Source organism: Anser anser (assembly GCF_964211835.1).
Source record: "Anser anser genome assembly, chromosome: 28".
NCBI classification, from domain to species: domain Eukaryota; kingdom Metazoa; phylum Chordata; class Aves; order Anseriformes; family Anatidae; genus Anser; species Anser anser.
The window spans coordinates 3216755-3330298 of NC_139749.1; the positions used below are offsets into that span (position 1 = coordinate 3216755).

Below are 113544 nucleotides of genomic sequence, written 5' to 3' on the forward strand. Positions count from 1 at the left end.
TGGTGCGAGAGGAGGCGATGCCCAGAGGCAGACGTGCCATCGGCAGGAAATTGTAAAGAAATACCGAGATCGGCTTGCTAACCGGGACTGTCGGTACATTATGAGCTTAGCCACGAGCAACTTCTTGGGAGGCATCGTAGCAAAAGAGGGTAGTTTTAGTGTAATATCACCTAATTCCTCCTGGTATTTCTCGTTTGAAAGATGGTACCAAAACCCGCCAGCTGGACTCAAAGTTTGGGCAAAAAACGAATGGATCAAATGAAATGTAGAATGAAAATTATTTTTATTTGTTGTAGATGAGTCAAAAAGATCAGGTCAAAAATGAGGAAATGAAACTGCTTTGGCTCAGCGTTTCTGGCAACATCCCTTAAAAGACCAAAAAAAAGAGAGAAGTCAAACTTGCCAGAAGACAAGAAAGCAACTGTAACAGAAAGGGGGGGGGGGGGGGGGCAAAAAATACATCCACGCTGCAACACCCAAGAACTTATGCAAACTATCCAAAAAAAAAAAAAGAAATGTATAAAAAGGAAAGAAATGCATTTTGAAAAATGTATTTAAAAAAGAAATCTGGCATAAATGCCTCTAATGACAAGGATATAACGACTGGGAGGCAGAAAATGCTGTACAGAAGTTATGGCTCACTAAGAACATGAAGAGCACGTGGGCAGGAAAGTGAAAAGCAATTTTATGAAGTGTAGTAAGGAATCAAAGACAGAAAATGCAAGAAACCCGTGGTCGGAAGCTGACAGAACACGGTGTTCATTATGTCTGCTCTCACGCGAGGTACCACAGAAAGTTTCCCGATGACAAGCACGCCGAAGCCTTGGTTTGACATCTCTTTCAAAACATTTGAACACGAAGCTCCATTGTTTCCCTGCCAGAGGAGATGGCTTTCTTCCCTAACCGCACCGTGCCGTCCTCAGACCTGTTCTTCCCTATCCGAGCTGCTGAGCACTATTTAGCTAATGCTCATCTTTTATTGCTGTGCTGGGTATTGAATCCTGATTTAATTCTTGTTTCTGCAGTGCTCGTGTACAAATGGCTACAGCCACCATCCTGCTCAGCCCAGGGAGCTGTATTTCAGGGGGCAGAAGCCTTCCGAGGTGAGCTCTTGCGGCAGTACCCGTGCTGGCTTAATGTAATGCACACAGGACTACAGGTGAGGTGTGCTCGAACCACTACGGAGAAAGAAAAATACAGATTTTACAGAGGACGTGACGGATACTTTGGTATCTTTTGTGGTATGTGAGCAACCGTAAATATCAAATTTTAAGTCCAGTACCTTACTTCTTGCCATGCCAGAACAAATAATTTGTCATTAGAGTCCAGTTCCCAGCTGAACGAGGCTGAGACCACGCAGCCCATACTGCTTAGCTCCTGATAGAATAAAATAAAGAGCTGATTTGGGTACTTGCTGTGATCAGTTAATACCCTGAAGCATGAAATTTGATTACCCTTCTCTTAAAAGGCGGAACAGCAGATGTTATTAGTGGTCATAAAATTATTCAGCCTTTAAAAATATCACACCACGGTGTTTGACTTTATGATATCTCCCAGATCAAAAAGAAGAGAAAAACATACTCAAGATTTCACATTAAAAGACTGCTTTTTCCTATTCACTCCCGTCGGGCAAAGGGATGTACTGTAATTGCAACCCAAGAATTGCACTGCTGCTTGCATTTCTGTAGAGCGGTATAAAACTAAAACTCTCACAGGTGGGAGAGGTTAGTTTCATTCTAAAGAAGGAGCTGAGCTGCAAGCTCTTACCCATGTCCTCCCAGCTGGACAGTGATAACACCAACAAAAGAAGTCAAACCCTTCGATTCACAGAAAGAAAGCACAACAAAGCAAAGCAATTTAAAGATAACACAACTGGCGAATCCAGACGTTCAATAATCATCAGTAAGTCCAATAAAAGCGTAATAGTGGTGTTTAAAAAACATAAACTTTAATTTTCCTTGTTACTTTGTGAGTAAGCAGCATGACGTCGTTTCCAAATGTTTCCTCTGTGGTTCTAAAACTTGGGATTTCTTTCCTAAATAACACGATTCCAGGTGTTGCAGCAAGAAACTAGGAACTGCAAGACTTCAGATGATGCTAACAGCGTGTCAGTGGAAGAGCTGAGAAGGAATCAAGCTTTCCCGATTCCTGATGCTGCCTCCCAAGAAACTGCATCTTTTCTTTCCTATGACTTGATTTTTAGAAACCTGGAAGGAAGACTCCAGAAGGAGTAGCCCTTCCATGTCCTTCTGCTATCGTTTTCCTACATCTCCAGTAATATAAATAATCTTGTAAGTGATATAAAACATTTCCAAAAAACATACGTTGAAAGCATGAAGCGCTCAAGATCCTCTGCCCAAACAAACTCCTTCCTTCCCTCACTCTCCACATTTTGGTGAGCACTCAGGCAGCTTCGTCATTTGGATAATTAGAGGGTGCCAGATGGCTGTAAATATGTTCACAATCCTTCGTACCCAGTTCCCTTCTCTCTGGCACCCTTCTTGCTCTACCCCTAGCAGGCACCTGGCCTGTTTCGATCTGAAGAATCTCCTCTTGCTCTAAATTGGCACCTCTAGTTTTTATTTTCCTTTGAAACAAAACGGGACGTCCTTCAGGCCTGTCCAGCGCTCCTTCGCAATCACGTTCACCGCGTGCTAATTAACGGCGTGCCCCCTCCCGTCCCGCAGCGACCCACGAGGGCACGGCGGCTTCTTCCTCATCGGAAAGCGGAGGGCGAGGCGATTCATCCCCTCGTGCCCCGGGGAATGGGCAGAGTCAGCACCCGAGCAGCAGCTCCGGGTCCCCTTCCTCCTCCTCCTCCTCCTCCTCCTCGCGGGCACCACGTTGCAGCCCCGCGTTGGAGGGAGCTGCGCTACTCCACACGCTCCCATGAGCAGAAACTTTGGCAGGCAAATATTTGCTAAGGTGCAGCTGAAACAAAATTTCTGTGTGCTGAGAGTTTTGTATGACCAAATATCCTCTTTTTTTTTTTTTTTTTTCCTCTGAATCCATGAACATTGCTCCTATAAACAAACAGATTGTGATTTTGAGGCAATTTTGCTTTGTAATGGAAACATTTCTAAACTGCTAAGCGGTAAGAAAAGGATGGAAAACTGTATAGAAGGCACTAAAAAGGGGAAGTCGTTTTTAAGACATCTTAAAATATAGACAGTGACATTTCAAAACTAAAGGAAGAGGAATAAGCAGGTCACAAGCTGTCTGGAAGTGAGGAAAGCTATGCCAGCAAAAATTTTGGGTCACTACAAGGGTGAATGGATTGTCAGAGGAAAACCACTGAGAGATGATACAGATTTTTAAAGGTTTTTGAATGCATCCAGTTGAGCATCACCCACATGTTGTGTAACAAGGCATTATCAGCTCTGTTACATGCAGCAGATGCTCCCATTTGCTGAAGTGTGGCAGACTCTGGCCCTTGCACCCCGATCTCTTGCTCCCACCTTTTGCGTGCAGGAGTTTGCTCGGCTGTTTTAAAGCACCTGAGTCCAACCCTTGGAGCAGGAGCTTGCGACCGTGTCCGTGAATGGTGCTCGTGGTGCTCACGCTGCCCCAGCTTTGCTACGTAACGCTGACACACATCCCCCAGGGCTACAGACCAGTCTCCCCCGTAATAAAAAGCGATCTTTTCCACTCTTTTACTCATTAAAGAGTCAGCGTTTAACCAAATAACTCACATGAAAATCCGAGGTAAACACAGCCTCTTATTATGCTGAAATCATGCTAGCAATGAGACTGGGTTGTCCACATTTGTCCACAGCAGGAGGGGCTGCAATCCGTTCAGGGATCAATAAGCTCTCCCGGGTGACAGATATCTGCTCAAGGCTAAACTTCCAGAGAAATTAGCCTTACTATCACACAACAGATGAGGAGGCTGCTGCTACAAACCATTATTTCCCCAATCACAGAGTCAGACTGCTCTGTGACTTTGCCTCTTGATGACTAGACGGTGAGTTAGGGTTAGGATCTTCACTGGAAGCAGGGAGGAAGCAGATGGCAGAGGGCAAATTTGCTCAGCTTTCCTGAAAAGGGAGAGAGAGAAACTGATTTTGGTAACAATACATTTGACATGCAAAGGCCAAATGTTATTTTTATGAGCCCATAAAATAAAGACAGGCATCTTGTTTACAGAACTTCACAATTTTGCTTTCCTGCCAACAGCTACAAACTTTAAAAAAAGTGACCCTGTGACCTATCTGAAGGATCAGAAAGCAAGCAACCAAGAATACAAGGTTCTTTTCAAGCACTGTCGTGATTTTGAGTGCCATCTCATGATTTCTGGGAAGCATGACTCCCAGATTGGGCTGCAGAAAAGGTAGACAGCGCTGAGATTATATATAGCAGCACGTGGGCTGGAAGGAAGAGCACAGGCTCGGAGGAAGCGGGAGGCTGTTTTGAAGAAATCAAGTGACTTGCTTCTGCTACAGCACGAAGAGAACGAAACCAGGCTCCTCTCCTGGCTGCCGGCTCTGACCTCTCAGCACTGCTGCTTCTCCATCGCGTGCATTCGGCATGGCCGGGACTGTCCTCCCTGCTTGCTCGGGGCTTCATTTCCTCGCTCTCTGCCCTCTCCCCTTCCCCAGCCATCCCCTGGGCAGGGACCCACGGCATCCCCGGGGGCTGGGGCTGGTGCCAAGCCCTCTCCCCCCCTGCCTGCCCTCCCTCTGGGCGCAGGGTGATGTCTGGCGGCAGCACCCGTCGGCAGCCCGCACCGCAGCGACGAGGACAGGGAACTGGATGCAGCCACGACTGCGCACGTGCTCAAGGAGCAGCAGCTTGGAGAGGAAAGGAAGGGTTTTTTTCTGGGTTACGGAACGGTCCTTCCTTTTTGTCATTAGCCGCAGGACTTCAGCTGGCTCCCTTCTAGGGCATTTGCATTTTTGCTCTTTAGATAGCTGTGCTGTGTGTTTGCCATGACTAAGTCCATCTGTTGAGAGTTGGTCCTTTAGATAATTATGTCCACATCTCCGCTGGGTAGTTCCAATTAATGCCAGTCCTTTGCATACTGCTCAGTATCATACTGTAAAGCCACCAATTCTTACAGCTCTGAATAATACCCTCTGTCTGCCTATCAGGCATGTATGAACTCTTTATTCTAACCACACAGCTCTGAAATGTCCCCTTTCTATCAGCCTGAAGGGAAGGATTTCCAGAACTATACGACTCTTTTGGGAAGAAGCAGTAATCATCTATATGCAGAACTCCCCAGCCACTGTGTCATGGTGCTCTGATCTCCGGCACTTTGAACTCTGGCTTGTCTGACCCCTCCCAGACATTGAGGGAATTTATAAAGAGGGAAAAAAAAAAAAAAAAAAAGAAAGAAAGAGAAAAAATACTCTCTTTCCTCTGAGGAGGGAGATTTTGAAAAGGGTTGTTTCAAAAATGTATAAATTATCACAGTGGAAGGCTCAGGATAGTATTCTCAGGGCCATCTTATGAAGTCAAACAAAACATGTATGCCTGAAAACACAGTGGGTGACACAAACATTTCCACAGAAATCCAACTCGCAGCAACAGCTCCCAGTCTCTCCCACGCCAGCTGCCGTGCTCACCTGCTTGGTCATCGCTTTGCTTTCCTTAACAGTGTCTTTTATCCCAGCTTTTTATCCAAGCCAAAAACACATCCCAGGAGCCGCTCGCGGATGCCTTCAGCTCCCCGTGGCCCTCTGCGTTCAGCCGGGCTCACGGGACACGTGTCGCCTGGAGATGGCCAAAGGCGACGTTAGCGAGGGCTGTCCTGCCTCCTGGCCACCCCAAATTCTGCCCTCCCGAAGGTGAAGGGAGCTGGGAGGCTGCGTGGCTCTCACGTGGGAAGACACAAATTAAGGTGGCTGAGCTTTTAAAAAGACTGCGTTAAGCCACCAAAGAGCTGTAATTCCTCGCTCAAGAGAGTCCATCTGGCACAGACGCAGTGGCAAAGGCAGCAATTAGAACAAAAAAGCAATACGTGACAAATGGAAACGAGGAGATGGAGGGATTGAGGGTAATTAATACAGATTAGTTTCATGAAGTGTGTGTAATACAGAAGGAACAAAGGCAGCTTAAGACAGAAATTCCTGGCTGTCAGTTTTAGGGACAAAATAAGGTATTTTTAAAATCATATTTAGAGAAAAGCAATCCTAATAATAGTCCGGGACTTTTACTAGCTGGAAACACTAATGCTACTCATAATTACACAGAAAAAGCCAGAAATGTTTAATAAATATTTCTCATCAGAGTTTGGAAAGAATCGAGGAAGATGTGCCAGAATCACCCGATGATGATGCACTGTTTTCCAGTTCATTAGTAACCCATAGCGGCGAGTAGGAAAAATTGCTTAAAACAGCCATTCCATAAAACTTACACAAAGTGTCCTCGAAGAGCTAACTGAGGAGACCCTCGGCCAGCCGATACTCACCGTTATGTATGTGGATAGGCGTGTAGGAGTTAGAAGGAAAAATTCTGGTCCTGTCTCAGAAAGGAGGCGCGACGGAGCGGTGCCATGCGGCGAGCGGCTCCCATGCTGAGGACCTGGGCAGAAGTGGCAGGAGAGGATGCTCTGGGCAAACACTACGTAAAAAGAAATAGGGCTGAGCAGCGTCTTTCCTAGCTGGAGAAATGAACCCGCCTCCATCTGCACGTGAAAATGTTGATAAACACGCGGCTCCTAGCCCAGCCACCACCACTCCCAATTGCCCGCGGTGCAATGAAACACCTCAATGAAACAAACTCGAGACCAAAACCTGAGCTTAATAATGGCAAAATGCTCAGGAGATGATATAGTTCTGCTTTGGGTATCTACCGTTCCCTTCTTGGTATCCCTAATTTGGGAAAACATGCAAGCCCGCGATGAAAACGGATGAAAAATGAACATCTGCTGGTGTTGTGCTGAGCAGGGAAGTTTCACTGAATCAGCATCTGTAAGCATGGTATCTTTTTCTTGAGGTGAAAGATTAGGGATGCAAACATCTGTCCAAAGGTAGTCTTCAGGACTAAAAGTACCCTATATATTGATTAATTGGGATTATTATTTGAGTCAGTTACAGTTAGTTGGTTAGAGATCAAATAAAATTAGGAATGGGCCATAAGAAACCATCCGATCCACCTGCCCGTCCCACGGCAGGATCCGACCCAGCACCAGCAGTCGTTCGTGGCATAGTCCCATGTCTTGGTCTGGGATCGGGTAGAGCCTTGGCGGTCAGCAGGAGCCTTAACGAGGCGATGTCTTCAGCGCAGTGACTTCGGCAGACTCGGGACACTAATGGAGACGTCGATGTCGCCGAGATCTTCCAGTAGGATGGAGGGTATAGAATATAGGAAAGGGTTCCCAGAGCACAAATGTTAATCAGTATTTTTTCAGTTTTTCCTTGCTACTTTCTTTTATCTCCAGTCTCAAGTATCGCTATTCGAGGGCCTGTCCTTTCGCAGTCCTTTATCCCGGGGACAAGAAGTGGTTCCGAAGCTGGTTGGTTTGGGGCATAATCCCAAAACAGCTGCTGGGCTTCTGCCTCCTGCTGGTCCATGGGGTCGCGGGAGGGGTCCTAAATGAGCCCTTCGCTGTCCATTTCCATGCCTCACGGTCGTGTTCTTGGCACTGCTCACGTAGGTTCCAAAGAAATGATTTTTTTTTTTTGTAATTTGTTGTTGTTTGTTTGTTTGGGGGAAGTGAGCCAGCTCTTGCTGAGCTTTAATTTGGAAAACTGGTTGGAACTTGCTAACTCAAGAACTCTTCCTGTGAATGTAGGTCAAACTATTTTCTATTTTTTCCCCCTCTCTCTTGGGACTCGGCAAAGGATTTCAATACTCCGGTACTCCAAGGAGGAATTGTCTACGGAAAGAAACGCCGTGCTTTCGTTTTGTGCGAAACTATCAACAGCAAGCAGAAGGACTTGAAGGATGCACGATGCTGTGTGTGGGTCGGATTTCCTACAGAGCAACGCCCCTCCAAGGAGATCTGCAGAAACCAGAACTGAAGAAGACGCTCAGCGCTTCCTCGGGGTGCTGGGACAAACACCCAGAAGAGAATTTGCTCAGCTCCCGTAACAAAACAGGGTGCATGCAGTGCTCGGATCCCATCGATTTTATTCCAAGCACATTCTGAACATGTTATTCGACCATATTTTACCACCGCAGCTGGGATAACAGGGGGCGTGCAGCTTTCCACCTCCTGCAGACCTCCCGAAATAGCTCTTCGGGCCTTATCTTTGCAAGGCATTTGCCTTCTGGGGGAACACACAAATAAACTTCCGCAGTTCCCTTCACCAGGGACTCCGGGAATCGCTCTGGGCAGGAGGCACGCTCCGCCCGGCGTTCATCCACCCACCTGAGCATCCCCCGGCACGAGGCACCGGGGGCTTCGGGGTTTTTCTGTTTAATTTTTTCCATTCCAAATATTCTATTTAATTTTTTCATATTCTAAATATTCTTTTTTATTATTATTATTATTTTTTATTTTTTTTTAATGTATCTTGCAAGAAACCGCCGAGGAAGATGCGTTTATCCCCCGGCATTGAATGAACGGGAACTGCTTTTGCGTTGGCGGACAAAAGTCCCGAGTTTGGGTTGCTTTAAATTAATTTTGTGTTGGGAAAAGCTGGGAACGGGGATTTTCCCGTCGGGTTCAGGAGCCGGGTGGAGGATGCGGGGGGGGGCTCGGGTGGGCTCGGCTCGGCTCGGCTCGGCTCGGCGCCGCTCCTTATATGGCCGGGAGCCGGAGCGCGCCGCTGATTGGCTGCGGGAGAGGCGGAGGCCGGGGAGGGGCGGGGCCAGGGGGGAGGCTGGGGAGGCCGGGGGGAGGCTGGGGGAGGGGGAGGGTGGGGAAGGTGGGGGTGGGGGAAGGTGGGGGGGGAGGCTGGGGCAGGTGGAGGCTGTGGTAGGTGGAGGTGAAGGTCAAGGTCGGAGCATGTGGAGGGTGGAGCAGGTGGAGGCTGGGGCAGGAGGAGGTGAAGGTTGCAGCAGGTGGAGGTCGGAGCAGGTGGAGGTGAAGGAGCAGGTGGAGGTGAAGGCCAGAGCAGGTGGAGGCTGGGTCAGGTGGAGGTGAAGGTCAGAGCAGGTGAAGGCTGGGGCAGGTGAAGGCTGTGGTAGGTGGAGGTGAAGGTCAGAGCTTGTGGAGGGTGGAGCAGGTGGAGGCTGGGGCAGGAGGAGGTGAAGGTTGGAGCAGGTGGAGGTCGGAGCAGGTGGAGGTGAAGGCCAGAGCAGGTGGAGGCTGGGGCAGGTGAAGGCTGTGGTAGGTGGAGGTGAAGGTTGGAGCTTGTGGAGGGTGGAGCAGGTGGAGGCTGGGGCAGGAGGAAGTGAAGGTTGGAGCAGGTGGAGGTCGGAGCAGGTGGAGGTGAAGGCCAGGGCAGGTGGAGGCTGGGGCAGGTGAAGGCTGTGGTAGGTGGAGGTGAAGGCCAGAGCAGGTGGAGGCTGGAGTAGGTGGAGGTGAAGGTCGGAGCAGGTGGAGGTGAAGGAGCAGGTGGAGGTGAAGGCTGGAGCAAGTGGAGGTAAAGGCCAGAGCAGGTGGAGGCTGGGGCAGGCGGAGGTGAAGGTTGGAGCAGGTGGAAATGAAGGCTGGAGCAGGTGAAGGCTGGGGCAGGTGAAGGCTGTGGTAGGTGGAGGTGAAGGTCAGAGCAGGTGAAGGCTGGGGCAGGTGAAGGCTGTGGTAGGTGGAGGTGAAGGTCGGAGCTTGTGGAGGGTGGAGCAGGTGGAGGCTGGGGCAGGAGGAGGTGAAGGTTGGAGCAGGTGGAGGTCGGAGCAGGTGGAGGTGAAGGCCAGAGCAGGTGGAGGCTGGAGTAGGTGGAGGTGAAGGTCGGAGCAGGTGGAGGTGAAGGCTGAAAACTGGAGAAGAGCCATTGCAACAACCCTCCGGTTCGCCCCAACCTGAATTTTTGGCGTTCTTCTTCAAGCTCCCAGAGCCACGCCACCGCGATTCCCCCGTAGGCGGAGGCAGCAGCAGTCTGAGATGAAAACCACGGGAGCGGGTTCGTCACGGCACGGCCTTGCTGCCCAAGCAGAACGTGTGGGTTTATAAATCGGGGCTTTTCGTTTGGTGCAGATTGGTGCGATTTGCGAATCTCTAACAGGATTTGCGGAGCCACAGCAGGGTTAATAAAACGAGGCTGAGATTTATAAACTGAGAGTGGGGTTTGCAAATCCATCAGTGGGGGTGGAAATCCTACAGGCCAACTCCTACAGCTGCTGAAGGTTTTTAGTCTCCATCTGATTTTTAAGAGTTATTTTTTTGAAGCCAGTCTGCAAGAGCTGCCGTGTGTAGGTGAGGTTGTTGAAATGTGAACCACGAAATAGGACATTTCTTGGGGTTTAAGAGCAAGCCTAGAAAGGACGGAAACTGGAAGAGTTTAAATGCATTTTTGTGTATCTTAAATCTAGTTTTCCAACCTGTTTTTCCTATCTTAGCATGGATCGCTGCAGCACTAGCCCGAACGCTTGCTTCCTGCAGACCACCAGTTACTGCTGAGGAGGTCGCAGGGAGCCAACGTTGGTTTTTTGTTGCCAACTGCTAGCGCTAGAGTGATTTTGTTGGCACCAGTAAAGAGCCTGTCCTTTCACAGGGTTATGCAAAGGCATGACGTTCAGATTCAGTCCCCGGGGATGGGATGGATAGGATAGGATAGAATAGGATAAGGATGGATAGGATAGGACAGGACAGGATGGGATGAAGCAGTTCATTTGGAAGGGCCCTACAAAGACCACCAAGTCCAGGTGCCTTAAGCCTGCTGCAGGAATTATCTGTACGCTGGGGGCCGGGGGAGATCTGGGTAGCACTGGGTGCCTCTGGGACGTGAGACAGCCACCGGGTATCCAGGAGGGACCTGTAAGCAGTGAAAGAACCCAAAACTTGGCCGTTGCATCCTGTGGGGTGTTACTGTATATTTAGAGGATGCGTAGGAGGGAGCTGTGCGATTCCAGGAGCTGCAGAGCATCCACGCTGTGAGCTCGGGCAGCGCGTGTGCAATAAGCTGCTGGGGTGGCAACAAGCCCCGGGGGGCTCTGCTGCTGCGGACCTTGCCGTGGCAAAGGGCGCTGCTTCGTCCGCGCAGCGAGTCCCGAGCATTCCCTGCCTGCTGGCCTCCGGGGAGGAGGCTTTGGTGGGAGCCTGGGAGGGAAAGGAGCTCGCTGCCCTCTTCCAGCCCAGCCCAGCTCTCCATTGATGGTTTGGGGAGGAAATGCGGGGAGTCCCAGCCAAGCTGGTAGCTGTCTGCCCGCTGATAGCCGCCCTTGTCATAGTCACAGTGTCGTGGGATGGGTGAGGTTGGCAGGGAGCTCAAAGCCCACCTGGTTCCTGCCCCCAGCCCCATACAACCTGGTCTCGGGCCCCCCCCAGGGATGGGGCACCCCCAGCTCCTCCAGGCAGCCTGCGCCGGGGCCTCGCCGCCCTCCTGGGGAAGGATTTCTTCCCGATATATGACCCAAACCTGCCTCCAGGGGTACCTGGCTGGGGCTGCCAGCAGTGGCAGCGGGCAGCAGTGGCAGCCAAGGGCTGCTGCGGTGCGGACAGGGTCTGAGCTCTGCCCTCGTCCCGTGTGAGCAGCACCCGCTGCTCGGCGCCAGCGCCACCCAGCTCAGCAGGTCACCGGCACAGCACCTCCATCGAGTTCTTCGTGGGGCAATCCGGTTCATCAGCATGAAAATGTGCTCAGTATTAGTCCTGGAAACATCGCGTGGTGGTTCTGGTTATGCAAAATCCATTAAGAACGAGTTCTTTTTTTTTTTATAGTTTTCCTTTAATTTAAAAAAAAATCTTTTCATCACAGCCTTAAAATCAATCAAAGTAAACAGAGCTGCAGCAGACTGGAACAATGTCCCAGAGTCCGTACATATGGAAGGTTTAATTGACATAAAAATCAGTGCAGATTGGTTCCAAAAGCAACAACCCATTCCATTCCCCCCTCCCAAATCCCCTTTGTAAGAAGAGGAAAGGAGAAACTGAAATACAAGTCAGAGAGGAAAAGAATTGATAGATCAAGCAACAATAAAATCAGGTCTGTAAATATTCTATTGAGCAGTCGCAGCAAAAAAATAGCACCTTCAAAGCCCCTTCGTACAATAGATGTGGAAACCAAGGCTTTCCAAGGAGTTTGATGAGTTAGAGGCATGACATGGCGTTTTGCTTATGGGCAGGAATCAGCTCCGCCAACTTCAGCTGCTTGGGCCTGCGTACAGTTAGTGGAAGGAAATCAATACCCCTGGAAGGTGATTTATCCATCCCAAGATGAGCATCTGCAATAGTTTAGATTTACTGGAGGTACCGTTTCTGCGTAAGGATGTGAACTGACTGATGGCAGGGAAAACAAATCCCGTCCCGATCGACCCGCCTCTCAGTGGCATTTCTGTTCCCAAACCACCGAGACGCTCTCGGAGGCGGTGGGGGACCCAAGCCCTTAAATTCCCTTTTAGCTCTTTCTGGAAACTTGTTTTGCTCTGGGCTGTGACTAGTCAGGGGACGAAGCCAGATGGTTCGTTAGGCATGAGGATTCGTTATTCCAGGATTTCCCTTTGCTCGCTTGGTTTGCAGACGATTTGACCCCTTTGAGTGTTGGAAGAGGAGCGGTGGAAGAGGAGCACGCCCCGCTATCACGCAGCGAAGCCAACCTTGGGGAGGTCTGACCGGATGGGTGTTGAAAAGTGCTCCCGATATCTACGTTCCCCTGTGCTCAGCCGCTGCCGGAGCTGGGTGATGGATGGAAGCTAAGTGCAGAGGAACTTCGGGTGTCCGAGCAAAGCAGGAGACAGAAAAGGGGCCTCGCACCACAGCCAGGCAAGTTCCTTGGCAAGAGCTGCCCGCATTGTGGCGGCCTTCAGACACCTCCCGAGGCCCACGGCCTGATCCCGGCAGCAGCATCCCTGCAAGCTGCGTGGCCGCTGTGAGGAGACGCCGCTCGGAGGACGTCCGCGCAACCCGGAGCTGTTGGTGGGTGCCAAGCACCCGGCCCCGCCAGGCGGCTCCTGGCGGGCTGGAGCTCGTGATGTCCGGAAGAGGAAGGGGCTGGCCGCCACCACCTCCCTGCTCCGCCTGCGCTGCCGTCCTTTAAGACCAAACCAACCTTCCAGCAAATAACTAAAACTCATGAGTCCCTGAGATCCTTTGCCAGAAGGCCGGGAGTCGGCTCTGGGCTGCACGCGCCAGCAGCGCGCGCGCCCCGGCCGCAGCACTGGGACCAAAGGCAGGCCCTGCCGGGGGGAGGCCGGGCTCAGGCCGATGGCCGGGTGCCCACCCAGCTCTGTCGAGGCCATGGAGAAGCCCAGAGGCCGGGGGCCTCCCGGAGCAGCTGCAGCTGGGGCAGGGGCAGCCTTCCTCTCGCCGCTTCCTTCAGCCAGCACAGCGTGGCCTCCCAGAGCACGCTTCTCCAGGCCTCAGCCTCCTCGTGCTTTACAGCCTCCTTACCCGTCCCTAAAGCCTCCCTTTTCTCGCCCCCGGCTCTGCAAATTCCCTGCTCCCTTCTTCCCGGCGCCTTTTGTCGCCCGTGGGCTCTTGGAGCTCAGGTGCAAGCAGCTCCCAGCCCTCTGGAAACCATTCAGGGGTTGTTCCTGGGGGAGGACAGGAGGCTGAGGGCTTCTGGCCAGCCCCTTCTGCTCTCAGGACCGGCGGACGAGGGAGAAAATCCCAGAAATACATAGCCTTCAAGTTTTCTGGGGGGCTGCAACCGGAGCAATGAGACAGAGCCCCCAGGTTGGTCCCCACGGGTGTGCAAGGAGGGCTGAGGGGGGCTGGTGCTGCACATTGGAGCCCCCCGAGCCCAACCAAACTGGGAAGGGGCCGGGGTCCCCGCTCCTTCGGTGAGCCTGTGCTTGGAGCAGGGAGAGCTGGGGGAGACGGAGCAGGGGGCAGTTTTTCTCTAAGTTTTCTCTTCCTGCCTCTTTTTTTGGTGTGTTCGGAGGGACAGGAGCACACTTAAGAGGGGAGCTGGGGAGAGTTTCCCTGCAACGGAGCCAAGGAAAGCTGTTTCCTATTGAAAAAGCCCATAAGTAGGTGCAAGCTTGTTTAACAGGAGCCCGCAGCAGGCTCGGGGCAGGTTCCTCAGCACGCCGCAGCTGTGCAGGAAGAAGGGAACACAAATTTGGGGAAGGGGATTTGGCAAAAGTCTTAAATAACGCTCAAAGTTTTAACACCTGAGAAACAAGCATGTGTCTGGGAGCCTGGCCACTGTGTCTGCCACGCAAGCAGGACTCCCGGGTGTGGTCCCGGGGGGGGGGATTTCAACGAAATCGGACCTCGGTGGGCACCTCGCACCCTGGTGGGCACCACAGCCCCTGCCCTGCATCGCCCTCTGGGTGGGGAGCGAGGCTGGAGGAGCTCTGGAGGCCGGGCTGCAGAAGGGAAGGGAGGCAGAGGCGATGGGGGAGCAGGCGGGTGGTTTTCTTGCTTTCCCCAAGAGTCCCGGGTCCCTCTGAGAGCCCCCGCTGGGCTGAGCAGGAGGAAGGCGGCCGCACTGAGAGCGCCGAACCCTCGGTGCTCCGGCAGATCCGCCACGTCGTTGGCAGTGCTTTCCCTTGTAAACGTTTGCATAATGCTGTGGATGACAGCTGAAAGGGAAGGAAGTCAGAAACCAAAACGAAAGGCCTTTGGAAATGTCCCTGAAGGAGAAGTTGGGAGCGATTTTCTGGAATTAAGCCAGCTTGGAAATTTCCTTTTTGAAAGGGCGTTTCACAGCTCGACACCTCAATCCCCGACTTGGGCACACGCCGGGGTCAAACCGCGGTCAGCACTTCCACGGCACCAGCTCCCGTTTGCACCTACAGCCGCTCCTGCACCATCTCCTCCAGGCATTCGGCGTGCTCTGGGCCATTCACCGGCCCTCCAGCGGGCAGGGACCTGGGGCTCTTCCCTGCCTCCTTCGGCGACACCGGGCACGGTGCTGCAGGCGGACGCGGGGCCGAGCCTGGAGGACGGGCTCCAAATGCTGAGGTTCTCCCGGCTCGGGCACGCGAAGGGATCTTGCTGTTGGCATTCTTGAACTGCTGCCTTAAAAATGGTCTGCTTGCCTCCAACGCCACTCGTTCCCCTTGCAAGTTTTCCCTGCCTGTGCAGCATCCCGGGGGACACGTCCCCCTTTGGTGGGCACCAAAGCGAATTGCCAAAACTCTCGGCTCCCCGGCGGGCTCTGCCGTTCGTCCTGCTGGCTGGGGACCGGGCTCAGAGAAACTCTTCGTTCGTGATTTCATTCGCTTGGGAACATCTGGTCTCCCTGAAAAAAAATCACTGCCCAACGCCCAGAGGAGCTCCGAGGGGCTTTTTGGAAGGAGCAGCGATGCTGCGGGGAGCTGGGGACGACGGGGGTGCGACCCCAGTGTCCCGTGCTTCGGGTGGGCTCCCGAACCCTCCTGACTCCAAAAAACCCGCTGGAATCCTTTGCAGAAGTTTATTGCAGCTTGAAGGTTCTTTGTTATTAGTATTATTATTGAAAAAAAAGCAAAATTTCTACCCCTTCTGGGTCTGGTCGCCGGGGGCTGCGCTCAAGGTGTGGCAGCAGGGAGTGCCTGGCACATTTTCCATGCACGTGCCGTTTTTGCTCGTAATTGGCTTTTTGTCTCTAATCCCACAAGTCGGATCGACAGGGGAGAACTTTGCAAAATTTAAAATTATTGAAAAAAGAAAAAAAGAATAAAAAGAGGGCAGAATTAGAGCCCGTTTGGGAGAAGGGGTGGGGGATCTTTCTACCCTTTCTCTTTGTGGTGGGGGGGGCGCTTGGTAAAACAAAATGTTTTATTTTGACTTGGAGCGATTTTTAAGGGAAAACTATTTTTTTTTTTGTAATACAAAAATATTCCCTAGTGAAAAATAGAGGTTTTCTACTCTGAAAAGTCTTTTTTTTTTTTTTTTTTCCTTCATAAGACGCTCCCTTTCTCTGGGCCCTTCCAGAAATGGTGCTTCCTAACAGGAGCAAATCCTGAAAGAAAGTTCAGCTTTGGCAACAACGAACCTTCCCTAAATCAGCCCCATCATCTCCTCCAAACCTCGTTCTAGTTACAAGGAAAAAGGCTTGCGCGGGCTGGGCCAAAGAGCTGCTATCGCCCCATGGCTCTGCCCCCGTGCGATGCATCCCGTGGGCAGCGGGGAGCAGGGGACGGCCGGGGGGGGGGATCCAGCCCCAAAACCTCATCGAGGCAGCGCCGAAACAGGGGCGCCCTTGGTGACTTCACGAAACAGGCACGTGTTTTGGGCGACCTCAATGCCTCTGGAACTGCTCCGGCCCTGTTAATCGGCCGATTTCTGTATTAACGTGGTGCTGAAGAAAGACCAGGGGTGTTCCCATCCTCGCGCGCGGCACCCGCGCGTCCCCACGCAGCGCAATTCACACCGCCGGGGTTTTGGAATAGCCTTCCTACTTTGAAGACAAGGCTAACGTTAACGCTGAATGTCACACCGGGAAATTATTTGCATATTTTTTTCTTGTTCTCTTGATCAAAGAGCTGAATGGGAAGGGTTTTATCAGAGTGGCTCACGTGCGTTCCCTTTGAGTCTCTTTTAGGGGTTATGATTTTTTCCTCTGATGCACCCGGACGGATCCTTCGAGTGACAGAAAAGGCGAGGAAAGATGTTAGAGCAGAAGTGCTGGACGGGTGAGACGTCTTCCCCCGGCCTGCAGCGGCGTGAGCTCAGCGGCAGAGCATGACCGCGCTGGTGACGCCGTTCCCGAAACCGTCCTTCGGCGGCGGGCCAAGAGCTGTGCCAGAGCCGGGAGCAAGCAAGAGGCCGGGTTTGAAGCCTGTCCGTAACGAGACCTTCAGGAACCCGGTGCCAGCAGTAACGATTCTGACGGGAAGGTGGGAGGAGGAGTAATGGAAACCAAACAGAAAATGCTTTCCTCGCAGCGCTGGCGTCTACGCTTCAGCAGCACGGCCCTGGGTAGCGGAGCTGAGCCGGCACAAGTGACGGCAGCCGGCCTCCTGTCCCAGGGAGCCCGGGGTTAAAAGAAAATAGACAACACCGACTGCAGCCAGGAAATAACTCTGTTGGTTTTAATATTTTCAGGGGTTATTTGCAAGGTAGGCAAGGGAATTAGGTTTCTTTAAATAATAATAAAAAAAAGTAACGATTGGATGTTATCACACTGGTGTACTTCGAGCCCTGCGAGACATCCTAACATCCACCTCGTGCCCTTCTGCGTAACGGCGTGCGAGCCGAGCCCCGCGGAGCAAAGCTCTTGCCTCGGTGGGCCTGATCCTGACCCCAGGGAGCAGCAGGGCCAACCTGCTGCTGCCCCACTGAGCGAGATTCAAGCCCACCAAAACTCCCTTTGGCTCTCGGTTTACAGCCGCCGCCTGCACGCAACCCTGATTTTTCCATTTCCCCTCAGCTCGAAGAAAAGAGGAAAAAAAAAAAAAAAAAAGAACTGAAAATGAAAAAGCCAGCAAACAACCCCGCCAAACAACCCGCACGGGCTGTCGGATAGATTCAAGGCTTTCATCCTCTATTTGCACAGAAAGGAAGACGTGGAGCTGCTCACTCCCATCGCGTGGGGCTGGGGGGGGGGGTCTGTAAAGCATCGCCGGAGACGGGGCTGGTTTGGGCACGGATTGCATACCTGCTGCCCTCCCTTTGGAGGGCTGAAAATGTACCACGAGATGAGCAGCCACCGACCCCGGAGTTCACAGCGGGACCGTGCCCGGACGGAGCCGCGCGGCCGCAGTCCAGCCCGCGCCGCCGCCGGCTCGCGGGAAACCTGAGGTCAGCCGGAGCTTCCGAGCATCTCCGAGACAGTTCCTGGGTGATGGGGGACCTGCAAGCATTGGCTGGGACGGACACCTTTTGTTTGTCATTTATTTCCGAGAGGACAGTGAGGGAGCAAGACAAGACTCCTGGTCAGGGAGCTGCGGTGCAGGATACAGCTCGGATTTGAGAGCAGCAAAGCCAGGGCTCGTACAGCGCAAGAGCATCCGTCCCCATCGTTACGCACGTGCTGCTCCAGGCATGCAGGGGCATTTTGTAGGAGCTGGTGCTTTCTGCCGTCCTCCAAGCATGACAGAAGCTGGGGGCCTGCGGTGCAAAGGGTGCTTTTTAAAATAGGAGGTATAAACTGCAACTGAATTTATTGGAGCACAGGGTCGCTTCACGGGGTTGGGGGGGGGGGGGAGGTGATGGAGGAAAGGAAGGGTTCAAGCTTTGAGAAGCAAACTCGGGTGAGAACAGGCACCTTTTCACTCTTTTGAACACTGAAAATAATAATAATAATTAAAAAAAAAAAAGAATAAAGACCAAACGGCCGCCCTCCCGTGTCCCTCCCTCCCCATCCCGAGGCTTGCCTTCACATCATGCTCTTCCTGTAGTGGGACTGTGAGCTCTGTTTGGGCTTTGAGTCCGACTGCTGCAGTTCGAACTGTTTGTACAGGTCCCTCAGCTCCCGGATCTCCTGCAGCACCCTCTTGGCTTGGCTCCAGGTGGAGGAAGCCTCCCCCAGCAGCCTCTCGGATTCCTGCAGGATCCTCTCAGAGTCCGACTTGGAAGACGAGGAGGAGGAAGAGGTGGTGGTGCTGGTGCTGGTGTTGGAGTCCTTGGCCTTCCTCTTGCCCTCCCCGTAGCCCTTCACCTCCGTCAGCAGTTCCTGAGTTTTTTCCAGTTTCAGTGCAACCAGTTCTTGTATCCGGGACAGCTGCTCCGGCTCCGCGGAGGCAAACTGCGCCTCCAGCCCCCTCCTCAGCACCGCCCGGTGCGCGGAGGAGTCCCGCCGGGACAGGATTTCTTCCATGGAGGCACATTTATTCTTTTCTGAGTGCGAGAGCTTTTTGGGGACCTGCGGGGTGTACATGGTCCCTTTGTCAAAGGAGTCATTGCGCTGCACGGATCTGTCCCACGAGGTCACCTCCCGTCTCGGGAGGCTCCCGGTCCGGCCCTTCTCCGGCGCTTTGACGTTCTCCGAATCCGAGCGGCGCCGGCCGGCGGCGAGATGTGCCACCGACTTGTCCAGGTCCACCCGGAAACTCTCTTCGCAGGTGCTGTGGTCCTCCGGGGAGGCGTCCTCCTCCTGGATCAGGTCGAGGGTCAGCATGCCGTCAGAGGTTGAGGTAGATGCCTGGGGGAGCAGAGGTCTGGGTTAGGCTCGCGCTACCCGGAGAGGCGCCGAAACCTCAGGCGCGCATCCCCTGGGTGTGAGACGATGGAGCAGGGACAACAGCGAGCGTGGGCGAGCGGCAGAAACCCCGCGTGTGCCAAGTCCCTGCTCCTAGCCAGGGCACGGGGTGGGCGAACGGTGGGACGAGCCACCTGTGCCAACGTGCCCCTGGGACGCCCCCGAGCAGGACCCCAAAGGAGCATTTCGGTTCCAGCCCCGGGGACAGGGGTGTCGGTGACTCTGCAGGACCTGCGCAACGCGACGGAGAGCGCTGCAGGACCGGAGGGCTGCTCCCGGCAGCCCAGGGGAGCCCCGAGGCTCGCGGCAAGTCGCAGCTCAGGCCAGGGCTCAAGCACCCGCTTATAAACGAAACAGTTAGATGGAATTTTACCTAACCGGCCTGGAGGTTGCCGTACGTACCACAGCCATCAAATGTCCCCGTGTTGGGGGGCGTCGGGAGTGCTGTATTTTTGCTCTGTCGCGGGTCGGGTGGGCGAGGTAGCTGTCCTCTTCGACAGTGACCTGAAGTGGTGGCAAAGGCCAGTGAGCGCCCGGGGGCTCAGGAAACCCGAGCCAGTCCTCGCTTCTGACGAAGGGTCGGGGTTGTTGGGGTCCCCACGTCCGTCCCCTCTGTGCCTGGAGTCATTCCTGGCAATTCCCTGCTGCATTTACTTGTAGAGATTTCCGTGGTGGTGATCGATCGCCTCTCCTCGCAGCAATCCATCCCACCGCTTTGCCGTCCCGCTCCCTGCTCTAAAGCCTTTCCTGTGCCACGACCCCAGTTCTCCTTCTCTACGGGGGCTTGTGTTGCTGTCCACAAGGACCAGGAGCATTGCAGTGCCAGGCTGCCCATGCTGAGCATGGATGGGAGAGGTCTGGGGGCTAAAATCGTTGGCGCGGAGCATTAAAATGTGAGATGGGGCTGAAACGCAGCGAGGGGCACGGCCCCGGCACGGGAGGGCTCGGGACGGAGAGGGGCCGACCTGGGGTGGCAGATGGTGCCCGTGGGCTGCTCTCAGCAGGGGACCGTGTTGGTTTTCAGCTAATTCCTTAATTCACTTCCACTGCTTAAAGCTCCTTTGCAAACCCAAACGCGCAGTGAGGACGGGAAGGAAGCCCTGGGCAGCCCTGAAAAGCCCTGGAAAGCCCAGGGAAGCCCTAGAAAGCCCTAGGAAGCCCTCCCCTCCACGATCCCAATCCCTGCGCAAGGCATGAGGGCTCGCATGGGAATTCTGAGGCTAGGTGGGGTCAAACCACCTGCAGCTCCAGCAGAGCCCACCCTACAGGCAGCTGCAGCAGCCTAAAAGCATCACCCGAATGTTAAAGCTGAGACCTCGGCATCCCGCTCACCTCATCTAAGATGCGGTTCTTAGCACGAGTGATTGCGGAGTTGAGGGCGTTAATCCAGGACTCTTTCTCTTCTGGACTCACAGCCAGGAAGATGAGATTTGGTGCCTACAAAAGAGGGGACTCAGGTCAGAGCCTAAACCCCTCCAGAGACGCTCTCGCCCCGTCCCTGCCCACGGGATCCCACGGCACGCCGCGTGCCGGCTGTGCAACGCGGAGCACAAATCCTCGCCGCACCCAGCCCCTCCGGCCCCGGCCGTGCTGCTCGCTGCCATCTCTCCGCTGCCACCTCCAACGGGACAGAGCCACGCAGCCACGGCCCATGCCCGCGGGAGCAGCCGGGTTTCCCGGCCTTTCATAGTGTCAGACGCATGCTGGGGGCAGAGCGATTTTGAAAATACGGCCTCTACAGGGGCTCCAGGATCCTTAGCTTTTTAAGCTAGATACTCAATAAAAATCACTTCTGGCCTCCGCAGCGTTGTGTTCAATCATCTCCGTTGCTTGTGTCGCTTGGGGACAGCGCGGCCGCTTTCCATTTTTCCCCTTCTCCTCCCCGTCTGCCTTGCACGGCGTTACACAATCGCTCCCAAAGTGCAAGGTGGGCAAGCCTGCCCTGCTGCAGCGAGGAGCGCAAACCCAGCTCCCGTGCGTGCATCGGTGCCAGGGACGGCTCGGGGTGGAGGCTGCCTCCGTCTGCAGAGGGGCTGAGACCTCCGGGGTCCCGCTCCCAGGCAGCCGTGCCCCCATTCCGGCGCTTTTCAGCTTTTTAGGCAGCGTTCATGGGACAAATCCCCCTGCGGCTCTTTGATGCTGCCCCTTGGCCGCCCTCACTGCGCGCCCCCGCAGCAGAGCCCCTGCTCCTCCCCGCAGCTCTCCCGCTGCCACCAGCCCCGAGGCGGGGGTCTGGGGGTTTTAATCTCACTTTTTTCTCCTGCAGAGCTCAGGCTGCCTGGCATCACCCCCAAAACTGCATCAAGCCCCCCAGAGCTCACGGCTTTCCGGGGCTGACCGCGTGCTTGCGTACCGTGTTTCCAGGCTGCCTGGAGTGGGCGAGGGTAAATTTGCTGTGGTTCTTTTTGCTTCTGCTTTTGGACTTCCTGAGCTCTTCACATTTCTCATAATCGCTCAGGTCAAACATTTCCTGCATGTTTTTTTCATCTTTTACCTGCAAAACAAAAAAGAAACGGCCGCCGGGCGGGTGTCAGCCAGAGCAGGTGCCGACTTTCGGGGGGTGCCCGACCTGGGGTGAGCGTCGCCCACGCAGGGCACGAGTGCAGCACTGCTAGCTGGTGCTACACTCGGTTTTGGGGGAGAAACAGAGCTTTTCAGCATGATATCATTAACTCGAGTCGGGAGACGTATTTAGAAGGATCAGTCTCCTGGGTTAGTTCCTGCTTTCCTCCAGGATTCCTTCGGGAACCCCAAGCACGTCGCGGTCACTGCACCACCCCCAAAGTCCCCACGGGGTGGGCGGGCTCTGCCCTGTGCTTGCGGACCCCCCGGCCGAGCAGGATGGGTGCAGAGAGGACCCTGCCTGCGGGAAGAGGTGGTTACGAGGGGCGATCACGTTAGTGCTCGCTGCTTTTCCGGAGACAGCACAGCACAAGCCGGAGGGATGAAGCTTAGCGCTTCCTATTTTTAACCCGGTGGCATTAGCGCAGCCTGACAGCTGATTTGGGGGGGGGCGGGTGAAGCACGGCCAGCCCTGGCCCATGGCCACCACGGGCGTGCAGCTCCCCAACGAGGGGCTCAGGGCTCATCGAGGCACCGCCGGGGGCTCGGCCCGGGGACCTGTAGGAGGTCTGAGGGGGAAGCGAGAGCTGGGGCTGAGGCTCGCTGCCGCAAGCACTTCTCGGTTCTCGTTGTGAAGCCACCAGCCGGCCGCTTTGCAGCTGCTGCAAGATGTATCTGCCTCCACATCCATTCCCCTAGCAGCCGTGGGGCGCAGCCCTCCTTTCCGCTGCTGTCCTTAGTGAACGTCGGACCCCCGAGCTTGGCCCCAGGCTCCAGGGCGCAGCCCCAAAAGCGACTGATTTCTGCTCAAAGCATCCTCCACTGCCTACGGGCTGTCGTGACCAGATAGGGAAGTCTCTGGCACGTCGTGCCCACCCGTATTCCCTCCCCGTGCATTTCTAATCGGCTTTCCCCTCGTCGCAGTGCCATCCTGCAATCCACCTCTTTCCAAGAATCTTGGCTGATTTCAGCCCAAGCTGTCTGCAGCAGGAGGAGCCGATCCCCCCGAGCCCCGGCTGCGGCAGAAGTCCTTGCTCCAGATGTTTGCTCATGTAGGTCACTGGGACTTCCCCAGCCCTCCCCTCGTGCCTCAGACACCCAGAGCCTGCGCGGTGGAGGCAGGAGAGCCAGACACCTTGCCTCCAGGAGCCCAAACCCTTTCCTCTAGCCTACCTCAACCCTAGGACCACCTACAGGGGTCTGCAGAACAGACAGGAGTTAAGTGGTGGGGGCAAACACCCTTCAGGTGCCACCAGACCGGGGCTGATGTGTGCCGGGGCTGTGGCACCGTGCTCGTCCCCTTGCTTGCGCACAGACCTGTAACAAACCCTAAAGGGCTGAGCCCCATCCGTGGGCGCTAAAGGGATGGCATCAGGGTCCCAAACTTTAGTTTTGGGCCGGGTGGGCACGTTCAGCCCCCTGCGGGGGTTTTTGGCTCCGTGCAAATAAAAAAATCCTTCAGGTCCGTGCTGGCTCTGCGCAGACCTAGCTAAGGTGCTTCTCCGTGTGCGCGACGTTCCCCTGCTGCTGCTGCTGCAAATATCGCAGCAATCCCACGGCAAACCAGGCAGGCTCTGAGCTGCGAGGGGGCTCTCCTCGTTTCCACCAGCAGGGCTTTGGGCTTGGCGCAGCCGGGCAGCGCGCGGGGCTTTGGGGGACATTTTGGAGGAAGGAGCCGCGGGCTGGAAGGAGCCGCCGGTGCCCATCCGCGGCAGCAGGGACACGGCGCGATTTCTCCCTCACCCTGCGGAGTCTGCAGGGGTTGGAGGGGTTGGCAGAGCAGCGCTGGGCTCCGCTCCTGTCGGGGTGACCCAGCGCCGTGCGGCTCCCTCTGAGTTGGTCCCGCAGCCGGAGCGTTGCTGTGGCTGTCCCGTGGGCTCCTTTGTTTTCCTCTCCTCTGCTGAGTGCAGGTCGAGCACAGGTTTTTTGAAGGAGGGGCGACTTCCAGTCTCAGATGCCAAATTCGAAACTCTTAGAGGAAAGGTTTGAGCTGTGGGAAGGGCTGAGCGTCTCCTGACCACAGATCCCATCCCTGTTTGTGCCTGGCTCTCCTGGCTGCAGGGGTGGTGGCTCCCCAGCCCCTGTGAGCCTCGCTGCGGGGTGACGGGCCCTATCCTGCCCACCACCCAGCTTTTCACCCTGCAGGAAAACCTCTGGGGCTCCTGCAGCTTCCACAGGGCTGCCTTAAGGTCTCTCCCACCGTAGTTTTGAGGTTGAGAGCAACCAGGGAGCGCTTGGCTCGGTGTGCTGGGTGGGTCTGGGTGGGTCTGGGTCCTTCCTCCCCCATGGGTGCGACGTGGGGCGAGCGGACGGGTCTCAAACCTCCCGGACGGGCAGCTCCTGCGCTCTGCTCTGCAGCAAAAGGAGGCTCCCGAATGCGGCTTAAATTAATCGGTGTGACCCCCCCGGATGGCTGGACGGGCAGATAAAGTTTCACCGGTTCTGAACGCCCCGCTACAGACCAGGGCTGCGTTCTGGGGGCGAGGAGAAGGGCGGCCACCGAGCCCCCAGGGCCAGCGCTGCCGTTCCCCTCGCGTTCCTTTGGTGGGATTCGCCTGAGCAGCTCCCCGCTGCGACGCGGCAGGCTCGGCGCAAATGCGGAAGGCTGCAGAAAATCACGAGATGCCGAGCGTAACACATCCACCAGACGTTCAAGAGGGGCTCGGGGCGTAACAAGAAACCTGCCAAACCCAGCAGCCCAACGCCGGCAGCCCGGGGGCTGGCATCGGCCAGCCTGCTCTCCCCGAGCGGAGACGAAAGTTTCACTTCAGCTCTGCCACCCAGCAGAGGGACAGAAATTTCTGCCCAGTTTAGCTGAAATCAGGCTATCGCTGAGCTGCTGCCTGCTCCATCCCTTGCACCCCATCATCAGCCTAACCCGCAGCCACCCCGGCACGGGACTGGGGGCGTCAGTGCCGCCTGTGCCATCGTGCGGGACAGTGCCACCGAGGCCTGGTGCCAAAAGTGCCCACCTCACCCTGCAAAGTGTGGCACTGAGCTTGGCCGAGCAGGAGCGGGAGGAAGGTGGGGAGGGAGGAAGCTTTCAAGGTGCGAGAGGAGAGGAGGGAAGGGGCAGCAGGTCCCAGCTGGCCAAAAGCTGCTGCTTTACGCACCAGGCTGCCCCCGAGCACTGCCGTTGTCCCTAGGCACGGATGTGGAGCACCGCTCTGAACGCCACGGGCACCAACCTCTCTGCTGAGCATGTCCCCAGCACACAGCCCGGCCATGTCCCCGTGGTGCACGGCGCTGTGTGCTCCCCACGAAGCCTCCCCGCGGTACCGCGGGCACGAGCAGCACCGGCACAGGAGCAGCGCCTGCACCGGAGCAGCACCGGCGCTTCGCAGCCGTGGCGTGCACGGGAACCGTGCACGGGAGCCCCAGGCACTGCTCTGCACACACACGCACACCTTGCACACCCACGTGTGTGCGCAAACATCCCTGCCATGCTCCGGGCACGCTGCGCAGCGTTTGGTGGTGCCGTAGCGAGCGGGGAGCGAGAGCAGCCGACTTTTCAAGTGCTCTCGTGCTAATTGAGTCGCCGCTGTTGGTAGCAAACAAGAAAAGGCTTAAGGAAGCCCCGAGAAGCATTTCCTCATTAACATCTCGTCATCGCGGGGCCGTTCATGCTGTCTGGACAGCCCTGGGCTTCCTGGCAGGAAGTGGCAGGAGCCCAGCTGTGTCTGTGGCGGTCTGGCTGCAATTCCCAAGCGTGGAGCAGTAACAAAGCCGCACTACAAACAGGAGAACAATTACCAGAAATTTGGGGGGGGGGGGCAGAGAGAGCCGGTGCGGAGGGGAAAGAATGCAGAAATGGTTTTAAGGAGGTTTTGCTTAGCAGAGAGCCGCTCGCTTCAGCCCATCTTGCCGTGCGTGTTGCTGCCCTGAATGTTTTTTGTTTTTTTTTTTTTTTGGCTGATGACCAAACGCTAAATAACGAAGGGATTTTTTTTGCCTAAGTTCGCGGAGTTCAGCTGGTGGAGCTGAGCGCAGGCTCCCGGCCCTGACCACGGGCTGCAAGCCCCAGCTCCCATTTCGGTGCGTGCTTGGAAGGGCGAAAGGCTGGGGCTGGGAGGGCAGGTTCGCAGCCTCCAGCTGATGCCCGAATGCACGAGCACAGCTCAGAGCCCTGCCTGCGTTCTCCAGGTGTATCAGCTGGTCTAATAAAGCGCGGTTCCCCTCCTTCCAGACCTGGTTTCTGCCAGGGAGAAAGCCCAGGCTTTAATCAGCTCTTCCCACCGCCTCCTAACCAAAATTAATAAACCACGGCCAGCCTCCAAGCGCGGGTCCCAGGCAGGCCCCTGGAAAGGCACAGGGATTCCCAGCAGGTTCCCGTGGGATGCTGGTGGGCTTCTGGCAGCGTGACCCTGCTGGGGGGAGCGAGCCCCTTGGGAACCTGCCCCTGCCCCTCGGAGCCTGCGGGAAGCAGCAGGGGGCTCAGCTCCGCGTCCTGCGCTGACACCTGTGGCGGGGGGCACGACGTCCCCGTCCCCCGTGCCACCGCCCTGCCGTCTGGCAAAAATTCAGGCAAAAGTCCCTAAATGTCTGCTTCGAATTCGTCCGGAGAGCCCTCGGCAGAGCTGAGGGCAGCATTTGGGAGCGCGAGCGTTTGACCCCTTCTGCCTGTACCGCGAACAACGCGCCCGCTGGTCCACAGCGGCCGCTGAGCTTAAGAGGAGCTGACAAGAAACACCGAGGTTAATGCGGGAGTTAGCTCGTGAGCTCCATCCACCAGATCCACCTTGCTCCGGTGGCTTTGATGGAGCAAAAATAATTTATAGCAGAGGACTTTGATCTTTTGCTGAAGCAGGCAACCGAGCTTCCTCACCCATCACCGCAGAAATCAGGCTGAGTTTCCACCTGCCTAGGGGCCATTCCCACCAGAGCTTTCTGCCCGTGTCTCCTCGGGGGTCCCACCGGGTAATTCCCTCCGTGGCTGCGGCCGGAGCCCCACCGGCAGCGATTCCCAAGCGGAGAGGCCGCCTCCGGAGCGCAGCCTCCCGCACCGCTCCTCAGCGCAACCCAGCAGTGGCTCCATTTTCTCCACCGGGCATAATCTGGCGTGTGAAAACCCAAAAGAGGCTCCGTCCTGTTCCACTTGACAAGTCCCAATTCGTTAAGCCGCTGGTGGGAGCCGCGGGCACCTGCTGCCGGGGAAGGGAGCGCGGAGGGAGCCTGAGCGCCGAGGGACGCGTGGCCCCGTGGAAGGGGGTTGGTGTGTGGAGGCCTGGCTCTGCCGAGGGTTTTGGTGTTCAAAGTCCCGGCTGCCTTTAGCGGGAAGTCTTGGAAATGCAGAGCAGTGGGCAGCCACAGCAGGAGTGTCCATGCGCACGCACACCGGACACGTCCACGTACAAACAGGGATGTCCATGCGCACACCAGACACATCCATGCACAAACGTGACATATCCATGCACACACACGTCCATGCGCACACCAGACACGTCCATGTACACGTAGATGTGCCCATGCACACACCAGACGTGTCCATCCATACACCAGACAGGTCCCTGCACACACACACACTGGACGCATCCATGCACACACACCCCAGACAGGTCCCTGCGCACACCCACGCAGACGTGTCCATGTGCACACTGATGTGTCCACGCACAAACCTGATGTATCCATGCACACACACAGTGTCCACGCACAGACACACACGTGTCCATGTGCAAACCTGACATGTCCACGCACACAAAGAGACCTGACACGTTGCACACACACACGCCAGACCAGCGCCACGTGCCAGCGGCCGGAGCCACCTCCGACCCTGAGATCCCCGGAGCAGCCGGAGCAGGGACACGGGTGGATTTTTTGTTCCCACAGGCACACACTTCGGTGCACGTGCACGCAGCCAGATGTTACCTCTGCAACCACATCGCTACACCACCGCAGATTCTTCCATATAAAGACATAGGCAGTCACTGCCGCGCGTTATTTATGGCCTTTCACACACATACCCGCATGCACACAGCTACAGCACTGCTTCAGCTGCTCATACAGTAGGTCTTTTTTTCCCCGTAAAGAAATAAATGCACGCTCCCTGAAGCAACCTCAGGTGCTCCTTGCTGGGAGCCGGCACCCCGTGGCCGCTCAGGCACCCTGTGCCCGCCGGGACGTGGAGCTCACGGCTGTTAATGAGACGCGGATGGGAGGGACGGGCAGACAGACAGACAGCTTCTTCCTGCACATGTTCCCTGGTGTTGATTCCCGTCTGAGTGCAGCCTCGCTTGCCCAGGCTTCCCCGCTGCTCAGCCAAGCAGAGCCTTTTGCTCGCGCTTTATTCTGCGCCGTTCAAAGACTCGGGGCACTGGCGAGCGACAACGCCACCCACCCCGGCACAGCCCGGCGGCACCGCAGCCCGCGGCAGCGCAGCTGGGCCTTCGGGGTGGCCGGGGCTCTGGGAAACGCTCTCATCTTCCCAGGCACGACCCTGTGCGCTCCCCATCCCAGGGAGGGCCCTTTGGACTCGCTGGCGGGGACTCCTCTCCCCTTTAGGCACGAGCTCCATGTGGCCAGCCCATAACCAGGCTTCCTTCTGCCCAAACGTCTGCCTCCGTGCCGCCTCGGAGCAGGGCCGTGGCGCAGCAAAGCGATCGCCCAGGCAGCAGCACGCCACGGGGGAATCCTTCCCCCCCAGCTCATCGCCGTGCCCAGCGGGTCCCGAGCTCGGATCCCTGGCCCCGGAGGTGCGAGAGCTGCTTGGGGGAAGCCACGCGAGGCGAGCAGGCCTGCTGCTGAGAGCACGTCCCACAGCCCGCGTTACTTCTGGAGATGTGCAGGACCGCACACCGAAGGACTGCCAGCCACAACGCCTGCCTCCCGCACCCGTCTCTCCGCCCAACTTTTCCCAAACCTACACGCTCGCCGTGGGTTTGGCTGCCTACAGGCGCTGATCGTTCTCTTGTTTGGTCCGTTTACCCGGCAGCATTTATTCCCACCTGCGCTTTGCCGTGCCCCGTGACTCAATTCGCCCCTAAATCAAATTATGCCTCGCGCTCAGGACCCTATTATCTCTCCAGACCCTAAATTGGTCCTAAATTGATCGAGCTGGGCCGGGCGGCATGCCTCTGAGCAGCCCCCGAGCCCTGAACAACACCCAGACACCACAGGCAGGGACCCACCGAGCCCTGACCCAAATGGGGTGTTTTTACCCCAATTTCCCCACCCTTTCTCACCCCTTACGGTGAGTTTTTAAGGAGGACTCGGAGGGAGGAGGGCTCTTGCCTGGGGGGTCCCTTCCTGATGAATCGATCGAGACAAAACTAAGGGGGGGGCAGCTGTGCGGGGACAGCCGGGGCCCAGCTGCGAGTCGCGTCCCATTAAATCTCACGTAAACCCCACAGCGAGCCCCAGGCCCCGGCCTGGAGCAGGGGCACGTTTCCAGCTGCTGGTGAACCCCTTGAATTTCCCTGTTCTTGGGGACAGAAAGCACGAGGGCATGGGGAGGTTTTGTAAGGGGGGGGGTCCGGTCCCGGCCCCTGGCGGCCGCGGGGGGCTCGGGGCTCGCAGCGCTTTTCATGTGCAAAGGGAAGAAGGGGGGGAAGGGAGAGGAAAACGAAACCGAGCCTACCTCCTTCTCCGAGATGTAAAGCTGATCTCCCTTCAAAACCACATAACGGTTCTTCCAGATTTCCCTAAAAATGCCTTTCCCGCAAAATTTCCGCACCCAGCCGACCTTCTCGGGCTGCGCAGGCTGCTGGTTTCCATCCTGGTGCCCCTAACACAAAGGGAGAGGGAAGGAAACGGGGATGGGGGGGGGGAAACGGTGTTAATTCGTGCTTTCCCGCTCCCCTTCTCCCCCTCCTTCCTTGCCCAACTTCGCTTCCCCTCCCCTGGCCCCCCACCACCGCTTTGCCCCGTCCCCTCCGCGCGGATTTTCCGGAGCAACGACAGCAGCGCCGGGGGGCGACGCGAGCCCCGCGGGCAGGGTTTCACCCCTGCATTATATAAGAAAGGCGCCTGGGTTGCGTTCGCCTCCCCCAGCGTGCATTTGCTGCCGGAAAGAGGAACGGGGAGATTTGCAACTAATTTTTTTTTTTTTTTTTATCATTTTTATTTTTTTACCGCGGTGAAAATTGCGTTTTTGAGCCTTTTATCAACAATTAGTCCCAGAGGCGAAACCTGTGCTCGGGTTTCTGTTTGAGATTTCTTCCTAGGGGCAGATAAGATCTGTGGGCACGGCAGGCGCACGCAGGCGGCACCGAGCAGACACAGGGCGACAGATAGATGGTGTCTGGATTTTATCGTTTTCCTTGTGAGCAGAAATGAAAACTGCCTGCCTACATCGCTCTGCCCTGAGCGACGAATTGCATCTCTGGGCAAATCCGAGAGGAAGGAGAGGCGCTGGGCAGCAGGGGAGAGGGAGACGGCGCTGGGCTTGGTTTTGTTTTGATCCGGTTGGGCATTTTTTTTTTCTCGCAAAGCAAAGGGATTGCGGTGGGGAGAGGGAGCAGGGGACGGCGAGGCGAGCCCCCCCCTCCCCAAAACATCCGGGAGCCTCCCCCACCCCACCGTGCCCCGGAGCAGAACCGATTCGACTCACCCTTTTGGCAGAATTGGTTTTTTTCATCATTCCTTGGTGCGCCGAGCCGGAGGGAGATGGGGAAGGGGGGGGGGGGGCGTTGGAGAGGGGCTCCCGGCGGCCTCCTCTCGGGGTGAGCGCGGCTGGGAAATACACAGGGCACCTCCGCTCCCTCCCGCTCCGTCCTCGCCCTCTGTAGATTACAGGCGCTCTCCAGTTACACGAAGACCAGCCCGCCTCTGTAACACATCCTTAGCCGCACAGACACCGCGTCCCCCCCCGGCAGCCAGCACCACCACCACCATCACTGAGCTCTCGTGGGCTTGCACTGGGCTGGCCTGGGCTCCCGAGCTCCATCTATAGCCGTGCGCGTGTGACGTCTGGGGTTCACAATAAAGGGCGAATCGCAGCCCACGAGGGTTTTTTTCTTCTTTGTTTCTGACTCACTGCTGATGGGCGGGGGGCACCCCGGCGGACGGGTGCCCGCGTCCCAACCCCGCTCCTGGCCGAGGTCGTGGCAAAACTTCCCGGGATGTGGCAAAGCGGCCGGGAGGCACGGGCAGGGGGCTCTGCCCCGACAGCAGCTGAGATTTTGGACGTGTAACCACGGTTTTGGAAAGGAGGCAGCCCCTGGGGGGGCTCGGAGAAGGGCCCACTGCCCAGCACCGATGCCTGCAGGCAGGGACCTACGCGGTGAGATGTGGGGCACGGCTTCCCAGAACTAAGGAAACGCTTGGCTTTTTTTTTTAAAAACGCCCCTTTTTCTGCTTATTTGTTCTTCCCCGTTTTATTTCTGCAGGTGCTGCGAGTTGAGAACTCCCGGTGTGGGATCACAGACGGGGTTAGAGAGAGGCGCATAGAAAAGAACAAAAAAGAGAAAGGGAGAAACGGTTCTGTTCGGAACGAGGCAGATAAGAAGAAAGAAACAGATCGATCAATCGCTGATCCGTCGATCAATCGCCGATCCATCGATCAATCACCGATCGATCGATCCGTCGGTTGCTTCACGGTGAGAATTTTCCATCCGAGTCGTTAGTCTGGCACACGCCCACACTTTGCCGATCGCAGACTGGATTTTAACCCGAGTACGTTGGAATTAATGCGTGGAGAATACTGATGGTGCACTTGAGCAGGGCCGCTCGTGTCTTTTAAGGCGTCGGGCGGTGGAAGCGCAAATAGCGGAGCGTTTTGGGGGCTTGCGAGCGAGGGGCTGGAGAGACGGAGCCGAGTCCTGCTCCCCACCCAAAAGGTGACCACCTACGGCCCCCGGTGCCTGGGGGGGAGGCTCTCTCCAGCGGGAGAGCTTCGTCATGCCCTTGGAGTTGAGCGCCGTGCCGGGAGGCTGCTCCCCTCCAATGCCCTCCCTCAGGATGCTCAGCACAGCCCGGCGTTGGTGGCTGTGGATATACGGATATATGGATTTATGGATATACGAGTGGATTTTGACTTTTTGAACCAATACACAGCGCCCTAACGCTCGCGGCGCTGGGTGCGCCCGGGCTGCTGCTCCCCGCTGCTTGCGGCACGGTTCTGGCCCCGGCGCCTTTGCTGGGCACCAAGGGGAAGGGCAGCGGGTCCTTCCAACCCCCCTGAGCCTAACTACCCCTTGTTAATTAGAGGGTCCCTTCCCACTCCCCCATCAATCAATGCAGTGTAAAAGGGGCTTTGACAAAACGTGGAAGGCGTCGGGCAGCGCAAACGGCCACGCCGCATCGCCCACCCGGCACAACCGGGCTCTGACGCGGTGCCGATGGCTGGGAAGTCACCGAGCGTCCGCCCATGGCCAAGCAGCGCCACGCTCGACCCGAGGAGGAGGAATTGAGCTCGAGCTGAAATCCTCGGGCTGCTTCGGCAAAGCCGAGGGGCGTAGCTGGCTGCGGCAACCCTGTGGCAGTGACTCACGGTGGGAGAGGATGTGACCGCTGATTCAGGGCTGGAAACATCAACGACTTGCACGGAAGGAAGGGAGATAGGAGGGAGCCCAGCTCACGTTTCCGTGCCTGAAATGGGTGGCCCCACTGCTGGCAGCGACCCGGCCGGTGCTGATGCAGGGTTCGGTGGGCTGGGGACGGGGCGGTTGTGGCCTCCCTGAGCCACCGCTGAGCCAGGCAGGGCAGGGTAGCACGTGGAGAGGTTCTGCTCGTCCCCATGTCCCCGTCCCCGTCCCCGTCCTGCCTGCAGCGAGCCCTGGCCGTCCTGCGATGCGCGCTCACAGCAAGGATGGCCTCGTGCCCAGAGACGCAGGCAACCAGCCCCCAGTGAAATCCCTGCATCTCGCATACCGGAACGGCTAATGGAAGAATTTAGTCCTTTATTAGCTGCTAATGAACTCGACCCATAGTTTAACAGCCTTTGTGTAGACTGGATGCTGGGACGATTTGTTTTCCCAGCTTGGATTTCCAGTAGTATTTTTTTGCAGTGGACGCAGGATACATCAAAAGCACCCGATAAACATCGCCGCAGGAAAAAGCAGCGTGTGGCCCCGAGCTGGAGCGGCCCCCTGGGTGCGAGCAGGCCAGGCAGGAGCAGAAGTGTTCAGATCTCGTGTTAAAAAACGACGACGGTCACTTATTTAGCACCTGGGTCCTCTGAAGGCTCTGTGCAGGGATCGGGGTCCTGCTGCAGGTGCTGGGTGCTGCCAGGGTGCTGCGGTCCCGCACCACGACTCCTCACTGCTCCAAAAACCGACCCCAAATCCCCACTTGTTGCTTTCTTTTGCGTAAGATAAGGCCGTGGCCCGAGAAACAGGGCCTTTCTGCCCTTGTGGCTACGTCCTTCTTGCTGTCCTCAGACACCCTGTTCGCTCCGCTCAGCCCTGATGTTGCAGTTTTCCTCCCCGACGATGTGTTGATTCATAACAAACAGCTACCAAAATATCCTCTTGCTGCAAAAGCAGAACAACAAACACCCTCGGTTTATTTATGCATTTAACACCCCCCCCCCTCACGCCCCCCTGCATCATTTTGCCTCTGGATATCAAGTGTGAAACTGCTGCTCAAGAAGACGAAGCGAGCTTAATTAGGGCATGCGTTTTTCCTCGTCTCTGAGGACAATTACAGCAGTGCTGTTTGGAAAGGGTCGGCTCGGGGGGGTGTCGGACTTCGCAGGGTTTGGGGCTCAGGGTGGCAGCGAGGTGGCTCCCGCAGGGGGCTCCCGGCTCTGCCCACCCCCAGCAGCTCGGGGTTGGCGACGTGGGGCTGGAAGGGGCTGGGAAGGGCAGCAGAGGGACGGGGAAGGGTTTACCTGTAACGGTGAGCGGGTCGGGCTGGGGCCGTGACCTCTTCGGAGCGAGGTCCCACAGCCCCCGAGCTGCCGGAGGAGGTCTCAAACCCTGGCAAAGCTGGAGCCCCCCCGGCACGGACAGCAAGAGGGCTTGGGCTGGATGGGGCTGGACGAGGGCGAGACATTTGGGGACCTGGGGGCGAGGCAGGTCTGCAGCCAACCCCTCCAGCCCGTGGAAAGGCCAGGAGCATCCCAAAGACCTCCGGAGACGCAGCCCAGAGCGATGCCCAGCGGCATTTCCAGCACCTTTCTTCCCAACCTCACCTCACCTCCGGATCGAGCCAGCGCGGGTGTCAGCCCCGTGCTCCTCCTGCAATGTTTTCCCTTTTAACCACGACTTTCCTCCCGGAGGCCCAGATTTATTTTGCATCTCTTATTTAACGGTGTGCGAGGGGGGAGGAGATCAGCCTGCCGGCGAAAACTCGCGGCGTGCCAATGGAGGGGGCAGCTCAAGAGCAAAAATTCGAGGGGCAGGAGAGGTGGGAAACTGCAGCCCGACGATCCCAGGGCGGTCGGGGGCTGGAGGGAGCAGTGGGATGGGAAACGGGGACCTGGCGGGGCTGGAAACCACTTGCAGTGCTTGGATGATGGCCAGGGATTTCGGAGCCGGCTTCAATTCCCCTGGCGCAGCCGGGTCCCGGCACCCATGGGTGCCACCACTCAGGGGCAGAGGCGCCGGGTGCGGGGCAGCGTCGCTGGCGGGGGCAGAACCCAGCAGAGCCCCGCTTCGCCCAGCACCGGGCAGATAAAGAACCGTGCGTGGAGCAAAATGCTTCACTCCCGAGGTGTTTATGAAGTCCTTCTGTTACAAAGAAAGGCTGAGTTGGGAAGAAAAGGGACTTATTTTTATTTCAGGGGGCCCAAACTAGTTTGATGTTTGCTAAATGAACTTTCTCCACAGTTTTGATTCTGAAAAAAAAAAAAAAAACCACCACCCTCCCAACAATTCAGCCGAACGCATTAGCAAAGTGTTTCAATGCCACATTTGCATTTTGCTCTGAAAAAAAAAAAAAAAAAAAAGGCAGCTTTGGCGCAAAAATTTCACCCGGGGCTCAGCATCCTGCGGCGGCGTCGCCTCCCTTTCTCTCCAAACCACGACTTTGCCCTTTGCCTTCCAGCACCTGGGGACGGAGAAGAGCGAGGGGCGTCCTCCCAGCGGCAGCTCCTTCTTGTCCCCGCTCCTTGAGCAGACGCCGGCTGCGATTCCAGGGCTCTTCCCTTTTGCACGGAGCCTGCAGCAGCCGTGGCCGGCCATGCCGAGGAGAGGAGCAGGGCTTTGAATGGCCGAGGCTCCCCCACGTCGCCCCCGCGAGCGCGGAACAATGCGAGCCGAGCCACAAAAAGCCGAGAGCCTCCCACCTCCTACCCAGGGCCCTGCTGGTTCCTTTTCAGCTCGGCGGTTTCTCCGTGAGAAAATGCCCTGGGAAAGCGAGTCTTCGGGGCGGGGGGGCTTTTGTTCGTGATGCCCTAGACCCGAGCCGCAGCTTTTCCTTCCTAAGACGTCAGAGGAAGGCCCCTGGGAGCTGTTTCTCCCCCAGCCGGCGTTATGTGGCCACCAGGAGGCAAATGAATAACCCCACAAAACGATCTCGTGCATCCATCGGCACGGCAGAAAGCCCCGAAAGAGACAGGGGCGAAGCCCAGGGGCTAAGAACCGAGGCGGGGCCGTTGTCACTCCAGTGCTGACCTCCAAAGAGACCCAGGGAGGACGGGCAGCCCGGGGACGGGTGCTTTGGGACAGACGGGGTGCGTGGCTCCAGCAGGTGCTATAAGGATGTAGGAACGCTGGCGTGAGGTCCCCGGCTCGTAGTGCGCAGCCCAGGGCAGGAGCCTGCGGGTTCCCAAGGTGAGCACCCAAACCCCAGCACCTCTCCCCAATGTGCGCCTCTGGTTTGGAAAGCCCCCCAGGGTTTTGTGTCGGGCTCGGGCCAAACCTGCGCTCGCCAGGAAGCCAAAACCGGGGAGACGGCGAAGGGAAAGGCTCAGGAGCTGGACTGACCTGGGAGAGGCCAGTGGAGTCCCAGCCACCGCGGTACCAGGAGCAACATCGGGAGCATCGATGGGAACATCGGAGCCCGCTGGCTAAATAACAGCCAGGCCTGGACACCTCGCCGGGCTCGGCTCCTGTCCCCTGCCTCCAGCAGCCCCACCTTCGAGGCCTGCAGCGCTACGGGGCGTGAATCCTGCAGGGAGAGCAGCAAAACGTGTCAGCTTCCGAGAGGCGCGGATGCAGGCGATGGGCTGGAAGCCCCGCCAGCACCCGGCCCTTCGCAAACAATGCCCGACGGCCCCGAGCGAGGAAGGAAGCGGTCCCTAACGGCGTGCGTGGGAACCCTGCCCCGTGCCCTGACCCCGCTGGTGTCACACCGGAGCCCCGGCGCGGCTCTGCGGCGCACGGAGCATCAATCCTTCAGCACTGCGGGGAGGTTTTCGGGTGGACGGGCGCCCGAGCTTGGAATGACCTTGCTTCAGGGAATGAAGCCAGAGAAATGAGGCCGAGTTCAAGCACTTTCCGTCCACAGCGGCTCTGCAGAGCTCTCAGGGAACGGGAGGTTCAGTCCCGTCTATTTACGGGAAGGCAGGAGATAAGGGAGAGCCCTGCTCCTTGGCAGCAGACGCTCGCAGGAGCCAGGCATCCAGGCTGCTGACGTCTGTTCTGCCTCTTAACCTGTGCTGCTCTCGCAGTTCCTGGACCTAAAATAAAAGGAAATTTGGAAAAAGAAACAAAAAAAAAAAATCCTCCTTGCCTCTCCTGGCTGCACCCCAGGAGCCCCTTCTGGTCCAGCTCCGCACCCCCGAGAGCAGCACCTCTGCTCCCAGCTCTGCTCCAGAATTGCAACGCTCTGTTTCTTTTCAAATCCAGCTTGTTTTGTTACCACTAGAGTAACTTCTATGAGGAAATCATGACACTTTTTCAGCTCACAACACGGGAACAAGAAAAGGGGCAGAGAGCTGCGCTGGTTTAAGGTAACCAGAAGTGAACAGAGAACACTAAGGACGGCGTTCTGCCCCCGTGGCACTAGGAGAAACGTCAGGAACCATCCACCAGGCGAGAGGTTCGGTCAAACGGATCATTTAATAGGGCTCAAAATATACAGACAACCGAGCAGAGCAAAGGTCCTGCAGTGCCCATCACCTTCCAGAGATGCACGTGGGAATTGGGGCCGTCGGACGCGCACTGGGGGGGCTCACCCAGCACCGACAGAGCGAGGCAGCGCACGGCCACCGGCCAGCGCCGTGCAGGGCCTCCGGGCTGCTGCAGGGACTTCTCCTGCGGGCCACAACTTGGAGAGCTCCCGAGAGCTGCGGTAGTGAGAGGGCAGCGAGGGGGCTGCAGCTTGGGGCACGCCCCGGTGCGTCACCTCGGATGCCAGCGGCAGCGTTCGGGTGCTTTTAGTGCACGCGGAGGGTCCTGGCAGGCAGCAGCACGGTGCGGGAACGTCCAGCGCTGCTCCGGAGCCGGAGGGTTCGGTCAGTTTGTGGAAGCTACGGAGGGGCGAGACGGGAATTCCTCCAAGATTCATCGTCTGCTGCTTGGCCTCGGCGGCACTTGAGAGCTCTCGGTGCTTCGGCCACGGAACCCCGCAGCCGTAACCTCCTCGAGGAAGCTGCCGAGAGAAGTTCAGGTTAGCGGAGGCAACGTTTCGCTCACGGAGACCACAGAGAGCGAAGCGCAAAGGTACGGGACGGCAGCGCCCTGCCCTGGGCACCCAAAGGTGGGGCACCCACCACGGGTCACCCCGAAAGGCTTGGGGATGTCTCTCCCCAAGGCCAGGGCCGGCAAGTCTCCCAGGAGGGCTCCCAGGAGGGCTCCCAGGACGGATCCACGTGGGCTCAGCCCGGCCCCGCTCGCCTCCGGTAACAAAGCCAGGAAGGCTGGCGGCCGGGCTCGGCTTTCTGCTGGCTCTCAGCCTTCCTGCGGGGTGATAAGGCAGGAAGGGGCAGGGTGGAAGCCTCCTGCTGAGGCATCCTCGGCATTTTACAGCCAGGGCTCTCCGGAAAGCAGCCCCCTGCCTCCAATTTCTGCCCTACGTACCGCAGGGTTTTAAGGACCGACATCTGAATCTAACTAACGAGCCACGTGGAAACCTCTGGGCACCAGCCATTCGTCGGGGCAGGTCTCAAGGAAGTTTCAGCTCAGTGAAACGCTTAAATGCACACTCAGCTTCGTGCCAGGCTCCCCGTGATTTCCCAAGGGACCCCCTCAACCATGTCCCTGAGCAACGGTCCCGTCGGAAAGCCAAACCCAACACGTTTGGGCTTCTCAGCAACCCCTCGGCCCGCGGAGATCAGCTGCTGGGGGCAGCTGCAGAGGGGAAAAAAAGGCCGGGGCAGGCAGGGGGCGGGCGGCAGCTGGCGAAGACGTCTGCGGGTCCGGGCGGTGGGCTCTGCATCCTGCCCCGCTTCGATACCGAGATACCAAAATGGGAATTTGCGAGCCCGCTCAGTCCTTGCCTGAATCCGTTTCTACTTAAGCCCCAGCAGAATTCCCTGTCCTGCCTTCGGGAGCGGAGCTGGGCTCACGAACACCTGGGAGCCTGCGAAGTCCCACTCGGCAGCGCGCCTCCGAGCCCTGGGCATGGCTGGGGATGGGCTCACAGATCCCAGAATCGTCTAGGTTGGAAGAGACCTCCAAGATCGCTAAGCCTCAGAAACAAGTTGGCTAAAGAAGTCTGGAATTGGGTTAGGGTCTGAGGCTAACTCTGTCCTTTCAGGGGGAAAGCCCCTCGCCAAAGCACAGCACCGCAGCTCCCACGGAGGCTCTGCCGAGGACGCGTTACCAGAACGGTGGTTACTCCGGCAATGCTACCAGTTTCTAGGCTGACTCATGCCTTCGATATGCTGAGCAAGTTATCTGAACGTTAATGCTTTTTTATAAAAAAAAGAAAGAAGAATCAGGCCGTACCACAAACCCTACAGAAAACGTGACTCCCCCAAACCAGGTCCAGCGGCCAAGGTCTGCGGAGCGCAGCCGATGCCAGAAGTGAGCCCCCACGGGGTGGATGTGGAGCACAGCACCGTGCTCCATCGCTTCCCAGGACCCCTGGGGATCCCAGCAGGGCGGTCACGGCCACTCCGGGCCGGGCGAGAATGCAAAACCCCGGAGGGAATCAGAGCCGTGCCCTGCTGCGCCCCCACACCTCGCTCCCTCCGTGGGCACAGGGACCCCGTCCCGGGGCAGCCGCAGGCGCAGCCCAGCGGCGTTTGGCACCCGAGCTCCGGGTAAGTGGGTAAGTGGGTCAGGGTGAATATCCCCTCGGATTAATCCCTGCAGGTTTGTGCTCAACCTGCGCTCCGGATGAGGCGGCCCCACGCGCCAGATGTCCCTCCATCACCACACTCCTCGTTTTCGGAGCTCTTCGCGTCCTGCACTTTGCTGCGAGCGCTCAAAGCCCCCCCGAAATGCAACGTGGGGTCTTGAAATCCTCTTGGAAAGCTACCGAGAACCCGTGGGTTTCACTCCAGCGCGGTTCTGCCCGAATTTAGCCGGTTCCTGCAGGTAATAAAAGGCCGCTATGGTCAGGCACCATCCCGAGAACGAACTCTTACACTCACCATAAATAAAACTCAAAAACATGTTGGCTTTTTTTAAACGTGATCAACAACCCCCCAGTCTTCCAGCCCTTCCGTTACAGCTCCTTACATTACTGGGATAAAACCAGAGAGCTCTACACTCAGGTTGTCATTTATCAAGCGGTCCTACCCAAAACCAAAGCTCTCCGGCACGGGGCACAGCTCTGCAGCGAGCCTTCCCTCGGCTCCTCAGGCAGGAAAACCCGACCAGGAAGGTTCCCTTACCTTTCTGAGAAGCCCTAACAGAAGTATTTTCAGGAGGGCTGCCAAAGTTTCACGAGTAACAGAGGCAGCCAGTCTGGCCTGATCAGAAAAACCCTGAAAATTCCTTGACAACAACAGATTTTTTCCACCCCGTTGGCGTTTCTCAAAGGATCTCCGAGCGCTTCCAAACGCGTCTCGGTGGATCCTCTGGTAATTGCAGCGAGAGGGCTGCCCGGTAGTGGGAACGGAGGTAAAAAAAAATGAAAAATTAAGTGAACTGAGAGGGGACAGACTGACCTGCAGCAAACCTGAGCGTGCGCAGTGTCAGACAAGACTCAGAGTTTTTCTCGTCTTTGCATTTCTGCATTGCTCTGAATTTCACTTGATTTTTCAGCACTCCGGATGCTTTAATGCATTTTTTGCTCCCAGCTCCTGGTTGCAGCCCCCTGGACAGGACGAGAAGACCCAGGGCGCGCTCCGAGCCTCGTCACTGACCGGGCTGCCCTGGGTGATGCCAGGAAAGAGCCCGTGGAGCGGGAGCGCTACGCGGATTTCCCTGCTGGAGGCAGAGGGGGGAAGACAAGAAACACAAATTCTCTCATCCCCTTTAAAACCACGGGGATTTTTTCCAACAGAGGAATAAACTCCACCAACAGAGCCCATTCGCTTCCGTAGCCTGATTTCTTTCCAAGGAATCCCTTTGCCAACGTGCCTCTTTTCAAAGCGTGAGCGCTGTTAAAAGATTCCTGCCTGTATTTTGTGCTCCTACGGACATGGATCCGGGATGACCAACAGTGACAGATCCTCCTTGACATGCTGCAGAGCGGAAGGGAACTTTAAATGGGTACTTTGAGACCTTCTCTGCGAGCACAGAGGGTTGTGTAAGAGCTTTTTCGTCCCGTTTTTAAGCCTCTGGGTGCAGCGCAGCCACCGGACGAGGCAGGGTCTCTCACACAAGTAAGCCTCTCGCAACCTCACAGCTCCAACAACACAACCAGCTCCCGAGGCTCGCCCGTCTCCCGCTTCGTCCGAAAGCAGGCTGGCTAGCCCTCGAGCCACCCCCCACCCCACAGACGCAGATGTTGGTCACAGTTTGAGTTGGACTGGTCAGAACAATGAAAGCAGGGGCTTAGTGTGCTTACACGGGCTGCTCGGCGCATTAATATAGAAATCTCCTTGTTTATTGTGACATATCAGCCCTAATCCCGCAGCAATAAGCAACGGCTCATTAAAGGGAGGCCAGAGGATTACCGCAGGGGTTAGGACGCGATAAAATCTAGGTTTCCTCGCATCAGACACCTCGGTGCGTTGCTGAAACACCCGCGGGCCTCACGCACTTTGCTCGAGTCGCTGTCGGCGTTCGGCGACGGGGAACTTCATTTCTCAGCTCGCCCTGTGTACAGGAGGCCAGTTGTCCCTCGAAAAGCCCTCAAGGTTACTGCCAGCAAAGTGCTAGCTGTTCATTACCCCCACCATGGCCTTTCATCGTTAAGGAAATGTGATTCAAGCCACGAGGGTAAAGCAACTCACCTGGGGCAGGGCTGTTGTCAGAACGGGACCCCCGGCGGTCCTCATCCCGCAGCTCCCGGGCAGGACCTCGTAGTAATCAGCCCTTACTGACCAACAGCCCGTTTTTTCCCCCTTTTTTTTTCTCCCACTTCATTCTTTGAAATGCAAATTCTGATACAGTACCCTCGTTCTTCTGTAAATAATTCAGCGACTGCGCCAAAACGCCATCACGGGAGAAGCCCTCGCTTAGCTAACGTTACCCCTTACAGCACCAACCGACGAAGGGCAGCCCAGCAGGCAGCTGCAAATCTGGAATTTCATCCAGCCAGGACCCGCTCAGAGACCTGCTGCCGCGAACAGAGCAGGAGGAGAGCCGCCCAACGTCACCTCCGAGGTCAGCAGCAGAGCTGCGATGGGAACCTAGAGCCGATCCCCTCCTTCCTCACCCGCCTGCTCGCCACCCTCCTGCCTCCTCCTCCTCCTAGACGGAACGCTGCCGGGAGATTTTCCCCGTCCCAGCGACAGTTTTTGCTGACTCCGCTGTACCGATACACTTTCGGGGCAGGTCTCAACCTCCAATCTGGCGTGAAAAGCTACGCCATCCCAGGCAGCTTCGTAGCGCTTACTCTGTCGGTTCTGTTTGTCGTTGCGCTCAGCGTGGCGCGATGACAGCGCCATCCAGGTCCTCAGCACAGATGCTGGTAGAAGTCGGATGCGGGCCCGTTCGTAGATGTCAAAATCAGCCTCGAAATGCATCGGTAGACGGCAAGGTTACAGCGGATGGGAGGCTGAATACGAACCAGGTTTTATTTTGCATCCTTGCAAGGTTTAAGCTTACTTAATTCCTTTCTTTTCCTAAGTCAGAGAGCAGCTAGTACGTCTGCTGGTCTCTTTTTCTGAGTATTTCTAGGCCTGGCTAAAACAGGATTTAGTTCAGAGGCTACTTTGTAAAGCAGAAGGTTGAGGAAGCTGGGTAATTTGGGCAGGAATCGGCTGATATGTGGGCTAATACAGACTTGCCTTCGTAACCCAGTTCATGAAAGCAATTTGCTTCTGGGCCAGCACCAGTTCAGGAGCTTTCCAATCATCCGCTGTTAAACCAAAGAATGGCCAAATTTTGGAGCAGGCGCTGGGAATTTGCAGGGTTTGGGCATTTTTTTCTTAGCAAATGATGATCAGTCACTGAATTGCCTTGCGGAAGAATTGTTGCTGCATCTGTGCGGGCAGCTTTGGGGCCTGCAGATCCCTTACAGGCATGAAAGGGAAGGGCAAAAGTGCAGAGGGTGTTATAAATACGACCCGGGACTCTAATACAGCAACAGCGCACACACATGGCCTCAACCCAAGCCGTTTTTTAGCCTACGCGCTGCGCTTGGGTCCACCTGTCAGTAACTGAGATCAAAGAGGTGCCTGACAAATGTCTGCCTGCCACCCAGAGCCGTGGTGGTGGCGGCGTGCGCCTCCGGGACACTGCGGAGGCACCCGAAGCTGTCAGCTCGGGGACTTCACCCTGAATGCCGAGAAGAGTAACTTGTCCCTCCTGTTTAGGACTCTTTTTGTCTGCGTTTCCACTCGGGGGCGGCGAAGCTGTCCTTCCCTCCCAGCCCAGAGCTCCCTTCGGGCTCAGAGCAGCTGCTGGACAATTCGAGGGGCTCGCCCCGGGCTCGGATTCCACCACGCTTCCTGCTGCAACACATGGGAGAGCCGTGGGTCACCTGTCACATTCCCGACGTTCCCCTCCTGCTGGTAGCGGCCCCTCAACGTCATCACGGGAGGGACGGAGTGGTGCAGTAGGAGGGAGCAGGGCACGTACTGAAAGAACGCGCGGTTCTTTACTTGGCTAGCAACAAGCTGTGCTGAAAAAAACCCCAAGCGGGCTCAATTTTCACCCGTGGTCTGATATGCAGATGAATAATTTGGGTTTGGGAAATGTTATTTGTGTTTATAAAGAAGTTACTTCATAGTGAATGAACCAGGCTTTCTGTAACGCCAGGAATTTGGGCCAGTCTCAGCAAACAGTCGCAGGTCTCTGTAGGAGCTGGCTGACTCCGTAAATCCCGACTGAGACCCTTGGGAGCGGCTCGCTCGGTGAAATAGCATCGATGCTGCCTGACATGAGCCCTCCCGGCTCCGCCAGTCAGCTGCCCGAACGTTTCAGGGACGGTGACCCAGGAAATCAGCGAAGCTCAGCGCGGGCAGCGCTCCCCAGCGCCGCTCGGCTCCTGCAGGGATTAAGCCCTCACAACGTCTGGCCTCCCAAGAAGGCAACCTGGAGAGTAAAGCGAACCAAGAAGGAAAGCTCCTTTCTCTGGGGAGAAATGCAAAAGGCGCAGCCAATACTCTGCAGGCTCGTGGGCGGCAGAGAGGCAGTGTAATCACGGAGCCCAGTTCTAATCATAGGCGCATCGGCTTCGCTGCTATCGCACGCAGTCGCTCCAGGTTTCAACAGAGGCAACGAGACCACAGGCAGTGCTGAATCCCCGTGTGCTGCACTGGTTTCTCATTCAGAGAGGAGTGCCTGGTGGATTCTAAGCAGGAAAAACTACACACGTCTACTTCCCTGCCCTCAGATCCAGTAAAGCATGTGTTAAACCTTCAGCTTGGTAACACGGCCCTCAGCCATAACGAGCGGAGCGGGGCTCGCACCATTTACACCCGTTTCTGAGTGATAAAGATCCCTCGGGCCTCGCAAACCCACGCCCACGTCGGTGGCTCTGGGTACCCAGCGCGGAGCGAGGCCGTTACCTTTTGGTGTTGTGGATCGTGGTGCCCCCCAGGACGATGCGCACCCCCGGGTTGGTGCGGTTCAGGTTGTAGACGGTCAGCGCCTCTTCGTAGGTCGCCCCTCCGATGACGAAGACGATGATGTCCTGGGGCCTGCAATAAAGGCACAAGCGGTCAGGAGAAATCCTGCACCAGCCACGGGCACCGAGGCAACGATCCTGCAGACCGCTCTCCCCAGGCCATAGCTCGTCTCTGCGATGCGCCGGGCTCAGGACCGACACCACCGCGTGGCCCGTTAAATCACTGGCCAAACATCGCCTCTCCTAAACGTTTACACAACGTGCTCACGGCCCTTAAAAGGATTTTAAGGACAACTGTGCAAAACATTTAACGTGTGATCGAGACCCCGCTGCGGCTGGTAGATCCGATCGGTTCTGGAGCCGAACGAGGACAGCCGCGGTGCGCACACCTCTCGGGCTGGCTTTGAAGGGCACGGATCGGACGCAGTTTCGCTGGCTGATTACAGAACTGTCGGGATTTATCCCCATGTTTACCTCTGAGGTTAGGATTTTACAGAGAAGTAGCATGAGGGAAAACAGGGGGAGAAGGGAAGCGTCATCCCCGAGCGAAGCACAGAACGAGACACGTGCCCTGCACGTTCTGCTCTCACACGAAGGCTGCTCCTTCCCTGCGCCGCCCTCCCTAACCGCTCCGGTTTTCTGCTCTCCGCAACCTCGGAGGGAATCATTTCTGCCGAATCTATGGTGAAAAGGCCTGGGTGGCATCCTGGCAGTGAGCTACCGTCCACCGCTCGAGCCGGAGCGCCTCGCTGCGGAGGAGAGTCAAGCCTCGACACGATTAACTGCCTGCTGCAGCCTCCGAAGCGATCCCTGCTCTCCAAGCAGGTGCTTTTATTAGAGGAGAGCCGCTTGCTGCAGCGACCAAGGCATCAGGCATCCCTCTGCCCTGGGCAAGCTCTGGATCGGTGACAAAGTAAAAGGAGCACAAGGCAGGGATGACCCCGGAGCACACCTGGGCTCCGTGGCTTCGCTTGCTCCCTGCTGAGGAGCCAGCGCGCAGAGCTCCCGGCACCCGTTAGGCGCAGGGGAGCAGCTTGGAGAAGGAACATCGGGGATTTGGGTCTCAGCAAGCAGGGCTACAAAGAGCAGAGCTGCCGTTGGCGTCCCCTGCGCAGGGAGAGGCTGCGAAAGCTCCTGCAGCCTGCAGACAAGCGGGGTTATATTTAGCAGCCCCTGCGCAGGTTCGAGCAGCTCGCGAAGGCAGACGGAGGGTTTCGCACCGCAGCGCCAGCGCCCGTCACCGAGCCGTCCCCAGGGGACGGAGCAGGGCCGTGCCTCCTCCTTAGAGCTTTGGGAAACCAGATGCAAACGTGCCCGAGTCTTTTGGGAATGGGACTCCAAGGGAAGGGGAGGCACGGCGAGGAAGTGATCCGACAAGCCGCCGTCGGTTGTCAGTAGTAGACCGAAAATCCTCACGAGCCCGATTTTGTCAGCTCGTGCAGTCCCCAGCACCATCACTTACATATTTCGGGTCAGAGCTGTTAGAAGCCCGAGGAATTTAGGGGCAGAAGTGGCACGGCTGGGCCCTGAACACAAGGCAAAACCACCCCGAACACAAGGCAACGTGTAGGATTTAGCAGGAGCGCTACTTCTCCTCGTCCTCAGGGCAGCGAGGACTGTCTGTGAGCTCAGACACACCAAAAAAGGCACCAAAAAAGGAGCTTTTGTGGTCGCTGCCCGAGGAGCCGCCTCAGCCACCCCCCTGGGTGCGTGTCAGCTGCAGGCATTTCGGGAGGGTCGGCCGGTTCCGAATTCTTCCCCTCCTTGAGAGGGCGAAGAGGAACTTTCCCTTCAAAGAGACTCGGGGAGGGGAAAGACCCTGCCCTGGCTTGAGGGCGCGGAAAGCCCTGAACCGGACGGCAGCGGCGAGTCCTCGCGTCCCACATCTGAACTTCGACGGGTTTTCGGAGCAGGGCTTGCAAGACGCAGGTGGCTGACGGCGGGACCTTAACGGCAGGACCTCCAGGGCTCCCCGGGGAGCAGCGTGCCCCAGAGGCTGCTGCGGATCCTTGTTTGGTTTTATAGACGCACCAGTGACAGAGCTGTCCCGCGGTCTGATTGCGGGCTGCTTGGGTACGAGCTGGGCTCCGGCCATCTTAGGTAAGCAGGATCGGGGCCAGCTGCTCCGATCCCAAATGCCCTATTAAGAGCAATTCCCAGGCCGAGGCGTAAACAGAGCAAAAGCTCCACCCAAAGGGGAGGCCTGGGCAGAGCCCGGCAGCGCCCGGAAGGTCTCACAAAGCTCGCGAGGCGTTTGGAGGCATCTCCTCCGGCTCCCACCGCTCGCTGCGAGGGAAAGAAGCTTTAGGTATTTTTCTAGCCAGCAATCTCCAGCAGCAAGGTGGGGGGGACTGCAGGCTTGCGGCACACCAGGAAGGATGATATTTAACGCAGCGGGAAGGAAAGGAGAAGCAGAAGAAAGCAGAATTGCTTCTTGCTCTCTCCTAGGAGCTCAGCGCTTTGCAGATTCCCTTTCCTTCGCTGCTGCCAATTTCCACAGATGAATCTGGACCACGAGCTTCTCCTCCCTCGCAGGAGCGTCATGTGTAATACAGAAAGAAATAGTTAAAAAGACTCCTTTCGCATTCTTTGCTGCTCAAGCCACTGCCTCCCTTTGATCAAAAAACACAAAGCTTTTCGCCCTGACCTTCTGCTGAACCCCTGCCAGTCGCTGTAACGCCGTCCTCCGCCAGCAGAAAGCCAGGAGGAGGACAGCCCAGCTCGCCTTGGGCTCTGATTCCGTGTACAGAGTTTTGGGAAATTATTAAATGCAAATTCCTTGCTCAGCTCGTTTGGCACAAAGGCAAAGCCGTAAACTGGCCCCCTTCTCTCCCAACCCTTACAGCTCAAACCCTTTTTAAGATGAGCCCCCGTTTTTAGGATGTTACAGTTTGGCAGCTCCTTCTCTTTTGGATTATTATTTTACCAAAGCTACAGGACTCACGCTGGTTAGCTACGGGACAAGGCTGCAGCTGCTGCGGGAAGGGAGCGAGGTGGAAACTTCATTTCCCTTCTTCCGACTTCTGCTTTGCTTTAGTTCTAGGTAGGAAGCAAGCCCTTCCCATGCCCCCCAGAAGAATTATTTGGGTGCTCTTTGTGGCGGGATTCTCAGGGGTAGGTTCCTGTGCCTTCTTCCAAAAACATTTAAAGGGGAAATCCGAGTGAGACACAACTCAGCAGTGTAACAGCACTGAAAGCGAGAAGATAAAGGTCAGAAGGCCACTTCCAGCTAGCTCAGGACCAGCCCAGGTCAGGGATGCCTGGATGCAGCTTCTGCTGTTCTGCCCGCTTCATTTCAGACCCCAGATCCTTTCTGTTGGGCTGAAATCCATCTCAGTCAAGAGCTGGTTTCAAGGAGAGACGACAGCATTCCTGCTGCCGGGGAGGGCCCTCGATATCTCACATTTATTGAAACTGCCCAGCAACCCCGTCCAAAATCCACCATTTTAGTTTTAAAGGGAGAATGTGGAGCGAGGCAGATACCTTCCGGCCTCCCAAGGACATACCCAAACAATTTGTCTCTTTTATGATTATAATTCGGTTTTTTAATTCATAAATGAGGTGATTTATATCCCCTGCTGTCGGCCTGGCATGGGATTTGGACGCTCCCCTGTTACAAAACACATTTTTCCTTTCATCAAACATCCCAAGGCAGGGGTAGGGAGGAAGAGCAGCGTGTGTGTGCCACAGAAGCTGCACAGAATTCACAGAAAGGAAAGCGAAGAACCAAACAAAGCAGCGGTTTGTCCGGAAAGCTGCTAGAGAACTTGGGGTCTTCCCTCTGCCCACTCAGTGCCCTCATCTGAGGCCCGTATTTATCTGTAATGACTTCACCGACAACAGATTAGCTGAGCTCCAGCAAAGTCAGCTAGAAGCAGACAGCCAGGGCCCTTTTCAATTACAGTTATTAGCCACATTCAGCAAGATCCCGTTCCGCTCAGAAATAGTAACTGGCTCAGAAGGGAGAGCTAGCAGTTGGACTATTTTTGGGACTCTGCAAATAAACGCCAGATGGTATGGAGTGAAGTTAGGGGGCATGCTGAAATCCATCATGTGAACATCCCGGCAGCTTGGTGCAGTGGCATTCTCCTTTACCTAAGCTCTTACAACAGGAACGTCAGGTCTTGATGTCTTGGCCAGCGCTGAACACGAAGAAAGGAAGCCCTTATTTCTGTCTTAACAGCCCTCCCCAGCACCTACCTGAGAGCACAGCCACCACCTACGTGATCAGGACATTTCTTTGACGAGCCCAAGGTGTTTTTTTCACCCAGGGACAAACAACAAAGCAGGTGGCAGCAGCAGGAGGAGCAGGAGTGCTCCAGTTCCCAGCTCTGTCCTACAAGGCCCCACATACCTGTCCCGGAGAGTGTTGGGCCCCAGGTAGGGGTACTGGCTGTCCTTGAGTTTCCCTTTGATGAGCTGGTCTAGCGTTTCTTGCAGGAGAGGCTGGTGCTGGGTATACACATTCTCAACACCCTGCAGTGCAGAAGAAGCTCCTGTTACGAATTAACACAGCGAGGCAGCAGGCTGAGATGATCAGCAAAGCCACGTTCAAAAAGCACCAGCATCTATCTGATGGATACAGCGAGCGTTAGCCGTTGAGTCGAGGTTTAGAGGGACTTTTCAGCAACCAACTCCCACCGTCTACGTGAGAATTACGCCCTAACTGCTCCGTGCACTTACTATTAAACTCCGAAAGCCACGACACGTGGCACTGCAGCTCATGAGAGTCCTGCTCTGTGGCTGTGATTCTGGCTACAGCTGTCATTACTTCACCCGTGGCAGAGCCGTACCTTCAGACCTTTGAGGAACTGTTTGGTGATGGCCACAGCGTCCTTGGGACTGAACAGGTCGCTGCCCCGGACCCGTTTCCCTCCGTACTCCACAACAGCAGACACCAGCTGTACAGAGAGAGGCAAAAACAGAATCTGTTTAACATGGGAAATCAGCTTCCAGGCAGATACTGTCCACTCAGGACTCAGAAGAGACACCTTCCCCCTCTCCAACAAGAGCCCCTGCGCCGCGACGCTGCCTGCACGAGGAGAGGGGCTGTCGTTCCCACAGCCTTTTGCAGGGCGAGCAGATCCTCCACACGAGGTGACATCATTCTGCTTCTCCACCCCCTCTCCAGCTGCTCGCTGCGTTTGCCAGGCGCTGCCACCCTCTCCCTCCCAGCCTGGCTCCTGCCGCGGGCTCGGTGTGTCCCTTGCTGCAGCCACTGCCTCGCCAGCAGGAGCTGGGGGCAGGCGAAAGGAGCGCGCACCAGGCCCTGTGTCCATGCCCCACGCTGGTTCTAGCAGCCTCCTGGCACGCACGCCACCTCTGCTTCACTGAAATCCTTCGTAACATCACTGATTTGGGGGATGGGAGTTAGGGAATTAGCTGTGAAGCAGCACCTGCTGACCTCTGGGCCCTCTTTGCGGTGGCAAGCCACCAAAAGGAGCCTTGTGCTACGCCGAGGCACCACCAGCAGGCACCTTACCACCGAGGAACACATCCCACGTCTCCCTCCTGCCCCAGCAGAAGGGGAAATGCGGCAGTTACCTTTCGGTATTTGTCTGGCACCCCTCTGTTCCTGAGGTCCGCCAGCAGCCCCGGCAGGCTGTTGCTGCTGTGGCGCTCGTAGTGCAGGGCGTAGAGCATCACCAGCCGCGCGGCGTCGAGCTCCGTCACCTTGGGGTTCTGCAGCAGGCGCCGCACGTTCTGCAAGAGAGGGGGAGCAGCGGTAACGGAGAGGCCTTCGGAGCACGTTGAATCGGACTGAGAGCGAGCCCACTGCCTAGCAACAAAACTGCACGGAGGAGGAACGCGAGGGAATTAAACTGGGAGGAAGTAAGGAACGGATCCGAGCTTCTGGTGCGGTCAGAGCGAGCGGAGCACGAGCTGCTTTTGCGGGCCTGGGGATTCGTAACCTGGTCCTGGCGTCCGCTCTTAGCTCCCCAAAATGTGCTGCAGGGAGAACTCAGCTTGGCGTGAGCCTCCCCTGCACGGGGCCATCAGCAGGCCCGCGTAGGAACGTTTCCTCTCCTCTCCTTCCCAACTGGAGTGAAGCAAAAGCTGGCCCGCAGGTCGCTTCAGGAGGCTGTCAAGAGCAAGGAGCGAGCACGACTGCGCAGATTTTGTTTTCTTTTCGGAAGGTGTGGAGGAGCAGCATCAAATTCTCGGGCAACCTTCGGGTGTGGGAAGCAGAGGGACAAGCATGAAGCGCTTGGAAGCACTGGGGCCTCCTCATTCCAAGAAAAAGGACTTATTTCCTCTCTGCACCCCCTCAGTCGCTGGGTAGAGCCTTGGAGCTAAGGGAACACACCCGAGAGCCAGGCTGGGAGCTGGGGGGAGCAGTGGGAGTGAGAAGCTTCTCAGCTCTGAGCTCGGAGGTGGCTCTGGCAGAAGAGGCACCGACTGCTGGAGGTGCTCGCAGGCATCTGGTCGGGGCTGGGCAGATGCTCGAGTACACCCCAGAGTCTGAAATTCTCCCCGTGCTGAACGTTAAAAGCAAAACATTCAGCCTACTTTAGCTCCGACGCAGGGAATTAGAGGAGCTGCCAGTTGTACAGCTGCAAAGTGGCACTTCCAAGCGAGGGACAGAACCAGCTAGGATTTTTTCCACCCTAAGCAAACGCGACCTTGAAACGCTCCAAAAACCCCAGCGTATCTCTGCAGGGCTCTCCCACCCTCCCAGGACAGATAGGCAGAGCGGAAACATTCGGCCAACAGCTGTGAAACAATGTTGGGAAAGCGGTGGTGTCTCCCCAGCTGATTCAGCTCCGCTTGCCATTATCTGCCCAGAAATATGGGGTGAAATCCTGGCTTGGAGGAGGACCCCCGAGGCGAAGGGTAAAAGCCTCATTAAGGTCAGGGCTTCACCTGCACGGGGAAGGACGGAGTCGTCCCACGGAGAGGTCTGCTTGCGAGCTTTTTGGCAGCCCGGCAGCACTGCCCGTGCACGCGGGGAGCTCGTGGAACAGAAAAGCTCTTGTCCAGCTCGGGAGGTGGGATCCCAAACCTCCCCTTAAGGCTCCCGTGCAACGTCGGGATTAATGAGAGCAGGGAAAGAGTAACCAAAACGTACTGTGCTCGGGGGCCCTGGGCCGCCAGAGAAATTAACAATTGCTGAAGTTACATTGGGGGGAGAACAATCCTGCCTTTATTTCGTGCGCTGCCTTGTTCATTGTGTCCGTGGCCTTGCCCCTGCGCTGCCGTTAGGAGACTGCGACAGGGAACGGGGCAGCTCCAGAGATGCCAATCTGCCTCGTGCAGAAAGATCCCGGATCTTTTTTTGCAATTTTGCATTTATTTTCTAGCTACTACGTGGCTTTCAGTCACTCTCAGTTGTCAGAAGCACGCCAGAGCTCCTTCGGCGTGGGGCTGTGACCAAACTTTAGCACTGTGAGAAGGGCAGAAACACCCATTTAGGGCAGAACAGGACCCAAACGAGCACCAGGGTGAGCTCCAGCGACCACCCTGCGGCTCGCGGTGGGGCTCAGCTCCCTGCCTGCCCCTCTGCTCACCTCCCAGCACGGCCACGCTAACCACAGCGCTGCTGCTGCAGCTGCCTCAGCACCACGAGGTCGTCTCGTCCCTATGAATCTGACACAACTTTGAAAAAGACAGAAAAGGAGACCAAAAACATCTCCAATGCCAAGCACCCGAGTCTCAGCATCAGCGCTGGGCGCTGTGTTAGTTCCTCAGCAGCAAACCTGCTTGGAACAGCAGGAACAGCAGCTCCCAGCGCAGGCACGGTGTGCTGAAGGATCACAAGCCAAATCTTTGACTTTTAACCTGCACAAGCTTGACCCAGGAGCTGCGATATAGCAAGAGAACCTCTGAAGAGGTTTCCAGCAAACACATTCTATGGCTACAACCTCACTTCAGCACCTGGTCCTCTAAATCCTACCCAATATAAGCCATCAGATCGCATCTCTGTGCTCCCAAATCTACGTAGCTGCAGTGACTTCAAGGGGCCTGTCCGGCTTCACATCAGCTCAGGACCTGGCAGCAGGTGGCAGTGCCTGAAGAACTGATCTTATCGCTCAGCCACCCACCTGGAGCACTCAGTAACAGCCAGAGAAGACGGGTGTTTCAAACCCGTTGGAGATGCTCAGCTTTATTTTCCTGTCCAGGTGTTGTAGCGTTGTGTAAAGGAGCCCGTTACGCAGCGTAACATCTATCCTAGCCACAAAAAAATTAAGGAATCGCTTTTTAATACTGAATCAGTGGCTGAACTCTGCTCTAACACAGCCCCTCTCGACAATGCTGCTATTTTCCCTGACTAGGCAGCAGCCCCAACCCGTCGTTATCGACGTGCTGTCAGATGTGAGGTCAGGTCACGGAATCCAGCAAGCCAGCACGAGGTCAAACCTCCAGTCTATACTCAGCTATAATAGAAGCCTCTTTTAGGCTTTTGCAGTCCTCTTTGCCAACGAAATCTTTTCTCTAGGAGGCTTTTTGCTGTTTTTTATTTAAAAAAAAAAAAGGTAAAACCCAAGACCTCAAGGAGCAGTCTGGTTTAGGCGACTTCATGGTTTCCATTTTTTAACCAGTGCTGCTCAGGGGGCCAAGCTCTGATTTACTGGTGCCTGCGGGCAGCCTGCCAGGAGCCAACTGACTGCATCTAACGCAGGAACGCCGCATGTGAAATGTAAAGACAATCTGCAGAGATGCTTCTCCAGCCAGTTATTAACTATGATTCATCCTCATCTGAACCGAACGGGTAGGAGAGGAGCAATCCCAACCCCCAGTGCCCCAGCCCTGCGGGATATCTGCACGCACCGCTCCCCCTGGTTTTCGGTACCAAACCTCCATCAACCGGGGGGGGCGACGGGATCAAAGTAGGAAGATTTAAAGGATTCACGGCGAGGTGCTGAGCCCCAGGTACCTGCAGGGCACTGGAGTGGTCGTTCTGGCAGGCCAGCTCCTGCTCCACCTCCGACACCTCCAGCAGGTTGCGCTCGGCCACCAGACGGGAGAGCTCGCCCACCACCGTCACGTGCTTCGACACCGTGCCGGACATCTTCTTGAACTGCGGGTAGTTCTCCACAAACGCCTGCAGAGGGGAAAGCAAAGCAAGCCATCCTTTAAATAACAGCAAAAACCACCCAGCCCGCCCCTGGGTTGCACACAGGCACTAATTTGCCTCACCGTAAGCGAGCCCGGTGCCGGTATACATATGCTCACGCCCCCCAAATCCAGAAGCCCCGAAGGTTTCTCCAATTACAAGATGTTTGGCTGCACTTTTGGTTTCCTCTTTAAACACGAGGATACGGAAAGTATCTCCAGAGACGTTGCCAGGATTCTTTAAATCTTCAGCGGTGACTAAATTAACGGCCCGTGCTCGGAGCAGCTGCCAGGTGAGCCAGCTCAGCTCTAAAGCCCGCGCAGCCATGCTGGGTTAAGCCAAGCACTTAAATGAGGGCTTACAGGTTCAGCTGGGGGGCTGCTGGGTTCCTGCAAGCTCTGAGCAGCAGCTTAGAGAGCAGGCAGAACGAGCAAGCTTGTAGATTGTGCTGCAGAGCGGCCTAGAGAAGTGTCTGGCCTCCAGTGAGACACCACGTTGTTGTTACCTTCATATCCGCTATGGATTCCAGCTTCTGCTGCTCCTTGGGTTTCCTCTTCTGGAAATCCTCCATGAGGTTCTTGATGTTGCTGCCGATCTCGGCGAAGTTCAGGTACATGTTCTGCAGGGAACAAGAAGGGGACGTGAGAGAAAGCCGCTTGGGCAGGAGCCTTGGTGCACTGACGCACCACCGCGCATCGTCTGCCCAAGACCCAACCGAGCAGGCAGCTCTGAGGCAGGCCCAGGTTTTGTTTAAATCCCTGAACCAGCCGTGTTATTTGTCATCAGATGTCTTGCATCACACATCAATTCCACCCCACGTAAGCTATACGTCACCACCCTGACGCCCGAAGCAACCGGGAGGATCCTTCTGCATGGCAAAACCAAGCACGGGACCTGATTCCCAAACTCGGCCCCTCACCGGGACCCCACCCACCAGACGACGGCACCTACGTTGGCGTAGAACTCGTCGTTCTCGGCGGACAGGACCACCTCCCGGAGATCCTTGCTTATGCCCGGCACGCGAGAGAGGTCGATGCGGTTGTTGTTGATCCCCAGCAGCTCGTGAACCATGGCCTGGTACGTCCACTGCCAAGGATGGGGACAGAGAGAGGCAAGCGGTGGCTTCAGCAGGACAAACAGCACCATAGGGCAGAGCTCAGGCTAAAGTCCAAGCCGCTCTGCTTCCCTGCAGCAGCACACTGCGGCTCGAAGCGTGCGTTCCCCAAACTTTTGCCATCAGAATAAATTCTGTGGCGCTCAGAGCGGCTTCTCGCTGGCGCAGACATGTGGGAACACCACCCCAAAAAGAACGGTGCTTGGGACTGATCGTTCTGCTCAGCTAGCTCTATTTTCTCCTCTGCCTGCGAAGGGCCACGTATTTTTGGCTGCAGGGGTTCCACGGTTACAAACTGTTTAATTTCCTACGTGCTTCTGCGCTCCTGAGGCAGCGGGAAGAGCGTGTGTTTCTGCACACCAGCGAATCACTATATTCACCCGGGGAAGATGAATGCTAATGGAGAGAGAACTGAAAGCTGAGGGGAGTGCTGATGTGCCTGACGCTCCGTTTACATCCACCTGAATCCCTCTTCTGGATGCAAAACCTCCCCCGGAGCAGCCAAAGCTTCTGGTGAACCCTTCTGAGGCCGTCGCCTGCTCGCCAGGCTGAGCTGGGGCCGAGCAAACGGTGCAGAAATGAAAGGAGGGAAAGGGGCTGAGGGCGAGATCTGCAGCAGCAACCCAAAATCACAGCAGCTATCAACAGCACGGAGGGGGAAAAGCACCCCTATAAGGTTGCTCAGTGAACGCGTGCTACCGAGCAGCCTCGAGAGCTAAACCCTTGGGGAGGACGCTGCCAGGGCACAGGGCTCGCAGGGCAAGGTGTGTTTTGGGGAAGTGGTCGTGGTCTGGTCCTCCAGGACACCGGTGCCACCTGCCACCGAAGCCGGCACGCACGATCCGTGCTCGGCAGCTTGAAAAAATCAAGCCAGGAGACAGAAGAGGGATTTCAAAAAGAGCAGGGGCAACACTTGTCTCTTTTTTTACCTTCTGAATATAAACCCCGCCCTGTCAGGCTGCGAACTCCACCTCACTGCTGCTGCACAGGGCTCTGTGCACCGCCAGGACCCGTGGTCCTCCCTCAGCCCCTCGGCCGACCGCGATGATTGATTCACCTGGTTGAGCAGCGGGGTGATGGCATCGTCGGAGCGGTCCAGGATGAGGAGCAGCGGAGGAACCTCCGTGCGCCGAAAGTCGAACAGCTCGTATTCCTTAGTGATCACTTGCTGGTGAGAAAAGGAGGAAAAAAAAAAAAGCCATCTGAGCACAGGTTTACCTGGAAGAAGTTCCCTCTTGCTTTGGGCACGGGTGAACAAAAAGTTGTGCTGCTGTCTAAAGCTGCAGAGCCGCTGATAAAGCGCTACCTGCTCCCAAAAGGCGCCAGGTAACCCACCACAAATTGTAAGAAATGAGGGTGCAAATTGTGAGACGTGTGAGAAATGAGGGTCTTCACCTCTTTTACAGGTTTTTTCAGAGACAAGGGACGTGCCCTGCCCAAAGCCACAACAAGGAAACGGCAACGTCTCCGAGAATCAGCTGAAGAAGGGTATTTCCTTCAAACACATCGACTTCTCAACAAGTTTAAATCAAACCAAGTTGCCAAACTCATTCGGCATCACGGCCAAGCTCTCACCACACCTTCACGCACTCGGCAAGCCTCTTTGCCGGCTCGGAAGAGAGCTGGTAGCGAATCATGGGGCATTTCTTCAGAGACAGCAGCAGAGCAGTCAGCCCCTGAGTCGTCCTGGCCAGCTGGGCTGGATCCCAGTTGCGGCCCTGGAAGGAGAGGTTGCAGCTAACACGCACACGCCACCCCCACGCGCGTCTTTGTAACTGGATGGATATTTTGGCTGAAGGAGGGGGAAACAGCAAAGGCCCCGACCCCGATCCCCCGCTATTCCTCTCCTTGCCAGTCCCTTTGAAGGACCAGCTGCCCCCTCACGGACCGCACCCCGCAGCCAGCCCGCCACTGCGCCCAGTTCGCCGCGGCTCCTGGTCTGTCTAACCACAGAACGAGGCCCTGGAGAGGAGCGGTGCCTTTCTCCGTACCTGGCAGCAGCCCAGGAGGTTGAGAGAAAAAACGTGGGGATTCACAGCAATGTAATCTCCGTAGAATTCCTGCCAAAAAGTGAGAGCAAACGCAGTCAGGTGTCTTGCCAGCCCTTATTCGGCCCACAAAGGTTCGTGTTCTAGCATCAGCGACGCTAAAACCTAAGCACTGCCCAAACTCATCGACACCGATCGTTTCTCCTCCCTGAAAAGCCACTTTCTGGTGTGTTTGTCGATGTCGCAGACAACATTTGGCAGCCTGGGGACAGGCAGATGACAGCAGGGGCTCTGACAGTGGAGGGCAGGGAGAAAAAGGGCAGGCCTGGGGTGTTTTTTGTGCAGTGCTCCTGCGCGCTGTTCAAGAGTCCTCAAGTTTGCACCTTTCACCGCCCCAGGGCTTTTGGATCAAGAAATCTACTTAAAAATATTCAAAATTCACCTGGACTTCTGCCACGACTTCCTGCTCATCAGCCTCGGCTAAGGACTTGATGTCACTCTTGCTGATCACGTTGCTGAAATCTGAAAGAGAACAACAGCACGAGCCCGGTCGGGCGCCGCCAGTGGCACGCAGCGCAGGAACACAGCCTGATCTGATTTCCCACCGGAGCGGATTGCCACAGAGCTCGTTTGACTTTACCCCTGCAATTATCACGCAGAGGTTTCAGGCTGGGAGGGAGCTCACACAGAAGGGAGCTCACACTCTGAGCCCCACGCCAGCTTTCTGCCGCTGGTGCCAGCACCCCGTGTGTGACTGCTGCACTGAATCCAGATGAGGTGGTACGGGGAACGCGCAGCAGGACACGGCGGCTCTGGGAAGGCAGGGCTGGCTCCCTTCTCCCCTCCCTGCTCCACCAGGCAGCCCCACAGCCGGCAGATTTCCACGAGTAAGAGACAAACAAGGTGAAACGGCTTGGTACTGGTACAAGCATCTCGCATCGCTGTCAGCCAGGAGCTTTGTCCTGCGGAGCGACGCTGACATCTAGAGGCCGCCTCGGCTCCTTCCCCAGAACCTCAGGAAAGCTGAGGCTTGGACTTCAGCAGCTGCAGCTGTTCTGGTTAACTTCCAAACCCCCCGAATATTGTACAGCATGAGCGAGAAACACCTGCCTGATGCAGCAGGCATTACAAGATGCCTGCTACAAGTTCAGCCCTAAGCTGGGCTGTGAGGTCTAATGCTGCCTCTAAATGATTTACCTTCAAGACTTGGGTCAGCCTCTCACCCTGTGCACTTGTTTCCCTTCTAATAAGGGCACTTTGCTGCCAGCATTAGCCTTCCCTCCCCCTTTTTTGTGTTTATGAAGCAACACGAAGTTATAAAACCCCAGAAATTTTCAGAAATAAGCCATAACAGAGCAATACAAGTTTAAGGTGCTGCTTTGCAAAGATCTTTTAGGAGTTGATTCAGTTTAACTGTTTTATTTCATACGCATATAACCTTGGTTAAAATGATTTGGTGATTTAAATAACATAAAAACTAGAACTCAGACACTTTTGGCATTTTTAAGTGTCTGAGGGTGGTCATACTATCTTGCATCAGTGTTTTCTGCTGAGCATCAGGTCGGGCTCTGGCCGCAAAGCCTGGCTTATTTGTTAAAACAGAATGCACTTACAAATGAAGTAAATGCTGTACTTCGGCCTCCGCAGCTCCTGAATGAGATATTCCACGTTCTCCTGAACAAAAACAGAACCGGGGAGAGATTTAAAACCGCTGCTGCGGTGTCAGAGGGGACGAGACTCGTCCACGCCTCCTGCTCGTCCCATCGGGGTCCCTCATCCCAACCTGTGGAGCAACGTCCCCATCCCCCTGCGGTACGTGACAACGGTGAGGTTAAGCACAAGCAGGATGTGGGCCCGCGCTGGGTGGAGGGTCAGGAGCAGGGTTGGGTTTTTGGGGAGCTCAAAGCCCACCTTGTTCCTGCCCCCGCCGTGGGCACCACCCCTGCCCCCAGCCCAGGCTGCCCAAAGCCCCCCCCAGCCTGGCCCCCGTGCCGCACCTCGGGCCCAAAGCTGCGCTCGGGGAGCTCTTTACCTTGGTGGGGCGCAGGAAGCAAATGGCTTTCAGGTGCTTCATCGGCTCCCTGTTGAAGGAGTCGATGCGCTCGAAGAGGTACACCTCCTTCTGCAGGATCTCCGACTGCGTGTACACCATGCTCACCACGCCGGTCTGCGGGAGAGGCCGGCCCCACGCGTCACCCCGGGCCCCTCACATCACCCCCAGCCCCACACATCTCCCTGGACCCCACACATCTCTCCAGGCCAGCCCCACACGTCCCCCCCCAGGCCCCACACACCATCCCCGGCCCCACACATCTCCCCAGCCCCACACGTCCCCTCGGGCCACACGTCGCCCCTGGTCGACCCCATACATCACCCCCAGCCCCACACATCCACCCCCCGGCCCCAAACGTCCCCCCAGGCCCCACACATCTCTCCAGATCGGCCCCATACACCTCCCCCGGGCCCCACACGTCTCCCCGGACCCCACATATCCACCACCCCGGCCCCACACACCTTCCCCGGACCCCACACATCGCCCCAAACCCCAGACGCCGCCCCCCCCAAACCCCACAGATCGCCCCCCCCAGCCCCCCGCTCACCGTCTCGCGGTCCATCAGCAGCACCTTCATGCCGGGCCCGCTGTCCTCGATCATTTTCGCCACGTACTGCTTCACCGCCAGCACCGCGTTCATCTCGGCCCGGCTCCGTCCTGCCCGGCCAAGCTCGGCTCGGCTGTGCCAGGCCCGGCCCGGCCCCGCTACGCCGCCTCCCGCCGGCCCCCTGGGACTTGTAGTCCTCCAGCCGCAGGTGCCGCGGGGCGCAGGGCGGCGCTGGACTACAACTCCCGGCATGCCCCGCGGCACGGCCCCGCCCCGCAGGCCCGGTAACGGCGGCTTCCTGCCGGGGGGCCGGGCGTTGGGTGCGGAGGGTGCGGGGCTGGGGCCGGGCCCGTCGGTCCTGAGCCCGCTGTGGGGCTGGGGTCCCACTGTGGGGCTGGGGTCCCGTCAGTCCTGAGCCCCCTGTGGGGCTGGGGTCCCCCTGTGGGGCTGGGGTCCCCCTGTGGGGCTGGGGTCCCCCCTGTGGGGCTGGGGTCCCCCCTGTGGGGCTGGGTCCTGTCAGTCCCGAGCCCGCTGGGGGGCTGGGATCCCGCTGTGGGGCTGGGGTCCACTGTGGGGCTGGGGTCCCGTCAGTCCTGAGCCCCCTGTGGGGCTGGGGTCCCTGCTGTGGGGCTGGGGTCCCTGTCGTGGGGCTGGGGTCCCGTCAGTCCTGAGCCCCCTGTGGGGCTGGGGTCCCTGCTGTGGGGCTGGGGTCCCTGTCGTGGGGCTGGGGTCCCGTCAGTCCTGAGCCCCCTGTGGGGCTGGGGTCCCACTGTGGGGCTGGGTCCTGTCAGTCCTGAGCCCCCTGTGGGGCTGAGTCCCTGCTGTGGGGCTGGGTCCTGTCAGTCCCAAGCCCCCTGTGGGGCTGGGTCCCATCAGTCCTGGTCCTGCTGTGGGGTTGGGGGCCCGTCAGTCCTGCTGTGGGGCTGGGTCCCCCCTGTCCTGGTCCCGCTGCAGCCCTGCCGTTGCTGGGGTCCTGCCCTGGGGCTGTCCCGTCCCCACCATGCTCCTGAATAAAGTCCCGCACCCGCCTGGGGTCCCGTCCCTTCCCTGCTCACCGAACTGCCCCCAACTCCTCCCTGCTCCCCCTCATCAAGGCTGAAGGGGACTCAGCCTTAATAAGGGGAGGCCCTGGGAAGGGACTGGGCACTAAACCGAGCTCTCCTCCTGCTCCCAGGGCTCCTCCTAAAAATGCCGCTGTGTGAAGGCCGAGGTAGGTACCCTGCCGCGCAGCGGTGCTGCTGCAAGTTGTGTTTTCCAGCACGTGGAAGGTAAAAGGGATGTGCTGAGACATCTTCTGGGTATCGTGTGCAATTAACTAATCACCTCGGTTCTTTTTGACCCATAATTTATCGCTAACACCGTCCACCAAGCAGCCTGGCGTCCACCAAGCAGCCCGGTGTGACTGGCGCTGATGCCTGTTCCGCTAACCTTTAAAGCTCTGTGCTATTTATTCTGCTGTTATTATTCCTGAGCGTGACAATTTTGGAAAAGGGCTCTGATGTTCATAAAAACGTAATCGTGTAACGTGCGTGTTTTATACAGGAGGCGGTGAGCAGGTGCTGATGAAAAATGAAAGCTATTTGCCGATCGTGTAAGTACCTTCTCCTAAAAGCTGACACGCAGGAACTCCTTCACGCTCCCAGCTCATCTTTTGTTCTGCTTGATTTACATTTAATATACATCCAAATACATTACGGAAATGCGGCTATAGCTGAAAATTTTTGTATTTTATAGGAAAAATAAAGATCAGAGGAAGAGGCTTGTCCATGAAATCTGCTCCTTTTTAGACAGCAGTCAGTCCGTGAGTAATAGTTCTGAGAGCACTCTTGGGGCCGGTCACAATGCATTAGTGACAGGCTGGCTGTTGAGGCTTGGGGACGGAGACGAGACGGGAAGTTTGCTCATACAGCAGTGTAACCGAGCTGTTCAAAAGCGTCGCATTTCTCCTGGCTACATTACGAACGAATATTTTTCTCTCCTTGCAAGCTGGGCTCTTTTACCTTTCTAGTGACTAAACGGGGTGCGATTTAAAAATCCCAATTCCTGCAGGCAAAAAGCAGTCATAGAGCCTTTTGCAAGTGCCGAGACAACCTCCGCAGTCTAGTGAGTTGAGGAAGTTTGGCTTATAAAATACACAAAAGTGTGCGAGTGTGATTTAGCAAGCGTAATACCGTCCCTCTGCAGTGTGCACGTTGTGCAATAGCAAACACCTCGTGGCTGCTGTCGTTTCTGCAAAGAGGGAGCTGGCACATCGCAGGGTTTGTTGCATTTAGAGAAAAGCCATCCTTAATTCTGGAAGAATCAGGCGTTTTTGCATTCTTGCCTGCATCTGGAACATCGTAAGCAATGCAACAGCAGAAACACAACCGGTGCAAGCAGAATGTTTGTGAATTTAAAGAAATTGTATTGGTTTGGCATCGATTTCATATTGTTTTCCAGAACAGCCTGCAACATAAAGACTAAAAGGCTTTAGAGATGTTCTAAAATCAAAGACGCTTGTTCAGCCCTAGAGAAAGCTGACGTTAAGGATGTACGACGCTGATACTGATCTCAGTGCTCAAAACACAATGTTTGTTTCCTATCCCAGCTCCAGGAAATCGATGCTTTGAGGACAGAAAATAGGAAGCTTAAAAATGCGGTACGTGTTTTACTTCTTGGTGTTGGAAGGCACCTTGTTGTAGGACAGCTTTTTGCAACTGCGTTGGGAATAATCACACGCATCAGTTTAACACCTTCAGTTTTTTATTATATATAGATTTCACTGTTAGTGTTTCTATGTTTGTGCTCAGTGCTGCTTTCATTCTGTTTTCTCTTCCTCAGAACTCAAGGCTGCGATATAAAACAAAAGGTAAATTATCCACGGTATACCTCAGCATCTCCCAAAAGGAAAATCCTTATCGTTAAGATTTCATAAATTAGGCGCTGAACTGAAGAGAAAACATTTGTTATTAAAAATCTTTCAATACACAAACATGAGAGGAAAATAAGGGGGGAAAAAAATGAAGTCACTGGGATTTGCACGGGAGGGCTGACTGCCTCGCACCCTGCTTTTGCAGTAGCCCCCGCTGTACGTGACACCTTGCAGCCAAACACACAAGTCATTCGTAGCCAAACGCACTGAAATGAAAGAAAAGTCCACGAAGATACGGGTGGGATAATCTGTCCCCATCCTGCTGAGCCATCCGGTTCCCTCGTGGGTTGGAAATGGTGGCGACTCCTGCTGCGTTTGGGAAAGGGAGCTTCACCTTTTAGGCTGGGTAGCAGAAGTAACGTGTCGTTCCTTTTTCTTCCTAGATTGGGCGATAAGGAGAGAAGAATATAAAAAGTAAGGATGAGGGTTATCTTACATTGGGTTTAAATGATCTACAGCTGGGCTAAACTGATGTGGCTTTGTGGTTGAGAAGGGCAGAGCGAATTTCACCCGCGATTAATAAATCTTCCCAATTCCTGGTGCCTAAAGTTCAGTGACAAATCGATGTCTTTATCAGCTTTGTACCTGAGAATGGTTCTGACGAGTAACACATCTATTTGCATTTTGCTTTCTTTTCCAAGTGAGATCGAGAGACTTTCTGGCGAGATCTCCAACTACTTAAATGTCACCAACTTCTGGGTAAATATGTCAGTGCCTTGACAAATTCTTGGAGGGCTCTGATGAGATTACGTGTCCTCTAAAACGTACAGCTGTGCTGCTGTGACATGAAAAATAGCCAGAGGAAGGGAAGGAAGCCCTGGAGACATTAATTGTAAAAATGATGGGAGCTTGTGCCCTTTTTTGTAGAGATGAGGCAAGTGTCGGGAACAGTTTTAAAGAAAACAACAGCAAAACCCCTGTATCCCCAAATGGAGCAAAGGGAAAGCAGCTATAAACTGGCCCTTATCTCCTCCACCTGCGGTAGAGAAACACTTGCCTGTGGGGCATACGGGAAGCACAAGTGAAATTCCAAAAGTGGACTCCTTAAGACTTGTAAAAAAAATTAAAAAAAACTTGCTTTTTCTGACTGCTTCTAAACTGAATTCTCTCTCCTGTTCAGGATGAAGAGTCCGAGCATCTTAACGGCCCAGGTATGTTATCTATAAGCAGTGAGAGAACAGCTGAGAGTGTTTTCCTTTCCTGTGTCACCCTGTTAGAGCTGTGCTCGGAGGCTCAGCTCCGTGCTGCGCTGGTGCACGTCCCACCTGCTCGTAGCCACCACGAGCTTAAGTGAGGGAGAAAACATTCGTGCAGCATTAGGAGCCTGACTGGTGTTGTTACAGCTGAAATGAAGTTATAAGAAAAATATTTTGCATTCCTAGTCATATCTAGGATGTGAAGCATGCAGCCTGCAGGGAACTCGAAACGTTACAAGGATTGTGCCTCTGTTTTTAACCTAGCAGATAAGAGAACGCCACGGGGCCAGACCAAACACGCGAGGTGAGCGAGGGGGAAGGTTTGCTTAACCAATGCCTCTTGGAATAACAAGAGGAGATTATGTGTTGTGTCCTCCCTTTAAAAATGGCTTTTTTTTTCCTAGCTGAATTGATGAGGTAAATTAGTAAGAGGAAGAACTCTGCTTTTCAGAGTTCTCAGGTGATCCGTCTACCAGCTAATTCACAGAAATTTTGGGTGCCTTCCAAGGTGTTTTCACAAACCTAGCGGCTACATATATTTAATATTTATTTATTTATTTGGAACACTTAGATTTGAGTTGTGCAACGTTTGTCTTTCATTTGTTTTGTTCTGTAAAAAAAAAATTGAGAAGCACTGACATCCTATTTCAGTATTATTTCGCTATCAGCTTTAATTAAAGCCCTGGAGCTTAACTGGAAGCTGGCAGCGTCTTAGATTAAATAACTAATTAAGCATAAATAGCCCCAAAATGCAACTGCTGGAGAAAAGTACGAAAGATCAGCGGCGTTTTGAAATGATTTTGATTGTGCTTGAATTCCTGCAGCACTCAGACAGAGGGCGCCTGCGGAGCGGAGGAAAGGTAAGGGCTGCGAAAGAGGTGCTGGTGCGGGGCTGCCGTGGCGTTGTCCTGACCCTACAAAACTCAGAATCTTCTTGGTCGTAACCCCTACATCTCTTGGGACGTTGCTGAGGTGCAGCAACGGAGAAAGGGGAGGATGTAACGTCTCACCTGCCCTTAAAACCGCTAGGTCCTGTAGTGAAATCTCTGTCTTGCCAAAGGGAGAGGTCTGGAAAAAAGGAACCTGCTCCTGAAAGCCAGGTGGTGGGAAAGTTCTGACCCCGTAGGTTTCCGTTTGGGACACCTACAGATGGCATCGGAGCCTTTTTTCCTTCGTGTCACACTTCTGCAAATCACGTATTTTGAGAGGTTTTGTCACCCCCTCTCTTCTTTTCCCCTGGTTCCCATCTCTCCCACCACTAGTCCTTCTCCTCCTTGTGCCCAAAATCGTGCAGGTTTTTTCAATTTCTGTCAAAGTAGCTTCATGCATTTGCTGCAAGGCTGATTTGAAACCCGGGCGAGCAGCTTGCTCTGTAAGACAGAAACATTTCAGCGCTGCAAGCCCTCTGCCACGGGCTTTCAGAGCTGTCTGTGCTCTGGTGCTGATGGCTACGCAGGATGGGAGAGCTTGGTAAGTCCAAAAAGTGTGCTTCCAGGCTCAAAGGACAAGGAAGTTACCTAGTTCTGATGACAATTAGGTAATGCTCCTGCGCAAGAACCTCAGTTCTGGCTCGGTAATGTTCGAGCACCCGGAACAGCCGCTGGTCCCGTTAATCTCACAAGAACAGCAGTTGGGATTAGGTGCTATTTCCAGAGTGACAGAGCTAAAACAGGGCTAAACAAAACAGAGCCCGAACCGTCACGTCCCTATTTATAGCAAAATGGATAAAGGACTAAACCCTGCCTTTCGCTTCCAATTAAGCAACTCCCCTTTCCTTCGTGAGGTGAGCTCCACGCGTGTTGCCTGCTAAGCACGCGCTTGGATTACCCCCCGAGGTCCCGTTTTAAATTTAATTTTACTCTTGGGAACGCTCAGGGTCGCATCCTGCAGAGTGCTTAGAGCAGGTAGTCAACGTCCCTACGGATGTTTTGTACAAAAAAAAAAAAAAAGAGATTTTGGTGTTTTAGCTGCAAACTGAAAGCGGCGGTATTTAATTGCATCCTATTGTTTTCTGGCCTTGTTTAGCTTTTAAATGATTCGGTGTCTGGGAAGTATTTATCGTTTAATTATTTGTCCGGTTTCCTTGGAAATGCTTTTGTGACAATGTCAGCGATGATTTTTTTTTCAACTAAATAAGCCGAGAGTGTTGTCTCCTCCTTAAATACATCCCTTAATTGGCCTTTAAAGGAATACAAATGTCTTTTTTTATGCTTTTGCCATTTTCTTCAGTGATAGATTTGACTTAATGAATTAAGGAATCAAAAGTATAATGCGAGAATTATTTTAACATTAATATTTTACTCTAAGAATTCAAAATTAATGTAATTACTGGGGGTGGAATGTTCTTTCATTGCAGGACTGTTGCAACTCAGACAGGTGAAGAAAGCTCAAGGTCACGTGTAACAGAACGAATGCAGCAGGTTTGTTTTAGAAATTTGCTCTGTGAAATTATGTTCACATTAAACATGTAAAGTAGGTACGGAAATACACCAAGCTCTATTTTTGTTGTTGAAACCTATCGTTACGTCAAAAGCGGTAACAGCATCTCCGCTCCAGTGCTGAGTGTCAACGTCGAGACATCAGGTGCCGATTTTGGGTCAAATTCAGGTAGCATCAGGCCCATCTGAAAAGGAAGCCTGATGCTGGCGAGACATCCAGCCGTAAAAAAATACCCAACCGGCTGCAAACTGCCTGACGCTGCTGGAGCCTGGCTTTAAATTGCCAGCGGAGGGATTGCGTTTGAAACGTCTTCTCAAAATCCCTCTGAGTCAGGGACCGTTTGTTCTGCTGTAGTGCAGAGCCGAGCAGCTGGGCTGGCACCGAGCTCCCCCAGGCTCCCCTGAATCAGACGTAGAAAATAATGAGAAGATCCCAGCGCCTCCTCGAAAAGGACAGCCAGGCAGTGGTAGCGAGCAAAATTAGAGGCACGCTAAGCTAGCAACACGGAGCTTTGGTTAATTTATCCAGCTAATTTATTTCAAAAGACAGAGTGGGTCTCTTGATGCAGATTTTACCTTTTTTACCTCTCTTTATTTGCCTTCTAAACTTAGCCGGATGGTTGGAGCGTCACCGGCCCAAGTAACGCAGATATCTTGGCTTCGTGTGAATGCAGCAAATTGTGGTCAGGCGCTGCTCATTTTTGATGTGTTTTTGTTTTTCCCCTGCCACGCCTGAGCTTTGAGCAGTAGAAGAGCAAATACTGGGGGTGATAAAAACTTCCTGCCGCTAACAAAAGAAATATTCCTGGGTAAAAATGGTTCCCATGATTATTTTATCATCAGCTACTGAGAGTAAAAATGTCCATCTCACTTTTAAGGTGTTTAAGCTTTATTTGCACAGAAGATGTTTAAAGCGAACATGTGTTTATTTTTTTTTTATTTTCCTCTCCTGCAGGATGACTTTGGATGGTGGAAGCGTGGTTTAATGTCAACATGAGTTGTTGCAGGACAACAAAATGTTTGACATTGGTTTTAACTTAACTCTTACTTAAGAATTTATTCAATCTATATAAATAAAGTTCTGCTTATCTCATTAATAATTATTCTAGTCCAATTACTATTTAAACAGCGTAACAGACCTGGGGCAGGTTTGGGTACCTAAGTTTAGTCAATAGGATTGTCCCAGGATTAGGGGGATGCCTATTTTAAGAGAACAATTTTTATCTCGATCATTTAAAAAGGAGAAGATTTTCCTTTTCTCGTTTCCAAGGGAAAGTAGGCCAGGGCCTGCTGCGTTTGCTGGGACGTCGCGCGCTGCCGTGTCACAGTCGTCCTCCTCTCTGCAGCCTCTGATCCACGCGCCGGTGTCGCGCATCGTTAAAATCGTGCTGCTTTGTTCTTAATGTAGGAAAAAAGGAATCGCAACCTGTGCTGTAGCAGATAAGACCGTCTCTTTTGCCAAATCCGAGTAGCTGGCCCGGCTACCTAAAAGATTTCAGGGTAGCTAATCGGAGGAATTGCTCCGTAGGGACGCGAAACAGCAAAAACTGGGGGCTGATTCGGACAGAATTCCTTGTGTTCGGAGAAACTGCAGACGCGCGCTTTGCGTAGCCCGTACTCCACATTTTATCCCACCATTTTCTGTCTGAGCCACGTGTCAAAGCTGTGACGTTACTGGCTTGGGCTGCGCCTTCCTTATTTCTTCCCACTCCAAAACAGAGGCACGGTTTTGTGCACGTAACCGCTCAGATCAGACGTCTGGCTGGACGCGAGCACCCAGCTGAAATCCTGGAGGCTCGGGCTGAAAAGCAGGCTGCCTCGAGGAGAGCTGAAACCATCCTGGGTCAAACAGCGCCGTGGAATAGCTCCTGCCTTTTGTGTTCTCGGTGCCAGCAGCAAGCTGATGCACCGAGGTGCCCGGCAGGGTCTGCTCTCCGCCCGTGCCGCGTGTGCCTGCCAAGGTAACCTCTCTGTCAGGGCCTTACGCCGCACGGAGCTTCGGTGCTCGTCTCCCTGAAGGCCCCGAACACCTCAAGGCAGCAGCCTTTTAGCCGGAGAAGCGCCGCCAGCGTTTCTTTCGAGTCCCTTTGCTCCCAGCCTGGAGGCTTCATCAGTGCCGACGCCGGGACCGGCTCAGCCCGTGGCGAGCACGGCTCAAGAACTCGGGCTTTGTGCCCGTAAATTAACATCTTCAGCAATGTTATTTTCCTATCACGTCAATACAAGGGTAAAAAATAACTTCAGGCGCAGGAGAGGAAAAGCAGATCGCTGGCAAAGCTAACCGCTGCCAGCGGAGCGGAGCTGAAATTCTTGCAGACTTTGAAAAATGGCGTAGGTGCTCAGAAACAAGTGTGCCCGCGTGTCTCACTGTACTTTTCTTCCCCTGGTTTTCATCAGTATGAAATAATTTTATTTATCTCTCTCCTATGTGCAAGAGAGGCTGCGTAGCTCGCGGCACGGCAGCCCCAGTCCTGGCTCCCTGTCTGGTTTCTGGTGGCTTGGGAGAGCCTCGGAGCCCTTCCCTGTGTCAGTCCCTTACCCGGGGAGTGATGCTCAGGTCTGAGACATCTCCTGCTGTAGCGCTCGGGTCTCCCGAGGAAACGTGCCACAAGAAGAGGCTCTCGGCAAATAAAGCGGGGTTTGGATGAGGCTCTGTTTTTGGAGAGCTTCAGGCCTCCGAAGCCAAAACTGAGTTTGTTTTCCTGCTAGCTTTATGTGTCAGCTGCCGTTTAACCCTCTGCTCTTCCGAGCAAAAAGAAAAAAGTCATCGCACCACGAGTAGGCATGGCTTTCTTCCTCCTCAATTATCTCTCATTAGTAAGTACAAGCAACTCCATTTAACTGCCTTGGGAACAATTTCTGCATCTATTGAGCTGGCCTACAGTAAGTCTTGTGGTTTCCTGTTGGCCTTGGAAACTGAGCACACTTCATTATGGGCAATGGTTTACTGCACCTCATTATTTTTTCATAATCTGATTGTACTTCTCCTTTTAACAGCGGCGGGGGGGGGGGAACGGGGGGAAGCAAGTAAACAAGCAAAGGTCATTTTGGGTCCGGAACCTCCCCAGTTGTCTTTTGGAATCTGCAACCATGCATCAGCGACGCTGAGTTAATTGGCCACTCCAGAAGCTTTTTGGAGAAAAGTCAGAGAGTTTTAAGGTAAGGAAAGCTCTTCAATAACCCTGCGAGCTCAGGCCTTTAAGACTCGTCTTCACAATCGGGCCCAGAGCTCAGTGGTCGAGTCCAGGAGGAGGTGGAGCGGCGCCGACACGAACCCCGACAGCGGCAGCCCTGCTCTCGCAGGTGCCTTGCCTCCCGTCGCCGGTGTCTTGGCAGCGCCCGCCATCTGTTCCCGTCTTTATCCTCGCCGCCTCCAATCCCTTATCCTCTTTACGGCGCTCTTCTGCTTTATCCTGATGTCCCCTGGCAAATCCCGGCGAGGCGCCGCGCTCAGTCACGACCACGCTTTAATCTTTCTCGCATCCTCGGTGGGAAGGTGCTGGTGTGCCGCGCTGCCGCCTTGCGCTGCGGGTGCTGTAGGAACAAGGGGGGTCCGTGCTGTCCTCTGGCGGTCCGGAGCATCGCCCCCGTGGGGTTTGGCCGTTCCTTGTGCCGACGAGCAACGCCCGAAGCTCCAGAAGAGGTGGAGGAGCTCCAGGCTCTGCCCGCTGCGCAGCTCTCTGGGTTTGCTCCTTGGAGGAGATGAGGAGCGCTGTCGCGGAGCCAGCACCGTTTGGAAACTGAAACCAAGTCCGTGCCACCGCGCCTCGGGCAGGCGGGCATTTTATCTTCCCTGCTCTCCATGGAAAGGGCACTAGTGATATAGTGAGGCACATGTGGCTCGGGGCTTGAGTTCGCCTCTGGTTTTAGGAGCTTTTAATTAGTTTTACCATGTTATTTTAATTTCCGAGCCGTTCAAACCCAGACGGTCCTCCCCAGCTGCCACGGGGGTGTGCCAAGGGTGTCGCACCAGGCCCAGAGCTGTCTCAGATTTTTTTTCCTTGTGCTTTGGGGTTTTCCAAAGGAAAGGTCCGACCCCAGGGCACGCCTATGGCGGCAGAGCCAGATGTGGGTTTCCCCCAGAGCTCCACCTCTGGCCCTTGCCAGCGCTGCCTCACCCTAACGTTTTTCCTGTGTCCTCTTCTCTCTCTCGCACGATTTCTGACTACAATCCAGCCGAAATAACCAGACCACTTTCCTCACAAAGGAATCGAGTGAAAACAGGGTTTTTCAGCTGAGGCGTTTGACGCTTTCCTCCTTGATTCCCCCCCTGACGCTGGCACTCTCTCCTTCTCCCCCTGCGCCCGCTCCTTGCTCCTGCTCCCGGGAGGATAAACACGAGGCGATGCTCGGGCTTTGCGGTTCAGTAGCAGCAGCTGGCACTGGGCTGCCCAGGCTCGGAAAAACACGAGTTTTCACTTTCCACCATTGCCAATTAGGGCTGGACGCGGGGAATCCTGCTCTCCTTTACCAGCCTCGCAGCTGACACGCTGGGAACGCAGACGAGTCCATTAACCTCCCAGAATTGAGGGCTGCCTCCCGCGTCTGTGAAGTGAATGGAATAAAACCGGGGACTGTCGGAAGGGTTAATGCATTACCATATGTGAAGTCCTCAGAAATCCTCAGATGAAAGGCTCTTTAGAAGTGCAAAGCGCTATTATTTGTCTGGCATCTGCGGAGCAACTTGCGCAGGAGCTGCTGCGAGGTTTCCAGCTAGGAAGTTCTGAGACAGCTTTCATCCAAGGGGAATAAAAAAAAACAAAAATCCAATCCATAAACAGACTCCGGAGGGTTAGAGAGACCGGGTCGGGGCTGAGGTAGGTGGGGGAGATCCCGCGCGGCTCCGTGGAGCCGTCCCTGCTTGTGTCGCACCAGGATTTGTCCCCGAAAGACTGACGGCACCGCGGCGAGCAGCAGGAATCGAACCGTTCGCTCGCCCGCGGGACTGCAGCGTCTGCCATCGGCCCTGGCGCTGTGATTCCGCGATCTTTCACGCGGGTGTTGTGCGGGGCCTGGGGCCGGCCGCTGCTCTTTTCCTGCCGCCTTGGCTCCAGGTCGGCCGGGATCAGGGGCCCGGGTCCACGCGGGGCTGTCCCCACGCTGCGCGTGGGGCCCGGTGCTGCCGGGGCTTTCGAGCTGCGTTCCCCCCGCTCGCAACGTCCCCACGGTCCCACGGCAGCAGGTTCAGCTGATCCCACACCTAACCCTCCTCCTGGGGGTGCTCCCTGCCTCCCTGGACGGGCAGAATCGGGGCAAAGCAGGCTCCGTCTGCCCTGCTGGCACCACACGGGTCGCGTTAGCACGCCGCGGCGCCAGGCCTGCGCTCTGCCGGGGGACTGGGGCTGGGAGACGAAACTGCCCCGCTGCAAGCCCACCCCCATTTTTCTCAGGGTCAGCGCCCCCCAAACAGCACCGCTGTGCAGGTGACGCCGCGCTAAGGTTGCTGGAAGCGAGCCCTAAAGGTGTTTGTCACTCGGCCGGGCACCCCTCGGCACCGCGCGGAGAAAACCAGATCCTGCTGGGACCGAGTCACCCCGGTGGGCTCGTGCCCACCCCTCGTTGTCGATCGTTGCCACTCGTTGTCCGCCCTCCAAAAAGCCCTTCCCCGTGCTCCTGCGTCCTGCGGGTTAGGCCCCGTTTCCCACCGAGGGGCCGAGCTGTATTTTCAGAACCAGCCTGCGCCTCCACGGTCAGCCTGGCAGAGCGTCCGCTGACGGGGCGATCGCGGGAGGAACAGCAGGACCCCGGCACGGGGCTGGAAAACCCCGAAGGAGCCGTTTGCGCGCTGTCGGCGGGGATCGTCGCGGAGGTGTGAGAGGAGCCACTCGGGAGACGCCCCCGAGGTGTTCGCTGGCACCCGCTGGGCTCGGCTGCGCGAGCAGGGGTCCGAACGGCGGCGCTGAGGGCACGGAGGTGGTTTGGGTCGCCACGAGCGGGTTTTCCTTCGCCCCAGCTTCAGCTCCCGTCGCAGGGGAGAGCCGGGCCTGGCCTCCTGGGCTCTGCTCAGCCCCGGCACGACGGAGGGGAGCTGCCCCCATGCCCCGTCAGTCCTCCACGGCCACCAGCACGGCCCCAACGCGCCCTACCCATCGGGGGAAAGCACTGGAGCGAGATGCTCAGCCCCAAACGGGGCTGAGGAGGTGGAATTGGTGCTGAGCTCGTAGGGCAGCGAGGGCCGGGCGCCGGGGTTCGGCCCAGCACCGCCAGCGGGATGCGCAGGGACCTCCTCGTGCGCCCCGTCCCTCACAAACCCCTCACAAACCCCGGCTGCGGCGACGGGCAAAGATTTAAATCAGGGCTGGCGGCAAAGAGGCGAGATTTCAGCTTTATTTTATTTATTTATCCCTGCTTTATTTTTTTATTTTATTTATTTTATTTTATTTTATTTATTTATCCCTGCGAGGGAGGAGGGGGGACACCAAGCCCGGCCTGCGGACGGCCCAGACCTCGGGGGCGCTCAGCACCATCCCTCCTCCGACCAAACGCGGCGCCGCGGGGGGGGTGAAAAACCCCCAAAAAGGGGGGTGAAACCCCCCCAAAAAGCCTCTCCGGAGGCCGGGACCCCGCGGCACAGACGGTTCTTTCTTCGCCGGGCTTCTCTGCGCCCCGGCCCCGTAAACAACCCTTTTGTGCGAGGCACAAACGGGGCGAGGGCGCGCGGGGAACAAAGGCGGCCATTGAGCGCCCGGATCAGCGCGTGACGGCCCCGCGCCGCTCGGGGCCGTGGGGGGATCGCCGTGGACCCGGCACCGCCGGCCCCGTTCCCCGGGGGAACGGCCCGAGGGGTTTTTTCCCCCCCCCCCGGGTGAAGCGGTATCGGGGTCAGTCGGGACCTGCTTGGTGTCCGGGGTTCTTGTGGGGTGGAGATGCTGTGTATGGTTTGCGGGCTCCACAGAACCCTGACGAGGGGCACAGGCCCCACGCAGACCCCACACAAACCCCACTCAGGGGCTCAGACCCCATAGAGGGGTGCGGGTCCCATTAAGGCCCCACAGAGGGTACAGACCCCACACAAACCCCAGAACAGGGCCCAGACTCTATTAAGGCCCCACACAGGGGTACAGCCCGATAGAGGGCTGCAGACCCCACATAAACCCCATAGAGGGGCCCAGGCCCCATGCAGGCCCCATTTGAGGGGCCCAGATCCCATTAAGACCCCATAAAGGCCCCATAGAGGGGAGCAGACCCCATAAATGCCCCATACAGGGGCACAGACCCCATAAAGGCCCCATAGAGGGTACAGACCCCCCACAAACCCCACAGAGGGGCCCAGACCCCATAAAGGCCCCATACAGGGGTGCAGACCCCATAAAAGCCCCATAAAGACCCCATACAGTGGTGCAGACCCCATTAAGGCCCTGTGAAGTCCCCATATAGGGGCATCAGACCCCATACAGGCCCCATACAGGGGCGCAGACCCCATAAACGCCCCATAAAGGCCCCATACAGGGGGGCAGACCCCATAAAGGCCCCATAAAGACCCCGCACAGCGGTGCAGACCCCATTAAGGCCCTGTAAAGGCCCCATATAGGGGCATCAGACCCTATACAGGCCCCATACAGGGGCGCAGACCCCATAAACGCCCCATAAAGGCCCCATACAGGGGTGCAGACCCCATAAAGGCCCCATAAAGACCCCGCACAGCGGTGCAGACCCCATTAAGGCCCTGTAAAGGCCCCATATAGGGGCATCAGACCCCATACGGGCCCCATACAGGGGCGCAGACCCCATAAACGCCCCATAAAGGCCCCATACAGGGGTGCAGACCCCATAATGACCCCATAACAGCCCCATACAGGTGCCCAGACCCCACCCAGGCCCTACAGAGGGGCGCAGGCCCCACCCAGGGCCCAAGCCCCGCCCCCCACTGCTAAAGCCCCGCCCCTCCCTCCCCCTCCCTCCCCCTCCCACCCCGCGCATGCGCCACGCGCCGCCGCCGGGGCGGGGCCTCACCCGCGCCGCCATTGGCTCTGCCCAGCCCCCGGGGGGGGGGAGGGCGGGGCGGAGGAGGCCGCGTGCTCCCGCGAAAGCGCTCCGGGCGGCCGCGGGGGCGGCGTCAACGTTCCGGGCGGGCACGGGGGCGGTGCAAGGCGTTCCGCCCCCCTCCGCCGCCCCCCCCCCCCCCCCCCCTTCTCCCGGTCCCGGTCCCCTCCGGTTCCTCCGGGAGCGCGGCCTCGGCCTCGGCGGCTGCAGCGGCCCGGGCGCGGCATGGAGCCGCTCGCAGGTAACGTTCCCGGCGGCTCGGAGCGCTCTCCGGGCACGGCTGGGTCCCGCCGGGCCCCGGTAGCGGCGGTGGGGGGGGGGTGGGTGCCCGGTTGGGGCCCCGCCGCCGGTTCCCGGTGGCCGCGGTCCCGGTGGGGCCGGAGCCGGGGTCGGGGCCGGGCACGGCGGGGTCCGCTCTGCCCTTTGGGCCCCCGCTGCCAGGCCCGGGGAGTCCCGGTGGGGCCGGGGCCGTGCCCGGTGCCCGGTACCGGGGGCCCGGCACGGAGCCTTGGGGGGGCCCCGCGACCACCGGCGAGGTCCGGCCGCCCTGCTCCGGGCTTCCCCCGGGCAGCCCCGGCTCCGGGAGGGTCCCGCACACGGCCCCGTGGGGGCCTCCCTGCCGTCGCCGGGGCCCGGAGCGAGGCCGCGCCTCGGGGCCGTGGGGCCCCGTGAGGAGCCCCCCGAGGAGCCCCCATCCCCCTGAGGAGCCCCCCCGGACACCCCCCCGGCCCCGTTCGTCCCCCCGAGGGTGCCCCTGGCCCTGTTTGTCCCCACGGGGAGTGCCCTGAGGAGCCCCCGAGGATCTCCCCCCTGTCCCCGTTTGTCCCCCCGAGGATCCCCCTGTCCCCGTTCGCCCCCGTGAGGAGCCCCCCCCGGAGAGCCCCTGTCCCCGTTTATCCCCTGAGGAGCGCGTGAGGACACCCCCTGCCCCGTTCATCCCCCCGAGGGTGCCCCTGGCCCTGTTTGTCCCCATGTGGAGCGCCCCAAGGAGCCCCCGTTCCCCTGAGGAGCCCCCCGAGGACACCCCCCGTCCCTGTTTGTCCCCCTGAGGATCCCCCTGTCCCCATTCTTCCCCCTGAGGATCCCCCCCCCCACCCCCGAGGAGCCCCCTAGTATACCCCTGTCCCCGTTTGTCCCCCTGAGGAGCCCCCATTCCTGTTTGTCCCCATAAGAAACCCCCATCCCCATGAGGAACCCGCTGAGGATACCTTCATCCCCCTGAGAACACCCCTTTCCTCATTCATCCCCATGGGGAGCCCCCCGAGGACCCCCCTGTCCCTGTTTGTCCCCGTGAGGAGCCCCCGAGGAGCCCCCATCTCCCTGAGGAGCCCCCCAGGACGCCCCTGTCCCCGTTCATCCCCCCCGAGGACCCCCCTGTCCCTGTTGGTCCCCGTGAGGAGCACCTCGAGGAGCCCCCGGCCCCGTTCTTCCCCACCAGGAGCCCTCGAGCAGCTGCTCCCCTGCTCGGGTCCCCGCCGGCCGCGGTGCCTTTCCCCCCGAGTCGCCCCCGCCGTGCAGGTATCCGTGTCTCCTGGCGTTGTGGAGCTGATCTGAATAATTCAGGCTCGAGCACCGCCCTGGGGAGGACGAAGCCTGGCCTGGCCGCGCCGGTTGCCGTGACGGAGCCGGGCACAAAGAGCCCAAATAAGCGGCTGCGAAATAACCGGGCACGGCCTGCGGGTGGTTGCGGGCCCGGAGGAGACGGGACGAAGGTGTAGGTGGGTGCAGCGTGGTGCTGGGGTGTTCGAGACGCTCTCACCTGCAGCGATTTCGTATCGAACGCTGGCAATCTGCGGGCTTTCCTCTGGCGTTGCCCACAGGGGATTATCGCTCGCAACCTGGAAGCCCACGTGGCTTCGAAACGCCGCGTCGGCGCTCACGCCGGAGCGAACTCTGCCGGCCCGCCCGCTCCCGCCGAGGGCTTCGCGTTGTGGCAAAGCCGGCGGCTTCTTTCTGGGCCTGTTTTTGGGCGCTGAGTTCTCTGGGCGCCGTCGGGAACTGTGGCTGCGCTCGGGTGGCGCGCGTCCCCCTCGGAGCACGGCGGCCGCAAGCTTCAAACCAGCTCCGGAGTTTGCTGGGCTCCGTCTCGGGAGGAGAAGGAGTTTCTCGTCTGGCTAATTACGGCTTGCCGAGCGGCGGGCTCCGTCTGCTTCCCCTGTGGGCCAGGAGGCTGGCGCGGGAGTCAGCAGCTCGCAGGCTCGAGGGAAACATCTCCGCGCTGCGAGTCGCTCGTGGAAGGAGCGCGGTAACGGGCCGGGAGCCTCCCGGGAGGCCGAGGAGAGCCGGCTGCCTTCCGTTTGTCCGGCTGTTCACTGGTCCCAGCACTCAGCAGGGCGATGCTGAGGGCTGCCCCGGCGATTACCGGTTCCCCGACACGCTCGCCGTGCGCGGGGAGGTTTGGTTTCCAGCTCCGAGTCGCGGGGCTGAGTATGACCCGGGATGTTACTGTCAGCTTCGGTCACGGAGCAGGAGGGGTAAAACTTGGCGGCTCGGATTATTCACGTCGGGTCGCTGACGATGCCGAATTTCTCTTTTCTACGAGCCGGGCTTTGCTTTCTGCCTCGCCGTTCTCGCTGCCCCCGGAGCAGCGGCGACGCTCGGGGCATGAAAACTTTCTGTCGCTGCCGAGGAGCAGGCCGCTGCGCTGGGCGTTCACGCTTTCTTTGGAGGGAAAATAAAAAAAAGGCAACGACAGAAAAAAAAAGAAACCAACGCCTTGTGGTGCTAATTGTAAGGCCAGACCGGGAGCAAGAGTTTCAGCTTAACAAAAGCTGACATTTCAAGTGGGTGTGAAGAGAACGGTTGGCAGGGTGACACGCAGCGGTGCAGTTTGGACTCGAGCGCGGGCAGCGAGCTCCTCTCTGCCCCTCGCGAGTCGTCCCCTCGGCACAGCGAGAGAAACGCTCCGTGCTCGGGAGATGGGAGGGATGTTCACGATGGAAAAGGTACTGGCGAAGCCACCGTGCAGTGGCTTAAGCCACGTGTGTCTGCGCTGTGTTGATCTTTGGGGGAATGTGGTGTTTAAAATACACAACCGCGCGTTGTGGGTTTTTTTTTTTTGCCTGCTGCAGAAGCTGACGGATCACGGGGGGAGGTGGTGAGAAGCTCGTGGCCGTTGCTTGTGACGGGGGGGCCGTCCGTTGAGAAGCTTGTCCCGAGTACGCAACCCGGAGGAGGATTCGTCCAAGCGCTCCTCGCTTCCCGCGGGGCGTGCACGGGGCACAAATCCTGCCGCCCGCAGAGCGAGGGGAGCTGCGCGCCCAAATCCTTGCGCGGCCCGGGGCCGAAATCCTTCTAGCGCCTGAATTTTGCCTTCTGGTGCCGAGGGTTTACCGTCCTTCTGGCTCTCGCCCCGCTCCCGCGAGCCCCGCCGATGCCTCCGCCGCGCTGCCCGCTGCCTCTCCGGGTGAAATTTCCACCGAGGCTTCGGTGGAAGCGAGGACGTCTGTCAGGGAACGGAAAGTTTGGCTTTAGGATTTCTCCTGAAAAAGTCTCTGGAAAGAGGAGCTGATAAATAACAGCGCCGACGGGGCGGGAGGCAGCGGGTCTGCTCCGTCCGCCTTTGAAGCCGGCTTTTGCGTGGCTCTGCGGCTCTGTTCCCGTGCTGCCGCAGGCACGCCTCTCAGCCCGAGTTTGGGAATCATCTGGAAGTTGAAATTAGTGCAGCTGTATTTAGAGCAAAGGAGAGCAGGTGGCTGCAGCCCGTGGAAATAGGACAGGGCTTGCTTTTAAGGGAAGCTGCGCGCATGGAAACGGTCGCAGTGATAGCAGTGAAAGTTTACAAAACGCGACCCGTGCCTCGCTGCTGCCTCTCCTGCGCCCTGGCCTTCTGGAGGAGCAGCGCGTTTTAAGAAAGCTTTGCCCCATTGTGCGGTGTGCTGTCCTGAAGCGGCCCAGGTCGTGCCGAAAACGTGCGGTCCCGTGGAGGCTTCTCGTTTCAAAAATCCCCTTTTGCAAGCCGCTGCACCCAGCACGAAATGCCGTAGCCCCACGAGCTCAGCGCCCCATCCGCCCTGACCTCAGCCCGCCCATCGCTTCCATTTAGGAGCAGACGTTTCTGTCTTAACTTTGCCTCGTGGGCTGGATCCCTCTTGTGCCCGTGCTCCCGCACCCTCCTCGGCACTGGGAATAATTCTTTTGCTGCTGTCGGAGCTTCGGTGACGAGCTGCCCCTCGGAGTTTCGCCTTGGCGGCGCCGTGCGGGCTGCGGGTTCTCTCGCCCAGCCCCTGCTCGGAGCTGAGCGACCGCGATAAAGGTGCGGGCTTGGGCTCCTTGCACCGTGTTCGTGCACCCCGGTGTGCTTGGGGTGACCCGAGTCGGAGCGGGGGCTCCCCGGGGACTGCGGGCAGGAGGCAGCAGCGAGGAGCCTCCCTGGAGGCCCGCGTGCTTCCCGTCCGGCTCGTTTGGAGCGGAGCCATGCGAGCGGCTTATTTTGTAGGAGCTCTGCTGATAAGGCTTATTAAGCAAAGAGCAGGGCTTGGGCAGCACGGCCGTGGGGCTGCTCAAGGCGCCGAACTTCTTGCCTCTGGGTTGCATCACGAAGCTTGCGTCGGGGCAAGGCCGGCACGCGGGTCCGCGGGGGGCGCGAGGCAGGGCCGCGCAGGCACCCTCTGCTTTGGAGGCGAGCGCGAGTTCAACGCCGCTTTCGGGGCTGGCTTTTTGGTTTGGGAGCTCCGTAAGCTTCCTCCCGGGGGCTCCTGGCGGTGGGGGAGCGGCGAGCTGCTGCTGGGCTTCGGGTCCTGAGCTGGCAGCGATAGCTCTGCGGCGCCTTCTGCAGTGGAGGGATCCACAAAACTTCGGTTTTCTTGTGTTTTTTTTAGCTTTCCCGGGACTTGAGGCAGCTTTGAAAACACCTCGGGTGCGTGGTGCGGGCTTTTTTTTGTGCCCGTGCGGTTGTTTGAAACCAAAAGAGCCCCGCCTTGGTTCTCAACGGAGGGCCCCGCTCCGAGGTTTGCTGCCTCCTCGTCCCGGTGTTAGGTGGAGGCATCCCGGCTGTGGCTGCACGGCTTTCACTCTCTGTTTTTATGGGTGTGGTGACCGAGCAAGAAATACTGTTTGAGGATCAAGCTCATTACAGCGCCGAGCCGCGTGTGACTCACGGCCGCTCGGCGTAATCTCTGCCTCGCTCCGCTGGGTCCCGGTGCGCGGCGGGGGGCAGGAGCACGTCGAGACCTCGCTGAAAAAAGCCCGTGCAGGAGTCGCGGAGGAGCCCAGAGGTAACGTGAGAAAATCTCGGTGCCGTCTGTAGGTGGGGAGCTAGCAGAGCGCGGAGGGTCCCGGTGCGAGGCTTCTACCGGCGTCCCGTGCACGAAGACAATAAATGATGTGAGCCTAGCAATGGATCGGGCAGATTCTGTTTCCCAAAGCCCCTGGCGTGGTCTGTGCCACCCCCACGTAGCCCACGGCCTCACTGTTCTTCATTCTGCTCCTCGTTAGCAAACGCTCGTTGACCCAAAGGCTCCCTGCGACCCCGCGTGCTCGAGCGCGGCGTGACGTTGGCGTGCCCCAATCTTAAGGAAACAGATTTCAGCGACCAGCCCGGGAAACGCGCCCGTCCAACCCGAATTCGGCTTAAAATCAAAATGCAGGCAGTGCAGAGGAGGTATTTAAATGCACTCAAAGATGAAAGCCATCTTTGGTGGCTAATACCTTTTAAGATGTTGACTTAAAAGCTGGAATTTAAAAGTGAAAGGCAAAGTGGAGTGTCTTTTGACACAGAAGGAAGCGTTTTCCTTGGGCTGAAGCCGTGAAGTTTCCTTACGTGGTTTTGGTTGCTGTGTTTTGCTGCCTCGAGTGCACGGGAAACGGACGCCCAAGCCCTGAAGGCGGACACCTCTTTCTTACTTTCGTTTTATTTTAGGACCCAGACATACGTAAGGCACCTCCGGGAGCCCGGTCCCGTCCTGGTGGTCGGGTTTGGACCTCGGGAGCTGGGGCTCGTGGGTTTGCCACCGTCCGACCCCTTCCTCAGCATCGGCCTGATTGACAGCGTGGTGAGACTGCCTAAAAAATAAACACCGTTCCATTTCTTTTATTCACCCTGCTTCTGTGCTGGGACTGACGGTTTCATGCTGCTGGGCTTGATAAGGTTGGCCTTCAGAAAACAGGGCAGTCCTACTGCCCAGGCACGTTGAGTTACGACGGCTCCTAAATATCTGCAATTCGGAAGGTTTTTAGCAGCGGAGCTGTGTCCAGGTGTAAGTTTGTGTCCCCGTGCTTCCTTCCCTCCCGTGTTTGCACAGAGCTGATAAAGCAGCTGGCAGGTACTGGCTGGGGTGGTTCGGTGCCAAGCAGAGCCCTGGGAACAGTTTCTGGAAGCGCTCGGTGCGTCACTGTGAGGTGCCGAGGAGAATGAATCCTCTCTGGAGGTTGTGGGGCTGAAACCTCTGGTCTTGGCTGGGGGGAGAAGGTTTTCTCATGCAGGAATCATCTCTGGCATGAGCTAACGCTGGCGGCTCGTTCCCTTCCGAGGCTGGTAGAGGACCATGCTTCTGAAGTATGACGGCGTGTTCAGACACGACAGCAAAACAGGGTGAAATATTTCCAGTAGCAATGAACTCAGTCATCCTTTCTGGACAGGACAATGAAAAACAGTGAATCAGGCTGAAACCATTCGCTGGCAGTTCTGTGAAACGCCTCCGAGCCCGATGGGGGATCTCGGTGCGGCGGCCTGAAGTACCCACGCGTACCAGGAGGGGTGCTGGGTGGTTTGCTAACCTTTCCTCTTCTCTTTTCCTTCCTTTTGTTGATTTAAGCAACACCCTGCGGCTTTGGCATTTTAGAAGCAGCTCATGTTTTGGGGGATAATTTGGTAATAGCCTTTTAGCTTTGTTTTGAGTCTGCGTTGCTGAAGCCCAGCGCAATAAGAATGGCGTGAGCAAACAAGGGAACGCAAGGTATAATGCCAACCTTTTAAAACAAGCAAAAACCCATTGAAACTGAATTAACACAGTTCCGAATACGGTCTTCAGAGATGCAAGCGACTAATTCTGCCGTACCTAAGCCTGGGCCTCTTTGGGAGCTCGCCTGTGTGGAGGAACTTCGCACCGCGGCGTTCGTGGCAGGCTCGGGGGAGAAGCTCAGCCCGCACCCGGCCGTGCAGGTGAAGGCCGCTTGGCCCCGGTGCCAGAGGCTGCGATTTCTGCAGATCCTCCTGGAGGATCCTGCTGTGAGCCCTCCCTTCCCCTGCTTTGGTCAGCGGCGGTCCCCGAGCAGAGGGTGGTGACGTTACGGGCGCAGCGAGCGCGTCCGCGCGGGGTGGCAGCACGGGGCGCTTAGCGCCCCGCCAGCTCCTGCCTTATCTGCTCCCCGCGAGCAGTTATTGCGGCAGCACTGAACGCACACGCTTCACCCTGATGTGAGCGGGTCGTAAACTGCTTTTTATAAGCTTTGCTAGCAGAAGCCAGCGAGGCTCGTGGTGGCGGCGGCTCTTCAGTTGTGTAGCTGGTGCTCGGTCGTGTCAGGATCCGGCCCTGCACGTGGTTAGGTTGTTATTTGTTAGATCTCAGCGTTGTGCTCCTTGGGAGGTGAACATTTAAAATGCTGACCGGGATCCTTGCCTCTGACTACAAGGTGAATGCGCTTGCTGCTTTTTTTGGGTTTTCCCCAAAATAATTTCTGAAACGTGGACGCTTCCCAGGCTCATGCCCGTGCTGCGCGGTGCTGGCTGCTGCCTGCGCAACAAGCCTGAGAGTCCTTCCAGTGTCTCATAAGGGCGAGGCTTAATTAAGCTTTTTATAGCATTTTACAGGCATTAGCTAACGCAATATTGTGACATCCCTGTGGGGTAGGTGTTTTTCGCTCGTCCTAATAAAGCTGTTTCTGTCTGTGGGGGCACTTGGAGAATTGCTGGAAAGGAGACGCTGCTGAAGCGAGGGGGCTGGCGATGGCCCTTCGGTAAGTCCAGCGTCATGCCAGGCCGCTCTAAAAATGTGTGAATTCCCAGGGGTTTGGGTTTCCTAACGTTATCACATGCCCACGTGCAGCATCCCGTGGCAGGCGATGTTGGGAAGAGGCGCTTGGAGATATTATCCTCAAAAAGGAGCAGGTTTTGGGACAGCGCTTCCTTCCCTCCAGGTGAAGGGTTATGGCAGCCTCCGGCGTCACCCGTCCGTCCGGGCCTGGCCTGTCACCTGTTTGGGGCAGAATCTGAATATTTCGGCTCTGCCTCGGGGGACGCCGTGCTGAAGATGAGGAGCCGCAGCCTGCAGACCTGCCGAAGGTGCTGCTGGTTGCCTGCTGGGGGGGGGTGGCTGGACTTCGCGTTGAAAAGCTGCGCTTTTCTGAAGAAAAAGGAGAATGGAAAGTTAGGTGAACGTGTGCCACGTGGGCTCCGTGTGAGCGGCGCTGAGCTTTTAGCTGATTTCTTATCTTTATGGCCCTCGGAGAGAGATTGTGGGGTATGAGAGGAGCACGGAGGTTACGTGTGCTGGTGTTTGGGCTGAGGGAGAGGAAAGGTCAGCTCTCTGAAACACCCAGTCCGGTTTTATCTGGCTGGTGACACGGCAAATTGTGAGGAAAACTGTAACCCTGAGACCTGAAAGATGCCAGTGTTCGCCTCAGATGTAGGCTTTTCCTCGTCGGGAGGCGCGAGGGGCGAGCAGCGCGACGCCCGCTCCGCTCGCGCGCATAGTTGCGAGCTGGCGTCACGGCAGCAGAGGCGGTGAACTCCAGGAATTCCTAACAGTCCAGGACATTGTGGTTTCTACAATGAGTCGGGCAGGCTTTAAAGAAAATATTGACACCATTGTCAGTGGGCTGGGGCTCGGTTGTCGCGTCCATCGTGGGAGCCCCGGTCTGAGCTGCGTGCAGCCGCCGAGGCGAGGAGGAGGTTGGCTGTCTCTTGGGCTTTTCGGACCCTTCTGCCTTGGTGGGCCTGTTCCTTTCGGTTGGTTTTCAACTTAGCTTTGTCGCCTTGCTTCTTGCTTTGGGTCTGCCCGTGTTCCCCTGGGGTCTGTTGCGTTGCTTCGCTGACGTGCCGGAGGAGGGGGGGTGAAGGCCGCGCGCTGCAGTGAAGGAGGGCAGCAGCCAGGCCGGTCACCGGTGCGGCCTCAAAACGTTTGATAAGAGTAATTGGGATGAAAGCCTTGTGTGAAGTCAGTGCTTTTAAAGCTTCTGGTGGGGGGCAGCTTCTTGTAGCAGGCTGTCGTGAGGTGAATAATCCCCAGCTCTGGTGTTTCATCAAAGCGGTTTGAGGAGATGCGAACCATGGAAGGGGAAAATGTGAAGGAAACGCAAGCAGCTTTGCTGCCTGCCAGATAGGAGCCTGCTCGTGTGGCTTTGAGAAGGGCGTTAGTGCAAAATAAAGAATGCTTTCTTATAAAATAACAAAAAACCCTCTCAATAACTAATACACAACTTGACTTCTTGCGCGGGCCGCGGCTCGCTGGGCAGAGGCGGCGGGGCAGGCGCGAGAGCAGCGAAACGACTGCGACCTCTTATCTCTGATGCTTTAATAACCTTATCAGCGTAAAGGGGAAGGAGACAGTAAAATTGCAGAACACCTTTGAGGGGAAGCAAGCTGGAAAGGAGCAAGGAAGCTACTATGCAAAGGAAATTAGGATAGAAGCCAAGGACCCAGAGAAAAGCCCCGAAAACCCACGTTCTGTGGTGACCAAACCGTGTTACGGCCAAATTATTCCCGTGGACGTGAATTTCCACACTTCGAGGCAGAGCTGAATGTGAGGGAAAGGGGATAAAGGCACTGCACCCACCCCTCCACCATCCCTCCGTCTCGCTGCTTCTGTTTGCGTGCAGGGAGATGGCCCAGAGGCCAGCAGATTGCAGGAACGGGTAACTCCTCTCCCCTGGGAGGCTGGAAATCCAGCTGGGTGTAGGCTTTGCGGCGTTCCCCGCGAATACGCTGGCTGCTGGGTGAATACGGTGGCTCCCGGTGCCCCGTTCCGGGCGGTTTTACCAACATGGTGCCAACAACAATGTGCGATTGTGAGCTTTACAGCAGTGTGTTTATTCAAACAGAAATCCGTCTGCAGATTTCAGTGTGAATGAGGCGCTCTTCTTCCCCGGCGATCTATTCTGGTCCTCGACGCAAGTTTTTCGGGAAGGATGTGAAACCTCGTTGATGCGAGGCCAGCCCTATAGATGTAAATCCTTCCCGGGCAGAGCTGCCTCCGCATCCCAGCTCCCCAGGCGTGGTAGAGGTGGCCTCACCGATACCCCATCTGCAAAGAAGTGGAGTTTCGTGAAGTTTTGAAAGCCTCAGCGAGGTGAGCGTGACAGCCACCCCGTTGCCGTTCTTCCTTAGATAAATCGTCGAACGTAAACGTGTCTGCTGCTTCCCAGCGCGCTGCCAAGATACCGCAGGTACATAGCCCATGGGGCTGCGTGTAATAGGCGATGGCTTTGGGCCCGGAAAGCTGTTTACAAAGCATTTACCCCAAGGTGCCTGCCTGCCTGGCACTTGTGCTTGCTTTATCCGAGCACCGATCCTGCGCCGTTCGGGCTGCAGCGCCGTGCCGGTGCCAAAAGCGGCGAGAAAGCCTCTCGCTTCTCGCCAAAAAGCGATTTGAAGGAGGTGATAGGGCCTTATCACAACAGGAGAATTGCTGGGAAGCGCTCCTGCCTGGCGTTTAAACGTGATGACTGTTTTGAAACTCCGAAGAGCGTGGTTGGATTTGGAGTCGGTAACAAAGCCTTGCTGGTCCCGGGCTGCGCAAGCTCCCCGAATGCCAGGAGCTGGTTGTGCTCCACGCCGTCGTTTTCCCCCTCAAACCAAGATTTTTATTGGTTTGAAGGGCTCGGAGATATGTACTCTCAACTCCTTCTCATGCCTGAGAACGCAATTAAGGAGAACACGTTGGCTTTCCACAATCTTAAATTAGCGCCTTGCTGCTCTGCAGCCCCGTGGTGAAATTAAACGAGAGAAGCTTTGGAAGCTTGGAAATGCCTCGGAGTCATGTAGAGGCTGGGGACCGTCTGCTAGGAGGGAAACAGAAGGAATTTAGGGACAGTGGCTTCTCCCAGAGCACCCTTTGTGAGTGTCTCTGGGTGTTGGGAGCTCCCCTTCCACTCCTGGCAGCCTCGGCGTGGGCGAGGAGGGGACCTCTGGGGGACGGGTCCGGCCCCTTCCCCGCCGCCGTCTGCCTGACCCCGTCTTCGCCTTCGGCTGGGAAGCGTCTCCCAAATTCCTCCCTTCCCTCCCGTGGCCTGGCAGTGTGCGGGGAATCGTTCTAATTGAAGTCTGTGCGAATTAAGGCAATTTGGTTTTGGCTCTTCACCAGTGGAAACGGGGAGATTTGGACGCCCTCCTTCTGACGGGAGCGCTGTGGATAGCAGCGGGAGACGGGGCTTGGGAAATTCAGCTGGTGCTTTGCACAATGCCTTAAACAGCAAAAGCTTTGGGTGTGCAGAGCAGTGCTTCTGGTGGCATTTTTTTTTTCCTGGAATAGCTTAAAATGTAAATATTTGGAAAGTAGCATTTCCTCGCTGAGTACTGATTATGAGGTGTTTCTGGGATGGCTTAAAGAAATGGACTGTATAATAATGAAAAAACCACACCTATAGCATGGAATTTGATGGCTTTCTTCTTTAGTTAGCCGTGTCGCTGCCTCCGGCTTCGAGAGCGAGCGGGGTGGCTGGCTCGAGGGATTTGCGCGTGTCCACGTGTGGCCCTTGTGGAGACACAGATGATTTCCGAGGTGCTTTTGGGGTCGCGTGCCAGAGGCAATCTGGCACCTGTGGGGTCGGGAGTGACATCCACGCGGTGGGGACGCTGTCCTGGACCCGCCTGGCTTCCTGAGGAAGATTAAAGTGTGAATATTCATGAGTTAATTTGATTAATTCCTGCGTCCTGCGAGTAACGGTCGGTATTGCAGCGACCGTGGAACCGCCCGCGTCTCGGTCCCACGGGCGCCCGCCGTAGCGCCCCGGTGTCCGTAACGTGGCGAGGAAGCTGCCGGCGGATTACAGCCAGCACTGGAAGCTGCCCTAATCGCATCGTAAACGCCTACGTATGCGCACACGCACGTATGTACGGGGGGGGATTTTGGCCTGCTTGACACCCGGAACGCTTTAGCCTTGGCTGGACAGCATCGTTGTGGTCGCGGAGCTTGGGTCTCCCTGCAGAGGAGGTCGGATCCTTCCCTCCCTATGGGCGGAGGCTCCGCGGGACTGATCCTGCCCGGCATGGGCGCAAGCTGCAGCCCTGCCTGCTCCAGCCGTACCCCGAGCGATGCCGGCAGCGCGCGGAGCTGCCTGGTGTGTAAAAAGAAGCATTTACGTATAAAAGGTGAGCGTGGCGGGAGAGGCTGTTCCTTCGTTTGGACCCTCACGGTAGGTCCCCGGCAGCTCCTTGCTGTGCCGGCGGAGCTTTGCGGCTGCGTTTGGCCTCGCAGCACCGTTTGCTGCTGTTTGTGTGCGCGAGGAGGTGGCGAAGCGGCCGCGGCGCCACGAGTTGGTGGCTGCGGGCCGTGCACCGCGCCCGGCACTCAGCGGGGATCCCATTCGGCGAGGGACCGAGGATCCCATTCTGCGAGGAACACGCGGGGTTTGAGGCTTGCCTTGGGATGACAACAGCCCCAAGATTGCTCCGGTGATAAATGACATCAAGGAGCTTTTCTGCCTAACGAGGGTATGATTAGAGAGTGTGGAAGATAATAAGGGCGGCATTTAACCAACAAAGCCAGGAAATTCCAGATGAAAGCTCGCGTGTTTCGCTTGCTGTGCTTGGGTTTGGGAGTCGGTGCCGTTAGGGACTTTGGCCCATCTTTAGGAATAATCCTGACAAGCGATGGTTTTGAGGCGCCAGCAGAGAAAAGGGGTTTGCTCGTCTGTGCAAGGCTGAAATTTCCTCGCCTGCTCTCAGGATGGCAGCACCGCTGTCAACCAGCCTTACGCGGTTTTTCCCCTCTTATTCACGTGCCAAATTTCAGCTTAGGAGGAGTTTTTTTCCAGCAGGTTACGTTCCTTGACAGTCGACTTTTTTCTTTTTTTTCCACGGTAACCCTTTAGCTGCACAATCCCGCCGAGCGTTAGCCCGGTCCGGGCCTCGGCCGAGCGCGCTGTTCTCCATCCGTGCCGCGAGGAATGCAGTAAATCAGGATCTGAACACGCGGCACGGCACACACCTACGTGTGGCTTTCTGGATCTTAGGACCTGCTAAAACTGAAGGTTTACAGCATGCACCTCCGCGCTGGCTGGTTTTGTTCCCTTCTGGGAAGGAGGTCGGCTCTCGGAAGGATTTCTGGGGGGGCTGCCTTTGGAAACCTTTCGGTGGAGACTTGAGGGGCAGCAGGGTCTTGCAGCCGGGGCTGCCTCGCGTTTCCCCCGTCGCGTCCTTGCTGCCTTTGCCAGGTGGCTCTGAAGGGCTCTCGAAGTTGCGAAAGGTGAAGGAAGCTTTAGGAAATAGCCCCGCAGCTCCGCGGCACCGGGGCTGGTTAAAAGCAAGCGCGGGCCAAGACGTTTCTCCTTCCTGGAGAGCTGGGCTGGAGCGTTCCCGTTCCTCCGAAAGAAGGGGAGGTTGCCTTTTGTGCCTGAAAGGCTTCTTGGTTTTATTTTCCGTAGGCGACTTCTGCTAATTGCGGCGCTTTGTTGGCGCCGTCGCGCGGCGCAGGGCTGCCTGCCCCCGGAGGGGTCGGGGGGTGTGGGCAGAGGCGAGAACCTCGCTGCTCCCAGGAAACCTCATTTCTTCTGGGTGTTCTTATGAAGAGGGGCTCCCCCGAGCCGCTTTGAAATGAGAATTATTCCTCCCCAAAGCTGCCGAGCCTTCGTCACGCCTGCGTCCGCGGCATCGCTCCGGCTCTGCCCTACGGAGGGCGAAGCCCGGGGAGGCCAGCAGCGGTCCTGCAGCACGCTTATTTGGGGTTATTTGGGGGGTGGGAGGCGTTCCCCCCTGCTCTGGGGGGACGGGGGCACCTGCCACCGGCTAGTTCACAGCCAGCTCCGAGGCTGCTTCCCCGGGTTAATGATTTTATGCCCTGTAACGCGAGCCGCGCGCGGCGTTGCTCTCTCGTTCCTAGATTGAGGCCGAGGTGCTGAGCCGGGCGCCGCCGACCCCAGCTGCCGGGAGGAATCCATGAGCGCACGGCCTTGGATATGGACATCGTCCTGTCGGATTTTGTTCGCTCAACGGGGGCAGAGCCGGGACTGGCCAGAGACCTGCTGGAAGGTAAATAAAGCCGGGGACAGAAGCAGGGAGGAGGCTGCTGGGAGTCACGGGGCTCGGAAGAGGGGCAGGGAAGCTTCTGGAGGGACCCGCGGGGCTGGAGGTGTCGAAGCGGCGCCGTCAGCAGCGCGGCTGGTGAAATTCTGCCCCGGTTTCTCGTTACGCGTCCAGCGGCTAATGAATTTCACATGTTTGGAAGGGGAACGTGTCAAAGAGAGAGCCGCGATTTCATCCCTTCGCTCGTCCTCTCTGTTCGCTGCCAGCAGCGGCCCAGAACGGTGGCAGAACCTGGGGGTTTCTCCTGCGCCTTCCGCAGGAGTGAAGGCACGGCGCTAGGTGAAGGCTGCCTGTACTTTCCGAGCAGTAGAGGAGTAATTATGTAGGCAAAACCGTGCTTTTACTGGTAGATCTTGTTCTGCCTGCGAAGGTGGTTTGATTATGCCCGTATAAATTGCTGTTTTGTTGGTATCTCTCCGTCCGCGCTGCGAGCGGCGTGCTGCCGAGGCGCTGACCTCCCCTGGCAGCGTCCCTGCGTCGCCCGACGTACGGGGAGCCGCCTCCAGCGCTCGTCACGGGACGCTCCCATCAGACAGGGCCGGTCCTGTTTGATAGGCACGAAGATGCCGAGGAATCGCAGACAAGTCTCCAAAATCCACCACCATCATCGTCATCATCATCACCTGCGCTCGGTCCGTTCGCTTTTAAGCAGCCAAGGCAGCCCTCGGGAGGCTCAGCACTCGGCGCTGGCTGCCTTCCAGCGCTCTGCCTACCTTAAAAAAAAAAGCGTGTGCTTGCCCTAAAACACAGCGTGATGTTGACTCTCTTCCCCCCAGCCTGCACGAGATCGAGAACTTGCTCGTTAGCGGTCGCGTTGAGCATAGAGGCCGGGGGTGATCTGTTTGGTCACCGGCAGCTGCGGGAAGGGGGAGAGGAGGGAGGCTGCCAGGTCCGAATTTTGGGACTGGAAGCTTTCTTGCAAGCGTTGCCTTTGGGTTGGTGTTGACAAAAGGCCGGTGAGTAAATATCGGCCTGTGCCGTAATGCTGGAGGACAGAAACGTTGCATGGGAAGCAGAGAGGGCCCTGCCTGGCAGTCAGTTAACCAACACGCAATTACACAACACAAGACCGTGCTTGCTGTGATACCTCAGCTGCAGAATCACCCTCTCGTCTTCGGAACAAAGGTGAGCGTGCGAGTCTGAGCTGCTGCAGGTTGCTGGTGGGGAACAAACCCCCGCCCGTTTTTTGACCTCGTTTTGGGGACGTTTCTGCCTCCCGTCCCTTCTCCTGCGTAGCTCGAGCCCGGGGCTCGCTCCTGAAGCACCCGCACCATCTCCTCCGCTTGCTGCCGCTCGGTGCCGTGACGGCGAGGCACGCAAAGCCCTGAAATGGTTGCCCTAATCCGTGTCTTCGGGCGGTTTGCTCCAGCTCCCTGGCCGTAGCGCTGCTCCCGGCACGGGCCAGCAGGCGGAGGGTGCCGCTCCTCGCCCGGCTCCCGTCAGCCGTGTGCCGGCTGCAGGATTTCACCCGCTCAGCCGTGCGGCCGCGTCGTCGCAGCGGAAGTCTGGCAAGCTGTGGCTTTTGTGGCGTGTTGATGCTCTGGTTTCTGGTTTTTAGGTTTCTTTGTTTCACGTCAGGATTTCTAATGGTATCTTTCAGAATTAACATTTATGCTTGCGAGAGAAAAAGCTAAAAGCAGATATTCCTCCAAATTTTCTCTCCCTCCCGCTCTGGCACACCGGCTGATTTATTTTGACAGCAGTTGTTTTACCTCGTTTTCACGACGCGCTGCTGAGCGCTGCTCTTTTTGCTGTATTCTCTGTGGGATTGGCAACTCCACGTGTGGAGATGAGGCGAGACAGATTTGTCTTTTTCTTTGGTGTGTCTTCGCAAGGTTGCAGTGTGCAGTGCAGCAAAAGAGCTGCACGAGGTGAGCTAGTCAGACGTGAAGTTTGAGGGCGAATTGAGGAATTGGCGAGCTGTGGTTTTCTGCCCGTGCTCGGGGTTTCGTGCACGTTTCAAGCAAAGCCACCGTGGGGCTCGTGCCGTGCTCCTTGCTCAGCGCCAGGTCTCGGCGTCTGCTCCGTCGTTCGGATCTCGGGCGCTGCTGGATCCCGACGCCTCGACGGCGACGCGCTCCGGCGTCCTCGTGCACGCAGAGCTGAAGAGCTGGGGGAAAAGGGGCACGTTATCGGACAGCGCTGTTTGGATTCCGCTCCGAAATTTGTCCCACGTCCTGCCAGCATCGCGAGGAAAACGGGCTCTGGGTCTCTCTCTGGTTGAGCCCTGGCCCCACGTGTCCCCGGAGGATTTTCCCCTGCCTGCTTTTGCTTGGTGCAAGAGCTGCTCCTGGGCCTGCCTCCTCCCGCTGCCTGTGTCCTGAAGCAGGTGGCGATGTGACGGCGCCTTCAGTTTTAATCCGATGGCTCGTTCTCGTTCCTTGGTGCTGGTTCTTTGGTTCGTTTGAAAAATAAAAAGGCTCAAAAGGTGAACCTTAAAATAACTTTCTGTTTGGAGGCAGTCGCTAAATGTCGCGAATTACATCTCTCAAAAGGATTTAAATACTTAAAAAATGTATTTCCTTTTGGGAATTAGGCATAACGATTTCTTTTATTGTCTGTGAGCTATCATATAAACCAACTGACAGTTTATATCTCTCTTCTGTAGTGGAGGTACTATATATAAAGCTGGCTTGCTTTCTCCGCTGTCTGCTAACTTGCAAATTTAAGAGCTTAGATTAACAGCGTTCATAAAAATCACAATTTTTGCAAACGTAAGCCATATGGTAGACTCTTTTTTGCTATATATTCTTGCTTTCGGAAGACAGTGGCTTCTAAAAGGTCAATTTATTACGTACTGAGAGGCTCGAGTGTAGTAACATATATTCTTTCAGCCCGCTGGGTAGTGTTAGCAGGAAGTGGAACTGCTTTCGGGACTCACCCGACTCCACTAAGTTCAAGCTGAGTAAGTTTTACTGAATAATTCATCTGGCTAGTGATGGCTTGAGCCTGCTGAAAAGTCTTGCAGCTACTGCCCAGCCTGGCTGGCACCTTGCTTGCTCTTATATTTTGGGTGTCAGCTGGAAGAGAGGTGGGTGGCTGCCTCCTAAACACCCCGGACAGGCGTTGGAGGAGTTGGGAGCCCTCAGCTGCTGAGGTCGTGCTCGCTCGAGCGTTATCCTGCAATAACGTGGGGGAGCAGAGAGCTGTCGGCTGCTCTACTTCGTCAGCAAAGGAGCGGTGTCGGCATCACGGTGGATTATCTTCACTGCAGCTTATGAAACAGCGCTCGGCGTGACCTGGGGCAGGGGGCTGCTCGGCTGGCACCAGTGGACATAGCGCAGCCCGACCTTCCGTGTTATGGTGGCCCTGCCCTTCGTTTCCCAGCCAGAAGGCTAATTCTGGCAAAACCCAGGGGTCTTGGGAGCTTTGTGGAGGTTTTGTGGACATCCAGCCCCAGGAGCAGCAGCTCCCTCCGAGCTCAGCGCGCTCGAGGTATGCATAAGCCACCCCCCGTGGGGGCAGCACACCCAACATCTGCTGGGCACTTCACGTTGAGTTATATTTCTTTCAGAAACCCAGGTCCTGGGCAGGAATATAGCTTCAAATCCAACGGGTAGATAAAGAACTATTATTGGCTTTTGGTGTGGGTGGTTAGGAGCTGACTTGATTTCTCTCTCGTGATGGTGACCGCTGTCGATGCCTCCCAATCCAGGTAAAAACTGGGACCTGAGCGCAGCCCTGAGCGACTTCGAGCAGCTTCGGCAGGTGCACGCGGGGAACTTGCCGCCCTCCTTCAACGAAGGACGCAGCTACAAACCCCCAGAGAAGGAGGCAGCCCGCGCGGGGCGACCGCCGCTGCAGCGGCAGGATGACATCGTGCAAGGTAAGCGTGTCTCGCTGCCCCGTAGCCGAGTCCCAAAGCTGGTAGGGAGCGGGTTCGGTCTTCTCCTGGTGGCTGAAATATTTGTCAGAGCAGTTCAGCTTCTGGAGGCTGAAAACTAGTAACTGAAGGCAGCGATTTTAATCCTAGCTTCTGTGAAGTTTGCTGCTTCTGCGCTGTTCAGGTGGGTTTTTCATCTTCCTTCTCCTCTCAGAGAAACGTCTGTCGCGAGGCATTTCCCACGCCAGCTCTACCATCGTCTCTCTGGCCCGTTCCCACGTCTCCAGCAACGGCAGCAGCGAGCACCTGCTGGAGATGCCCATTTCCACCTTCCAGTTGCCTGACCTCACGGTGTACACCGAGGAGTTCCGCAGCTTCATCGAGCGCGACCTCATCGAGCAGTCGATGCTGGTGGCGCTGGAGCAGGCCGGTGAGCGTTTACACCCCAAATTATTATTATTTTTTATGCTAACGCAGCCAGTGGCGGCAGTTTGCAGCAGTACCAGCTGGAGCGTGCTGGCACACAAGCCTTAGGCAGTGGAGAACCGAGCAAGGGCGCGTATCTGTGATAGATATTATTTCATCCCTTTTTATAGCGTGGTGCAAGAGTTGAGCAAGAGTCTGCTTCGCTTCGCCCGCAGACACCAAATGTAAATTGTGCGCGCGTGTCGTCATCGCTCATGCAGCTGAATGGTAATGCCCGGAAAAAAAAACCAAGCTGCATTATCTCACCACCTAAGCTTCCCCGTGCCCTGTGCTATCCCAGCAGCCTTACTGTGAGAAAGGGGGGGGGGGGGAGAAATCATTGCGTAATGCCACCAGCAGCTAATCATCACGGACAAATATCGGCGGTGATTACAGGCGTTTTAGATCGATGATGCATTTCATACGCTTGCTGCTTCAATGCAGGGAAACTTGTCGGCTGGCTTTGTGCGTGCCCGGAGAGGAACCACCTCGGGAGCGCAGACGGGTTTGTTTTCCAACACGCTGGTTTCCTCCTGAATAGTTGCTAGGTGATCTGTAAATAAGATTGAGCTGGGGGATGAATGGGACCTCCGCGCTGGCGGGGAACAACCTAATCCGTGTTACCAGGACAGCGTGCAGTCGGCACAGGGTGGGGAAAGAGGCGAACCAGGCGAGATGTGGGGAGCCCTTGCACCTCTCCTTTATTTCTGTCAGCAGTCCGCGTACCTAGAAAACTATTCCTTCGAAGAGAACGTGTGTTCTTCGCGTCAAATTTTAGACCCATCCCGCTCAAGTGTTCCTGTAATAAATATTCTCATGTTTTGGAAATGAGCACTTGATCCAAGCGATCTCGTTACAGCGGCGTTGCTCTTCGTCGACTGTCAAGCTGTCGTGTCTAATGCAAATTAAAATGCACTTCTCTGCATCGAAGCAGAGGCCAGGCTGGGCGTTGGATTGCCGCGTTTCAGCACAAACTCTGGCTCAGAGCACTCCGGTGCTTTCAGGTGGTTAGGATCTAGTTTTCAGCATAGATCTCTCAAGCTGTAATTCACACGAATCCTTTTCGTGAACACAAAACACGTCGGAGGCATGTCAGTGACCCTGCAGGAGGAGGCACGAGCTGTCAGCAGGGCAGGCAGGAGATTCCTGTGGCCTCAGAGGGAGCTGGATCGGGCCTCTTGGCTGTGCTTTTTCCTACGAGTGCTGGTGACACTTCCCAGTGTTAGTGTTTAGTAATTGATTTTTTAGAGAGCACCATCTGAAGGCAAAGTGTGCCTGCATTATGTATGTGGGTTCGTTATAAATGAATGTTTATCTTTAATAAAGGGCCGTACGTGAAATCTTCCAAGCTCAAGTTGAAGTAGGGTTTTGAGCACGGTGCTGTGATCTACACCGATACCCGTTATTAATTTAGTACGTGCTGTCCTTAGGGGATTAAGCAAATATTTTATAGACCAATAAACGTGAAGATAGCTCTTCGGGTTCTATCCAGAGCTCCCCTTACGCCAGTGTGGCAGAGCAAGCACGCTTTCAAGTGGCTGTAAATCGTAACGACGTCCTCTGGGGAAGCTGTTAACGTGCTCAGCATTCTACGAAAAGGCCTTGGTGGAGCTGAAAATTTGGCCCTTGGTGTTTTTCTCGCCGCGCGCCTGGGGAAGCAGCAGGCAGCGCCTTGCCCCGGGCTGCTCTAAAAGTCGGGAAGAGTTGGAAGAAGCCCCGGGCTTGGTCGCTGTGCCTTTGCTCCAAGGTCGGGCTTTCTCCCTGGGGTCAGGGAAGCAACGCCAAGCGCTTCTCCAAAAGTCCCCTAGCGCATTGGCAAGAAGACTTCTGCTTCACTCTCCAGGCCGGCGCTGCAGTAAACATCTGTAGGTGGACTGTTAAAAACTGCTGAGCGAAGGGTTCGGCACCTCTCCTCCCCGCCTGCTTGCTTCACTGCTGGAGCGGTGGCAGAGGACCGGCGAGAGCAGGTTCCTCGTTCCTGGAATGCAAATCTCCTGCGTCTCGGAGCGGGCCATCAAAGCCACCGGCGCACGTCCGTCCCTCGGGAATGCATCACCCGGCTCCCGAGCAGCTTTTCAGCCGGGTTTAGCCCGTGCGTGGTCAGAGGCACGTGTGCGCACGTCCCCCCCTCCGTCTGACGTGCTAGCGTCCGACTTGCAAAGCTCCTGCAAATATTTTTGCCCGTCGGTCACTGGCCAGCCCTGGCCTTCCCGACAGGAGAGGCGAGCTCACGGCTGGGGCCGCCTCGCTCCGAGAGGCAGCTGAAGTTCTCTTCCTTCGGCGGAGCAGCAGCACAGCCGGCCATAACCCGCAGCGAGCCTTCGCTTCTCGTCCCTCCCGACCCGTGGAAGAGGCTCGGCGTTGGGGGAGAAAGCAGCTACGGATGTGTCAATGCATTAGAACCAGCTCTTGTTGCTGCCAGATCCCGAAACAAAGGGTTTTTTTCCTGCAGGTATCGTTTAAAGGAAAATTCGGATCAATTGGAAGAGGGAGGCTACGGGTGTATTATCGAACGTCAGATGCGGTAAACCAGTTTGCCACTTCCAGCTGCTCTTCTCCTTTTTTTTTTTTTATTTTATCAATAACCTAGTCCCAGGTCATGGCCCCTGCTCCTTCATCTCCAGCTTCGGCACGGGAAGAAAAATGTTCTGCAGCAGCCACCCAAGCGCGGTGGCGGGCGGTGGCGCTGGACCCGTCGCGTCAGCCCGGGGAGCCCGAGGACAGCTCATCCCTGGGAACGCTGCCTCCGTCACGCAGGGAGCGCGGCCTCGTCCGCACGGCTCCGGAGTCCCTTGGTAGCCCCAGGGGAGCCATTTGGTTTCTCTGTGAGTCAGGGCTCGGCGCTGGGCTAGGAGGAGCGTCGTGTCTGCTCCTTCCTCTCGGCGTGACCCATTTCCACGGTTCCTGTTAGAAGCACGTGCGGCGTTCCACAAAACAGCGTTCCTGCTCCCTGCTGGAACAAAGAAATGTTCTCAGCGTGCCACGAAACACCCCAAAACATCCCAAAACCAGCTGTGTGGTGGGGCTGGATCCCGTGGCAGCGGTGGTGCTGGTGTCCCCTGCAAAAGGGAGCCTCTGGTGCTGGCTTCAGATGCGCAGAAGAGCTGTCGCTGACCTCCTGGGCTTGAATTCTGGAGCTGCGTCAGCTCTCGGCAGGGCTTTTCTGCCAGCCAGCGGGGACAGCGGGGCGACAGCCTGGAGCTGAAAAGCAAAAGGGCAAGCGAGAGGCAGCCGGGAGCTCGGGACGCTGCTGCGAGCGAGCTGGAAGCCAGCAACAGCAAACTTCTTGGCGCTCGTGTCGGTTTGTCCTGCCCCTTGCAGCAGCATTTCTTGTGCTGCCGCGGAAGCGCTGATGGCAGGAAGATCCATTGTGCTCCTGAACGCAATTGTTTTCCCTTCTGCCTGCACGCAGAGCTTCCCGGAGCCGCTGCTAGGAGCTGCGTGCAGAGAGATGCGATGTTTTAAATGCTCGCGGGGGGCCTCTCGGCCCTTTTACCGCCTCGACGCGAGCGAAACGCCGCGAAGGGGTTGGGGAATGCGGCTGCTTTTGAGGGAGCGAAGCTGCGACGGCCTCTCTCGCGTAACCCGGAGCATGCGGAAGTCTGAACGAGTGACTCTGCGCGCGCAGCGCGTCGTGACCGCGTGCTGCAGATAGAAATGCCTCCCGAAGGAGCGGCCTCGGGCCCAGACCTGGCCGCGCGTGGGGCTGCGAGGTGCCGAGCGGAGGAGCGGCGAACGCCCCCGAGCTCCGCGGTCGCGGCCGGAAAAAGAGCAGCAAAAATCCTCCAGGAAAAAACGTGCAGGGGATAAAAAAAAAAAAAAAGCTCAGCGCTGGGTGCGGTAGCGCCCCGCGTTTTGTTTAGCTGTTGGGAGATGCAGGTTTTGCTTCTCGCTCTGCTCTCCTGGCGCCGCGCCACTTGGCGCAGGTTTGCGCCTTCGCCGGGCCGGGAGCTGTGCCGAGCGAGACCGGCCCGCTTCTCCCAGCGGGGCTCTTGTCTCGAGGCTGCGCGCCGAACCCGTTTCAGCTCCAGCGGGTTCCTTTCCTGACGCTGAGACGAGAAAGCAGCAGCGTCACGCCGCAGTTAGCCCCGCGTGCTGTGTTTTCCTGCGTTTTATCTCCCGGCAGTGTTGGGAAGCAGCTTTCTGAAGGCAGCACCCCTGCTTCTGCTGCACAATTTCAAGAAATCCTCTGCTCCCGTGAGAGCCGGGGTGGCTGCCAGGGGCCGTGCTCGGGAACGGGGATATTTGTTAGAAATCCATGGCCGGGCGAGGCGCAGCCTTGCTGGAGCTGTAAGCCTGAGGTGGTAATTCCGTACAGTTTTGTTTCCTGGATAAATGTTTAACTTCTAGCGTCGAGTTTAACTGCAGCGGGTTTGTTAATTTTTCCCAGCTTCTATTTTTAGACGGTCGGAAAACCTTCTCTCTTGACTCGTAGTAATTCCAGTGCCTGATATTACCCCAAAGCTGCTATTTTTAAACCCGGTGAAGCGCCGTCAGCTTGCATTTTCGTTGGTAAAGCCGCTGAGCTGCTTGGCTCAGCAAAAGTTCCTGACGATCGTACCGAAACCAGTGAGCAGGGAAAAAATGACCGATGCGAGATGCTTTAAACGGGAGGGATCCGGTTGCTAAAAGCAACTCCAAGCAGTCTCGTTATTAGCTGGAGAAACTGGAAAAGGTGTTGGGCACCATTTGGGACCGGCGCCCTGGGTGTGTTCTCAGCAGGATGGGGTTTTTTTTTGGGGGAGGGGAACTGGATAGAAAGAGAATGCTGCTCTGGGTCAGAATTTGCTCCTGTTTTCAGCTTTATCTCCAATTTGTGTTGACCTTAAGTAAGGATTTCGCGTTCCCTGCCTGTCCTTGCAGCCTGGCCAGCTCCCCAGGTCCCCACACTCTGCCCTTTTTGTTGCATCGCCTTGGCTCCTTTCTTCCAGCCGCAGACCGGGCACGCAGCTCGCGTCCGGGGCTGTTCCCATCGCAAACCAAGCAGGCTGCACTCCTCGTCTTTCTTTTTTTTTTTTTCTCTTTCTTTTTTTTTGAGCGGACGAACCCCACGGTCCCGCGGCGCGCAACGGGCTCCGTTTTCACGCTCTCCGATATTTCCCCAGGTCGCCTGAACTGGTGGGCGAACGTGGACCCCAGCTGCCAGCGGCTGCTCCCCCTGGCCACCACGGGGGACGGGAACTGCCTGCTGCACGCCGCCTCCCTGGGTAAGAGCCTCGCTGAGCGCGGGATGGAGAAATAGCCAAGTGGTTCCCTTTGGCCCCCGGTAAAGAGCGCCGTGCGGGGAGATGGGTGGCCGCAGCCTCCCTTCCCCTCACCGGCCGCTTTGTGCCATCGCACCGGGGAAGCTGACGCTGCTGGAGGAGGCGTGGGGAGAGCCCAGGACCCCAACGTGCCTCGGGGACGGGCTCTGCCCGTGGTGGGACCGAGCATTTCTTGTCTGCCCCGCGGGGAGCCGTGGGCCCACTGCTCGTCCCGGGTGAGCCTCGGTAGGTGCCCAACTGCTGGGGCTCGGCGGGAGAGGCTGAGCTGAAGGCGCCGGGCTGCCAACTGCCTCTGTACTCCCAAAATTATTCTTCTGGGGTTCAGCCTTCCCTTTGGCAAGTTTCCCCGTGGTTCTGAAGGAAATGTGAGACACCAGAGGGCCCGTTCGCAGAGCGGGGCAGCTTCCAGGGCCCGGGTTTGTCTCCTGTGACTTCACCTCGTCAAACGTGACAACGGTTTTGGAGGTTTCTAGACTTCTAAATCAGCTGGGTCGGGCATTTCCTTCGCGTGGCCGGCTCTGTTCAGACACAGCAAAACCACAGCCTTGTTTCACCTGGTCTAAATTTTCCCTCGACAGATCAGCCCGGCGGAAAGCACCGTCTGATTTTTGCGAGCAAATATTTTGCTTCGTCTGGGAGATTCCTTACAGCCGAAGGCAGCAGCTGCTGCTTTCGGCTGTGCAGAAGCTCGCTGCGGGTGGGAAAGGCAGGCTTCGGACAGGGGGTTTGGGGCTGCTGGATTTTTTGCTCAGTTTGGCCCTGCTCGCCTTGCGTTTCTCAGCCCTTTTTTTCCCAATTTACCCGCTTCCCCCGGTTTTGTGGCGGGTTGCAGGAGTTCAGCCATTAGACAGCAGAAGATGGAGAAACGCCAGCTCTCGCTAATCCTCTGGTGCTTTTTTTTTTCCCCCCCCTCTGTGCAGGTATGTGGGGTTTCCACGATAGAGATCTCATGCTTCGCAAATCCCTTTATACCTTAATGGATAAAGGTGTGGAAAGGGAAGCCCTGAAGCGGAGGTGGCGCTGGCAGCAAACGCAGCAGAACAAGGAGGTAGGAACCAGACTGAACGCGGTCCTCCGAGCAGAGGGGAAAATCCTGTTAAAACATCCCGTAGGTCTGGGAGGAAAAAAAACATCCCGTAGGTCTGGGAGGAAAAACAAAAACAAGGTCTTGAATTTTGTGCAAGTCCGTGGCTTGCAGTACTCGGCTATGCCATGATGAGAACTGTCCTCCCCTCTAAATTATGGCCGTGAAGCTTTGGTGAAATGCCCTTTATTACAAGGGAGGAAAATTCCTTTATTGGCGCCGTGTTACGTCCGCTGCTGATGGAAACGAGCTGTCGTGTAGGTCTCTCCCGCGATAAGATCAGGAAGATGTGCCTCAGTCGAGGCGTGGAGCAGCCTCCCCCACTAAAAAAGGAAACGGCGAGCTCGCCACATGAAAGGCTCCTAAAGCTGCGACGTGCTCGCCCCCCCCGAAAGCAGGGACGTGGCTTTGTCAAGGCGGAAAGTTACCAGATGTCCTCGAATCGCGCCGCGGTGTTGTGAGCAGAGTAAACTTTTGTTTCCACCTGACACTGAAGGATGTTGTTTACTTCCCAGCTTCCTTTTTATTTTTGGAAGGGCACGGAGATTAGCATCTTGTCGGGCTGAAAAAAAAGATCTATTTCCCTGTTTGTAACAAAGTAGTTGATAAATAATTGGAGGTTTGACCGCTACTAAAAGCATGCTTTTGTGCATCTCTTTAAACTGCGTGCTCAGGGCTGTCTCCGGAACTAGCCATCGGCAAAGCACTGTGACTTGTAGGCCTTAAAGGGCTCGAAAATACTCGGCGTGCGGACTCGGTTGCGTCGTTCCCTTGTAATAACCCTCAGCAGAAGATTCTCGGAGGCAGGCGGGTGTAGGTGGTGCCTGCGGTCAGGTGCAACAGCCCAGCCTCAGCCGGTGCGGCAGGTGCTGTGTAAGGGGTTGGCTGGAAGTCGGGGATTAGGAGCTCTTCCTTTCCAAGTAAGCTCGGAAAGAGGCAGCCCAGGGTGATGGAAGTTGCTCCGACTTGCCTAACCCACTCTGGGTACAGCGCTCTCCTCCCTCGCTTCGCTTTACGCTCGGATCAATGATGAAAGAAGTCCCGTTGGAGGCTTAACCAGGAGCGGGGAAACTTAATTAATGCCTTACTGAGCGAGCGGGGAGCCGGCCGGGCCGTCAGCTGCTTCTGGTTCGTGGCTTGAAGGCTTTCTTGGCAGCTTCGAGGGCTGAGGATGTTGTGTTTGGATGCTGGAGCTCCGATCGCTGGGCCCAGGAACAGAGGAGGAGGGCAGGGCTGCCTGCTCTTCCTCGTGGCCTTAACACGGCAGGCTCGAGCGTGGCTTTGTGTTTTAAGGTATTTCTCCCCTCACTTGGGATTAATAAGGCTTAACGAGCCTTTTAACTCCTTGGGACCGTGTTGGAAGGCTTCTCCATCGAGGAGACGTGGGGTAATTCCTGAAGCTAATGCTTGCTGCGGACTTTTTGGAGCGGAGCGGTTGTACCGGAGGCAGGGTGCTGTGTTTGTGGGCTGGGTACAACGACGTCCTCAGTGCACCGCAGCTTTTCGAGGAAAGGGCCGTGCTTCGCTGGGGCTTTCCTTGCGCTTGTTTTTGGGCTGGGTGCCTCGTGGCTCACGTGGTACGAGTGCGGAGTCGATGCTTGGTAATCGTAACGTGCGTGCTCAGGAAATGTGAGTAAAAAGCCGGTCTGAGTGCACGGACAAACGAGAAAGGACTGAAAGGATAAACAGTTCAGCCTGACTGCGGTTCGTAAAAGAATCTGCAGCGACGGAAAAAATCCATCCCGCTCTTATAATTAGCCATCGGGGCCTGCCTGTGCTATGCGCCTTGTGCCTCTTTGGAGAGCTAAAAAAGTATCAAGTGTGTTAAAATACCTCAGCAAGCCTTGTCCTGGATCTCTGTGGGCTTTGTGGGTGTCTTTCTTTTGTTTTCGTAGTTCAGTAAGGGAGGAGAATAACTTCTAAAGGCAAACTTTAGCTGGTCAGGTCCTCACCCGTCCCCCGGTCCCTTGCCTGTAGGTTATGTCAGCTGTAATACGGGAGGGGTTAGAGTTAGAGTCAAGCTTTCCTCTCCTTCTGTGGGTTGAAACGTTTACTTCCACCCCACAAGGATGAAAACTCTTCGCTTTAGGCAGATTATCCCCCTGCTGGCTTGAGAGCGCTGGCTTGGAAGCGTGTGCTTTTTTTCACAGGATCAGAGAATGTTAGGGGGGGTGCTTTTTTTCACGGAATCGCAGAATATTAGGGATTGGGAGGGACCCTGGAAGATCCCCCAGCCCAATCCCCCACCCCATTCCCTCATCCAAGGCATCGATGAATATATTGAACAACGCTCGTCCCGGTACCAACCCTTGAGGGGCTCCACTAGATAGAGGCCTCCGGCTCGAGTCCATCCCATTGACCACAACCCTCTGGCTTCTTCCCTTCAGCCAGTTCACAGCCCACCTCCCCCCCCGATTGTCCAGACCACGCTCCCTCAGTTTAGCATTTTTTTTTTGCATAAAATATTGATTATTTTTGCATAAATCCATGGAGAGATGATGTGGCTGCGTGTACAAAACCGTGCTAGAGAAATTGGAAAAAAAAAAAAACCACCTCACATTGAGGACTCTGTTCTGTCGTCCCTTTCCCAGTCTGGTCTCGTTTACACCGAAGAGGAGTGGCAGAAGGAGTGGAACGAGCTGATCAAGCTGGCCTCCAGCGAGCCTCGCGTGCACTACGGCACCAACGGAGGCAACTGCGGCGGGTACGTGGAGCACGCGAGCGCACGGACGGGGCGTGCGAAGTGGCTGGGAGGCTTTCCAGCCTTCTGGCTGGGATGTCCAGGGCTTAAGTGGCCATGATTAACGTGGGACAGGGGGGAAAAATAAAAGAGAATATCTTCCTTAAATATACAGCTTGGAATAACTTGCCCGAGGGCAGGTCCAGGGACCTGGCTGGGAACAGCGGAGGGGTTTGCTGCTTTGGTACCGCTCGTGTGGGAGGGTTTTAAGGGGAGGGTTGAAGGATTGTGAAAAACAATGAAAACATCCATTAAAATGTTACGGAAAACCGTCTCTGTAAATGCTGCCTGACCCCTTCTGTGGGGTAACGGCTCTTTTCCAGAATTGAACAAAAACCTAATCTTTTCTCACGTTTCATCATGTTGTTGGCTCCGAAATGAGAGTGATAAACAAAAGCTGAGAATTTCTGCAGTGTTCTCTCTCCCTCTGCGTTTCAAGGGCACTCTATCGCTGCAGCCGTCCCAAACAAACACAACTTTTGAGGCTCTTCAGATAAGAGACTCCAAGAAGTGCCAAGCAGCAATGTGGTATTTCCTGGAAACAAACCCTTGCCTTAGAATAGGATTTTTTTTTGGATCTGTCTCTGTGTCTAACATACGAAATTAGAGAAAAGATGAAACTTAATGCCATTAATATGATCTATGTCCTTGCTGTTGCCTGTAAAGAACTCTTCCTGCCTTTAAAAGCGATGATTAAGTGCACAGAGGACGAAAATTGATTTAGTTCTTGTTTCCCAGCGTTGAAAGCTCTGAGGAACCCGTGTACGAGAGCCTGGAGGAGTTTCATGTCTTTGTCCTGGCCCACGTGCTGAAGAGACCCATAGTAGTGGTGGCAGACACGATGCTGCGGGACTCGGGGGGAGAAGGTAAGAGTCGCGCTCGCTTGTCTTTATTAATTGTGCGTGCTCAGGCTGCGTATTGCCTGTGCACTGCTGTCACGGGCTCTTTCTGCTCCGTGGAGCCTGACTTTCAGCCCTGTCGATGAGCGTGGGGCGGGCTGCTGGGCGTGACTCCGCTGGAGGCTATGAGCCATACAGCTGAGCATCAGCGGCTGATCTGCTGCCTTTTCACGATGACTTTTCTACTTCTTTTGCCCCTACGTGTGTGTACAGATGGGAAATTCCGTTCTCTGCGTGTAGTATTTTCCACTAGCAGGCTTAATTTCCTGTCAGAAAAGATTCATCAATTACCATCACTCTGTGTGCAAATTTAAGTTGTTTTTTTTGTGTGTGTGTGTGTGGAGGAGGGCTTTTGTAGAAACGACAGATTCATTCTGCAACTGCGTTCCTCCTGGTATAAAATGGCTGTCTGTCTGGGGTTTGTTTTTGTTTTGTTTTTCTTCTTTTGCCCCCCAAGTTGATAGCTAATTGCAGGTAAAGCCGTGAAGTGAAACAGCTTGTTCTGGAGCAGTTTCAGGATAAACAAGTCTTAACTCTTCATCCTATTATGAAAACTAATCAGCCCCATTTCTTTCCAGCCTTTGCCCCTATTCCCTTTGGAGGCATCTATCTTCCCCTGGAAGTTCCAGCCAACAAATGCCATCGTTCCCCTTTGGTTCTGGCGTACGACCAAGCCCATTTCTCTGCCCTGGTATCCATGGAGCAGAAGGAACCCACAAAAGATCAAGGTAGGTGATGAACGAGCCCGGTGATTTACGGCCCGAGCCCTGGCAGTCGCAGTGTGTGCCGTTTGGCACGCCACCAGTGGCCGGCAGAACCGACGCCGTTCTTGGTGAGCGCCCCGAGCTTGGCTGCCGCTGCTGACACTGTGAAAGGTTGCCTTGTCACGGGGGTTAGACAGGCTGGAGGAGCCGGGTGACGTGAGGAAAGCTTAATTTATGTGGGGAGCACGCAGGAGATAGACGTCGGGCTTCTGCGTCGACTGCAGTTGGGGCGACTGATGAGGGATGCGGCGCAGAAGCGGCAGGCGCCGTCGCCTCGGCGCAGCGTGCCAAATCTCGTCCTTTCGGGCAGTAAGTGGGCTTTCCGTTCTCCTCCTCGTGCAGCTGTGATCCCCCTGACAGACTCCGAGCATAAGCTGCTCCCTGTGCACTTCGCCGTGGATCCCGGGAAGGATTGGCAGTGGGGAAAAGACGACAGTGACAACGTCAAGCTGGCCAGGTCGGTTGTCTGGACGCCGGAGCGGTCGCAGCCGCGCGGTTTGGTCTTATCCCCGGCCGCTCACGAGCACTGGGGGGTTTCTTGGGTCTGGGTGGAAGTTGTGCTGGGGTACGAACCTAGTCAGTGCAGACAGAGCAGCTTTTTCTTTTTTTTTTTTCCTTTTTTTTTCTGATGTCCTGAGTATTTTGGTATATTTTGGGAAGGGTAGTGACATCTTACCGGCTTCGATAAGCAGGATCAGGTATTGTAGCCTGGGTTCTCAGGCACAAAAAGGTGCGTTTTTCCCTTCCTGCGTCCCCAGAGATAACAAACACCTTTGCCCAGGAGCCCCAGGAGCCGGAGGGGTGCTCGCAGGCAGACACCCGTCCTGGTTTGGGCTCAGACCACGGGCGAGCCGCGGCACGGTTTGGTAGCAGCGAGCTTCCTGTTATTGAGCCAGGAGTCACCAATAGTGGGCGTCGTGGTCGGAGAGCTGGAAGCGTGACTTGTCCATCACATGACTTCGGGTTAGGAAACGTAGAAACCTCCAAGATCAGCGCGTTTATTAAAGCTCAGGGCAGGTCTTAGCGACGCAGTATTGCGCGGTACAGATATTTCATTCTGAGTTGGTTTTTTTTTTTTAACCGATAGGAAATACTGTGTGTTTTTAATGGAAAAAAAAAATGACAAATGGAAATTGTTGAGAAAACATCTTCGCTTTTTTTTCTGAAGTTGTTTTTGTGGAGAGGAAAATCATTTTGAAACTAGCTCTGTTTAGATCTGTGACATCTGCTTTTTTGTTACTTGCCTCGTGTACCAGTAAGATTATTTGCCAGGTTGGTATTAATTTGTAGCAAACTCGATTCTGACATACAGGAATCTTCTTGCTTATTCATTTCCTTTTTAATTAAAAGGCTTGGAAGGCTACAAAAACGTTATCTTTTGTATTGATGCCTTGATGCCTTGATGGTTTTTACCCGTTAAAACATGCGTTTTAACGTAAAGGCAACAGGCAAATGCCTTGGTAACGATGGAGAAAAAAACCTTGGCTCTTAAAGCGGGACTTGACTCTGACTTCTTGTGCTTGTTTCAAATTTTAGCGTGACGCTATCGTTGGAAGCCAAGCTGCACTTGCTGCACAGCTACATGAATGTTAAGTGGATCACGCTGCCTTGTGACACGCAGGTAAAGAGACGAGGGGTGTTTTCTCTAGTTATTTCAGCCTCCCTTCTGCAGGGCGGCGGAATCGAAGTCGTCATCTGCCCAGCCCTCCTTCACGTGAGGCCGTCTGTGCTTCCATTGGAAAAGGCAGCTGGCGCGGCTCCGAGCGGATGAACAACTCGTGTTTTTGTGCGTGCGCGTTTCTCTCGAGCTTTTCCTGCCTGTTTTTATCCTTCCTGCAAAGCTGAAGCGCAGCCCTCGCACGTCCTGCTGAGCGGCGCAGCCTGCTGTGTAGGTGTCTGGCAGCGAGGACGACTGCTGCCTATTCCAAGACAAACACAAACTGTTGGTTTGTGGCCTCCAGAAGCTGACTTGCGGCTTGACTGTAATTTTCCTGGGACCTTTCCTTGTCGGGACTGACTCGTGGAGCTCTGGGAACTTCTGCCTGCTTCCAACATCCCTGTGGCAGCTGCCTTAGCAGTGCGGGTGTCACTGGGCTGCCAGGCGTGAAGGATTTCTTTGTTAGCTTTTTATTGTTTGTGTTGCTTTTTTTTTTCTCCTCTCTTTTGGAGAAAACTCCCCAAACTTGCACGTGAGCTGTCTGAAACCAGCACATGGCCAGGGCGTGTGCTGAGTTCTGCGGGTCGCCCTTTGGCTGCAGCGTTGACGTGAAATAACTCCGGATCTGAGAGCCGCCACTTGTCCCCTCTGTTCTCCTAGCGAGTGCTTGCTTCTCCGTTTATTTCACCTTCAGCCTGAAAAGTCTTATCTGAGGAACTTATTTGACTTTGATATGTGTTTTCTTTCTCCCCAGGCGCCTCTGGCCCAGCCGGAATCCCCTACAGCCTCTGCAGGAGACGACGCTCGTTCAGCTGCAGAGTCAGGGGAGTCCGACAAGGAGTCGGTCTGCAGCAGTTCGGCAAGCAACGGTGGCAGCAGGGGTTGCAAGGACAAAGAGAAACCAAAGAAAGACCGAGAAAAGGACAAGGAAAAGGATAAAAAACGGGCAGACTCGGTCGCTAACAAGCTGGGCAGCTTTGGCAAGACTTTGGGAAGTAAGCTAAAAAAGAACATGGGAGGGTTGATGCACAGCAAAACTATGAAGGGAGGTGTGAGCAACGGGCAGGGAGATACCTTGGAGAAGAAAAAGAAGGGATCCTTGAAGTCAAGGAAAGGAAGCAAAGAGGAATCTTCCCAAGGAGACTTGTCGGCTCCTGTGGAGAAAACCTGCCCGGGGAAAGCAGCCCCCGAGAAGCCGTCGGACCCCTACAAGTACAGCAACGACGTGAGGCTGAGCCTCAGCATCCTCCGGGCTGCCATGCAGGGAGAGCGCAAGTTCATCTTCGCCGGCCACCTCAAGACCAGCAACAGGCTCCAGTACCAGGAGGAGATGATCCAGCAGTACCTGCTGGACGCCGAGGAGCGCTTCTTGGCCGAGCAGAAGCAAAAGGAGGCAGAGAAGAAGGCGCTGGCGAGCGCTGCCCCCGCCAAGAGGCTGGAGCCGGAGCTCAACGCCCACAAGGGCGAGGAGGCGATGCTCAGCCCCGCTTACCCCCAGCCTCCTCCTGCTTACGCCATCCAGACCCCGGATCTGGCCCTCGGCGCGAAGATGGCAGCTTTTCCCTCCAGCTACTCGGGCGTCTTCACCTTCCCCCGGCCCTCCGTGGCCAGCAGCGCGGAAGGATCTCATCCCCCCGGCTTCCCCGACGGCCGGCGCCAGGTCGCGGGGGGGCCCTGCAGCAGCCTCCCCCCTTACGCCACCCTCCCCAGGCACTGCGGCCAGGCCCGGCCGAGCCCCCACACCTCCGGCCCTGCCCACGCCGGGCGATTTTCCCCCACGGACACGGATTCTCACCCCGGCTTCCCGGCGGAGCGCGACGGCCCGGGCGGTTCGGCCCCGCACAGCAACGGCTGCCGGGAGCACGCGGAGCAGGACGGCTCGCAGAAAGGGGCGGACAAAGCGAGGGGCCGGGCTCTTTATAACGTCCAGCAGACCAAATGCAAGCAGCCCAACTGCAGCTTCTACGGGCACCCGGAAACCGGGAACTTCTGCTCCTGCTGCTACAGGGAGGAGCTGAAGCGCAAGGAGCGGGAGGCTCTGGTGCACAGGTTCTGAGCGCTCCGCCCGCGCTGCTCTTCGGACCCGTGGCACCTGGGGGATGCAATAACGCGCGTATTTCCCCCGCCCCCTCCCCACGCTCCTCTCCCTGTCCGTGGAAGGAGGGAGGCGGCGGGCGCTTGGCCAGACGGGCTGAGGAGCGCGATGCGGCCGCCGCGCCGCGGAGGTGACCCGCAGCCAGCCCTCCTCCCCGCGGCATCGCCACGAGCACGGGCGCCTCGGACGGGCTCTGGTTAGCCGGGGGGGGCTCGGGTTAGCCGGGGGGGGGGCTCGGTAGGCAGCCGCCGTGGAGGGCGAGCTCAGGTCGGAGCGCGAGGCGCGGGGGCTCCTCGCCGCCACCGCCGAACCAGACCAAAGCTTCGGGAGCAGCGAGCGCCCCGCGGGTCCTCCGGCCGGGCTCGACCCTCACTTCTCGTAGCGCTTCTCCCGAATCGAGCGAAAATGCCCCAGCAATTTCAGTTAGAAAGTCACAGACCTTTTAATTGAGAGTTTTTTTTCTTTTCTTTTTTTTTTTAACACTGTTTTTATTTTATTTGATGTTTTCTGGTACTGAGAGGAGCTTAGTCAGAAGCGGACGTTATTTTATTTTTATTTTTCTGTTTTCGGTTTGAACTCGTCTGAGCCCAGCGGACGTCTCCCAGCGCCTCGCAGCAGCGGGCTCGGGGCGCTGCCCTTCCGAGGGGCTCGGCTCTTGTTTTTAAACGTTCCTTTAAAATTCTTCTTGGGGTGGGAGGGGGACGGGGTGGTCACAGTGCTGAGTGGCTTTGAGTTTTCCCGCAGAAGTTCCGTGCGGAACCGTTACCGGTACAGTCGAACCGACTTAGAATTGACGGAGAAACGAGGTCAGTGTCTCCACCCAGCAATAACCAACGGCGTGGAGAAGCAGGGAGGACAAAGAGCGCCCCGCGGCACCGGGAGGTAAATCTGCACCGGGCTGCCCTTAGCTTACAGCTGTGCGTGGACACACACACGATAACTCTTTCTACTTGAGCAAGCTACTTCCGTACTACCTCTGTTCTGCTGAATAGAATTAACTCGGCTCCATTTTGCTGAGCCACGTAACTGACCTTAGGCTGAGTAATATTAAAGATATTTTTTGATAATAGGGCTAAAGAGTGAAATGTAAGAAAAACGAACCCGTACCTGTGTTACTCCCACACTCGCTGTGGTCCATCCACTACGTCCCCTTCTCCCCGGCCGAGCCCCGCGGCGCGGCACGAGCGCTGCCCTGAGCTCCCCGTTTTTCAGGGCGGGTGTAACTTTAGCACTGCAATGTTTGCACAGATCTTTTTTTGTAACTGTAGATCCCAAACTGGACTCGATCCTTGTTCCAGTCCTGTATAGAGCAAAGGTTCAGCATTTTACCGCGTGGAAATAAAACGTGAATTACGCTGATGAGTCAAAGCTTTACAACATTCCCTCGTTTTTTCGGTTTTTGGGTTTTTTTTTTTTTTTTTTTTTTTCAAAAGGCATCAAACTATGCAATCCCTTCCCACGCTGATCCCCCCGCCCGCCACGGGGAGAAGGGAAGAGAGAACGGGGCAGAGAGGGTGAAAGTGTACTTAACACTGGGGACTCACCTGAAGCCTTATTCTCACGAATACACTAAGGCTTTCTTCTAACGTACAACTTCTGCCGGTTTAATGTACGTCTGAAAAACCAACCCAGCCCCAAATTAAGGCCTTTTCTGTCGCAGGTGGCTGCTTTTGGCTTTGGTAAAGGCCGGGGCCGTCCCTGTGCAGGAAGGGCCTTGCTGCAGGTGCTCCCACCTGGGTGGCTCGGCCCCGCTCGGGCTGCGTTTGGGCTGTCGCGCTCGAAGCCGACGGCCTGTAAATATCCGAGCTCCTCCACCCCTCTAACTGAAGCTGTTCTTTTGGGTTTTGTTAAATCGCTGCTGCTCGGAGCCTAGGTAAGCCTTGCCCGGCTGCGAAAGGGGCACGGAAATAAGGTCGCTGCTGCAAGCGGGGTTTTCCTTAGGGTCCCTTTGCCCGGCAGTGGGGAGCCCCGGGGCTGGCACGCGGTCAGGGAGGCGTGCGGGGTGACTGCTGTGGGTGTGCTGTGATCCTGGAGTGATGCAAGGCAGCGAATTTCTCCCTGGGGTTGGGTTAAAGTGCGTTGGATTTAGTGCAGGGGCGAGAGCGCGCGCGGTCGGGTCCGTGCCGGCGGCTCTCCCCCCCGGTCACCCCGCAGCAACTCCTTGGTGGAACCCAAATATCAAACCCGAGTGGGTTTATTTAAAACAAAACAAAACCCAGCTCGCTGTGCGGGGATCAGTTTGTGCAGGGGCTTCTGCCTCTTCTTTTTCCTGTGCCCCGGAGCAGCGGCTTTATTGTAGAATCCTTCGGCTGCTGCCGAGGGCGCGAGGAGCGGGGATGCTCCGCGCCCCCCCGCCAAAGCACGGGGAGCGGGGACGCTCCGCGCCCCCCGCCGAAGACCGCAGGCAGGGGAGGACGGAAGGCACAAATTGATGCTCCACCAGCTCAATGCCCCTTTCCTGCTTTTTTTCAGGGGGATTCATCCCCGCTTCGGCCAACCCCATCCAGCCGCTGCGCCAACCCGCCCGAGGGGGCTGTGCGGCGCAGCCGGCGTCGGCGCCGCTGCTGCCGTTCCTCCTCCCGAGGATTTTTGGGGGAGAAAAGGGAGTTTGGCCGAGTGCTTTGTGCCCGCTGCTGGTGCCGTGGCCCTGCCGGTGAGGTTTGGCCGCGGCGCCGTCCTCCCCGGGCACCGCGCGATCCCCGACGGCTGCAGCCCCGGGAGCCTGGAGGAGAGCGGGGCGGTGGAGGTGAGGGGCGAAGTACCCCCCAAAATTAATTCCCCAATTCCCCGTTTCGGGGTCGGTTTTGAAGCCCAGCCCCGTGGCCCGTGCTTCGTCTGCCGTTTTTACCGCCGTTACTGGAATTCGTAGCTTTTTTTTAAACTCAAAATGGGGGAAAAAAAACCACAACTTCAGGCAAAATTAGATTTCCAATGAAAAGAGTAAAATAGCGAAGAGTATTTTTTCTACGAAGTGCAGAGTCTCAGCTGTTCCCTGAGCATCCCTGAGCCCAAACCTTCCTGCCTTACACACCGAATCGAGGGAATCGGCCACGTTTCTTCAGTACTGCTAAGGATTTTTTCAGGTCATTTTTGTTTCCTTTATGGTGAAACTAATTTTTTTTTCTACGGGACTATTAAATACAACTTATATTTATTGGAAGACATTTACCAACCACCGGTTCCTTTCCATAACCACGCTAAAGCCCCTGCCCACGCCGTATTTTAGGGTTTTGATATATTTTAGGGGCTCGATATATTTTTGGTACCTTTTTTTTTTTAAGTGGGGTGGGAGAGCGAGAGCAGCTCGTGCTCCGCAGCACCTCGCACGGAGGCACCGAACCACCCCAGGGTTTTTCTCCCGCGTCTGCCCCGCCGCCGTGCGAAGGAGACGGGGAAGGGGAGGCCGCGGCTTGATCCCGAGGTCTCGAAACAAGTGCACTTAGCGGTGTAACGGGAAGAAACTTTGCAGCCATCGGGACCTGGGGGTTTCTGCGCAGCCTGGCCCTCCTGCAGGAAAGGTCCGCGACCCGTCTGGAACGTTTTCAGTTTGTCTTAGCCCCGGGTCGCATCCCGCAGCCTGGGTTTTGGCCCCGTCTCGGCCGTCTCGCCCGGGCTCCCCAAACGAGCTTCGTAACGTCCCCGGTGTCCCCAGCCCCTCCGGGGAGGGGGGGTGGGATGCTCCGGTCTTCACCGATCGCACAAGAGGTGACCTGAATTAATTCTGCAACCGTTTATTCACAAAAGACTTTTTTTTTTTTTAAATTAAGAGATATTGGGTTGGCGATTTTTACTCTTTTGTTCGAGCACTGCTGTACTGAGCACTAGATGGCGCGTTGTAATCGGGCTGTTCACGGCATCCTTCATTTATGCTACCATAGATTCACTGACAATAAACGACGTTCAACTAATTACCACCGCCGGCGGCCGTGCCTCTTTCCTGCGCTTCGGGACGAGCGTCGCCCCCGCTCCAGGCCCTTCCGCCGCGTCCCCCTCGCCTGGCTTGCGGGGACGTCTTGGGTTTATTGGCTTTTCCTCCTGCCATCGATACGGGGAGGTCAGGGAGAACTTCTTCTCTTTGGGTGCTCACTGGGGGGCTGCTTTTAAAGGGGACCCCCCCCCCCCAGCTGCTGCTCCTGCCCTGGTCGTGTCCCTCGTCACCATTCTGGAGGAGCCTTTCCCCGGGGCTTTGGGCGGTCGGGCGAAGGATTTAAAACCCACCCGAGGCTTAGCACGGCGTGGCGATAAAATCCAGCTCCTTGCCAACGCGGGGCGCTCTGGCTGCTTTGGTGCGTTCAGAAATTAGGAAAACTCTCGGCCCCGGGGCTGCGCGCGCCTGCGCCCTCTTCCCCCCCCCCCCCCCCGCGGCGCTGTTTTGGGGTGAAACGGGTTTCTGGGTGCAGGTTTGGGTTCAGGAGGCGTTGGCGGGGCGAAGAGCAAAGGTCTGGGTCCAGCCGAGCGCTGCGGCAGCTGGATCGGTCCCCGCGTGAACTCGCAGGACTTTGGCCCCCGCTCGGAGAACCCAGCCTGGAGGCTTCGCACCGGCTCCGGGTGCGGCACCCCCCGGTTTTTTTTACCCGTGGGATGTTACGGGAGCGCTCCGGGCTGGGTGGGACGGGGCTCCGCTCCCTGCTGGAGCAGAAAAAATGCCAGCTATTTCAGCTGCTCGCTCCACCTGCTCCCACGCTCGAGCCAGGCGCGGCTGGGAGCCCGAGGAAGGGTCCTGCTGATGGCCCCGAGCCCCAGCCCCGCTCCTCCCTCTCGGGGACATCCCACAGGCGTCCCGGTGGCGTTGCGCTCCCCACGTTTTGGAGCTGCTTCCGACCCCCAGAGCAGGCTGCTCCCCCCGTTTGTGCCCTAAATGATGCAAATCGGGGCGTCGGGGGCGTTTGCTGGCTGGGGGACAGGGGGTGAGGTTTCGGGGCCGGTTGGAAACGTGCCTCGGTGCTACCGGGTGCTGAGAGCCCCTGTGGGGTCAGGGGAGCTCCGAGCAGGTTCCTGCGGGGTTTCTTTGACCCCCCCACCCCCCGCAATCCCTATAGCAGTGGGATTTTTTTTATTCTTGCCCCCAGTGCTCTCCCTTCCTCCCCGGGCCGTGCTCAGCGCCACGTCGGTGCCGGCTCGCCAATTTTCCTGCAGCTCTCGGGGCAGCCCCGCGGCCCGGGCTGACCCCGAGCTGGCGCGGACGCTGCCCCACCGCCGATCCCTGGCCTTGGAGCCGATCCCTGGCCCGAAGCCCCGCAGGAAATTCTTCTCATCCGCAAGGTGCTGGAGCCGGGGACCCATCCAAGCCCCCCCCCCCCCCAGGGGGCCCCGGGGCTGTGCTGCCGGGTGATTTTCCTACAGGTGGAAAATCGGGGTGCACAACACTGAGGCTCCCCCAAAAAGCTGGAGGCAAAAAGGGCCCCAAATAGGATTTTAGTGCTCCGGCGCCTTCCCGCAGGCCTGGTTCGGCCGGTGCCAGTTCTCGGATCTCGGCCGCCCTGGTCCTGCCCCGGCCAGAGGGGCTGAGCCGGCGGGGTTGGCTTTTGGGGTCCCCGGGGGTTCCACCTGCTGCCGGGAGCGGGGTCAGGACCCCCGGGGCCCCCAGCGGGGGCCCACGCGGTGCCGCTTGGCACGGCCCGGCCAGCGCTGGCTTTTCCGGGGTTGGGAGGAGATGGCGATGCCTCAGCGATGAGTCACGGAGCGGCTCGTTCCTCCCCGGCACCGCCGCTCGGCCTCCGTGGGGAGCCCGCGGGGGCCGCACGGTGCCCCCCCCGGGGAAAGGTGCGGGGACGGGATGGGGGCACCCAAACGGGACCGGGCGAACCCCGGCTGTGCGTGGCGCCGCGCGTCCCCCAGGGGGTTCGGGGAGCTGAGTGCCCTTCCTCCGGCTCCTCATGGGGTGTGGGGAGCTGAGCATCCCCCGCTGGCGCCGAACGTCCCTTATAGGGTTTAGGGAGTTGCGTGTCCTCCCCCCAGCACCGTGAGCCCCTTGTGGGGTGCCGGGAGCTGTGTGCATCCCCCTCTGGCACCACTGATCCCTTTTGGGGTGCCAGGAGCTGCAAGCGCCCCACGTCCCCAGTACCAGGTGTCCCTTATCCAGTCCGTCCCCCCAGTACCAGGCATCCAGGGAGCCGCGTGCCCCCCCTCAGCACCAGGCATCCTTTTTGGGGTGCCAGGAGCTGCGTGTCCCCCCGTGCCCCCAGAACCCCACATCCCTTTTGGGGGTTCAGGGAGCCGCACGACCCCCGGCACCCCACATCCCTTTTGGGGTTCAGGAAGCCGTGGCCCCCCCGTGCCCCCCAGCACACTGCATCTCTTTTGGGGTGCCAGGAGCTGCGTGTCCCCCCGTGCCCCCAGCACCCCACATCCCTTTTGGGGGTTCAGGGAGCCGCACGCCCCCCCGGCACCCCACGTCCCTTTTGGGGTTCAGGAAGCCGTGGTCCCCCCCGTGCCCCCCAGCACACTGCATCCCTTTGGGGGTGCCCGGAGCTGCTCGGAGCCCGCCCCCCATGCCCACGGGGGGCCCCCCCCGCCCTCCCTGCCCCACTCATCGAACACCTTCCCCCCCCCCCCGCCCCGACGCCGCGGGGGGAAACTGAGGCTGGCGGCGAGCCCCGTGCTGCCGCCGCCGCCTCCGCTCCGCCCTGGCCTCCCGCTGCCAGGAGCCGGCCTCGCTCGGGGAGCGGAGGCCGCGGGATGCCGGGGGGGCCGCGGGCGGCCGAAGCGGGGCGGTTGCTGCCTCCTCGGGATCCCCGCTCGTGCTCCCGTCCCGTTCCGTCCCGCCCGGTCGGGCAAAGTCCTCCGCCATGAACGGGGAGAGGGGAGGCAGCCGCTCGGCCTTCCCCGGCCTCCCAGGTAGGAGCCTCCGCCGCCGAGCCTCCGCCGGCCGCGGGCAGGTGGCCGGATGCTGGGGGCCCCCGCCGCAGCCGAGGCTCGGGGGTCGCCGAGGGGGGCGTGGGGGGAGGCCGGGGGCACGGGGACCGACGAGGGGGGTGTTGGGGGGGGGTCACGTACAGCCTGGAGAGACCCCCCTGGGTGTGGGGGGGTGCGGGGGGGGGCACCCGCGTGCGCCTCCTTCCCGGAGGCCAAACCGGCCCCGTCCCGCAGGGGAGGTGGTGCTGGAGGAGGCTGCGGGAGTGCGGCTGCGGTGCCGCGAAGGGGACGGCTCGGTGCCGGGCACCTTGGTCTGCACCAACCTCCGCGTCGCCTTCCTGGCCGCCCCCGGGCACGGCGTGCAGGTGGGGGCCCGCCGCGACCCCCCGCCCCCCCCCCCCCCCGAAGCCCCCAGCTGGCTCAGCCCCGCTGCTTCCCCCCCACACACACCCCAGCCCCGACCTCGCTGCTCCCGGTCCCAAACCCTCCTGGTCCTGAGCCTCTGCTGGCTGCAGCCCCGTCCCCAGCCAGCCCCAACCCAGCCGTGTCGCGATCCCATCTCAGCTGCGTCCCGGTAGCATCCCAGCCCCATCCCAAGCACATCCTGACCCCATCCTGCTTCGATCCCAGCAGTATCCCAGCCCCATCCCAACCCCAACCCCGGTCCCATCCCGACCCCAACCCCGGCCCCATCCCGACCCCAACCCCAGCCCCATCCCGACCCCAACCCCATCCCCATCCCGACCCCAACCCCATCCCCATCCCGACCCCAACCCCATCCCCATCCCGACCCCAACCCCGGCCCCATCCCGACCCCAACCCCGGCCCCATCCCGACCCCAACCCCGGCCCCATCCCGACCCCAACCCCGGCCCCATCCCGACCCCAACCCCATCCCCATCCCGACCCCAACCC

The 113544-nt window shown here is 56.8% G+C and overlaps 4 protein-coding genes and 3 long non-coding RNA genes across 11 annotated transcripts; 4 read left to right on the forward strand and 3 right to left on the reverse strand.

The window, feature by feature from the left end:
- Positions 1-269: 269 nt before the first annotated feature.
- On the reverse strand, positions 270-8632 carry LOC310887551. The gene is made up of 2 exons (XR_014575747.1): positions 6413-8632; positions 270-4037 (listed from the first exon to the last, which is right to left on the reverse strand). It is a non-coding gene; the product is annotated as an uncharacterized lncRNA (long non-coding RNA).
- Positions 8633-9514: 882 nt separating this feature from the next.
- LOC310887345 lies at positions 9515-13996 on the forward strand. Its single transcript, XR_014575716.1, has 2 exons — positions 9515-9596; positions 9645-13996. It is a non-coding gene; the product is annotated as an uncharacterized lncRNA (long non-coding RNA).
- On the reverse strand, positions 11696-30483 carry PLEKHO1 (pleckstrin homology domain containing O1). Of its 2 annotated transcripts, none has more exons than XM_083813196.1 (7): positions 30169-30483; positions 29197-29334; positions 21415-21555; positions 20394-20498; positions 19464-19565; positions 18238-19004; positions 11696-17971 (listed from the first exon to the last, which is right to left on the reverse strand). In XM_083813196.1, exons 1-6 carry the CDS (start codon positions 30196-30198, stop codon positions 18240-18242), a joined length of 1281 nt encoding a protein of 426 aa, XP_083669322.1. In that variant the 5' UTR covers positions 30199-30483; the 3' UTR covers positions 11696-17971; positions 18238-18239. The 2 variants fall into 2 exon arrangements, with proteins under 2 accessions (XP_083669322.1, XP_083669321.1); XM_083813195.1 differs by having other exon boundaries at positions 29197-29343; positions 30169-30474.
- Positions 30484-30672: 189 nt separating this feature from the next.
- Positions 30673-33785, forward strand: LOC310887344. The gene is made up of 2 exons (XR_014575715.1): positions 30673-30840; positions 30947-33785. It is a non-coding gene; the product is annotated as an uncharacterized lncRNA (long non-coding RNA).
- Positions 33786-36486: 2701 nt separating this feature from the next.
- Positions 36487-58441, reverse strand: VPS45 (vacuolar protein sorting 45 homolog). Of its 2 annotated transcripts, none has more exons than XR_014575714.1 (15): positions 58278-58441; positions 57710-57844; positions 57291-57351; positions 56120-56199; positions 55681-55749; positions 55270-55407; positions 54747-54857; positions 53527-53661; positions 53081-53194; positions 52396-52563; positions 49065-49223; positions 48204-48421; positions 47875-48092; positions 43462-43593; positions 36487-37037 (listed from the first exon to the last, which is right to left on the reverse strand). XR_014575714.1 is itself a non-coding variant. In XM_083813194.1 (15 exons), exons 1-15 carry the CDS (start codon positions 58368-58370, stop codon positions 36950-36952), a joined length of 1713 nt encoding a protein of 570 aa, XP_083669320.1. In that variant the 5' UTR covers positions 58371-58441; the 3' UTR covers positions 36487-36949. The 2 variants fall into 2 exon arrangements, 1 of the variants encoding a protein (XP_083669320.1); XM_083813194.1 differs by having other exon boundaries at positions 47875-47996; positions 48314-48421.
- A 128-nt stretch (positions 58442-58569) lies between these two features.
- LOC310887342 (uncharacterized protein) lies at positions 58570-72657 on the forward strand. The gene is made up of 13 exons (XM_083813200.1): positions 58570-58606; positions 59452-59487; positions 59820-59868; positions 60012-60078; positions 60865-60915; positions 61098-61125; positions 61572-61602; positions 61830-61887; positions 62309-62339; positions 62649-62688; positions 63209-63244; positions 64741-64804; positions 65778-72657. Exons 2-13 carry the CDS (start codon positions 59466-59468, stop codon positions 65817-65819), a joined length of 519 nt encoding a protein of 172 aa, XP_083669326.1. The 5' UTR covers positions 58570-58606; positions 59452-59465; the 3' UTR covers positions 65820-72657.
- A 245-nt stretch (positions 72658-72902) lies between these two features.
- OTUD7B (OTU deubiquitinase 7B) lies at positions 72903-107131 on the forward strand. 3 transcript variants are annotated; one of them, XM_083813188.1, is made up of 13 exons: positions 74550-78021; positions 78666-78798; positions 86782-86930; positions 90640-90810; positions 91022-91237; positions 96378-96479; positions 97457-97584; positions 100212-100324; positions 101099-101226; positions 101838-101987; positions 102366-102480; positions 103560-103644; positions 104435-107131. In XM_083813188.1, exons 3-13 carry the CDS (start codon positions 86858-86860, stop codon positions 105734-105736), a joined length of 2583 nt encoding a protein of 860 aa, XP_083669314.1. In that variant the 5' UTR covers positions 74550-78021; positions 78666-78798; positions 86782-86857; the 3' UTR covers positions 105737-107131. The 3 variants fall into 3 exon arrangements, with proteins under 3 accessions (XP_083669312.1, XP_083669314.1, XP_083669313.1); XM_083813186.1 differs by lacking the exons at positions 74550-78021; positions 78666-78798 and adding an exon at positions 72903-73046; XM_083813187.1 differs by lacking the exon at positions 74550-78021 and having other exon boundaries at positions 78063-78798.
- The last annotated feature ends 6413 nt before the right edge of the window (positions 107132-113544 follow it).

What these genes read in the sequence shown, in the direction of transcription:
- PLEKHO1 (XM_083813195.1), bottom strand. Translation starts at nt 30,198, where the DNA reads ATGATGAAAAAAACCAATTCTGCCAAAAGG. An exon ending in AAACCAATTCTGCCAAAAGG is followed by an intron (nt 29,344 to 30,168) that starts GTGAGTCGAATC and finishes CCTTTGTGTTAG; the next exon opens with GGGCACCAGGATGGAAACCA. An exon ending in AGAACCGCATCTTAGATGAG is followed by an intron (nt 19,566 to 20,393) that starts GTGAGCGGGATG and finishes CCACCACTTCAG; the next exon opens with GTCACTGTCGAAGAGGACAG.
- VPS45 (XM_083813194.1), bottom strand. Translation starts at nt 58,370, where the DNA reads ATGAACGCGGTGCTGGCGGTGAAGCAGTACGTGGCGAAAATGATCGAG. An exon ending in AAGTCGTGGCAGAAGTCCAG is followed by an intron (nt 55,750 to 56,119) that starts GTGAATTTTGAA and finishes ACTTTTTGGCAG; the next exon opens with GAATTCTACGGAGATTACAT. An exon ending in TCACCCCGCTGCTCAACCAG is followed by an intron (nt 53,662 to 54,746) that starts GTGAATCAATCA and finishes CATCCTTGGCAG; the next exon opens with TGGACGTACCAGGCCATGGT.
- LOC310887342 (XM_083813200.1), top strand. Translation starts at nt 59,466, where the DNA reads ATGCCGCTGTGTGAAGGCCGAG. An exon ending in TAAATGTCACCAACTTCTGG is followed by an intron (nt 61,888 to 62,308) that starts GTAAATATGTCA and finishes TCTCCTGTTCAG; the next exon opens with GATGAAGAGTCCGAGCATCT. An exon ending in GCCTGCGGAGCGGAGGAAAG is followed by an intron (nt 63,245 to 64,740) that starts GTAAGGGCTGCG and finishes CTTTCATTGCAG; the next exon opens with GACTGTTGCAACTCAGACAG.
- OTUD7B (XM_083813186.1), top strand. Translation starts at nt 86,858, where the DNA reads ATGGACATCGTCCTGTCGGATTTTGTTCGCTCAACGGGGGCAGAGCCG. An exon ending in GCTGCACGCCGCCTCCCTGG is followed by an intron (nt 96,480 to 97,456) that starts GTAAGAGCCTCG and finishes CCCTCTGTGCAG; the next exon opens with GTATGTGGGGTTTCCACGAT. An exon ending in AACGGAGGCAACTGCGGCGG is followed by an intron (nt 100,325 to 101,098) that starts GTACGTGGAGCA and finishes CTTGTTTCCCAG; the next exon opens with CGTTGAAAGCTCTGAGGAAC.